The sequence below is a fragment of the Saimiri boliviensis genome, chromosome 14 (genome assembly GCF_048565385.1).
Source record: "Saimiri boliviensis isolate mSaiBol1 chromosome 14, mSaiBol1.pri, whole genome shotgun sequence".
In the NCBI taxonomy this organism is placed as follows: Eukaryota; Metazoa; Chordata; class Mammalia; order Primates; family Cebidae; genus Saimiri; species Saimiri boliviensis.
Genome location: NC_133462.1, coordinates 15,772,740 through 15,895,817, shown reverse-complemented (window position 1 = coordinate 15,895,817; position 123,078 = coordinate 15,772,740). Strand labels below are relative to the sequence as shown.

The 123,078-nt window shown below is 49.3% G+C and overlaps 3 protein-coding genes across 5 annotated transcripts; 2 read left to right on the top strand and 1 right to left on the bottom strand.

Annotated features, from left to right (window-relative positions):
• Window positions 1-14,652: 14,652 nt before the first annotated feature.
• Window positions 14,653-33,314, bottom strand: CYP2B6 (cytochrome P450 family 2 subfamily B member 6). The gene is made up of 9 exons (XM_039467160.2): window positions 33,109-33,314; window positions 29,696-29,858; window positions 29,412-29,561; window positions 26,913-27,073; window positions 24,836-25,012; window positions 24,138-24,279; window positions 21,750-21,937; window positions 21,407-21,548; window positions 14,653-16,292 (listed from the first exon to the last, which is right to left on the bottom strand). The coding sequence occupies exons 1-9, from the start codon at window positions 33,277-33,279 to the stop codon at window positions 16,111-16,113; spliced, it is 1,476 nt and encodes a 491-aa protein (XP_039323094.1). The 5' UTR covers window positions 33,280-33,314; the 3' UTR covers window positions 14,653-16,110.
• A 27,100-nt stretch (window positions 33,315-60,414) lies between these two features.
• Window positions 60,415-83,737, top strand: CYP2S1 (cytochrome P450 family 2 subfamily S member 1). Of its 2 annotated transcripts, none has more exons than XM_074386308.1 (9): window positions 60,415-60,928; window positions 62,029-62,194; window positions 65,433-65,582; window positions 66,395-66,555; window positions 66,642-66,821; window positions 69,940-70,081; window positions 73,223-73,410; window positions 75,775-75,916; window positions 83,313-83,737. In XM_074386308.1, the coding sequence occupies exons 1-9, from the start codon at window positions 60,632-60,634 to the stop codon at window positions 83,363-83,365; spliced, it is 1,479 nt and encodes a 492-aa protein (XP_074242409.1). In that variant the 5' UTR covers window positions 60,415-60,631; the 3' UTR covers window positions 83,366-83,737. The 2 variants fall into 2 exon arrangements, with proteins under 2 accessions (XP_074242409.1, XP_039322044.1); XM_039466110.2 differs by lacking the exon at window positions 83,313-83,737 and adding an exon at window positions 76,137-76,425.
• A 502-nt stretch (window positions 83,738-84,239) lies between these two features.
• Window positions 84,240-121,791, top strand: AXL (AXL receptor tyrosine kinase). Of its 2 annotated transcripts, XM_010331042.3 has the most exons (20): window positions 84,240-84,394; window positions 85,579-85,807; window positions 86,386-86,486; window positions 87,104-87,280; window positions 93,307-93,387; window positions 93,523-93,638; window positions 99,072-99,282; window positions 99,585-99,724; window positions 100,278-100,428; window positions 100,840-100,866; window positions 105,070-105,202; window positions 105,806-105,897; window positions 111,737-111,832; window positions 111,967-112,044; window positions 112,698-112,790; window positions 113,194-113,315; window positions 113,946-114,055; window positions 117,979-118,138; window positions 119,004-119,140; window positions 121,047-121,791. In XM_010331042.3, the coding sequence occupies exons 1-20, from the start codon at window positions 84,331-84,333 to the stop codon at window positions 121,396-121,398; spliced, it is 2,670 nt and encodes an 889-aa protein (XP_010329344.1). In that variant the 5' UTR covers window positions 84,240-84,330; the 3' UTR covers window positions 121,399-121,791. The 2 variants fall into 2 exon arrangements, with proteins under 2 accessions (XP_010329344.1, XP_010329345.1); XM_010331043.3 differs by lacking the exon at window positions 100,840-100,866.
• The last annotated feature ends 1,287 nt before the right edge of the window (window positions 121,792-123,078 follow it).

The window sequence follows — 123,078 nt, the reverse complement described above, 5'->3', positions numbered from 1 at the left end:
CCTCTGATTAAGAGCCACACAGTAGGAGGTACTTAGAAAATCAGAAAAGAATTTTGAGACTGCGTGTGTAATAAACAAGAAATGCAGCCAGGCATGGTGGCTCACGCTTGTAATCCCAGCACTTTGGGAGGCCAAGGTGGGCAGATCACTTGAGGCCAGGAATTCGAGACTAGCCTGGCCAACACAGTGAAACCCCAGTCTCTACCAAAACTAGAAAAAAATTAGCCAAGTGTGGTGGTGCATGCCTGTAATCCCAGCTACTTGGGAGGCTGGGGCATGAGAATCACTTGAATCCAGGAGGCGGAAGTTGCAGTAAACCGAGATGGTGTCACTGCACTCCAGCCTGGGCAACAGAGTGAGACTCCATCTCAAAGAAAAAAAAAAAAGAGCAGGAACTAAGAAGAACTCCGAGGAACTAAAGTGTCTCAAAACAAACAACAACAAATGCCATTATGTATGTTATGTGAATTAGATCCTCTGGCAAGCTGAGACTTAGATGGAGTTAGGGATCTGTCATTTTATTGGAGGGAGGGGGGTAATGCCTGTGAAAGACAAAGGAAGGAGGCAGATGACACTGGCAGCAGAAAGTCTTCAAACAGGATGCAGATCCAACACTTGTGAAAGAAAACAAGGGAGGAGCACTTTGGGAGGCAGAGGCAGGCGGATCACAAGGTCAGGAGTTCGAGACCAGCCTGGCCAACATGGTGAAACCCCATCTCTACCAAAAAAAATATAAAAATTACCCGAATGCGGTGGCAAGCACCTGTAATCCCAGCTACTTGGGAGACTGAAGCAGGAGAATTGCTTGAACCCACAAGGCGGAGGTTGCAGCAGGCTGAGATTGTACCACTGCACTCCAGCCTGAGCAACAGAGCAAGACTCCATCTCAAAAAAAAAAAAAGTGTGTATATATATATATATATGAAGGGAGGAAGGATGATTGGACAGGGGCAGACCAAGACCACCAGGCGGGGATAACAGACCCAAAATCTGGAGAAAATTGTTGCTAGGGATGGCTTATGTTGGGCAGATAGGGTCATGCCCTGTATCCCAGAGTCCTTAATGACTATCTGGGGCTTCCTTGGGAGAGCATGGGTTCCACTCCATGCTGAGGTGGGTCCTAATGGGGCTGCAACTGGACACTGTTAGCTCACTGCACTCTTAAAGCTGATTGGAAAGTTCTCCTTGAATGAAGATTCAAGCAGCATATACCTATGCCTACCATAGACACCAACATACAAACCTACATCATTAAAGCTGTGTCACCCCTTCCATAAATACATCATCTCAGAGCTACAGACACAACTTGCAAGTACATAGTACTATGGGCATGAAACGTTTTTAGCTGCAAAAACCTTTTTTCCAATGATCTTATGTGCAAATATATGTGCAAATAGAATATATAAAGCAGGCTGGGCGCAGTGGCTCATGCCTATAATCCCAGTGCTTTGGGAGTCCGAGGCGGGTAGATCACCTGAGGTCAGGAGTTCGTAACCAGCCTGGCTAACATGGTGAAACCCCATCTCTACCAAAAGAAATGCAAAATTTAACCAGACATGGTGGCACGTGCCTGTAGTCTCAGCTACTCGGGAGGTTGAGGCAGCAGAATCGCTTGAACCTGTGAAGCGGAGGTTGCAGTGAGCTGAGATCACATCACTGCACTCCAGTCTGGGTGATAGAGCAAGACTGTGTCTCAAGGCAAAAAAAAAAAAAAAAAAAAAAAAAAAAAAAAAAAAAAAAAAAAAAAAGGAATACATTAAGCAGGAGAGAAAATTGTTGATCTCTCTTTAGGTAAAGCACAAAAAGAGCTATAGGTCCTCAAAATAGCCTTTATTTCAGTCTGGGCGTGGTGGCTCACGCCTGTAATCCAAGCACTTTGGAGGCCAAGGCGGGCAGATCACCTGATGTTGGGAGTTCAAGACCAGCCTGACCAACATAGTGAAACCCCGTCTTTAAAAATAAAAAAAAATAGCCTTTATTTCTATTTATGATATGAGCCTACTGGAAAGTTCCTAGAAATTCTAAGGATATAAGACATTGTATTTATTCAATACATATCAGGTCCTTCCAAGGGGCGCATGAAAGGATCTAATGACATAATGGCGAGCAGGATAGGCTCAGAGACTCACCACATAGGGCTCGCAGCCCAGCAGGGGAGAGTGCTCCGTCTCTTACAGTAACAGCCCAGCATAGCCAGGGGCTCTAGTGAAGGAAGCACCGGGTAGAATGTGGAGGGCTGTGATGGAGGACCCCCAGATGGATTGGGTAACACCACAAGGTATGAGACAGGTTAGAGAGAATCAGTACTCCTGCTGCTTCCTGGAAGTAATTCATTTAATTGCAGTAAACATTTCTCAGAAACTAGGTGAATCAGTTTTCTTCCTAGAACTAACCAAGACCTGTAAGTCAGAGGGGGCATTTTCTTTACTGTGAGCTTTTTTTTCCTTCATATCTGTTTCTTTTCTTGTTAAAAAAAAAAAAAAGCTTTATTGATACAATTTACAGATCATGAAGTAAACCGTTAAATGGATTTTGGTGTATTAATACTGCAACCATCACCATGGTCAATTTCAGAACGTTTTCATCACCTCAAAAAGAAACCTCATACCTCCTAGGTCTTACCCTTTTGCCCCCTCACTCCATTCCCTTCCCTAAGCCGCCATGAATCTACTTTTCTTTATAGATTCTCTATTTTTTTTTTTTTTTTTTTTGAGCCTTGCTCTGTTGCTCAGGCTGGAGTGCAGTGGCACCATCTCAGCTCACTGCAACCTCTGCCTTCTGGGTTCAAGAGATTCTCCTGCCTCAGCCTCCTGAGTAGCTGGGATTACAGGCGCTCACCACCATGCCCAGCTAATTTTTGTATTTTTAGTAGAGATGGAGTTTCACCATGTTGGCCAGGCTGATTTCAGACTCCTGACTTCAAGTGATCCGCCTGCCTTGGCCTCCCAAAATGCTGGGATTACAGGTGTGATGTAATCACGAGGGCTCAGTACTTGTTCCTTGAAACCCCGTATCTACTAAAACACACACACACACACACACACACACACACACACACACACACACAAATTAGCCTGGCATGGTGATGTGTGCCTGTAATCCCAGCTACTCGGGCAGCTGAGGCAGGAAAATCACTTGAACCCAAGAGTTGGAGGTTCCAGTGAGATCCTGCCACTGCACTCCAATCTGGATGAGACTCTGTCTCAAAAACAAAAACAAAAACCCACAAAACAAAAGCAAAAACAACAGAAATGTATTGTCTCATAGTTTTGGAGGCTAGAAGTTCAAAATCAAGGTGTTGGCAGAGCCATGCTCCTTTTTTTTTTTTTTTTTTTTTTTTGAGACGGAGTTTCGCTCTTGTTACCCAGGCTGGAGTGCAGTGGCGCGATCTCGGCTCACCGCAACCTCCGCCTCCTGGGTTCAGGCAATTCTCCTGCCTCAGCCTCCTGAGTAGCTGGGATTACAGGCACGTGCCACCATGCCCAGCTAATTTTTTGTATTTTTAGTAGAGACGGGGTTTCACCATGTTGACCAGGATGGTCTCGATCTCTTGACCTCGTGATCCACCCGCCTCGACCTCCCAAAGTGCTGGGATTACAGGCTTGAGCCACAGCGCCCGGCCTTTTTTTAAGATGGGGTTTCACCATGATGGCCAGGCTGGTCTTGAACTCCTGACCTCAGGTCATCCACCCACCTCAGCTTCCCAAAGTGCTAGTATTACAGGCGTGAGCCACCGCACCTGGCCTCCATGCTCCTTCTGAAACCTGCAGGAGATCAACCTTCTTCGACTCTTCCAGTTTTAGTATTTGCTGACAGTTCTTAGCATTTCTTGGTTTGGATTTCTTGGTTTTGGATGCATTGCCCCAGTCTTTGCCACAGTCATCACATGCCCTTCTTCTTCCTGTGTGTCTCCCTCACTCCCTCTGGTGTCTATAAGGACACCAGCCAGACTGGCATAGGGCTCACACCAATGGCCTCATGTTAACCTGATTATATCTGTGTTGGCCTTGTTTTACAAATTTGCTCACATTCTGAGAAACTGGAGGTTAGTATGTCAATGTGTATTTTAGGGGACACAGTTCCACTCATGACAATGGGCATTTGGGCTCTTTCCACCTTTTGACCATTGTGAATAATACGGGTATGAATATTCATGTACAAGTTTTTGTGAACATGTTATCTTATTTTACTTTAAGTTCTGGGATACATGTGCAGAACGTGCAGGTTTGTTACATAGGTATACACATGCCATGGTGGCCCTTTCACCTGTGGGTTTCATCTATTGGTTTTTCAAAGAGGCTCTTCATCAGGTTGAGGAACTATTCTTCTATTCCTAGTTTGTTGATTTTTTTTTTTAATCACTGACTCTTTTGTCATAATAAAATGTCTTTTTTCTCTATTGATGTTTTTGTTTTAATTTCTGTTTTGTCTGGTATTAGTATAGGTATTCCAGGTCTCTTGTGGTTACTATTTGCATAACATATATCTTTTCCTTTTTTTTGTTTTTTGTTTTTGAGATGGAGTCTTGCTCTGTCATCCAGGCTGCAAGGCTAGAGTGCAGTGGCGTGATCTCAGCTCACTGCAACCTCTGCTTTCCAGGTTCAAGTGATTCTCCTGCCTCAGCCTCCTGAGTAGCTGGGATTACAGGCGCCTGCCACCACGCCCAGCTCATCTTTGTATTTTTAGTAGAGATGGAGTTTCACCACATTGTTCAGGCTGGTCTTGAACTCCTGACCTTGTGATTTGCCCACCTCAGCCTCCCAAAGTGCTTGGATTTCAGGCGTGAGTCACCGAGCCTGGCCAGATATCTTTTCCATTTTTAAACTTTTATTCTATTTGTATCCTTGAATCTGAAGTATGTTCACAGTGGACAGCATATAGCTGAATCATTTTTAAAACCTTGTCAGAGAAACTGTGCCTTTAGATTTGATTGTTGAGTTCATTCATAGTTAACGTTATTTCTATGGTCGCATTTACATCTGCCATTTTACTTTTGTTTTCTATGTATGCCATGTCTTTTTCTGTTCCTCTAGTCCTCCTTTACTGCTTTCTTTTGCATTACATGAATATTTCCTAGTGTAGAGATTTAATTTTTTTATGTTTTTGTACTATATGTTGAGTTTTTTGTGAACATAATGCAAAGTATATTTGATCTAGGGGTTACTACATACATCTTAACTTACCAGAATCAGATCCAGATTTATAATAGCTCAACTCCAATGATAAAGAGAAATATACTCCTACACAGCTCTATTTCTTCCCCCATTTTTGCAGCATTATTGTATACATATTATAACTATTAATATTACAAACAAACAATATATTGTTATAGTTATTAGCTCATCTGTATTCATTTCCTTAGCTCAATGCAGCTTTGCTCTCACTTAACCTCCTTTGTGCAGCTATTGGCAAATATATTATACATATACAGATGTTCCCTGGCTTATGATGGAGTTTCATCTTGACAAATCCACTGTAATTTTAAAATATCAAGTGAAAAATGCATTTAATACACCTAACCTACCAAACATCATAGTTTAGTCTGGCCTACCTTAGCCATGCTCAGAACACTTACATTAGCCTCTAGTTGGGCAAATCATCTAACACAAAGCCTATTTTACAGTAAGGTGTTGAATATCTCATGTAATTTATTGAATATAGTATTTTGTTTGGTATCAATTGATCACCCTTGTGGTTGCATGACTAAGTGGGAACTGCTCATTGCCCCCTCCCAGCATCACGAGAGAGTATCGTAGCATATATTGCTAGCACACAAAAAGATCAAAGTTCAAAATTCAATGTACAATTTCCACTGAGTATAAGTCACTTTCACACCAACATAAAGTTGAAAAATTATAAGTCAAACAATTGTAAGTTAGGGACTGCCCATGTCATGTTTTGTCATGTGTTAGAGGCCCAACAACATATTAGATACACATATTTTATACAGTTGCTTTTAACATCAGTTGGAAGCAAAACAAATATACATTTATACTGTCTTTTACCATTACATAATTGCCTTTCTGGGGCTTTTTGTTTTTTCACATGGATTCAAATTACAATTTGGGGTCACTTGCTTTCAGCCTGAGGAACTTCCTTTAGTTTTTCTGGTAAGGTGGTCTGTTAGCAATGAATTCTCTCACTTTTTGTTTATCTTGGAAAGTATGTCATCTTCTTATTTGAAAGATAGTTTTTCTGGTTAAAGGATTCTTGGTTAATACTCTTTTTTTCCTTTGAGTACCTTTAAAAGGTCATCCCACTGTCTTCTGGCTTCCATTGTTTCTGCTGAGAAATAGGCTGTTAAATTAATGGGGTTCACTTGAAACTGGTGAGTTATTTATTTTGCTGCTTTCGCAATCTTCTACTTGTTTTTTAATTTCAATATTGTTTATTATGAGGTGATCATTTGTGGATATCTGCATTTATCCTACTTGGAATTCATTGTGTTTAATGAATATGTAGGCTGTTGTTTTTCAATGAGTTTGGGAAGTTTTAAGCCATTATTTCTCTGAATTTTTTTTTTTTTTCTGGCTCCTTTTTCTCTCTCTCTTCTCCTTCTGGTATGCCCATTATGTGTAGCTTGGTGCACTTAAGAGTGTCCCACGTTTATCTGAGGCCCTGTATGTTTTTTCTTCATTATTAATTTCTCTATATGCTTCAGGTTGCATAATCTTAATCTGTCTTCAAGTCCACAGGTTCTTTCTTTTGTCAGTTTAAACCTACTGTTGAGAATTCTCTCTAAAAAGAAAAAAAAAAAAAGAATTCTCTCTAGATAAATTCTCTCTGGAAATTTTCTCATTTCAGTTGTTCTTTTCAACTCCACATTCCCATTTAGTTCTTTGAATGGTTTCTATCTTTTTAAATATGTTCCTTATTTGCTGTAATACTGTCATCATGCCTTTCATTCCTTTTCTTCTTTATAATCTTCTTTGATTGTGATAACAAACACATACCGTTAAATTTGCCATCTGAAACATTTATATGTTTGTTGGCCACCTGTATATCTCCTTTTAAGAAGTGTGTCTATTCACATCCTTTTGCCACTTTTTAGTATATGTGCTGCCAAAGTGAGTACCTTTGCCCACTTTTTAATGAGATTTTATGTTTTTGGCTTGTTAAATTGTTTAAGTCCTTTGTAGATTTTGGATATTGGACTTTGGTTGGATGCATAGTTTGAGAATATTTTCTCCCATTCTGTAGGTTATCTGTTTATTCTGTCGAGAGTCTCTTTTGCTATGCAGAAGCTCTTTAATTAAGTCCCACCTGTCAATTTTTTGTTGTTGTTGTAATTACTTTTGAGGACTTAGTCATAAATTCTTTGCTAAAGCTGATATCCAGGAGAGTCCTTCCTTGGTTTTCTCCTAGAATTTTTACAGTGGTAAATGTTACTTTTAAGTCTTTACTCCATCTTGATTGAAATTGTGTGTGTGATGATAGGTGGATATCCAGTTTTATTCTTCTGCATATGGACAGCCACTTATCTCAGCACCAGTTATTGAATAGGAAGAACTTTCCCCATTGTCTGTTTTGTTGACTTTGTCAAAGATCAGATGGCTGTAGGTGTGCAACTTTATTTCTGGGTTCTCTCTTCTGTTCCATTGGTCTGTGTGTTTTTTAAACAGTATCATGCTGTTTTGGTTACTGTAGCCTTGTAATATAATTTGAAATCTGATAGTGTAATGTCTCTGGCTTTGTTCTCTTTGCTTCAGATTGATTTGACTATTCAGGCTCTTCTTTGGTTCCCTATGAATTTTAGAATTGTTTTTTTCTTTTCTTTTCTTTTTTTTTTTTTTTGAGACGGCGTTTCACTCTTGCTACCCAGGCTGGAGTGCAATGGCGCGATCTCGGCTCACCGCAACCTCTGCCTCCTGGGTTCAGGCAATTCTCCTGCCTCAGCCTCCTGAGTAGCTGGGATTACAGGTGCGCGCCACCATGCCCAGCTAATTTTTTGTATTTTTAGTAGAGATGGGATTTCACTGTGTTGACCAGGATGGTCTCGATCTCTTGACCTCGTGATCCACCCGCCTCGGCCTCCCAAAGTGCTGGGATTACAGGCATGAGCCACCGCACCCGGCAGAATTGTTTTTTTTCTAATCCTGTGAAAAATGATGTTGGAAGTTTGATGGGAATAGCACTGAATCTGTAGATTGCTTTGGACAGTGTGGCCATGTAAAAAATATTGATTATTCCAATACATGAACATGAAATGTTTTCCATTAGTTTCTGTCATCTGTGATTTCTTTCAGCAGTGTTTTGTAGTTCTTCTTGTAGAGCTCTTTCACCTCCCTGGTTAGATGTATTCCTGGGTATTTTATGTTTTGTAGTGGCCATTATGAAGGAGATTGTATTCTTGATTTGGCTCTCAGCTTGAATGTTACTGGTGTATAGAAATGCTGTGATTTTCTTTCAGCTGTTGCTTTTATTTCCTTAAAAAAAAAAAAAGAAAAAGAAATGCTATGATTTCCTACATACCAATGTAAAATGATATATAGGAAATCATAGCATTTCTATACACCAGTAACGTTGTATATTTGAGATCTAGGCATTTTCTATATGCCATTTGTACATTGATTTTTATATCCTGAAACTTCACTGATGTTGTTTATCAAGTTTAGGAGTCCTTTGGCAGAGTCTGTAGCGTTTCCTACATGTAGACTCATATCATCTGTGAAGAGAGATAATTGGACTTGATTTCCGATTTGGATGCCTTTTATATATTTCTGTTCCCTGGTTGCTCTGGTTAGGATTTCCAGTACTGTGTTGAGTAAAAGTGGTGAAAGTAGGGATCTGATATAGCTTGGATATGTGTCCCCACTCAAATCTCATGTCGAGTTGTAATCCCCAGTGTTGGAGGTGGGGCCTGGTGGGAGGTGACTAAATTGTGGGAGTGTATTTCTCATAAACGGTTTAATAACCATCTCTTTGGTGGTATTCTCATGATAGTGAGTGAGTTTCATGAGAGGTGGTTGTTTAAAAATGTGTAGCATCGGCCGGGCGCGGTGGCTCAAGCCTGTAATCCCAGCACTTTGGGAGGCCGAGGTGGGTGGATCACAAGGTCAAGAGATCGAGACCATCTTGGTCAACATGGTGAAACCCCGTCTCTACTAAAAATACAAAAAAAATAGCTGGGCATGGTGGTGCGTGCCTGTAATCCCAGCTACTCAGGAGGCTGAGGCAGGAGAATTGCCTGAACCCAGGAGGCAGAGGTTGCGGTGAGCCGAGATCGCGCCATTGCACTCCAGCCTGGGTAACAAGAGCGAAACTCCGTCTCAAAAAAAAAAAAAAAAAATGTGTAGCATCTCACCCCGCCCTCTCTTGCTCCTGCTCTGGTCCTGTAATGTGCCTGTTCCCCCTTCTCCTCCCACTATGATTATAAGTTTCTTGAGGTCTCCCCAGAATCTGAACAGATGCCAGCATCATACTTCCTGTGTAGAACTGTGAGCAAATTAATCTTTTCTTTTTTATAAATTACCCAGTATTTATAGCAATGAGAAATGGCCTAATAGAGCATCTCTGTCTTGTTCCAGTTCTCAAGGGGGTGTGCTTCCAGCTTTTACTCATTGAGTATGATGTTGATTGTGGGTTTGTTATATATGGCTCTTATCTTTTTTTTTTTTTTTTCTTTCTCACCTGCAACTGTCTCGATTGAGTTATAATGGCTCTTATTGTTTTAAGGCATGATTATTTGATTCCTGGTTTGTTGAGAGTTTTTATGATAAAGGGATGTTAGATCCTATCAAAAGCTTTTCTGCACCCATTGAGATGATCATATGGTTTTGTTTCTTAATACTGTTTATGACCATTGAGATGATCATAGGGTTTTGTTTCTTGATTCTGTTTCTGTTTTTTAATTCTGTTTATGCAAATCACACTATTGATTTGCATATGTGGAAATCCCCATTCCAGGAATAAAGCCTACTTGACCATGATGAATTAACTTTTCAATGTGCTGCTGTATTCAGTTTGCTGGTATTTTGTTGTGAATTTTGGCATCTATGTTCATCAGGGATAGTGACCTGTAATCCCAGCACTTTGGGAGGCCGAGGTGAGAGGATCATGTGGTCAGGAGATCGAGACCATCCTGGCCAACATGGTGAAACCCCATCTCTAATCAAATACAAAAAATTAGCTAGGCTTGGTGTTGCACACCTGTAGTCATAGCTACTTGAGGCTGAGGCAGGAGAATCGCTTGAACCCAGGAGGCAGAGGTTGCAGTGAGCCAAGATTGCGCCACTGCACTCCAGCCTGGAAACAGATAGCAACTCCATCTCAAAAAAAACAAAAAACAAAAAAACAAACAAACAAAACAGTATAAAGAGTACACTCTGCAGTAATGATAAAAACTATAGCATAGTCAATATACAAACCCGTAACATAGTCATTTATTATCAGCATCAAATACATAATTGTACATGCTATACTTTTATGACTGGGAATGCGGTAGGTTTGTTTACAGCAGCAGCACCACAAATACGTGAGTAATGCATTGCACTATGACATTACAACAGCTATGATCTCACTAGGTGGCAGGAGTTTTTCAGCTCCATTATACTCTTAAGAAACCGCCATTGTATATGTGGTTCATCATTGACCAGAATATCATTATGCAATGCATGACTGTATTTCCAGTGTTTCTCTGTCAGCCCGTGATATCTTTTTCTCTACATCCTTGGGTTTAGCAGAAAAAGGAGTAAAGACAGGAAGGGATAAAATATTAACCTGGCTAATCCCTCAATTACAGGGAGTGGCAGCTAATTGGGGTATACTTTCTCAAGATTTTAAGGTCCTCGCTCTATGACTTACCTTAAAACTGAGGCTGACTCATTTGAAATCTGGTTAGAATTGTTGAAATTCTCAAACACAAAGTACAAAAAAAGAGGCCAAACTCAGCCAGGTGCCAAATGTAGACAAAGTACAAAAAAAGAGGCCGAACTTGGCCAGGCACGGTGGCTCACGCCTGTAATCCCAGCACTTTGGGAAGCCAAGCTGGGCAGATCACCTGAGGTCAGGAGTTCGAGACCAGCCTGACCAATGTGGTGAAACCCTCGTCTCTACGAAAAATACAAAAATTAGCCAGGCATAGTGGCAGGCGCCTATAATCCTGGCTACTCAGGGGGCTGAGGCAGGAGAATCGCTTGAACCCAGAGGCAGAGGTTTCAGTGAGCCAAGATTGTGCCACTGCACTCTGGCCAGGGCGACAGAGCGAGACTCCTTCTCATAAATAAATAAATAAATAAGGCCAAACTCTTTGAGAAAGCCCGAAGCCACCCTGTCTTCAAAAAATAGGCTGGGTGCGGTGGCTCACGCCTGTGGTCCCAGCACTCTGGGAGGCCGAGGCTGGTGGATCACGAGGTCAAGAGATCGAGACCATTCTGGTCAACATGGTGAAACCCCGTCTCTACTAAAAAATGCAAAACTTAGCTGGGCATGGTGGCGCGTGCCTGTAATCCCAGCTACTTGGGAGGCTGAGGCAGGAGAATTGCCTGAACCCAGGAGGCGGAGGTTGCAGTGAGCCGAGATCGCGCCATTGCACCCCAGCCTGGGCAACAAGAGTGAAACTCCGTCTCAAAAAAGAAGTGTGCAATTTATTTAAGGATTAAAGTTAGGTGAATGTGTCATTAGCATATCAAGCTTTCTGTGAACCGGTTTTACTCAGAGAAGCCTCTTCTTGCTCCTCTTGGCATTTCCAACACTCTGCCTGGTAGACAGCAACATCGCGCAGTGATTGACATGTTATCTTGCAAACAAGAAGCCTAGAGTCCAGTCTTGGTTCCGTAGTGTCCCAGTTGCTGACCTCAGTTGCTTCATTTGTAAACTGCAGATAATAACATAACCTACCTTATAGAGCTCTTGGAAAAACTAAATAAAGTAATGCTTGCAGATTACTCGGTATAGGTCTTGACACATAGCATTGTAATAATTATTAACTATAATAACAAATATAATCATTTAAGATGCTATTTAGGTCCTTCTTGCATCTATGTCCCCTTCTCAAAATATGTTCCTAGACAGAATGCTCTTTGACATAAGTGTCAGGACACATTCAGAATATTAAGCTCCATGGGATCTGAGGCTGGACTGCTTTTTTTGACTTCTCATCCGCAGCTCCAGCTGTGTGCCTGGGCACATAGCAGATGTTCTCTTAATATTTGCTTAATAAATGAGCCATTGTTCTAAACATTACCTCGATCTCTGAATCTTATTCAGAATAGGTTTTTCTCTCAGGAGCACAGCCTTCCCTAACATCCTCTCCAATGAAGGGTTCTCATTCTGCCACCTCAAATGCACTTCAGGGTCAGAAGACAGGCTCAATACTTCCTGCATCTCAGTGTCACTTCTCCGTCCTTGAGCACAGACATAATAGGTGATCTTAAAACCTTGTAAATACAAAGGGTCAACCAAACAAGACGTTGAAAAAAGAAAATCAATAAACTGCAAGCTAGCCTAACCAAGAAAAAGAGTGGAGATCCAAATAAATAAAAATAGATGTGAAAAAGGAGGCATTACCTCTGATATCACTGAAGTGCAAAGAATCATTAGACACTATAATGAACACTAAGAAACAGATAAACTTAGAGCAATGGATAAATTTCAAGATATATACAACCTACCAGGATGGAACCAGGAAGACACAGAAGACCCGAACAATGAAAGTTATACAATTGAATCAGCAAAAAAAAAAAAAAGGCTGTCACCAAGGAAAAGCCCAGGACTGGATGGCTTTACTGCTGAATTCTACCAAACTTATAAAGAAGAACTAACATCAATTCTTCTCAAACTATGCCACAAAAATCGAAGAGGAGAGACATTTAAACATTCCGTGAGGCTATTATTGCCCTGATACCAAAACCAGACAAGGAAACCACACCATCAAAAAAGAAAATGGCAAGTCACTATCCCTGAAAAACATAAATGCAAAACTGCTCAACAAAATGCTGGCAAATCAAATCCAACAATACATCAGGAAGATAATATACCATGGTCAAACGGAATTTATCCCAGGGAAGCAAGGATGGTTCGACATGCACAGATCGGTAAACGTGGTACAATACATACATACCTACTATGTAGCCACAGAGATTTTCAGAAATGAAAATAATTGCACAGACTCCCCAAACCCCAGCCTTCAGCACTTTCCTTGTCTTGCTGCACCCCAGGACCACCACTCAAAGCCTCAAGTCTATCAGAATTTCTCCCTCCAGTCTGCCTCCTCTCCATTTCGCCTTATAATAATTCCAGCAGCTTCTGTAGTTAATATATAAGGCAGAAAGGAAATCCCAAGCTGGTCTGTGGAGTCCCACCCAGAGTCGGACCCCAGCTGACGAGCTGTCTGTGAGCTCGGTTTCCATTCCCACCACCTCCTTTCCATCCCTTCCGCACCCCCCCATCCCACCACCTGGAGAGACTTGAGCAAGCCCTGTGGTTTATTTGCCAAGTACTCCCCCAGGAAGGGCAGAGGCCAGGGCCGAGGAGAGAGGGAGCCCTGGGAGGTGGGATGGCCCCAGACCCAGAGTAAGGAGAGACCACTGGGGACAGTGAGGAGTGAGAAGGCTGAGGGCACCATGGTCCTCATTCCACCCACCTTACCTTCTGCCATCGCTCTTAAAAGACATGTTGCTCTGTGCCTTGTTTTATTTGTGGTTGGTGAGGGAAGGTGTGCCATGCTTTGCCCCTGCTAACTCTTCAGAGGCTGCAAGGAGCCCAAAGCTGGCAGGTGCTGCAGATGCCATCAGGTTAGCGGCTCAGGGCTGAGTCCCAGAGTCAGCTTCCCATTGGCCACAGGCTGGCTGATATATCTTTGTGATAAAGATATTAAGCTTGCAGCGCCTCCCTCAGGGAAGGGTGGTGGTCGCAGTGTGTGGAGGCTGGATTTATTTCTTTATTTTGAGACTGAGTCTCACTGTGTCACCCAGGCTGGAGTGCAGTGGTACCATCTTGGCTGACTGCAACCTCTGCCTCCTGCGTTCAAGTGATTCTCCTATCTCCGCCTCCCAAGTAGCAGGGACTACAGGTTCATGCTACCACACACAGCTAATTTTTGTATTTTTCTTTTAGTTGAGACAGGGTTTCGCCATGTTGGTCAGGCTGGTCTTGAACCCCTGACCCCTGATGATACACCTGCTTTGGTCTCCCAAAGTGCTGGGATTACAGTCATGAGCCACTGCGCCCAGCGTGGAGGCTGAATTTGGAGCAGACCACTGCAAAGATAGTGCTGAGCTTTATCAAAAGGTGGCGCTGTGGCGCAAGGGGTCTAGAGTAACTGGCAGGCAGAATCCGAGGCATCCTGGGCCCTTTGGGGACAAGAATTTATTCTGGGCCTCAGAAGAAAGTGTGATATGGAGGAGACAGTCTCATGGAGGAGGCCTAGTTCCATTTTGGGTGGGCTGCGGGGGGTAGGAGGTGGCTGATTTAGCCAGTCATTCATTCATTCATTCATTCATTCCTCAGCAAATATTTTGAAAACCTGTCGCATGCCACATGCTGTGTTGAGAGTACAGTGATGAGCAAGGCAATGGTTTGGCCCTTCACGGAGTTGGCATTGAAGTGAGGGAGGCGTTCCCACCAATATTCCTTCCAGAAAAATTCCCCAGGGACCTGACAATAAAAGGGTCACACACAAAATGGCACAGATCACCCCTTGACGTGGGGAGGTCACGCTTTAGAGATGTTTATTTCATTATCAGGGGATTTGAAGGGACATATCAGGGAATCCAAAGCACCAGTGCAGAATCCCACAGCTCAGGGAACCTGGGCCAAGGAGGCTTTTTGATAGAGGGAAGTAGTAGGAAGAGGCAGCTGAGGATGAGGATGAGGGAGGACTAGGCAGTGTGTGACTGCGGTCCACAACAGGCACGGACCTCAAAACTAGCTTGCCACGGGAAAGCAGCCAGGCACAGAAGATCACATATCACGCCTCTAATCCCAGCACTTTGGGAGACTGAGGCAGGCGGATCACCTGAGCCCAGGAGCTCAAGACCAGCCTGGCCAACATGTCTCCACTAAAAATACAAGAAAATTAACCAGGCGTGGTGTCACATGCATGTAATCCCAGCTACTTGGGAGGCTGGGGCAGGAGAATTGCTTGAACCTAGAAGGCAAAGGTTGCAGTGAACCAGAATCACGCCACTCCACTGCAGCCTGGGAGACAGAGCAAGCCTTCATTTCTGCTTAAAGGAAATATTCAGGGCCGGGCGCGGTGGCTCAAGCCTGTAATCCCAGCACTTTGGGAGGCCGAGGCGGGTGGATCACGAGGTCGAGAGATCGAGACCATCCTGGTCAACATGGTGAAACCCCGTCTCTACTAAAAATACAAAAAAACTAGCTGGGCGTGGTGGCGCGTGCCTGTAATCCCAGCTACTCGGGAGGCTGAGGCAGGAGAATTGCCTGAGCCCAGGAGGCGGAGGTTGCGGTGAGCCGAGATCGCGCCATTGCACTCCAGCCTGGGTAACAAGGGTGAAACTCCGTCTCAAAAAAAAAAAAAAAAAAAAGGAAATATTCAGGGCTGGGTGCGGTGGCTCACGCCTGTAATCCTAGCACTCTGGGAGACCGAGGTGGGCGGATCACCTGAGGTCAGGAGTTCAAGACCAGCCTGACCAACATGGTGAAACCCCGTCTTTAAAAAAAAAAAAAGGGAAATATGAGTCCATAGGGACAGAAACCAGATTGGCTGGGGCTGAGATGAAAGGGAGAATGAGGAATGCGGAGTGACAGCTTGAGAGGTTTGGGTCTTGTCGGGGAGATAATGAAAACATTTGGAACTGGGAGGATCACCTGAGGTCAGGAGTTCAAGACAACCTGAAAATACAAAGTTTATCCAGGTGTGGTGGTGGACGCCTGTGATCCCAGCTTCTTGGGAGGCTGAGGCAGGGGAATTATATATATATATAATTTTGTATATTATAATTTTCAATAGTCTCAGTCCTCTACTCACTTGCAGTGTGACCTCAGATAACTGGTGCCATGGAGGGAAAGGAAGCTGGCTTGCAGCAGGTCTCTCAGCAACAGGAAGTTGCAGGGGGGAGTCAGAAGTTTTGGGGGAACTGTCATTGTCTACAGAGGTGGGGACACTGGATGATCCTGGAATCTCTTGACCCCCTCTCCTCAGCCCCTTCAGCGGGGCAGGAAGCGGATCTGGTACGCTGGGGGTACTCTGCCCACACCGTTCTCCTGGGGTGTCAGGTCGATGTCTTCGGGAGCCACAGGGCTGGCCACGGAGAAGTTCTGGAGGATGGTGGTGAAGAAGAGGAACAATTCCGCGCGGGCGATGCCTTCACCAAGACAAATGCGCTTCCCTGGGGGCACAGAAGGTCACCAGCGTGGGCACAGGGCGGGTGCACATTCTTTGCCCTGCCATGTCTCTAAGCACAGATAACCTATGTCTATTGCAACAGATCTGCATGAAAGACTGGACTTTAACCTGCAATTCAGGTGGCCTTTCAGAGGCTGCTCTGAAACCGGCTGCAAACCTTTGAGTGGATGTACCATGTTCATTTCTCTCTGTCTCTCTCTCTCTTTGTCTCTCTGTCTCTCTCTCTCTCTGTCTCTCTCTCTGTCTCTGTCTCTCTCTCTCTCTCTCTCTCTCTCTCTCTCTCTCTCTCTCTCTTTCTCTCTCTCTCTGTCTTTTGTGAGACAGTCTCTCTCTGTCACCCAGGCTGGAGCACAGTGGCACAATCTTGGCTCACTGCAACCTCCACCTCCTGTGGGATTCAAACAATTCTTCTGCCTCAGCTTCCTAAGTAGCTGGGATTACAGGAGCCTGCCACCACGCCTGGCTAATTTCTTGTATTTTTAGTAGAGATGGGGTTTCACCATGTTGACCAGGCTGGTCTTGAATTCCTAACCTCAGGTGATCCACGTGCCTTGGCCTCTCAAAGTACTGGGATTACAGGCATGAGCCACCACGCCTGGCACCATGTTCATTTTTCTAGGCAAGAGTTTGTAGCTTCTGTTAATGTTCCAAAGGGTTTGGTGACCCACCCTCCACCCCACCACCACCCACAGAGCATAATGGCCCACTTCTGGTTGGTCGTGTGTGTGTGTGTGTGTGTGTGTGTGTGTGTGTGTTCCTCTACATGCGTGTGAGCATATTTGTGACATTTTTAGTGTTCTTCACTTCTCATATGGGGAGAATGGTGCCTATCTCAAAGGGCTCTGGTGAGATTGAAGGCGAGATTTGTAAAAATTCTTAGAATAGCACTTGGCTTCTACTAAGGAGCCTTAAGGTTTGGTTATCACCTCGTGTTTGTTTCTGGGAGTATGTGTGGGGTATGTTTCTGGCCATGTGCCTGTGTGTGTCTCTCTCTGGCCTGTCTTCTGGTCTCAGCCTGAGATCCACAGGCTTCAAGATCTCAGGGGCGAAAACAAAATGAAATTGTATATAAGCTGTGAATGGGACTGACGCAATGAGAGGGGAGGGTCTATGACTTCCACTGATTCTCAGAGGAGCAGGGAACCCCCGGGAAGTTCGAAACCACACACTCGGAGTAAAACGAGAACAAAGGAAGCTGGAAAAACCTGAGACAGAGACAAAGGGGGTCTTTCTGTTTACCTCAGTATTTCTTAGTATGCAAATCAGTGTTTCTTAATAGGCAAACCTTGGAGAGGCCATGTCAAGGGTGGGTTTTCAGGCATTCCCTACACCTGTCAAGTTGCTGGACAAGTGTGTCTAAGTGAAGGTGTCTGGAAAAGGGTCCACATCCCTTTGGCACATCCAGAAGGTGGGTGACTTGAGCTTAGAAACAGGCGGGTCTCTGGGCTGGTTCTTCTGTCGATATTTGTGTGGCCTAACTTTTTCCAGATGGCCTGATGCTTATCTCCCTCCCGTCGCGCCCTCTCTGGGGCCATCTGTTTGGACCTTTTGGAATTTCTTTGGCTGCAATACCCTTTCGGTTTGGGTTCTATATTTCTTTCTGCCCCTGGCAACCCCGCCCCTGTCTTTGTCTATACCTGTTAGACACAGTTTCTCTTCTTTTCTTCTCCTGGTTTTTGGCTTTCTTCCATTTGCTTAACTTCCTATCTCTGTTTGAATCTGATCCCCCCCCCCCAATCTTTCTGGCTCTTTCTTTCTTTTCATCTCCCTCTAAAGACACCTTATTGTCTTTTTTTTTTTTTTTTTTTTTTTTGAGACAGAGTTTCGTTCTTGTTACCCAGGCTGGAGTGCAGTGGCGCGATCTCGGCTCACTGCAACCTCCGCCTCCTGGGTTCAGGCAATTCTCCTGCCTCAGCCTCCTGAGTAGCTGGGATTACAGGCACGCGCCACCATGCCCAGCTAATTTTTTGTATTTTTAGTAGAGACGGGGTTTCACCATGTTGACCAGGATCGTCTCGATATCTTGACCTCGTGATCCACCCACTTCGGCTTCCCAGAGTGCTGGGATTACAGGCTTGAGCCACCGCGTCTGGCCGACACCTTATTGTCTTATTCATTCTTTGTTCTTCTTCTTTTTTTTTTTTTTTGAGATGGAGTTTCACTCTTGTTACCCAGGCTGGAGTGCAGTGGCGCGATCTCGGCTCACCGCAACCTCCGCCTCCTGGGCTCAGGCAATTCTCCTGCCTCAGCCTCCTGAGTAGCTGGGATTACAGGCATGCGCCACCATGCCCAGCTAATTTTTTGTATTTTTAGTAGAGACGGGGTTTCACCATGTTGACCAGGATGGTCTCGATCTCTCGACCTTGTGATCCACCCGCCTCGGCCTCCCAAAGTGCTGGGATTACAGGCTTGAGCCACCGCGCCCGGCCTTTCCTGTCTCTTATTCTGTTTCTCTTGTTCTTTCTCCCCTCCTCCTTCCTTGTCCTCCTCTCTCTCCTCTTATTCCCCCGCTTCTCCTTATGTGTCTGTGTGTGTGTGTCTCTCTCTTCCTCTCCCCATATTGTCTCATGTTCACCCACTTCTCTCTTTCTGCCACTATCTCCTCATGTCTGTCTCTCCGTGTCTCCCTCTCTGTCCCTAACTCGATTTCTCAGTCTCATTATCTTTGTTACTTATCTGTCTCTGTCCTGATTTCCCTACATCTCTGCCTCTCTTAAAGCTTAGGATAGCAAAATTGAGAGAAGACATTGACGCTCAAGCCACCACCCCATGTGTTCCCAACTCTCACTGAGGATAAAGTGGAGCCAGGCGTGGCGGCTCACACCTGTAATCCCAGCGCTTTGGGAGGCCAAGGTGGGTGGATCGTGAGGTCAGGAGTTCAAGACCAGCCTGGCCAAGATGGTGAAACCCTGTCTCTACTAAAACTACAAAAGTTAGCTGGGTGTGGTGGCAGGCACCTGTAATCCCAGCTGCTTGGGAGGCTGAGGCAGGAGAATTGCTTGAGCCAGGGAGGCAGAGGTTGCAGTGAGCTGAGATCACACCACTGCACTCCAGCCTTGCAGCCTGGGTGACAGAGCAAGACTCCATCTCAAAAACATAAAAAAAAAGAAAGAAAGAAAGAAAGAAAGAAAATGGGGAAGGAAAATGGGAAGGAGGCCACTGGACAGCACAAAACCAGGGGCTGGGCCAGGACCCAGGATCACTGAAGTCACTGATGAAACTCAAGTCTGGGAGCTTGTTTCTGGGGCCTTACATGGAAGGTGCATGTTAAATTAAATTTGTCCTAAAGCGGCCTCCCTACATAACAAACTGGAACCTGACTCAATATGTGAACAAACTGCAAAGTAACTTGAGAGTATATTCTTGTAGCAAGTGACCTTGGCCAAGGTTACAGAGGAGCCACACTCCAGCCAATCACAGGTTGCGAGCTGCCCAGACGTGCTCAGATAAGGCAAACACAGAGCTGTAACCAATCAGGCTGTTTCAGTATGTCACTTCCTTTGTCTGTGGGTAAATACTGCCTGACCATGTTGCTGGCGGAGCTCTCTGAACCTTTACAGCAGGCGTCCCCAAACTTTTTACATAGGGGGTCAGTTCACTGTCCCTCAGACCGTTGGAGGGCCGCCACATACTGTGCTCCTCTCACTGACCACCAGTGAAAGAGGTGCCCCTTCCTGAAGTGCGGCGGGGGGCCGGATAAATGGCCTCAGGGGGCCGCATGCGGCCCGCGGGCCGTAGTCTGGGGACGCCTGCTTTACAGACTTGGCGTGCTGCCCAGTTCATGAATTGTTTCTTTGCTCAAATAAACTCATCGAAGTTTAATTTGTTGAAAGTTTTTCTCTTAACCAGCCAAAGAGTGGAGAACAGTAACTGGGACAAGTCAAAGCATGTTAAGACCTTCTCCACCTTCCCAGTGCTAGAGCATAATAAATCCAAACTCCTCCTGCAGCCTTCAAGGTTGTGCCCAGCTGAGCCCTTTATCTTATTTCCTTCTGCAATCTATACCCAAGGCTCACTGGACGTCCTGTGGCTTCTCAACTGTACCATCCCATTTCCACCTTTGCCCTTTGCCCTTGCTGTGAACACTCCTTGCAGTGGCTGATTGACACTCACCCATGCACATCTCAGCTTGGAAGCTAGTTCCTCTGGGAAGCTTTTTCTTACTGACCCACCACAAGGTTAGCTAGTATTTCCTCTTTTGTGCTCCCAAGCCCCCGTTAGAGCACTTATCACAATTATGTGTAATGATAATAATTGCCTTTGTGAGCAAGCTGTGTTGGGCCGTTCTAAGCATGTTACAGGCATTCGTTCATTTCATGAGATGATCATTGTATTATTTTTTTGATGAATGCCCATCTTCCCTGCTAGTCTGTAAGTTTCCTGGAGCAGGAACTGTGTCTCTGTGTGATTTGTTTGATGTGTTATCTTCAGCCCCCAGTAGAGCACTGGGCTTAGGGGAGTGCTCAACAATTTTTTTTTTTTTTTAAATAAAATTGTTGAGAAACGTTAAGTTTACTCTGCCCCCATGGCTCCTTTATGGAAGTTACTTTTCGTTTGTTATTAGTGGTAGGTGGATAACAGCTGCCTACCTGGTATATTCCTGAGTTATGTGTATACGTAGAACACCTGTGTATTAATAAGAATCACTTGTCAAAGAGCAAATAAATGCGTGGATGAATCTCTGCTCGGTGCCTTTGGTCTGGAGAGCTGTCAGCCCTGCAGGCTCTCAGGCTGTTGGTCCCCAGATAGATCCACTCTGTTGTACTATCTGGGTGTCCACCTCTTAGTACCTTCAGCCCGCCTGGGTGGTGGGGTCTCCCGACTGAGCTGGTTCTCGGTAGAAAGTAAATTCACTGAGGTTTAGCGACGTTAAAATATTTGCCCAAAGTCCTGCTTGCCAAGATGCGCCTTTGGGAATGTAATCTCCTTTCTAAAGCCCCCTTCCAGGGTTGTAGTGAAGATGGAATGGGATGAGGCAGGTGAAGCAATTGGAATATATTAAGTGCTCAATAAATAAGAAACAATCATTGTTTTTCTCAAGTTGAGGATAGGACCTGCCCTCTGGTGTCTGGGAAAGAAACTGTGGGTCCCACTTACCTAAGGAGAAGGGAATAAAAGCTTCGTTCTTCTTCAGTGCCCCACTGGCATCCAGAAAGTGGTCAGGATTGAACGTGTCTGGTTTTTCAAAGTAGTGTGGGTCGTGGAGAGCAGCGCTCAGGATGGGAAATACTTCCGTGCCCTGAGGGAGTGTCACAAGATCAAAAGATAGTCCCATTCCCTGCCCACCCTCCACACACACACACCACAAAAAAAAAAAGAAAGAAAGAAAAAAAAAGAAACAAAGGGACTCAATGGAGAAACCAACAAAAGATCGAGTTTGGGGATTAAGAGAATCCAGAATGACGACACAGGAGAGATGTGGGGGTCCAGCCAGTCTTACCTTGGGGATGGTGTACCCTCGGAAGCTCGTGTTTCGGGTGACCATGTGGGGCAAACCGATGGGGAGAAGGTCGGCTATTCTCTGAATCTCATGGATGACTGCGTCTGTGTACGGCATTTTGGCTCGGTCATCTAATGCTGGAGGGCGATGTGGGCCAATCACCTGTTCAATCTCCTTGTAGACTCTCTCTGTGCAGAAAAGAAAACAAATGAACCCCAATTTAAAGAGATATTTCAGGCCGGGCGTGGTGGCTCAAGCCTGTAATCCCAGCACTTTGGGAGGCTGAGGCGGGTGGATCACGAGGTCAAGAGATTGAGACCATCCTGGTCAACATGGTGAAACCCCGTCTCTACTAAAAATACAAAAAATTAGCTGGGCACGGTGGCACGTGCCTGTAATCCCAGCTACTCAGGAGGCTGAGGCAGGAGAATTGCCTGAACCCAGGAGGCGGAGGTTGTGGTGAGCCATGATCACGCCATTGCACTCCAGCCTGGGTAACAAGAGCGAAACTCCGTCTCAAAAAAAAAAAAAAAAGAGATATTTCAGGCCGGGTGTGGTGGTTCATGCCTGTAATCCAAGCACTTTGGGAGGCTGAGGAGAGCAGATTGCTTGAGGTCAAGAGTTTGAGACTGGCCTGGTCAACATGGTGAATTCCCAACTCTACTAAAAATACAAAAATGCAGCCAGGTGTGGTGGGGCATGCCTGTAGTCCCAGCTACTCAGAAGGCTGAGGCAGGAGACTCGCTTGAACCCAGGAGGCGGAGGTTGCCGTGAGCCAAGATTGTGCCACTGCACTTCAGTCTGGGTAACAGAGCAAGACTCTGTCTTAAAAAAAAAAAGAAAATTTTTTTTAAAAAGAGAGACGTTACATCAGGGATGTAATGCCTGCTACTTTCTATTGACCAATGACAAACCTATAGTAAAGGGTTAGATCCTTGATATCCCTCAAAGTAATCAGCATGGAGTGAAGGGAGGAGAGGAGAAGCAATGAGAATTCTCATGGCTCGAAATCTAATGACTATTATGGATCCATTTCACACATGCACAGGCACACACACACATGCATGCACACACACACACATGCACACACACATCACAATTTTACATGGAATTTCAGATTGAGAACTCCAGGCTACAAACCTCTCAAAACTCCCTGAGATTAGTAGAAAATGAATAAATATTTACAGTGTGTATATTTTAGGTGAGTCACTATACATGGTCCTCAGGAATATAACAGTGTAATAGAATAATAAATGAATCCATGAACGACTGGATAGATAAATAAATACATCAATCAGTCAATCAATAGATCAATTCATGGGTGGAAAGACTGATGAATAAATGAACAAACCAATAAATGGATGTATATATTTACTTATCCATTAGTAGATGGATTGATTAATTAATCACTAATGAATGGTTCATAGACAAGGAAATCAATGAACCCAATTAATGAATAATCACATGAATGGTTAGATTTATGGAAGAACAGGTGAATAAGTAAATTTGTGAAGTATGAGTAAATAAAGAAATGGCTGGATTGAATGATAAATCAGAGTTGAATAAATGAGTGAATTATTGTAATAAATGAAGGAATGCATCAATGGATTAGGGGGGACTGAAAGACTGACTGATGGAAGGATAAGGGTGAAATCTGGTTCATAGAAGGATGGATGAGTCAATGAATCAATGACAAATACTCCATCTATTTGTCACTGTTTCAAAGGATCAATTGTGGATCAAGTCATCCAAATAAATGAATGATAGTATATGCCCTTGGATGAATTATAAACGAAAGAATCAGTGAGTACACAGGTGAACCAATGAATTAAAGAATGAATCGATGAAAAGATACGCGGATGAATGAATCAATTTTTAAGTGATGGCACAGAAAGTCAAATATCGCATGTTCTCATTCATATGCGAGGGCTACAAAATGTGTACACATGAACGTAGAGAGAGGAAGGATAGAGTGGAGACTCAGAGAGTGAAGGAGCAGATGGGGTAAATGATGAGAAATGACTTAATGGGTACAACGTATGTACTACAGGTGATAAATATCCTAACAGCCCTAACTTGACCACTATGAAACCTATGCATGTTACAAAACTGCATATGTACCTCCTAAATTCGTACAATTAAAAAACTATTAGAACAGAAATTCCATAAGTGATGGAAGAAATCAGTGGGAGAACCCATGGACAGATTCTTCATGCGTCCATGCATCCACCAGCAGAACTGGCTTGGTTCGGAACTAGTCCAAAGCCTGCAGTGCTCCCGGAATAGGAAGCCAGCATCCCCTCTCTCATCCAGGTGGTACCCACAGCCCCATTTCTACAGCTCAGAATGGGGTCAGAAGATGCCCCTGATTGGCTGTTCCTGGCCCACCTGCGACATGAGGGTATTTGAGCATGAGCAGGAAGCCGTAGCGGAGGGTGGTGCTGGTGGTCTCCGTGCCAGCAAAGAAGAGCGAGAGCGTGTTGAGGATGAGATTCTTGTGGTTGAATTCACTGTGTGGGTTGGATTTCTCCTGCATCCACAGTAGGGAGGGAAGGGGAGGGTCAGCGGAGGCTGGCGCCTTGCTGCGTACACGCCAGTCTCCCTGGCTGCCCTCCGTCTGCCTAAAGGTCTCTGACACTGTCTGGCCCAGTTTGCTTTTTTCTGTCTACGCGTCCAGCCGCGTGCCTCTCTCTCGTCTCGCTCAGCCTCTCTTGACTCTGCCTGGCTCTGTTTCCAGCTCTCTCCACATCTCTTTGACGTGTTTCTCTCTTTTTGGCTCCCAGTGTCTTTCTGCCTCTGTGAGTCTTTTCTCCTGTTGCTGTATGTTTGTCTCTTGCCCTAAATTCCTTCCTCAGCCTGTCTTCTCTCTCTCTCTCCGTCTTAGTTTCTCCTCCCTACTTTCTTTTCTTACACCTCATCTTTCTTTCCTTCTGCGTCTCCTCCCTTTCCCTATCCTACCCTCCCTAGTGGTTCTTCTTCCCTCTCCCCCTTCCCCTTCTCTACCCCTTTCCTCTCCGTCTTCTCACCTCTCCTTCTTGCCCTCCCTCCCCTTTCTTCCCCTCCCTTTTCCCTCTCCCAGACCCCACCTTTTCCATGTGGAGCAGGTAGGTGTCAATGAGGTCCTGGGGGGCGCTGGGGTCCAGGGCTTCACGGTGCTTCTCCACACTGCGGCCAATGAAAGCACTGATTTCCTGCAGGTTTTTATAGATTTGCCTGTGCGCCCCAGGAAAGTATTTCAAGAAATCAGAGAAGAGCTCGAACAGCTGCAAGAAAGAAGGGGTGGTGAGGTCTGCCTAGGGCTGAGCTAGCAGGTCACAGGGAAAGGGCCCCTCCTGGACCCCCATATCTCTGTAGGAGGCCCCCTTCCCCGCTCCCCTCCGTCTCACCCCCTTCATTCACCGACTCTGTCTCCTTCGATCTGTTAGACTCACGTGTACCTCTTTGCGGCTTCCTCCCTCATCCTGTCTTTCTTCCGTCGCGTCTCCCTGCCCCTCTTCTCTCTGTCTCTCTTTCTTTCTGTGCCACTCACTGTCTACCTCAGTCCGCTGCTCTCTCTCCCTCTTCCCTCCTCTCCTCATCCCCCTTGCTGTGTCAGACACTGAGAAAATGATTCTTACACAGGATAAGCCTGCTCACACCTCAGGACTATGTATTTCGGAGTATATCTCTTTTACTTTGATGGAGAATGAAATGCCTGATTTACTGCAAATAATTGCAAAAATGCAAACATATATAGTGAGATGTAAAATTCCTTCTTAATCTCTCCTTCTAGAGAAAACCATTGTTAACTGTCTGGTGGGTCTCCTTCCAGACTTTTCTCTGTGGTTCTCTTTTTTTTTTTTTTTTTCCGAGACGGAGTTTCGCTCTTGTTACCCAGGCTGGAGTGCAATGGCGCGATCTCAGCTCACCGCAACCTCCGCCTCCTGGGTTCAGGCAATTCTCCTGCCTCTCAGCCTCCTGAGTAGCTGGGATTACAGGCACACGCCACCGTGCCCAGCTAATTTTTTGTATTTTTAGTAGAGACGGGGTTTCACCATGTTGACCAGGATGGTCTCGATCTCTTGACCTCGTGATCCACCTGCCTCGCCCTCCCAAAGTGCTGGGATTACAGGCGTGAGCCACCGCGCCTGGCCTTTCTCTGTGGTTCTCAGTGGGCGGAGAACATTAGAATTATTACTGGTCAGGCTGGTTACAAGTACTCACCTTGGGCCCCATCCCAGACTTTCCAGATCAGATCATCCGGAAAGTAGGGTCCTGCAAATCCGTATCTGTGGCAATCCCACATACACCCCTGCTTAAGAACTGTGACTATGTTGACCAGCCTGGCCGACATGGTGAAACCCCATCTCTACTAAAAATACAAAAAAATTAGCCGGGCGTGGTGGCGCTCGCCTGTAATCCCAGCTACTTGGGAGTCTGAGGCACAAGAATCGCTTGAACCTGGGAGGCAGAGGTTGCACTGAGCTGAGATAGCGCCACTGCACTCCAGCCTGGGTGACAGAGCAAGATACTGCGGGCAGATCACTTGAGGTTAGGAGTTCAAGACCAGCCTGGCCAACATGGCCACACCTCCTCTCTACTAAAAATACAAAAATTAGCCGAGCGGGTGTGGTGGCACATGCCTACAGTCCCAGCGACTGAGGAGGCTGAGGAAGGTGAATCGCTTGAACCCAGGAGACGGAGGTTGCAGTGACCCGAGATGGCACTGCTATGCTCCAACCTGGATGAGAGAGTGAGACTCCGTCTCAAACAAAACAAAACAAAACGACATCCAGGAGCAGAGTAGAGACCAAGCCCAATGCCTTATGCATTCTCTCTCTCTCTCTCTCTCTCTGCCTCTGTCTTTCACACTCATTCTCATCAGCTCTATCTCTCAGGATCCCTTTATCTCTGCCCTTCTTTGTCTAGTTTTTGCTCAACTTCCTTCTCACAGTCTCTGACTCCATGTCTGCCTCCCTATCACGCCCATTCCCTCCGTCAGTGTCTCTATCCCTGTCTCACCATCTCCCCTTCCTCCAGGTCTCCATGCCCCTGCCTCTCCACGTGGCCTCTGCCTGTCTTCCAGCTATAAGCTGCATTTCGGGGCCCCCAAGACAGGTCATCCTTTTATCGTGTGCCCCGGATGTTCGCCTCGCCCCCACCCTCCCTCTCCCTCTCTCTGACCTGGCTGAATAAAGAGCTGACAAGTGAAAAAGACTGGTAGAACAAGTGCAGCAGTTTCAGGAACTCTCTGTCTTGGTAGTCAAAGCGTTTTCCAAAGACGATGGAGCAGATGATGTTGGCGGTGATGGAATGGAAGAAGAAGGTGGGGTCCACAAGGGCTCCTAGGAAGCAGCAGCGGGTCAGGGACACAGATTGAAGGGCCTGGGGAACATCTGGCCGTCACCTGTCTCCATGGGACTGTCTGCCATCACTCAGTCATGATAAACATAAGAATAACCGGAACAGAGAAGACTCACAAGCATGCATTATGTACCAGCACTTAGAATTTCACTGAGCTCACTACAGCATTGTGAAGCAGCTGCGATTCGATTATTAGCTCCGTTTTATAGATAGGCAGACAGAGAGGTTGAGTAATTTGGCTGAGGTTGCGCAGCTACTCATTACTGAAGCCAGGATTTAGACCCAGGCAACTCGGCTATAGAGTCCATGCAGCTGATTCTCACTCTGCACCTCCTCTCAGGCCCTACCTTGGACTCTATGAGTGAATACAGTTAAGTCGCAGGGGTAGGGGCTGGGTAGAGTAGGTGTTCAATCAATTGCTTATACAAATTAAAAAGCTCTGCTGGGCACAGTGGCTCACACCTGTCATCCCAGCACTTTGGGAAGCTGAGGTGGGTGGATTGCCTGAGGTCAGGAGTTTGAGACCAGCCTGGCCAACATGGTGAAACTCCGTCTCTACTAAAAATACAAAAAATTAGGCAGGCATGGTGGTGGGAGCCTGTAATCCCAGCTACTTGGGAGGCTGAGGCAGGAGAGTTGCTTGAACCCAAGAGGCGGAGGTTGCAGTGAGCAGAGATGGTGCCATTGCACTCCAGCCTGGGCAACTGAGCAACTGAGTGAAACTCCGTCTCAGACAAAAAAAAAAAAAAAAAAAAAAAAAGCCTCTAATGGGCACAGTGGCTCATGCTTCTGATCTCAGCACGTTGGGAGCTTGAGGCAAAAGGATCAGGAATTCAAGACCAGTGCTGGCAACATAAGGAGACCCTGTCTCTATAAAAAATGTAAAATGTAGCCAGACATGGTGTCACATTCCTGTGGTCCCAGCTGAAGGCGTCCAGAAGGCTGAAATGGGAGGATCACTTGGGCCCAGGAGTCTGAGGCTGCAGTGAGCTATGATGGCGCTGCTGCATGCCAGCCTGGGCAGTAGAGACCCCGTCTCTAATTCAAAACAAATCAAAAACCTTTTTCTACCCCTAACTATTCTTCTCTCTTTGTCTCTTCTCTCCACAGCTAGGGTTCTCCAGTCTTCTGGGAATTGTTCCTCAGTTGTTAATGATACCTGTGCATGCCAGGCTCAGCCATGGCCCTGGCTGGAGGGAGGGTGGTCTGTGAGCACCCAAGAACATCAGGCTGGTGCAGCCTCTGTCTCTGGGTCTCACTTGCCTGCCTTCTCTCATTCCTCTGCAGACCTTTTCCTGAGCCTTGTCTGTCTCAATTTTCTCCCCCTCAATTTCTCTTTGCCTTTGCTTCTTTCTCTCTCTCTGGTTTCTCTCTCTCTCTCTCCCCCTCTCTGTGTGTGGGGGTGTGTGTTTATTTCTCTCTTTTCTTTTTCCCTTCCTACCTTCCTTCCCTTCTTTCTTCCTCCCTCCTTCCCTTCCTTCCTTCCTTCCTTTCTCATAGAGTCTTGCTCTGTCACCCAGGCTGGAGTGTAGTGCCGCCATCTAAGCCCATTGCAACCTCCATTTCCCAGGTTCAAGCAATTCTCTTGTCTCAGCCTCCTGAGGAGCTGGAACTACAGGCACATGCCACCATGCCCAGCTAATTTTTGTATTTTTAGTAGAGACAGGGTTTTGCTGGTCAGGCGTGGTCTCGAACTCCTGACCTAGTGATCTGCCCACCTCAGCCTCCCAAAGTGCTAGGATTACACGCATGAGCCACTGCACCTGGTCTGCTTGTTTGTTTGTTTGTTTTTGACAGGATCTTGCTCTGTTGTCCAGGCTGAAGTGCAGTGGCACAATTACAGCTCACTGCAGCCTCAAACTTCCCAGCTCAAGTGATCCTGTAGCCCCACCTTAGCGTCCTGGGTAACTGGGACCCCAGGCTCACGCCACCATACTGGGCTCATTTATTTTCTATTTTTTGTAGAGACAGGATCTCATTATGTTTCCCAGGCTGTTTTCCAACTCTTGGCCTCAAGCAATCCTCCCATCTGAACTTCCCAAAGCACTGGGATTACAGGCGAGAGCCATGGCATCCAGCCTCTTTGAGTTATTCTTGGAGACTATACACTTGGCATCTCTCTCTTTCCCTGACTCTCTGTGTTTCTCTCCTACCCGCCCCCCGTCCCTCTCTATTCCCCTCTCTCCCTCTCTGTCCCTATCCCTCTGTCTGTTTCATCTCTGTCTCTGCCCACGTATACCTCTCTGTCTTTCTATTCGCATGCACCTGCATCTCTCAGTGTTTCGTTGTCTTCTTTCCTATGCATCCCCAAGGACTCACCCTTGGATTTCTGAAGCTCTTGCACCAGACACTGAGCCTCCTCCTGAATCCGCTCCTCCACACTCCGCTTTCCCATCCCGAAGTCCCTCATGGTGGTCAGAGAGAATCGCCGAAGCACCTTCCAGCGGTCCCCACTGGCAAAGACCACGCCTGGGGTGTGGGGGAGGTGAGGTGTGGGTTGCAGAGGAAGTTGGAAGAAGGCTCTGAGTCCTTCTTCCCCCCGTATCATCCCTTCCCTGATGAACCCCTCACCCGCCCTCTCCCAGAGTCTCTGAGGCCCTCACCGTATCCCTGGAAGACTGGGTCCACGATGGCGATTTTGCCCCGGCCAGAGAAGACTTCAGCCTGATCCACCAGGGCCTCCCGTATGGCATCCACTCCACACAGCATGACCACGGGCCTCGGTCCCAGGTGTACGGTGAAGACATCCCCGTATTTCTCTCGGAACTGCCAATCACATCCACACCCGGGGTTGCTGTTAGTCGGCATAGGCCTCAGTCGTAAAACTATCAAAACACTTACATAGCAGATTGGTAATTAGCCCGTCCCCAACATCCACCTCCTCCCAACGCTGCCCTTTCTCCTTCCCAGGACCCAGCAACTAAGGATTAACAGTTAATGGTGTCCAGGGGAGAGAATACAGTCATGGGTTCTTAGTTTCTGTTTCTGATTGGGCCAGTAAAGCCCCTTCCCCATCCGTCTTTTCTGTGTATCACTAGAGACAAAACTAAAAAACCATGGCTTCAGGCTGCTAAAAACCTAGGACGAAACAAAACAAATCAGAACATCAACAACAAAATAAGGCAGGTTGGACAAGCTTAGGTTAACTGGTGGCCCAGCCAGGGTCTGCTCTGATTGGCTGGTGCCCTAAACAGTAGAGATGTTTGATTAAATGTTTTGAATATCACCTCCACCCTTACCCTGAGTCTGGCCAGTTCTCCCTGGTATCTCAACCAAAGAGTTCATTTTTTTCACCAAAAAATGAGAATATTCACAGAAGCTTTCTTTTTTTGCTCTCTTCCCAGCTGTGTGCCGCTGGACAAGTGCTTTCCCCAGGCTGAGCATCACTGTTCCCTACTTCTAAGATGAAGGAAGCACCTCACCTTGTCCACAGGTAACTGTAAATGACACCTGGAAAATTCTCGTGACAACACAGATAATTCCCAGCTGTGTTACTATTAATAAGAAAACTAAGTCCATTGATTCACATGATAGCATGATACTGTTGTGATATGTGAAAAACATTGAAAAGAAAATAACAGGCACTTGACACCTGCATCTACGTAATGCAACTCTACCTGGAGGGAGGGTGGTCAAGAACATCAGGCTGGGGCAGCCTCTGTCTCTGGGTCTCACTTACCTGTCTTCTGTCATTCCTCTGCAGATCTTCTCCTGAGCCTTGTCTGTCTCTCTAATTTTCTCTGCCTTAGTTTCTTTTTGCCTTTGTTTCTTTTTCTTTTTCTTTTCTTTTTTTTTTTTTTTTTTGAGACGGAGTTTCGCTCTTGTTACCCAGGCTGGAGTGCAATGGCACGATCTCGGCTCACCGCAACCTCCGCCTCCTGGGTTCAGGCAATTCTCCTGCCTCAGCCTCCTGAGTAGCTGGGATTACAGGCATGTGGCACCATGCCCAGCTAATTTTTTGTATTTTTAGTAGAGACGGGGTTTCACCATGTTGACCAGGATGGTCTCGATCTCTTGACCTCGTGATCCACCCACCTCAGCCTCCCAAAGTGCTGGGATTACAGGCTTGGGCCACCGCGCCCGGCTTTGCCTTTGTTTCTTTCTATTTCTCTGGTCGGTCGGTCTCTCTCTCTCTCTCTCTCTCTCTCTCTCTCTCTCTCTCTCTGTGTGTGTGTGTGTGTGTGTGTGTGTGTGTGTGTGTGAATTGGATTGGACTCTTTGTTTCTTTTGTTTTGTTTTGTTTCTTGAGACAGAGTCTAGCTCTGCCCCCCAGGCTGGAGTGCAGTGGAGTTCGAGACCAGCCTGACCAACATGGTGAAACCCCGTCTCCATTAAAAATACAAAAATTAGCCAGGCATGGTGGCACACACCTGTGATCCCAGCTACTCAGGAGGCTGAGGCAGGAAAATCGCTTGAATGGTGATGGCAAGTGATATGATTTGTCTCTGTGTCCCCACCCAAATATTATCTTGAATTGTAATCCCCACGTGTGGAGGGAAGGAGCTGGTAGGAGGTAATTGGATCCTGGGGGCAGTTTCTCCCATGCTGGTCTCGTGATAGTGAGTGAGTTCTCACGAGATCTGATGGTTTTATAAGAGGCTCTTCCCTCTGTCCTCTCTCTCTCTCCAGCCACCTTGTGAAGAAGGTACTTGCTTCTCCTTCACCTTCCACCATGATTGTAAGTTTCGTGGGCCTTCCCTGACCATGTGGAACTGTGTCGGTTAAACCTCTTTTCTTTATAAATTACCCCGTCTTGGGTATTTCTTTACAACGATGTGAGAACAGACTAATACAGCAAGCCTGGCTGTCCCAAGGTTTTCCACTCTGAATGTTTCTTCTAGAGGGTCTCCAGGATACTATGACATATGTTACCAGGCCAACTACAAAAATGAATGTCTCTTTAAATCAGGTTGTTTTATAGCAAGTTCTGGTCCTTAATCACCATCATACCCTGAACAAAGTCTATGACCAATTGGACTCTAATACTATTTAACTGTCTTCGTTGCCTGAACTTTAAATGATTTGATTTTGATTAGTTTGGTATGGTGCAGACTTCGGTTTATTTGTGTTACCCTCCTGATTGCCATCATAATCATCTCCCTGATGTGTTGTATTTTCTCAAGTCTTGGCCGGGTGCAGTGGCTCCCACCTGTAATCCTAGCACTTTGGGAGGCCAAGGCAGGTGGACTGCTTGAGCCCAGAAGTTTGAGACCAGCCTGGGCAACATGGCAAAACCCTGTCACTACAAAACAAATACAAAAATTAGCTGGGCGTGATGGCATGCACCCGTAGTTCCAGCTACTTGGGGGCTGAGGCAGGAGGATCACCTGAGCCTTGGGAGGTCAAGGCTGCAGTGAGCCATGATTGTGCCACGGCATCCTGGATTCAAGTGATTCTTCTGCCTCAGTCTCCTGGGTAGCTGGGATTACAGGCAAGGGCCACCAGGCCCAGCTAATTTTTGGATTTTTAGTAAAGATAGGGTTTTGCCATGTTGGGCAGACTCGTCTTGAACTGCTGACCTCAGATGATCCACCGCCTCGGCCTCCCAAAGTGCTGGGATTACAGGCATGAGCCACTGTACCTGACCCAAAGGAGGCCTCTTGTGACAAGTAGCCAAGTGGTGGCCAATCAGAGCAGCTTAGCTGTCAATCCACCACAGGCTGCAAACTGCTCAGGCTGTATCCAAGCTGTGAGCTGTGGCCATTCAGGCTGGCTGTCACTTTCTTTTTCTGTCTGTAAATACTGCTTGCCCATATTGCCGTGGGGTCCCTTTTTATTGATTTAGGGTGCTGTCCAATTCTTGAGTCATTTCTTTGCTCAAATACACCCCACTAAATTTGACTGATGTTTTTCTCCTAATAATACCACCCACCATGCGTCACCCCACTCCATATTCACCAGCCGTCCCTGTGCCACCCCTGACTCTGGAAGGCTGCCTCACTCTGTCTGGTGAAGGATCCCCAAGTACCGAGGCGAGAAGCAGTCCACCCTCAGATCCCATTCATCTGTGTCTTACTTTCAGAAAGGATTTGAGTAGGCCTCTTCTATCCATCTGCAGAAGGTTCCCGAAAAGGGGCAGAGGGCGGGGGCCTGGTGGGAGGCGGCCATGGGCCTTAGGGTGACGCTGGACCAGGAGAAGCAAAAGGCCTGTGAGGAGTGCCAGGAAGAGGAAGACGCTGAGCTCCATGGTCCTGGTCTGACTGCCCTGTACCCCGCTGCAGCCTCCAACTGGGCCTTTTATCTTGAACCTGCCTCTCCACCCAGTTATGAAACTTCATCCATTCCCCGCCTCCTTTCTCATCATTGTGCAGAGGCATTAGCTTAGCTTACAAAAAGGTGTTAGGAAACCCAGACTTCCTGCTTGGGCAACCCAGCGACCTGATCCCTATCCCTTTATCCACTCTTTAGATGTTGGCAGGGATACAGTGGCAAAGATACCAAAGTCCACTTGAGCATGTAAATGTGCGGCTGTATGGGTATGTGCATGGGTATTTTTGTAAACATGGGTGAGCATGCACTTTTTGACTTAGCTTTGTCTGTTTGTGCTTGCATGCATTTGCCCATGCCTGTTTCCATCCATGTATGTGCTTCTGTGATTTTCATAAAGGGGTGTTTGTATTTATGCAAATGTGCTCATGTGTGTTTCTGTGGTTGAATCTGGGGGTGCTTCTGTGTATGTCCTTGCATATATGGGAGCTTCCTTGTATGTATACAGTTTCATTTATGAAAGTGCATTTACATTTGTGTGTTGTGGAGGTGATGGTAGCGTATGTTCAAAACGGAGAGGCTGGCTGGGTGTGATAGCTCATGCCTGTAATCCCAGCACTATGAGAAGCCGAGGAGGGCAGACCACTTGAGGTCAGGAGTTCAAGACTAGCCCGGCCAACATGGCAAAACCCCGTCTCTACTAAAAATACAAAAATTAGCTGGGCATGGTAGCGGGCACCTGTAATCCTAGCTACTCAGGAGGCTGAGACAGAAGAATCACTTGAACCTGGGAGGCAAAAGCTGCAATGAGCTGAAATTGTGCCACCGCACTCCAACCTTGGCGAAAGACCAAGACTCCATCTCAAAAAAGAAAATTGGGCTGCGCCCGACTTACACCTGCAATCCCAGCACTTTGGGAGGCCAAGGCGAATGGATCACCTGAGGTCAGGAGTTTGAGACCAGCCTGGCCAACACGGAGATACCCCGTCTCTACTAAAAATACTCACACACACAAAAATTAGCTGGGCGTTTTGGCAGTTGTCTGTAATCCCAGCTACTCAGGGGGCTGAGGCAAGAGAACTGCTTAAACCCAGGTGTCAGAGGTTGCAGTGAGCCGAGATTGCACCATCGCACTCCAGCCTGGGCGACAGAGTGGAACTCCATCTCAAAAAAATGAATAAATAAATAAAAACTAAAAAATTGAGAAGCTGACCAAAAGAAGGAAACGTTCAATTCAATCCAATCTGGCCCACTGCCTCTGCAGCACAGCAAACTGTAACCTAGCAATATGTAAACCAGTTGCATGTATCTGTGTGTGCTGGCGTGTTGTGTTTGTGCTTGTGTGTTGGTGTGTCTCCTAGCCTCTCTCTTTGGAAGCCTGCAGATGCTCAGGGTCTATGTCCAGTGTTCCCTCCTTCATCTTCCCCTTCTGTCACAGCCATAGGTGGAAGTGGCAGGAAAAACGAGGAGGGGCAAGAGTCACAGAACTGGTGAGTCTCAGAGGAAAAGGTGGTCGGTTGGAGGGAGACAGAAAGTGAGACCTGGCAGGTGCAGCAGTCAGGGCCTCTTGGTTTCTGATCATTCTAACTAGTGAAGGAGTTTCTGCCCTGCCTCTGACGATCTTCACAGTGCAGGAAGTTTCTCTGGCTCTGTCTCTCTCTAACTTTGTGTCTCTGTTTTTCCCATGGAGGCTCTTGAGCTCCAGGTGTGCAGAAAATGGGTCCAGTTTGATTGATGTCTGCTGGACTCCCATACGTCTCTATCTCTATCTTTACTGTAAGCCTGCACTCACATAGCCTCTGGCAGGGTCAGTCCCTATTTGCAAACTTTGACAGTGAATGTGTCCCTGTCTGCCTGTCTCATCCTATGCCTGACTTTTGACCATGAAGCCACATCTTTCTTGCAATGTTAAGCAAAATCTTTGCTGGATCCAGAACTCTGATCCCAGAAGTTTATTTGACCAAGGAGGAGTGGACAAACAGTCCTGATTGTTAAGCGGTGGAAGCCGTACTTTTCTGACCCTGGAGAGATTGCCAGCATGAACTTTTCTGACCCAAGGACATGGGTCTTATTGTGCTGTGTCATCTGACACTAAGATTGGTTTCTCATTCCAGCCCCCGGGGGAAGCACCGATGAGGAGGCATGAAGTGCTTAACACACAGTTACTCAGTCTTTTTACCCTTTTAGGGAGGTACTGTTGCCATCCCCATTTCATAGATGGAGAGCGAAGCTGTGACAGTTTGAGAGTCTTACCCAAGGTCATACAGTGGGTTAGAGCTACGCTGTCCAATACGGTAGTCACTTGCTGCATGTGGCCACTAATTAAGTACTTGAAATGTGGTCCAAATACAATTTACAATAGCAAAGATAGGGAATCAACAGATGAATGGTTAGATAAAATGTGGTATATATACACCATTGAATACTATTTACCCATAGAAAGGAGTAAAATCATGTCTTTTATAGCAACATGGATACAGCTGGAGATCATCATCTTAAGTGAAAGAAGCCAGGCACAGAAAGTCCGTATCACATGTCCTATTCATAAGTGGGTGCAAAACAATGTGTACATGCAGACATACAGAGTGGAATAATAGATAAACCCTCCAGTGCAATTTTGAATCAGAATGGAAAGAACAGCCATTCTTTACTTGCTCCCAATTTTAGAGGAAAATCATTGTCTTTCACCTTTAAGTATGATGTTGGCCGCAGATTTTTTTGTAGATGCCTTTAGTCAGGGTGAGAAATTCTGTTTATTTCTAGCTTGCAGATAATTTTTAATCGGGAATTAATGTTGGATTTTTATCAAATGTTTTTCAAGTCTATTATAATGAATATATATATATATATATATACACACACACACACACACTTGTTAATATGCTGAGCTACCTTGATTATCAAACATTGATTATCAAATATTAAACCAACCTTTCATTCCTGGTTAAACTCACTTCCATTGTGTTTATCCCATAATGTAGTACACTTGTTTTATGTTGTTAAAGTTAATTTGCCAAAATTTTTTTAGTATTTTTGCATCTACGTTCATAGGGTATTGGTCTGTAGCTTTCTTTTTTGTAATGTCTTTGTCTGGTTTTGAGATCAGTGTGATACTGGCCTCATAGAATGAGATGGAAAGTAAATATTACTTACTGCTAATTTTGTGAGTTTGTATAGAATAGATAATGCTTTTTTTTTTTTTTTTTTTTTTTTTTTTGAGACAGAGTTTCGCTCTTGTTACCCAGGCTGGAGTGCAATGGCGCGATCTCGGCTCACCACAACCTCCGCCTCCTGGGTTCAGGCAACTCTCCTGCCTCAGCCTCCTGAGTAGCTGGGATTACAGGCACGCGCCACCATGCCCAGCTAATTTTCTGTATTTTTAGTAGAGACGGGGTTTCAACCATGTTGATCAGGATGGTCTCGATCTCTTGACCTCATGATCCACCCATCTTGGCCTCCCAAAGTGCTGGGATTACAGGCGTGAGCCACCGCGCCCGGCCTAGATAATGCTTCTTTCATAAATGTTTGATAGAACTCACTAGTAAAGTCATATGGACCTAGAATTCTCTTTGTAAAAAAGTTTTTAACTACAAGTTCAATTTTTAAAATAACTATATGGCTGTTCAGGTTATCTATTTCTCCCTTAGTGAGCTTTTGTGGTTTGTGTCTTCTGAGGAATTCATCCAAATCATCTAAGTTGCCAAATTTTTTGCCATAGTTTTCATAATTTTCCTTATTATTTAAATATTTGTAGACTCTATAATAATTTCAACTCTCTTTCCTGATATTGGTAAACTATTTCTTTTCCATTTTTTCTTTTTTTTTCTTTTCTTTTTTTTTTTTTGAGACGGAGTTTCGCTCTTGTTACCCAGGCTGGAGTGCAATGGCACGATCTCGGCTCACCGCAACCTTCGCCTCCCGGTTTCAGGCAATTCTCCTGCCTCAGCCTCCTGAGTAGCTGGGATTACAGGCACGCGCCACCATGCCCAGCTAATTTTTTTTGTATTTTTAGTAGAGACGGGGTTTCACCATGTTGACCAGGATGGTCTCGATCTTTTGACTTCGTGATCCACCCGCCTCAGCCTCCCAAAGTGCTGGGATTACAGGCTTGAGCCACCGTGCCCGGCTTTCCATTTTTTCTTTATCAATGTTATTAATCTTCACAGAGAGTAAGCTTCGGGTTTCATTGATTTTCCCTTTCATTTCTTTGTTTTAAATTTAATTGATTTATTCTGTTATTTTTATCATTTTGTTTCCTTTATCACCTTTGGGGGTTATTTTCCTTCTTTTTTTTTTTTTTCAAGTGGAAGCTAGTATCATTGATTTGAGATCTTTCTTCTTTTTAAAGAATGTTTAATTACTATAAAGTTCCTCCATGAGCTATCTGCACCCATGTTTATTGTAGCATATTCACATATCCAAGACATGAAATCAGCCCAAGTGTCCATCAACAGATGAATGAACAGATAAATAAAATGTAGTATGCATGCACGTGTATGTGCGCACACACACACACACACACACACACACACTATTCTGCCTTAAGAAAGAAGAAAATCCTGTCCTTTGCAACACCATGGGTGAACCTGGAGGATGTTACATTAAGTGAAATAAGTCAGGCACAGAAAGACATATAGTTCATGGGAGAGAGATCCAAGATGGCTGATTACTAGCAGCTCAGGATTGTAGCTCCTAGTGAAAGTGCAGAGAAAGAGAGGACACCACATTTTCAGATGAATTTTTGTTGCTCACGGACCAGGAGATTCCCAGCAGAGGAGCCCCACGAGTTGCCAGCGGGACTCTTGTGGCCGGCACCGTTTTGCCGGCACCCCGGCACAGCGGTTCTTGGTACAGAGTAAATGGGACTGGGTCCCCTTGTGGTCAATGTTTGGGGCTCCGGGAAACCCTACAAACTAGAAGAAACACTACAAACTAGCAGAGAGTTGGGGGGTCAATATTTAATATCCTCGAAGAAAAGAATTTTCAATCCAGAATCTCATATCCAGCCAAATTAAGCTTCATAAATGAAGGAAAAATAAAATTTTTCACAAACAAGCAAGCACTCAAAGATTTCATCGCCACCAGGCCTGCTTTACAAGAGCTTCTGAAAGAAGCACTATACACAGAAAGGAACAACCAGTATCAGTCATCCCAAAAACTTACCAAAAGGTAAACAGTATCTCCTTGATGAAGAATCTATATCAACTAATAGGCAAAATAGCCAGCTAGCAGTAAACGACAATATTAAACTCACAAATATCAATATTAATTTAAATGGATTAAATGCCCCAATCAAAGACACAGACAGGCAAATTGAATAAAAAGTCAAAACCCATTGGTTCGCTGTATCCTCCAGATCCATCTCATAAGCAAGGACTCACAAAGACTCAAAGGGTTGGTGGAAGACTTACCAATCAAATGGAGAGCAAAAAAAAGAAAGAAAGAAAGAAAACAGGAGTTGTAACTTTTGTCTCTGACAAAATAGACTTTAGTAGTAACAAAGACTAAAAGAAACAAAGAAGGACATTACATAATGGTAAAAGGATCAATGCAACAACAGGAGTCAATGATCATAAATATATATGCACCCAATTTAGGAACACCCAGATACATAAGACAAGTTCTTAATGACTTATAAAGAGACTTGGACTCCTGCACAATAATATCGGGAGACTTTGACACCACATTGTTAATATTCGACGGATCAACGAGATAGAAAATTAACAGGGACATCTGTGATTTGAACTGAGACCTGGAACAAGTAAACTCAGTGAATATTTGTAGAATTCTTCACCCCAGGTCCACAGAACATACATTTTTCTCAGTATCATATTACACCTATTCTGAAAGTGACCACATAATTGGAAGAAATCACTCTTCGGCATTTGCATAGCATTTCATATACTTAAGTGAAATATTGGTTGGCTGTTTGTTATTTTCTTCCCTTATTCCTTACTGTCTCCAATGTTCAGCACAATTATCGGCATAAAAGAGGTTTTTAATACCTATTTTTAGATTGCAATCCAGCCTGGGCAATAGAGCAAGACTCCTGTTCTCTCTCCCCCTTTCTCTTTCTCTTTCTTTCTTTCAAGAAAAGAAAAAAAGAAAAAAAAAAGGACATATAGTTCATGATCTCACTCATGTGGGGTGTAAAAAAAGCTTAACTCGCAGAAACGAAGATTAGAATAGGGCTTACCAGGAGTTGGTGGAGAGGGTTAGGAGATGCTGATCAAAGGATACAAAATGTCAGTTAGGAGGAATAAGTATGGGAGATCTATTGTATCAATGGTGAGTATAGCTAATGACAATATATTGTATTAACTATAAATTAATCGAAAACCAATTACTTGAAAACTGCTGAGAGGTTTATGACTGCCACCTGGCGGTGAGGCAGTGCTCCACAGTCACTGAAAGCAACCCTGTCCTCCGCTGACCAAGAGCTGTAGCAGCCGCGGCGGCGGCCCTGACTAGGTGGCCTCGCCAGCATTTATTCAGCACACATTAAATGATTTATAAGTGGGAAAGGTTTCTGCACATGCTAAACCAGATCATTTGTCACATAGTACTTTGTAAGGCTGTGTGTATCGGTCTGGTAACACAGAGATCCTAGATATCGTGCTAGGTCAAGTTTCTAGAAGTTGTTCTGATTAGTTGCTGGGATGGACTAAACTAAATGAAGTTGTTAATGCTACAGATTTGTTGGGATAATTTAGAGGAAGAAATCCAAAGACTGAGGCCAGGGTGGTGTCTCATGCCTGTAATCTCAGCACTTGGGGAGGCTCAGGTAGGCAGATCACGTGAGGTTAGGAGTTCGAGACCAGCCTGGCCAACATGGTGAAACCCCATCTCTACTAAAAATACAAAAATCAACTGGGCGTGCCAGTGCATGCCTTTCATGCCAGCTACTCAGGAGGCTGAGGCAAGAGAACCACTTGAACCTGGCAGATGGATGTTGCAGCGAGCCAAGATTGCATCACTGCACTCCAGCCTGGGCAACAGAGCAAACAAAGACTGAGTATCTCCTAAAGAAACATGCTTTTCACAATGACATTGAGAGTTACACTGGCATCGAAAGCACTAGCATCTTTGAAAAGCCCTGTAATGGCTAGTATAGAGCTAAATTCAGATGGCTCAAATGGGTTCCCAGATTTCAATTGGAATGGCACATTCCAGGACAAAAGATAGGAAATTAAAGATTTGACACTTCACCAAAGAAGACACACAGATGACAAAAAGCACATGTAAAAATGCTCAATATCATAAGTAATTAGGGAAAGTCAAATGTAAGCCACAAGGAGATACCACCACACAACTATCCAAATGATTGATCATATCAAGTGTGGCCAAGAGAGAGAGAAACTGGAACTGTCATGCAGTGCTAGTGGGAATGTACAATGGTACAACTGTTTTTGGAAAACAGTATGGCAGTTACTCAAACAAATTAAACATTTTTTTTTTTTTTTGAGACGGAGTTTCGCTCTTGTTACCCAGGCTGGAGTGCAATGGCGCGATCTCGGCTCACCGCAACCTCCGCCTCCTGGGTTCAGGCAATTCTCCTGCCTCAGCCTCCTGAGTAGCTGGGATTACAGGCACACGCCACCATGCCCAGCTAATTTTTTGTATTTTTTAGTAGAGACGGGGTTTCACCATGTTGACCAGGATGGTCTCGATCTCTTGACCTCGTGATCCACCCTCTTCGGCCTCCCAAAGTGCTGGGATTACAGGCTTGAGCCACCGTGCCCGGCGTTAAACATACTTTTATGATCCAGCCCTTTCCCTCCTAGATATTTACTCAAGAGAAATGAAAATATGTGTTCATATAAAAACTTGGGGCAGAGCAAGGTGGCTCATGTCTATAATCCCAACACTTTGTGAAGACGAGGTGGGTGAATCGCTTGAACTTAAAAGACCAGCCTGGGGAACATGGTGAAACCCTCATCTCTACAAAAAACTTAAAAATTAGCCAGGCATGGTGGCGCCCACCTGTAGTGCCAGCTACTGAGGAAGCTGAGGTAGGAGGATCACTTGAGCCTGGGAGGTCAAGGCTGCAGTGAGCTGTCATTGCACCACTGCACTTCTGCTGGGGTGAGAGAGCAAGACCCTGTCTCAAACAACAACAAAAACGTGTATACAAGTGTTCATAGAAGAGCATTTTTAATAGCCAAAAATTGGTAACACCCCAAATATTCATCAATAGGTGAATGGATAAACAAATTATGGTGGCCGGGCATGGTGGCTCACGCCTGATATCCCAACAGTTTGGGAGGCCAAGGCAGGTGGCACCTGAGGTCAGGAGTTCGAGACCAGCCTGGCAAACATGGTGAAACCCCTGTCTTTACTAAAAATACAGAAAATTAGCAGGGTGTGGTGTGGTGAATGCCTGTAATCCCAGCTGCTCAGGAGGCTGGGTGAGGCAGGAGAATCGCTTGAACCTGGGAGGCGGAGGCTGCAATGAGCTGAGATTATGCCACTGAGTTCCAGCCTGGGCATCAGAGTGAGACTCTATCTCAAAACAAACAAAAACAAATTATAGTACATCCATACAATAGAATACTGCTCAGAGATAAAAAGGAATGCACTATTGATATATACAGCAACGTGAATAAATCTCAGAATAATTACGTTGGGTGAAAGAAGACAGACTCCTCCCCCAAAAGGGGAACATACTGTATGATTCCATTTATATAAGACTCAAGAAAGTACAAACTAATCTATAGCAATAGAGAACAGATCAGTGGTTGCTTGGATAATAGGGATGGGAGTATGAGTGGGAGAGATTACAAGAAATGCAAGGAAATTTCAGGGAAATAATGGAAATGCTTATTTACATATGAGCAGTGGATGGGCGTGGTGGCTCACACCTGTAATCCCAGAACTTTGGGAAGCCAATGGGAGGAGTGCTTGAGTTCAGAAGTTTGAGACCTGCCTGGGCAGCATGGCAAAACCCTGTCTCTTAAAAAACAAACAAACAACTAAAAAAAAAAAAACTAGCCAGGCACAGTGGTACACGCCTACAGTCCCAGCTACTTGGGAGGCTGAGGTGGGAGAATCTTAATAAATAAATAAATAAATAAATATGAGGCATTTGTTTTATGTCAACTCTACCTTGATAAATTTTTTTTTAGTGACTTTGGGAATATAACAACCAAATGCAATCTCAGGGCTTTTTTGCACTCTGTTTTGAACAAAGTAACCAAAAATGACTTTTCTAAGATTATTGGAGAAGTATAAATATGGACTATTAGATGAAATTAAAAGATTGTTATTTTTGCTAGCTGGAATAATGGCATGATGATAATGCTAAATTTTTTTTTTTGAGACAGAATCTTACTCTGTCACCCAGGCTGGAGTGCAGTGGTTCAATCTCTGCTCACTGCAACCTCTGCCTCCTGGGTTCTAGCAATTTTCCTGCCTCAGCCTCCCAAGTAGCTGGGATTACAGGCATGTGCCACCACATCCAGCTAATTTTTGTATTTTTAGTAGAGACAGGGGTTTCACCATGTTGGCCAGGATAGTCTTGAACTCCTGACCTCAGGTAATCCGCCTGCCTGGGCCTCCCACAGTGCTGGGATTACAGGCGTGAGCCACTGTGCCTGGCTGGTAATGCTAAAATCATTATCATTAAGCAATGCATACTAAGATATTTATGGGGCAAATATCTGGGATTATTTAAAATGCTTAAGAAAGTAGGAATACATAAAATAAGCTGAGGAAAATGCTGATAATCGGTGAAACTAGGTGATAGGAGTTTATGGCATTCTTCTTCCTACTTTTGTAGATATCTGAATGTGACTTTCATAATAAAGTTAGAAACAGGCTGGGCACGGTGGCTCACGCCTGTAATCCCAGCACTTTGGGAGGCCAAGGTGGGAGGATGGCATGAGCCCAGGAGTTCAAGAGCAGCCTGGCCAACGTGACAAAACCCTATCTCTACTAAAAATACAAAAATTAGCCAGGCATGGTGGCACGTGCCGTAATCCCAGCTACTTGGGAGGCTGAAGCACAAGAATTACTTGAACCTAGAAGGCAGATGTTGCAGTGAGCTGAGTTTGCGCCACTGCACTCCAGCCTGAGTGACAAAAGTGAGACTCTGCCTCAGGAAAAAAAAAAAAAAAAAAAAAAAAAAAGGTTAGACTCGAATAAAATAAAAAGAATGACTCCTAGGTCTCTAACTCCAGCGATCAGGGTGTGGTAACACCATTTACCAAGATGACTGGGAGGTGAGCAGGTGCAGAGGAAATCAAGTTCTCCCTGGGCCACATTAAGTTTCACAAAGAACCCTGGGGCCAGGCGAGGTGGCTCACGCCTGTAATCTCAGTGCTTTGGGAGGCTGAGGTAGGCAGATCACCTGAGGCTAGGAGTTCCAGACCAGTCTGGTCAACATAGTGAAACCCGGTCTCTACTAAATACACAAAAATTAGCCAGGGCTGGTGGCAGGTACCTGTAATCTCAGCTACTTGGGGCCTGAGGCAGGAGAATTGCTTGAACCCAGGAGACAGATAGTGAGCTGAGATCGTGTTACTGCGCTCCACCCTTGGAGACAGAGCAGTCTCAAAAAAATAAAAATAAAAAAAATTAAAAAAAAAAAAAAGAACCCTGGGCAAGTGACTTCCCTTCTCCAAGACTCACTTTCTTCACCTGTGTCCTGGAGATTCCAAACCCACTGTGTTGGGGTTTTAAGGAGGGTTCCGCGGCAATAGAGAGAGAGCTTATAGCAGGAGTGAGAGGAATGAGGCTTAGCAAATATCTGTCGACTGCCACTACGGGATTCTGAGTGCAGCCGTCCTGTGACTGTGAAGTGGTGTGGTGTTCGGAGTAGGACTAGGGTGTTTATGTCTGCAATACCGCAGCTCTAAGTTGACATGTTCCGAAATGTCAACTCATCTTTGTTGTAAATTTCTATGCATAGCTAGCATGATACTGGCACTCCAGGGGTTTCCCTGGCATTTATTTACCTGCAGAATGGGGTCAGAGAAGTGCTCTGGTTCAGAAATGTCGACAGAGCCGTATCCTTCATCCTTCTCCTGCCAAGGATTTGCTGGGTGACCCTGTGCAAAGGCACTTCCCGTTTCTAGATCTCAGATCCTCAAAGTCATCACTGAGGGAGTCTCAGCTCCAAGATGCCAATGAGTCTCAATACTAAGACACAATGGCTCTAAGATGTCTAAGTCCATCACATGGTGCCGTAAAGGGGTTCAGGTTCTATGATTCTCAGCCATCACACTGGGTCCTGGCCTGTGCCAGGGGTCCCCAGGAACACCCTCAGGTTGAACGATTTGCTAGAGGGACTCACCTCTGAAAACTTATTATACTCACATGTATTACAGTAAAACAATAGATTAAAAATGAGTAAAGCCAAAAAAAAAAAAAAATCAGCAAAGGAGCCAGGTGCAGTGGCTCACGCCTGTAATCCCAGCACTTTGGGAGGCTGAGACGGGTGGATCACCTGAGGTCAGGAGTTGGAGACCAGCCTGGCCGACATGGCAAAACTACATCTTTATTAAAAATTTTAAAAGTAGCCAGGCATGGTGGCAGGTGCCTGTAATCCCAGCTACTTGGCAGGCTGAGGCAGGAGAATGGCTTGAACCCAGGAGGCAGAGGTTGCAGTGAGCCGAGATCTCACCATTGCACTCCAGCCTGGGTGGCAAGAGCAAGACTTCATCTCAAAAAAAAAGAAAAAAAGTTAGCCGAGCACCGTGGCACACAGTTGTAGTCCCAGCTACTCAGGAGGCTGAGACAGGAGAATCTCTCTTGAACCCTGGAGGCAGAGGTTGCAGTGAGCCCAGATGGTGCCACTCCAGCCTGGGCAACAGAGCAAAACTCTGTCTTAAAAAAAAAAAAAAAAAAAAAAAAAAAAAAAAAAAAAAAAATTCAGCAAAGGAAAAAGACTCCCAGGGCAGAGTCTGAGAGAGACCCCATGAGCTTCCACCAACCGTCTTTCAGTGGAGTCGTGTGGACAGGGCTTTATTCCCCCAGCAAGAAGGTATGACAAGTATGGAGAACTTCCAACCATGGAAGCTCGCCCACACCGTGGCGTCCAAGGTGTTCATGGGTGGTCAGTTACATAGACATAGAGCACCCAAGTGAGTTAACTCTTCAATCTCCAGACCACAGAGGTCAAACTAATACAGTGTTGCCGAGAGCCGCAGGCACACAAAAACAGACACTTACCATGTCTGACTTATGTCATGAGCATAGACAACGCCCAAATGTATACAGATACTGTTATCAGGCAGGATATTCCAAGGGCTTAGCGTGTTAAGGTGCTGGACAAGGGCCAGTGTTTTTCTTTGGAATGTTCAAGGCTTAAGCACCCATGCCTGCAGAGTTAAGGCTTTACTGTACATGGCCCTACTTCTGCCAATGAACTGAAGCTTACCTAGCATCTTAATAAAGAACGATAAATTTGTTTGGGAGGCAGAGGCAGGAGAATCGCTTGAATCCGGGAGGTGGAAGCTGCAGTGAGCTGAGATTGTGTCATTGCACTCCAGTCTGGGCGACAGAGCAAGACTCCATCTCAGGAAAGAAAAAAAAAAAAAAAGGCTGGGTGCAGTGGCTCACACCTGTAATCCCAGCACTTTGGGAGGCCAAGGCAGGTGGATCACCTGAGGTCAGGAGTTCAAGACCAGCCTGACCAATATGGTGAGACTCTGTCTCTACTAAAATTACAAAAATTAGGCCAGGCATGGTGGCTCACGCCTGTCATCCCAGCACTTTGGGAGACCAAGGCGGGTGGATCACATGAGGTCAGGAGTTCGAGACCAGCCTGACCAACATGGAGAAACCCCATCCCTACTAAAAATACAAAATTAGCCAGGCATGGTGGCACTCACCTGTAGTCCCAGCTACTCGGAATGCTGAGGCAGGAGAATTGCTTGAACCTGGGAGGCAGAGGTTGCAGTGAGCTGAGATCACAGCACTGCACTCCAGCCTGGGAACAAGAACAAAACTCCGTCTCAAAAGGAAAAGGAAAGGAAAGAAAGGAAAGGAAAGGAGAGCCGGGCGCGGTGGCTCACGCCTGTAATCCCAGCACTTTGGGAGGCCGAGGCAGGTGGATCACGAGGTCAAGAGATCGAGACCATCCTGGTCAACATGGTGAAACCCCGTCTCTACTAAAAATACAAAAAATTAGCTGGGCATGGTGGCGCGTGCCTATAATCCCAGGCTGAGGCAGGAGAATTGCCTGAACCCAGGAGGCGGAGGTTGCGGTGAGCTGAGATCGCACCATTGCACTCCAACCTGGGTAACAAGAGCGAAACTCCGTCTCAAAAAAAAAAAAAAAAAAAAAAGAAAGGAAAGGAAAGGAAAATAATGCATCAGGGTATCCAGTTTCTCTGAAATGCAATGAAAGGAAGACCCCATACCTAAATGTTCCGCAGCCTCGGCCTCCTCCCTTCTGTACCCCTGCAGTAGCTTTTATGTGGCAACAACAGTTAGAGAATCGCTCTGGCCTAAACAGCTCACTTCCCCATCATACTACATACTGCCTTTGTCTTGGTCTCTGGCCCGGCCCTCCCTGCTCTCTCTGTGGCTGGAGCTAGGGTCCATTCCCGGTCCAGGGTTAAAATTCGTTCCAAGGCCTGGATCAGCAGTCAGTCTGTACCTGTGGTCAGGACACAGACTGATAACTTTTACTTTTCTGGAATGTCTACCGATCCTGTGACATTGTCCAGCCCGGGCTCCTTCAGGCACTGGAAGAGAATAAAGTGCTGGAGCTTCTGGTTTAGGCTTTGCCGGGGTCATCTCAGCCATACCCCTGTCTCCTAGAGAAACTTCCCAAGAGATTAAGGGAACTCATTCAACCTGGCACGTAGCCTGATTACCTTAGGAATTTCTTTATCTTCAGAATAAATTGTGCCAAGTCCTAGGTATCAGAATGTCAACAGGGAGAGGTTCCCACCCATGCCTCCCGTTTCCCCTCTCACCTTGCACCTGTTGGGCAGATGACTTTGTGCAAGTCACTTTCCTGACTGCCCTAGACCTCCTTTTGTAAAACAAAGGTGATGGGGCCGGGCGCGGTGGCTCATGCCTGTCATCCCAGCACTTTGGGAGGCTGAGATGGGCAGATCACGAGGTCAAAAGATTGAGACCAGCCTGGCCAAACATGGTGAAACCTCGTCTTGACTAAAAATACGAAAAATTAGCTAGGCCTGTATTTTTAGATGAAAGCGACAATTAGCAGCTGAAATTTTAAAGCAGCACTTAAAACTATCAAACATCAAACTCTTCAAAATAAATCTGACAAAAGATGCGCAAAAATACCACGGAGAGAAACAAGGCCATATTGAGATAAATTAAAGAAGACTTAAATACCAGCCTGGCCAACATGGTGAAACCCCATCTCTACCAAAAATACAAAAATTAGCCAGATGTGGTGGCAGGCACCCATCATCCCAGCTACTCAGGAGGCTGAGGCAGGAGAATCACTTGAACCTGGGAGGTGGAGGTTGCAGCGAGCCGAGATGGTGTCATTGCACTCTAGCTTGGGAGACAAGAACAAAACTCCGTCTCAAAAAAAAAAAAAAAAAGAAAGAAAGAAAGAAAAAAAGACACAAAAAGGGCCAGGCACACTGGCTCACGCTTGTAATCCCAGCTTTAGGAGAACAATAGTAAGGGCCAGAGTGGCCTATGATGGACAGCTGGGGGCGGGACTGAACTAGACAGCAACCAGGGAGTCGTGGGTTGAAGGGAGACAGGGAATTTTGTGTTTGTAGTCTTTGAAGTTTTATTTTTCTCTTTTCTTTTTTGGAGACAAGGCCTTACTCTGTTGCCCGGGCTGGAAGGCCATGGCACAATCATAGCTCACTGCAGCCTTGATCTCATGCGATCCTCCCACCTCAGCCTCCCAAAGAGCTGGAACTACAGGCATCTCCCACCACACCCAGCTAATTTTTTAAGTTTTTGTAGCGATGGGGGCCTCGCTATAGTGCCCAGGCTGGTCTCGAACTCCCGAGCTCAAGTGATGTTCCCGCCTTGTCCTCCCAAAGCCCTGAGCCACTGCACCTGGCTGAAATTTGTAATCAACTCATAATCATCTGTTACTTATGTAACTGAATTCCTATGAAAAGCATAATAAAGTGGAGATCATAAAGGTGCCGGCTTCAGGGCTGTTGTAAGATTTAGGCGCCACACCTGGGACAGAACAAGCATGGAGAACAAGAGGGCAGTGAACTCGAGCCGGCACACATTGGCTATGTGCCAGGATTCGCCTAAACGCTGCGCAGGTATTCATCATATGATCCCCATCATCCTCTGAGGACTGTACTCACCCATCATCCCTGACCTGCTGATGAGGAGTTCAGTCATCTGCCCAAGGTCACACATCCCAAGCCAGCACAAGACTGGAACCCAGGGAGGAGAGGAGAAGGAGGAGGAGGAGGAGGGAGAGGAAAAGGAGGAGAGGAAAAATGATTGCCCATCTCTCTCTCACTGGTTCTCCACGAACCCCTCACCTCCAGGGTTTTCAGTCTATCTCTGGACCATCCTCCTCCTCTCTCCTCACCCCACCCTCCAAAAGCCCAAAGGGGTGACTTGTAGGCTGGGGCACCCCCTGGGCGTATGTGCCTGGTGCAGCAAGTCAGGGCCGTACAGGGTGGAGGCAGATGAGCGTGTGGTAGTGGTTTGGGTCTTATGGAGAGATGGAGAGGTGGACCTCAGAGTAGAGTGCACTCATTCATTTCTTCATCGTCACAGCCCAGAGGGACCACTCTTTTCTGGGCATGCTGGAGGGTAGGCGTGGAGCAAAACAATGCCCCCAGAGGAAGAGAGCAGTGGGAGAAGGAGAGAAGGAGCATCCCAGAGCCACAGACGCTTAGGGGCTGTGTGACTCCGGGTAGGTGATCAAAGGTCCTTGATCCTCAGTTTCCTCATCTGAAGATGGAGATGATATGTTAGTGTCTCCCTCAGAGAATTAATGGGGGATAGGTACAGTTACAAGCCTCATTTACAGATGAGGAAAACTGAGATTGGACCACTTGACCAAAGTCACGTCAAAAATGCAGTGGGGTGCTCCCGCAGCACGACTCCCTTACCAAGAAATCCGCTGCCGAGGAGGATGGGCTCAGGGAGGAAAAACAGGCTGTCATGCCCGTGGTTTGGCATGGACATCGGTGGAACGCTGCTTACATCGGTCTACTTTGAGAGTAGGCATGGTGGCTCATGCTTGTAATCCCAGCACTTTGGGAGGCCGAGGCAGATAGATCATCTGAGGTCAGGAGTTCAAGGCCAGCCTAGCCAACATGGTGAAACCCCATCTCTACTAAAAATAGAAAAATTGGCCAGGCGTGATGGCTCACACCTGTAATCCCAGTGCTTTGGGAGGCTGAGGTGGGCGGATCATGAGGTCAGGAGTTTGAGACCAGCCTGGCCAACATGGTGAAACCCCATCTCTACTAAAAATACAAAAAATTAGCTGGGCCTGGTGGCAGGCACCTGTAATCCCAGCTACTCAGGAGGCTGAGGCAGGAGAATCGCTCGAACCCAGGAGGTGGAGGTTGCAGTGAGCTGAGATTGCACCACTGCACTCCAGCCTGGGCAACAGAGCAAGGTTCTGTGTCAAAAAGGAAAAGAAAAAAAAGGCAGTGGTGTTGGTAGGGCAGAGTTGAATTCCACTAACTCTGCTTCCCCTGTGTTTCCAAAACAGAGGTTCCAGCCCGCAGACCTCAAGCTTGGGCCTCCACACTCCTCTCCATCCCATCCCCCAAACATGTTTCTGCTAAACTGTAAGCTCCAGTTCCTGCCTATCTTTTCCTAGGGTTACCCACCACCCCCTTTCCACTCCCCCATCTCCACTAACCGGCTGATCCACATATTTTCATCAGCTAAATAGCTCTCAACTTGTGAGCAAGCCAGCTGTTGAGGCAGGTACATTTCATCCCGTGGAATGACTGTGTCTTCCTGATCTCGTGGCGGTGTGAGGCACAGGCACACAGGCCTAGGGAAGGTAGGCAAGCCCGGTCCCTCCACTCGCCCCAGTCTGCGCTAGGAGGGGAAACCAGTGTCAGACAAAGCATCTTAGATGCCCGCTGTTTTCAAGATCCTTTGCCTGCAGAGGGGAGGGTGGAGTGGAGCCAAGCCTGGAGGCCTGGGACTCTGAGAGAAGAATGGGTGGGGCCGAGATGGGAAGGGAAAGAGCCAGAATGTGGGGAGCACAGAAGGGGACAGATCAAAGCCTAATGCTAGACCCGGAAGAAACCAGAACCCATGACTCAGACATTTGAAATGAGGAAATTCTCAACCTAGGGATAAATGCAGAACTGATTCTAAGAGGAAAAGATTAGAAACAACCTGGAGGCCGGGCACGGTGGCTCACGCCTGTAATCCAAGCATTTTGGAGGCCAAGGCGGGCGGATCACCTGAGGTCAGGAGTTCAAGACCAGCCTGACCAACATGGTGAAACGCCGTCTTAAAAAAAAGAAAAAAGAAAAAAAAAGAGAAATAACCTGGAGATCTGATCAGATGGAAGATGAAATGGATGGACAGGTGGTGCCAAAGTCTTCTCTGAAACACCTCTCAGGAGTTAAAATCAGGAATCCAGAGCCCTGTGTGCATAAGGTTTTTAAGTATGCAAAAGAATGTTTTCCCAGGCCAGGCATGGTGGCTCACACCTGTGATCCTAGCACACTTACAGAGGCAGAGGCAGGTGGATCACTTGAGGTCAGGAGTTTGAGAGCAGCCTGGTCAAATCCCCAAGGTGAAATCCGTCTCTACTGAAAATGCAAACATAGCCGGGCGCGGTGGCTCACACCTGTAATCACAGCACTTTGGGAGGCCAAGACGGGTGGATCACGAGGTCAAGAGATCGAGACCATCCTGGCCAACATGGTGAAACCCCATCTCTACTAAAAATACAAAAATTAGCTGGGCATGGTGGCACACGCCTGTAGTTCCAGCTACTCGGGAGGCTGAGGCAGGAGAATTGCTTGAACCCAGCAGACAGAGGTTGCGGTGAGCCGAGATCACACCACTGCACTCCAGCCTGGGTAACAAGAGCAAAACTCCATCTCAAAATAAATAAATAAATAAAATAAAATAATAAAAATACAAACATTAGCTGGGTGTGGTGGTGCGTGCCTGTAGTCTCAGCTACTCGGGAGACTGAGGCAGGAGAATCACTTGAACCCTGGAGGTGGAGGTTGCACTGAGTCAAGATCATGCCATTGCACTCCAGCCTGGGTGACAGAGCAAAACTTCATCCAAAAAAAAAAAGAAAAAATTTTGGCCAGGTGCAGTGTAATCCCAGCACTTTGGGAGGCCGAGGTGGGTGGGACACCTGAGGTCAGGAGTTCGAGACCAGCCTGGCCAAAATGGTGAACCCCTGCCCCTACTAAAACTATAAAATTGCTTGAACCCGGGAGGCGGAGGTTGCAGTGAACTGAGATAGCGCTATGGCACTCCAGGCTGGGCGACAGAGGGAGACTCCGGAAAAAAAAAGAAGCCAAGGCAAAATTAATATAAGTAGAGAGTTTACTTGGGCCAAGCTTGAGGGTTGCAACTCAGAAGCATAGATTCAAGTCGCCCTCAGTGTGCACTCTGATTTAGCAGTGCCGGCAAGTGGGTGGATTTTTTTTTTTTTTTGGTCTGAGACAGGGTCTCACTTTGTTACCTGGACTAGAGTACAGCAGCAAGATCATAGCTCACCACAGCCTCGAACTCGTGGGATTAAATGATCCTCTCGCCTCAGCCTACAAGTGGAATATATATATATATATATATATATATATATTTTGAGATGGAGTCTCAGTCTGTTCTCCAGGTTAGAGTACAATGGCACGATCTCAGATCACTGCAACCTCTGCCTCACTGCAACCTCTGCCTCCCAGGTTGAAGTGATTCTCTTGCCTCAGCCTCCCAAGTAGCTGGGATTACAGATGTGCGCCACCATGCCTGTCTAGTTTTTGCTTTTTTAATAGAGACGTGGTTTCACCATGTCCGCCAGGTTGATCTCCAACTTCTGACCTCAGGTGATCTGCCCACCACAACCTCCCAAAGTGCTGGGATTGACAGGTGTGAGCCACTGCGCCCAGCGAACAAGTAGATTTTTTTTTTTTTGAGACAGAGTCTCGATCTGTGGCCAGGCTGGAGTGCAATGGCACAATGTCAGCTCACCTCAACCTCCGCCTCCTGGGTTTAAGCAATTCTCCTGCCTCAGCCTCCCAAGTAGCTGGGACTACAGGCACACATCAACACACCCAGCTAATTTTTGTATTTTCAGTCGAGATGAAGTTTCACCATGTTGGCCTGGATGGTCTCGAACTTTTGACCTTGTGATCCGCCTGCCTGGATGCCTCCCAAAGTGCTGGGATTACAGGTGTGAGCCACCACACCCAGCCACAAGTGGATTTTTAAAAGCCGAAAAAAAGGAGGACAGGAAGTGGGGCTGATACACGTGGATGGCTTGAGCCCATGATTTTGAGACCAGATGGGGCAACATGGTGAAATCTCGTCTCTACAAAAAAAAGTACAAAAACTAGGCAGGCATGGTGGTGCACGCCTGTGGTTCCAGCTACTCGGGAGGCTGAGGAGGGAGGATCACCTGGGCCTGGGAGGTTGAGGCTGCAGTGAGCTGTGAACCTGCCACTGCACTCCAGTTTGGGCTATGGAGTAAGAGCCTGTCTCAGAAAAACTCAAGGACTCCCCGCCCTACCCCTCAAAAGAAAAGTTGCTTGTCAGGAATTCTTACTGGTTTACAAAAATGTCATTGATTATTAATTGGCTATACATTGTTAAGCTATAGGGTGTGGGTTATAGTGTCCAATGTGGCATTATTAGATTAATTTATAGCTACCTGTGGCAATAGCAAGCCATTTAAAGACATGAATACACAGCTCAAAGTGAGGTGGAGGTGACTGCAGTCTCATTTTAATGTCTCTCTGGGCCTGGTAATTAAAAGGACTTTCATCCCTCAGATAAAAGTTTTTTTTTTTTTTTTTTTGGAGATGGAGTTTTGCTCTGTCACCCAGGCTAGAGTGCAGTAGCACAGTCTCAGCTCACTGCAACCTCTGCCTCATGGGCTCAAGCAATTCTCCTGCCTCCCGAATAGCTGGGACTACAGACACGTGCCACCATCCCTGGGGAAATTTTTGTATTTTTAGTAAATACAGGATTTCACCATGTTGGCCAGGCTGGTCTCGAACTCCTGACCTCAGGTGATCTGCCTGCCTTGGCCTCCCAAAGTGCTGGGATTACAGGCGTGAGCCAGCACGCTTGGCCACAAAACCCTGTCTTAAAGAAAAATAACGGAGTGGTGTTGTGAGAGTCATTAAGAAGGGGAGAGAAAAAAAGAAAAAAAGAAAAAAAAAAAAAAAAAGAAGTGGGCCAGGCTCAGTGGCTCGTGCCTGTAATCCCAGCACTTTGCAAGGCTGAGGAGGGCAGATCTCTTGAGGTCAGGAGTTCAAGACCAGCCTGGCCAACATGGTGAAACCCCATCTCTACTAAAAATACAAAAAAAATTGTCAGGTGTGATGGTGGGCACCCATAATCACAGCTACTTAGGAGGCTGAGGCAGGAGAATTGCCTGAACCTGGGAGGCAGAAGTTGCAGTGAGCTGAGATCAAGCCATTGAACTCCAGCCTAGGTGACAAAGTAAGACCCTGTCTCAAAAAAAAAAAAAAAAAAAAAGATAACTAAGCATTAATCATTGCTGCACTTTGGTCCACTTCCTTGTTGCTAAAAGCCACGTAGCTCTAGATAATGACTATTTGCACACCCTCTGTTTCTATCCATAGGACTTCTGACTTTAGGGTCCTGAGACTATTTGAAAATTCATTCGTAAACTGAGCGTGATGGCTCACATCTGTAATCCCAGTACTTTGGGAGGCTGAGGTGGGCTGATCACCTGAGGTTGGGAGTTTAAGAACAGCCTGACCAACATAGAGAAACCCCATCTCTACTAAAAATACAAAATTAGCCAGGTGTGGTGGCACATGCCTATAATCCCAGCTACTTGGGAGGCTGAGACAGAAGAATTGTTTGAACCCCGTAGGCGGAGGTGGTGGTGAGCCGAGATTATGTTAGTGCACTCCAGCCTGGGTGAAAAGAGCAAAACTCAGTTTCAAAAAACAAAACAAGCCGGGCGCGGTGGCTCAAGCCTGTAATCCCAGCACTTTGGGAGGCCGAGGCGGGTGGATCACGAGATCGAGAGATCGAGACCATCCTGGTCAACATGGTGAAACCCCGTCTCTACTAAAAATACAAAAAAAAAATTAGCTGGGCATGGTGGCACGTGCCTGTAATCCCAGCTACTCAGGAGGCTGAGGCAGGAGAATTGCCTGAACCCAGGAGGCGGAGGTTGCGGTGAGCCGAGATCGCGCCATTGCACTCCAGCCTGGGTAACAAGAGCGAAACTCCGTCTCAAAAAAAAAAAAAAAAAAAAAAAAAAAAAAAAAAAAAACAAAACAAAGCAGAATTAGCTAGGTGTGGTGGCTCATGCCTGTAATGCCAGATACTTGGGAGGCTGAAGCAGGAGAATCACTTTAACCCAGGAGACAGAGGTTGCAGTGAGCTGAGATCGCACCATTGCACTCCAGCCTGGGCAACAAGAGCAAAACTCCGTCTCAAAAAAAAAAAAAATTATTTGTCTCCCCTTTGTTCCTATAGACAGCATCTCAGACCTTAGAATCATGATGTTTTGTTTAAGAATCACATCAGATGTTTTTTGGACCCCAATCCCAGCAACTAGTTTGAAGACTCCCTACAGAGGATGGGGATCAGCATGAGAATATACCTTCTGGCTGGGCTTGGTGGCTCAAACCTGTAATCCAAGCACTGTGGAGGCCAAGGCAGGTGGATCACCTGAGGTCAGGAGTTCAAGACCGGCCTGATCAACACGGTGAAACCCTGTCTTAAAAAAGAAGAAAAAAAATTTTTTTTTTTTTTTGAGACGGAGTTTCACTCTTGTTACCCAGGCTGGAGTGCAATGGCGCGATCTCGGCTCACTGCAACCTCCACCTCCTGGGCTCAGGCAATTCTCCTGCCTCAGCCTCCTGAGTAGCTGGGATTACAGGCACACGCCACCATGCCCAGCTAATTTTTTGTATTTTCTTTTAGTAGAGACGGGGTTTCACCATATTGACCAGGATGGTCTCGATCTCTCGACCTCGTGGCCCACCCGCCTCGGCCTCCCAAAGTGCTGGGATTACAGGCTTGAGCCACCGTGCCCGGCAAAAAAAAAATTTTTTTTTAAAAAGAGAATATAACTTCTTCCTCTCTCTGTCCCATGACTTCACTCTGCACTAATCAATGATTTCCAGCCTTCAGTCCACTCCAAAACCCTTGAAAACCCTAGCCCCAAACCCTTAGGGGAGATGGATGTGAGATTTCTTCCCATCTTCTTATCCCACAGTAGCTGGGATTACAGGCACGTGCCGCTATACCCTACAATTAAACCTCTTTCTCTACTGCAAACCAATTATAACTGTAACAGGCTCTTTGCCCAATGCACACAGCAAATCAACATACAGAGACACTGGGTTGCAGGAGAGAAGAGGTTTCATCTAGGGTCGCCAAAAGAGACGACGGGTTGAAGAATGCAGGGTGAAGTCACGGGACTGGGAGATGAAGAAGCTATATTCTCGTGCTGCTCCTACTCCTCTGTGGGTGGTGGCCTTCACTTTGGTTGCTGGAATTCCAAGTCTGAAAAGCATCTTCTCCTCCTTCTCCTCCTTCTCCTCTTCCTCCTCCTCCTCTTCCTCCTCCTCCTCCTCCTCCTCCTCCTCCTCCTCCTTCTTCTCCTTCTCCTTCTCCTTCTCCTCCTCCTCCTTCTTCTTCTTTTTTTTTGAGATTGAATCTTGCTCTGTCACTTAGCCTGGACAGCAGTGGCACAATCTTGGCTCACTGCAACCTCTGCCTCCCGGGTTCACTCGATTCTCCTGCCTCAGTCTCCTGAGTAGCTGGAATTACAGCCTCCCAGAGTGCTGAGATTACAGGCATGAGCCAACACACCCAGCCAGAATCTTTAAACTCTTAAGAACTTTTAAGTTTTTAAAATCTATAGAATGTTGCGATCTTGGTCATCTTCAAATATTAGACTCAATCTTTATAGTCTTGCTTTTTTTTTTTTTTTTTTTTTTTTTTTTTTTGGACACTGAGTCTTGCTTTGTCACCCAGGCTGGAGTGCAGTGGCACAATCTTGGTTCACTGCAAACTCCACCTCCTGGGTTTAAGTGATTCTCCTGCCTCAGCCACCCGAGCAGCTGGGACTACAGGCATGTACTACCGTGCCAGGTTAATTTTTGTATTTTCAGTTGAGATGGGATTTTACCATGTTGGCCCGGCTGGTCTCAAACTCCTGACCTCAGGTGATCCACCAGCCTTGGCCACTGTGCCTAGTCAATAGTCTTGCTATTTTTATTCTAGGATAGGGACCTTTCTCTTAAGAACAAAACTAGGATGCTCCCTGGAGTCTGTACTGTTCCCTCTTCTCTCCCACTGTAGATTAGTTGTTTTTGTTGTGTTGTTACTGTTTTGAGATGGAGTTTCGCTGGTGTCGCCCAGGCTGGAGTGCAATGGCCCGATCTCGGCTCACTGCAACCTCCCCCTCCCAGGTTTAAGCAATTCTCCTGCCTCAGCCTCCCGAGTAGCTGGGACTACAGGCATGCACCACCACACCTGGCTAATTTTGTATTTTTAGTAGAGACGGGGTTTCTTCATGTTGATTAGGCTGGTCTCGAACTCCCAAGCTCAGGTGATCTGCCAGGCTCGGCCTCCCAAAGTGCTGGAATTACAGGTGTGAGCCACCACACCGGCCTTAGATTAGTTTCCTCCTTGCATTTAAAAAGACCTTTCTGGCTGCCATCCAGTGAGTGAATTGTGGAGGAGCGGGAGAAGGAGACAGACAGAAGCAGGTAGCTCAGTGGGGAGGCTGCTGCAAAATCCAGGCAAGCAATGACAGTAACTTGGATCAGGGCTGGTGTCAGCTGGATCAGGGTGGTGGGGAAAGGAGAAAATGGATAAATTCGGGATGTATATGGAGGTAGAGCCAGCAGGATTTGCTGGCAAACTAGGTTTAAAGTCAAAGGGAGAAATCAAGGTTAACCCCGTCAAATAAAAACAGATGTGGTCTCAGGTGAGGAGAGACTTTATGCAAAAAGATTATGCAATGGGGGAAAGACGGCTGCAAAGACAGTGAACAAGACCAGAATCTGATAACCCAGAGGATGTGTTGTCTAATGAAACTAATATTTTTCCCTCCCTCTATATTTTGTTGTCATCAGCAAGTGAAAAGATGGTGATAAGTTTTTGTTTTTTAAGAGACGGAGTCTTGCTCTGTTGTCCAGGCTGGAGTGCAGTGGTGCAGTCCAGGCTCGCCGCCAACATCCGCTGAGTAGCTGGGACTACAGGCACATGCTGCTACGCCCAGCCAATTTTTTGTATTTTAGTAGAGACGGGGTTTCGCCGTGTGGCCCAGGCTGGTCTTGAACTCCTGAGCTCAGGCAGTCCACTCGCCTTGGCCTCCCAAAGTGCTAGGATTACAGGTGTGAACCACCAAGACAGGCAAGTGATACCTTCTTCTTCTTCTTCTTCTTTTTTTTTTTTTTTCTGAGACGGAGTTTTGCTCTTGTTGCCCAGGCTGGGGTGCAATGGCAAGATCCTGGCTCACTGCAACCTCCGCGTCTGGGGTTCAAGTGATTCTCCTGCCTCAGCCTCCTGAGTAGCTGGGATTACAGGCATATACCACCACGCCCAGCTAATTTTGTATTATCACAGGCCACCACATCTAGCCAGTGATATCTTAAGGAAGGAGATGAGAGAAGGTATTCCCCGGTGGGGCGGGAAGCTGGTAGAGCCCATTTTGCAGGAGGTGGGGGAATCAGGAATTCTTTTAGATCCATGAAGTTTGAGATGCCTGTTAGTTCTTGTGGGGGTAGAACCGAGTTAGCAGAGGCTCAAGGTTGGATTTGGGACCTCCTAAAAACATTACGGGGTCGGGCACAGTGGCTCATGCCTGTAATCCCAGCATTCTGAGAGGCTGAGGCAGGCAAATCACGAGGTCAGGAGTTCGAGACTAGCCTGGCCAACATGGTGAAACCCCCATCTCTACTAAAAATACAAAAAATTAGCTGGATGTGGTGGTAGGCGCCTATAATCCTAGCTACTCTGGAGGCTGAGGCAGGAGAATCTCTTGAACCCAGGAGGCAGAGGTTGCAGTGAGCCAAGATTGCGCCACTGCACTGCAGCCTGGTGACAACGTGAGACTCCGTCTCAAACAAACAAACAAACAAACAAAAACCTTTCAGAACACCTGGCATGGTGGCTCATGCCTGTAATCCCAGCACTTTGGGAGGCCGAGATGGGCAGGTCACCTGAGATCAGGAGTTCGAGACCAGCCTAACATGGTGAAATCCCATCTCTACTAAAAATACAAAACAGCTGGGCGCCTGCAATCCCAGCTACTCAGGAGGCTGAGGCAGGAGAAGTGCTTGAACCCAGGAGGCGGAGGTTGCAGTGAGCCAAGATCGCACCACTGCACGCCAGCCCAGGGACAGAGCAAGATGCTGTCAAAAAAAAAAAAAGAAAAAAATAAAAAAGAAAAGAGAAAAAGAAACCTTCCAGAACAAGGCAAAGGAGGAACTGAGAACTTCATAGCAAGAGCATGTGAGCCTCCCCACCCCTTCTTCTTTGGCTTCAGGGCACACCCCTGGTGTGTCAGAGGCTAGAATCAATACTAGAATCAGTGCTAGAGGAGATGGCATTCAAGGATTCCCCAGACTCCAGGGATCACTCTGGTTATGCTCTGAGAGAAAGGCTCTGGACTAGAATAAAACTTGCAAGATTGCAGGCCAGGTGCTGTGGCTCATGCCTATAATCCCAGCACTTTGGGAGGCCAAGGCGGGCAGACAGCCTGAGGTCAGGAGTTTGAGACCAGCCTGGCCAGCATGGTGAAACCCCATCTCTACTAAAAATACAAAAAATAGCCAGGCGTGGTGGTGCACACCTGTAATCCCAGCTACTTGGGAAGCTGAGGCAGGAGAATAGCTTGAACCCAGGACTTGGAGATTGCAGTGAGCCATGATCACCCACTCGCACCATGGCACTCCACCCTGGGTGACAGTGAGACTCCATCTCAAACAAAAAACAAAACAACACGAAGAATAGATAGGTAACAAAGAAAAGATAACAAAATGTGGAATCTGATGGGTATGCAGGTGTTCACGTTCTGTTTGAAATTTTAATATTTTTATAATAAAATATGAAATGAAAATGCAAAGCAAACAGAGTAACTGCCCCTCTGAAAACCCCTCCAGATAGCTGCTGTGTGGCACAGAAATAAGACGCAAAGGTTTTTCCTAGAGTCTGCAAGAGGGCCACGCAGACTTCATGAATCTCATCACCTACGTTCAATATTTGATGCAACAAATATTTATTGAGTGCCTACTGTGTGTCAGGCACTGCGCGACATGCTGGGGATACAGCAGTGAACCAAACCTACAATAACATTCTGCCTCCTTTCTGAAGAAGCTGGGCTTCTTCAGGGTGGCCCCCCTGACAGGCCTTTTCACTTCCTGAAATTGTCTTCATTTGAGTTTCATCTGCATGTGGCTATGAGCTCAGGAAGGTCAGAGCCCTTCTCTCCATCACTTACAGCTGCATCCTCGGGTCTAGAACAAGGTCTTGTCTACAGTAAGACCGCAATAAGTTGCAGAAATATTGGCCGCCATCTATTTAGCGCTTGTTCCGTCTGCACCTGCGTCTGCTTTAAATGGTTTGCACGGGTGTACAAGTACTATTTAATCCTGAAAACTAGTCTCATTTTACAAGGTTAACCGTGGCACGGAGGAGCTGGGCTGTGAATTCAAGCAGTCTGGCTTCAGCCATCACCGTCCTAACCGCGCTGTAAACTGCCCCTAAGTGAATGAATGAATGCCTCGATCATTGTGACTGGCCCAAGTTGAAATCCTAACTCTGCCACTCAGCCAAGTTGACCTGGGGCCAACCGATTTATCTCCTTTGGACTTCAGGTCAAGTCCCTCCTCCTGGTTCGTGAAGATGTAAGATACTGGAGAAAATTGGCTCAAAGACACCCCATACGCGCACGCACACACGAACCCACACCCGAACAATGAGGGAGGCAGGAGCTGGAGAGGGCGGCGCGGGGTCACCGCCGGGCGCAGGGTGGGGCAGCCTCCAGGCGGCCAAAGTCTCGGGCTTCCAGGTTTTTCTGTTTGCTTACTCCCTATCTGGGGGCCCGAGGCGCTGTCTCCGCCACCCGAGTCCCGCGTAAACCTGGGTGACCTGGGAGACATCGTTGGAGCGTGAGTCACTGACATCAGGCGGCGGCGTGGGTTCGGAGAAACCCGGCGGCGGGGAGATAAGCCTGCCCAGCAGGCAGGGGGATGGGCTGGCCGCCCCGCCCCGCGCCTGACTTCGCTGGGGAGGGAGACGCCCGGCTCCCGCCCCTGACTGGCCCAGCCGCGCGGAGCGCCTGGGAGAGGAGAAGGAGCCGACCTGCCGAGATGGAGGCGACCGGCACCTGGACGCTGCTGCTGGCCCTGGCGCTGCTCCTGCTGCTGACGCTGGCGCTGTCTGGGACCCGGGCTCGAGGCCACCTGCCCCCCGGGCCCACGCCGCTGCCGCTGCTGGGGAACCTCCTGCAGCTACGGCCCGGGGCGCTGTACTCGGGGCTCATGCGGGTGAGGGGCCCTGGGAGCGTCCTGGCTAGGAGCGGGGGGTCCCTGGGAGAGCCACCTGAGTGTCAGGGCGAGGGACTTTTCGGGGGTCCTAGGGAGGAGAGAGGGGCAGGGGTCCCAAGGCAAAGGGGCTGCGGGTGACCTGGGCTGGGGGCAGGTGCAGGTTGTCCAGGGCTGAGAAGCGGACGGGTGCTTGGGAGAGAGGATCGTGCGGAGGGGGACCAGGGCGAGGAGGGGCAGAGACCCCTGCCTGCAGAATGCTGGGAGGGTGATGTACTGGGACCGAGGCTTCGAGAGACAGGAGTCCTCCAGCCAAGGAGAAGCTGCTGCGGCTGGCGGCTCGTCCCAGAGGGAGAGGTAGCTGGAGCCATACAGGTGGGGTATGCTAAAGACGGGACAAAGAAGAAAAGGGCGAGACTCTCTGGGGGGAGTTGGAGACAGACAGGAGGCTGGAGGATTGCAGGCTCAGAGAGGGGATCCCACTGAAGGAATCTGTCTGCAGAGAATAAATGCAGGCTGGGTGGATGGGTGGAGCTCAGCTGGGAGTTCCTGGGACTGGGGAGGGAGGAAAGAAGGCAGAGGCAGCCCCAGCCTTGTGGGATAGCAGGTGGGAGTGGGAAGAGACCCGAAGTTCCCCATTCAAAAAGATTCTGGGTGATTTCAAGGAGGTAGAAAAAGGGGTGTGGCCTTGGGGGAGAGATGGGGCGAATACTCAGCAGTGTCTGCTCCAGAATTTGACAGTTTAGGGGTGACTGAAAGGGGTGGCTGGATATTTGGGTGGTGGGGGGATCATAGGGAATTAAGGGAGACCAACACTGGTTCTGGATTGCCCAGTGTCAGAGGTGAGGGTTCAGCAGGAATCCAGGGAACGCGGGAATGGCAGGAAGTCGGGGGATGCCACTGAAGGGAGAAGGCCTGGGAACCTGGTGCAAAAAGAGAACTGAGCCTCCCGAGGGAGCTATTTCTGCTGGGATGGGGGCAGGTTCTGGGTAGAGGGTGCTGAAGCTAGACCCGGAGGCTCCTCCAGTGACAGGGGCCATGAGGGAGACACCTTGGCTGGAAGAGGTCACAGCACCCTCCTCTTTCTTCCTCCCTGCCCCCAGCTAAGTAAGAAGTACGGACCAGTGTTCACCGTCTACCTGGGACCCTGGCGGCCCGTGGTGGTCCTGGTTGGGCAGGAGGCTGTGCAGGAAGCCCTGGGAGGTCAGGCTGAGGAGTTCAGCGGCCGAGGAACCATAGCGATGCTGGAACGGACTTTTGACGGCCATGGTAAGTCAAGGGCTGGTAGGCCCTCTATGCACAGCCTGCCACCACTTACTGGTGTGTGACCTTTGCACACGGCTCAGTGCCTCTGTTTCCTTATCTGTAAAATGGGGTGATAACAGTGCCCATCGGCCGGGCGCAGTGGCTCATGCTTGAAATCCCAGCACTTTGGGAGGTGGAGGTAGATGGGTCACTTGAGATCAGGAGTTCCAGACCAGCCTGGCCAACATGGCGAAACCCTGTCTCTATTAAAAATATAAAATGTAGCTGGGCATGGTGGTGTGCACCTGTGATCCCAGCTACTCAGGAGGCTGAGGCAGGAGAATCACTTGAATCCGGGAGGCAGAGGTTGCAGTCAGCCAAGATCACGCCACTGCACTCCAGCCTGGGCAACGGAGTGAGACTCCACCTCAAAAAACAAACAAAAAAACAAAGCAGTGCCCATCATGTAGGATTGAGTGACTGAGTGAGGGCGGCCTGGCACAAAGTGGACACTCTAATCACCAGGTTTTCACTGGGTTGTCCTGTCAGTGATCACCATCCATGATCCAGGTAAAGCCCTGAGGGCTCAGAAAGGTGCCGGAGAGCTTTCGAGGTGCTGGGAATCGATGGGCAAGCCCTCGAACAATAAACACAGTTCTCTGTTTTACAACAGAAAGCAGGAGGCCCGTGCTGGGCGCTACCAGGACTAAGACACACCTAGGTGCTCTGGGGAAGCACCTCAGCCAGTGGGGAGACACACTCACCACACAGTGACAACCCAGAGTGGTCAGGCCAAGATGGGGAAGCAGAGGGAGAAAGGTCGGGGTGGGATAGGGAGGGATTGGGGCAAGAGGGGTCAAGGCCAGGATGAGGGAAGTCCTGGGACCCTTAGGGATTTCGGGGAGATGCCTGACCCAGCCTGTTTGGTGATGGAGATTCAGGAAGTCTTCCTGGAAGAGAGGCTGTTGGAGCTGAGACTCTTAAGATGAGTGGGAAGGGTGTTCCAGGCAGAAGAACGCCTACAAAAGCGTGACTTCGAGAGAAGCATTCATCCATTCAAATGATGCATGAAGCTGGGCACGGTGGCTCACACCTGTAATCCCAGCACTTTGAGGCGCTGAATCGGGAGGATGACTTGATCCTAGGCGTTTGAGACAAGCCTGGGCAACGTACCCTGCCTCCACAAAAAGTTTTTTACAAAATGGTCTTATGCCTGCTCCTGTACTGAGTACCAGGTATACAGAGTTGACAGACGTGGTGTCCTCTCCTACTGTCGGAGAGGCGGGCTTGTACTGCAGCAAGACAATAGAGGGAGGGAATCGAATCCTCAAGTGAGAGGCACAGCTTTGAGAGCAAACACAGGGCACAGGCACCTGCCTGTGGGTAAAGACGGAATCAGGGAAGGCTTCTCAGAGGAGGTGACATTTGAGCTGGGACGTGAAGGATGAATGAGTTAGTTCACCAAGGATGGGATGGAAGGGGGTGAGAGTGATGCAGGCAGAGGAAACTGCGGGATCATAGGCCTAGACTGGGGATCGTAACCCCTTTAAGGAAGTGAGAGAAGAACAACGCAGTCTTAGTGGGTTAAGTAACAAAGCTGAGAAGCCAGGGAAATCCCTAGTCACGCATGGCCTGTGAGTCACGCCAGAGTATTTGGGCTTTTGATTTTCCTGGGAACAGTTGATTTAAAGCAGGGAAGAGCTGTAGTCGGAGTTGGGAGGATCCTGCAGTTTCTGCCTGAAGGGGCTGAAACTGGAGGCTGGGAGTCCAGGGTGGGGAACAGGGCTGGGGCCAGGGGATAGGGAGGAAGGGGTGATTGGGAGAGGCGGGGGGCGCTGGCCAGGGAATGGATGGGGACTTGAAACAGGGAGAGGAGAGACACTGAGGCCAGTTTGGAAGACAGTGTGGAAAGGGCAGGAGATGCCCAAGGGGCAGTGCCTGAGAGGCCACAACAGGCTGGCATTGGACAGGGAGGGTCTGTCTGGACCAGAAGTCTTGGATAAAGGAGAAAAATGATGCAGTTCCATCCTCCTCCTTCTCTATTCAACCTCCAAACTACATGGGTCAGAGGACCCAGTGGGACTCCAGAAATGATGGGATGAGTGGATGGAAGGAAAGAAGAAAGAAAGAACTCTTCCTTCATCCTGGTTAATTACAGAACAGGCTGGGTGCAGTGGATCACACCTGTAATCCTAGCACTGTGGGAGGTTGAAGCGGGTGGATCACCTCCGGTTAGGAGTTGGAGACCAGCCTAGACAACAGCGTATGCCTGTAATCCCAGCTACTTGGAATGCTGAGGCAGGAGAATTGCTAAAACCCAGGAGGCGGAGGTTGCAGTAAGCCAAGATCGTGCCACTACACTCCAGCCTGGGCAACAGAGCAAGACCTCGTCTCAATAATAATGACAAAACAGAAGGAGCCTGGGTCATCCCAGCTACCTACTTTTCAGGAGAATGTCCCCCTGACCCAAGGGCAAAGGATGGAGAACCAGTTTGATTACACATTTATTGAGCACCTACTGAGTCCTCATCCCTGGGCTAGGCTGGAATGGACTCAGGACGGAGCCTCAAGAATACCCCTCAGGGTACCTTACTAGAAAGAAGGGGGAATTGGCCAGGCATGGTGGCTCACGCTTGTAATCCCAGCACTTTGGGAGGCCGAGCTGGGCAGATCATGAGGTCAGGAGATCGAGACTATCCTGGCTAACAAGGTGAAACCCTGTCTCTGCTAAAAATAAAAATTAGGCTGGGCATGGTGGCACATGCCTGTAATCCCAGCACTTTGGGAGGCCGAGGTGGGTGGATCACCTGAGGTCAGGAGTTCAAGACCAGCCTGACCAACATGGTGAAACTCTGTCTCTACAAAAATACAAAAATTAGCCAGGCATCATGATGGCTGCCTGTAATCCCAGCTACTCAGGAGGCTGAGGCATGAGAATTGCTTGAACTCAGGAGGTAGAGGTTGCAGAGAGCCGAGATAGTGCCATTGCACTCCAGCCTGGGTGATACAGCAAGACTCTGTCTCAAAAAAAAAAAAAAAAAAAAAAAAAATAGTCCAGCACAGTGGTGTGCAGCTGTAGTCCCAGCTACTCGGGAGGCTGAGGCAGGAGAACTGCTTGAACCCAGAAGGCAGAGGTTACAGTGAGCTGAGATCACACCACTGCACCCCAGCCTGGGTGACAGAGCGAGACTTCATCTCAAAAAAAAAAAAAAAGGGAATGGGGAGAGGGGCCGGTCCCTCCTGAGTCTAGCCTTCTGCACAGGGGTTTTCTTCTCCAACGGGGAACGGTGGAGGCAGCTGAGGAAGTTTACCATGCTTGCTCTGCGGGACCTGGGCATGGGGAAGCGAGAAGGCGAGGAGCTGATCCAGGCGGAGGCCAAGTGTCTGGTGGAGGCATTCCAGGGGACAGAAGGTCAGCATGGCGGGGTCACCCCAGGGTCTCCAGCCGAGTGAGAGGGAGGACCCTCCCACTGCAGCTGGCAGTGGCCCCAACTCAGGTCCTGAAATGGGTGGGAAGGGAAGCCTTGGACTCTAGGTCTGGGCTGGGGGTTCTGTTCTGGTCACCCCACCCTCTGTCTCTGCCCTGCTGTCTCTCCGAGGCTGTTATGACATCTCTCTCTGTATCTCTGGTGCTGTCATCCCACTCTTCCTAGGTCTCTATCTCTCTGTCTCTTCTTTTTCTTTTCTTTTCTTTCTTTTTTTTTTTTTTTTTTTTTTTTTTTTTTTTTTTTGAGACGGAGTCTTGTTCTGTTGCCCATATTGGAGTGCAACGGTGCAATCTTGGCTCACTGCAACCTCCACCTTCCGGGTTCAAGCGATTCTACTGTTTCAGCTGGGACTACAGGTGCCCACCACCATGCCTGGCTAATTTTTGTATTTTTAGTAGAGACGGGGTTTCACCATGTTGGCCAAGATGGTCTCGATCTCTTGACCTTGTGATCGGCCTGCCTCGGCCTCCCAAAGTGCTGGGATTGCAGGTGTGAGCCACCGCGTCCGGCCTGTCTCTTCTCTCTCTCACTCCTTTCCTCTGTTTCTCGGGCCCTAGGTCTGTCTCTTTGTTTTTCCCATCTGTCTGTCTCCTTTGCCTGTTTAGCTCTCCCCCTGCACTGTCTGTTCGTCTGTCTTTCCCTGCCTCCCTGTCTCCTTCTGGTCGGGTTCAGTCCCAAACTGCTCCCCTCTGCCTGGCTCCATCAAAGCTCACCTCCCTGCCCCCACTCCCCCCAGGACGCCCATTCGATCCCTCCCTGCTGCTGGCCCAGGCTACCTCCAACGTAGTCTGCTCCCTCCTCTTTGGCCTCCGCTTCTCCTATGAGGATAAGGAGTTCCAGGCCCTGGTCCAGGCAGCTGGTGGTACCCTGCTGGGAGTCAGCTCCCCAGGGGGTCAGGTGAGTGGGTGGGACCGCTCCCCAACTACCTTCCCTAAAGGTTGCTGCCAAGGTCCCATGAAAACTAGTTGCCCCTCTCCCCACAGACCTATGAGATGTTCTCCTGGTTCCTGTGGCCTCTGCCAGGCCCCCACAGGCAGCTCCTCCACCACGTGGGCACCTTGGCTACCTTCACAGTCCAGCAGGTGCAGCAGCACCAGGCGAACCTGGATGCCTCGAGCCCCGCAAGTGACCTCGTTGATGCCTTCCTGCTGAAGATGGCACAGGTGCGGGAAGGGTGCAGGGACCCCCTCTCCAAATGGAGGTGGTGGCCTCGCGGGTCCCCAACCAGATGTCCCTGGGAACCTCGATTGGGTCCCTCTTTCTCTCTCTGCATTTCTCTGTGAGTACGAGTGTCTCTGTGTGGCTATGTATGTCTCTTTTTCTTTTTTTGAGACAGAGTCTCACCCTGTTGCCAGGTTGGAGGGCAATGGCATAATCTCGGCTCACTGCAACCTCCGCCTCCTGGGTGCAAGCAATTCTCCTGCCTCAGCCTCCTGAATAGCTGGGACTACAGCCGTGCACCACCACGCTCAGCTAATTTTTGTATTTTTAGTGGAGCGGGGTTTCACCATGTTGGCCAGGATGGTCTCGATCTCACAACCTTGTGATCTGACCGCCTTGGCCTCCCAAAGTGCTGGAATTACAGGCGAGGGCCACCGTGCCCAGCGTATGTCTCTTCTCTGTGCAACCATCTGTCTCTTTCAGCGCGTTGCTCTCACTGCCTCTCCCTCCCCCGAACTGCTGGGCTCTCTGTCTCCCCTCTTTCTTTTCCCTCCCACCTCGGCCCTTGAGTTCAGGCCTCATGCCCACGGTTTATACCAGCAATCCCCAGAATCACTTCATCCCACCCCCTGCAGCCTCCCCACACTTTCATGTAAATTCACAATTTTATGTGAATTACGGTCATTTACTAGGAAGCCTTGCAATATCAAGTTATGTTAATAAAGCCCACTTTATTAATTATATGAGAATAATATTTCTCTTTTTATTTTTATTTTTTGAGACAGAGTCTCTCTCTGTTACTCAGGCTGGAGTGCAATGGCATGATCTTGGCTCACTGCAACCTCCACCTCCTGGGTTCAAGTGATTCTCCTGACTCAGCCTCCCAAGTAGCTGGGATTACAGGCATACACCACCACACCCAACTAACTTTGTTATTATTTTTTTTTTTTTTAGTAGAGATGGGGTTTCTTCATGTTGGTCAGGCTGGTCTTGAACTCCCGACCTCAGGTGATCCACCTGCCTTGGACTCCCAAAGTGCTGGGATTATAGGCGTGAGCCACCGTGCCCGGCGGTAATTCTATAATTCTAATTTTTGTTTGTTTGTGTTTTCAGACAGGGTCTCACTCTGTCGCCCAGGCTGCAGTGCAGTGGCACAATCATAGCTCATTGTAGCCCTGATCTTTTGAGCTCAAGCGATCCTCCTGCCTCAGCCTCCCGATTAGCTGGAATTACAGGCACTTGCCACCACACCCAGCGGATTTTTTGTGTGTTTAGTAGAGACAAATTCTCACTGTGTTGCCCAGGCTGATCTCAAACTCCTGAACTCCAGCAATCCACCAGCCTCAGCCTCCCAGAAGGCCAGGATTACAGATGTGAGCCACCACTCCCACCCCTATTTTTGATGTCTGAAGGAACAGCTGTACGATTTTCCACAGGGCTGCATCACTTCACATTCCCACCAATGGTGCACAAGCATTTCAGAGTCTCCACATCTTCACCAACCCTTATAATTTTCTGTGGATTTTTTTTGTTTTGTTTTGTTTGTTTTTGTTTTTTTGGTTTTTGTGTGTTTTTTATTTTTTGTTCTTTGTTTTTTGTTTTGAGATGGAGTTTCGCTCTTGTTACCCAGGCTGGAGTGCAATGGCGCGATCTCGGCTCACCGCAACCTCTGCCTCCTGAGTAGCTGGGATTACAAGCATGCGCCACCATGCCCATCTAATTTTTTGTATTTTTAGTAGAGATGGGGTTTCACTATGTTGACCAGGATGGTCTCGATCTCTTGACCTCGTGATCCACCTGCCTCGGCCTCCCAAAGTGCTGGGATTACAGGCGTGAGCCACTGCGCCCGGCTTGTGTGTTTTTTTTGGAGACGGAGTTTTGCTCTCGTTACCCAGGCTGGAGTGCAATGGCGCGATCTCGGCTCACCGCAACCTCCGCCTCCTGGGTTCAGGCAATTCTCCTGCCTCAGCCTCCTGAGTAGCTGGGATTACAGGCACGCGCCACCATGCCCAGCTAATTTTTTGTATTTTTAGTAGAGACGGGATTTCATTATGTTGACCAGGATGGTCTCGGTCTCTTGACCTCGTGATCCACCCGCCTCGGCCTCCCAAAGTGCTGGGATTACAGGCATGAGCCACCGCGCCAGGCCAATTTTCTGTGTTTTTGTTAGTAGTCATTCCCTTTCATTTTAAAAAACATTTTAACCAAAGAGAACTAATATCAAGAGTCTACTTCCCGGCTGGGAGTGGCAGCTCACGCCTGTAATCCCAGCACTTTGGGAGGCCGAGGCAGGTGGATCCCCTGAGGTCAGGAGTTTGAGACCAGCCTGGGCAACATGGTGAAACCCCGTTTCCACTAAACATACAAAAATTAAGCAGGGGCCGGGCGCAGTGGCTCATGCCTGTAATCCAAGCACTTTGGAGGCCAAGGCGGGCGCATCACCTGAGATCGGGAGTTCAAGACCAGCCTGACCAACATGGTGAAACCCCACCTTTAAAAAAAAAAAAATTAAGTAGGTATGGTGGCAGGTGCCTGTAATCCCAGCTACTTGGGAGGCTGAGGCAGGAGAACTGCTTGAACTTGGGAGGCAGAGGTTGCAGTGAGCCAAGATTGTGCCACTGCACTCCAGCCTGGGCAACAAAGCAAGACTGTCTCAAAAAAAAAAAAAAAAAAAAAAAGTTTACTTCCCAAGATTTATCTACACTTCCTGATGGCTGGACAAGGTGGCCCACACCTGTAATCCCAGCACTTTGGAAGGCTGAGGAGGGTGGATCAAGAGATCCAGACCATCCTGGCAAACATGGTGAAACCCCGTCTCTACTAAAAATACAAAAAAAATGAGCCAGGTGTGGTGGCGCATGCTTGTAGTCCCAGCTACTTGGGAGGCTAAGGCAGGAGAATTGCTTGAACTCAGGAGGCAGAGGTTGCAGTGAGCCAAGATCATGCCACTGCACTCCAGCCTGGGCGCCAGAGACTCCATCTCAAAAAATGAATAATAAATACATAAATAACCCCCCTGACAAAACTTTAATTTGTAGTGCTGACCCCAGGCATGGCTGTCCTGGACATTTACTTCCCGAAGCCTGTGGTCTCTCAGCCCCTCTGCCTGGTTTCTTTCAGGAGGAACAAAACCCACACACAGAATTCACCGAGAAGAACATGCTGATGACAGTCATTTATTTGCTGTTTGCTGGGACAATGACAGTCAGCGCCACGGTCGGCTATACCCTCCTGCTCCTCATGAAATACCCTCATGTCCAAAGTAAGAGCGTTTTTCACCTACCAGGCCTTGGGAATGGAAGTAAGGGTTCTGGGCTGGGTGCGGTGGCTCACACCTGTAATCCCAGCACTTTGGGAGGCCAAGGCGTGGTGATCACTTGAGAACAGGAGTTCAAGACCAGCCTGGCCAACATAGTGAAACCCCATCTCTACTGAAAATACAAAAGTTAGCCAAGTAGCTGTAATCCCAGCTACTCAGGAGGCTCAGACATGAGAATTCTTGAGCCCAGGAGGTAGAGGTTGCAGTGAGCGGACATCACACCACTGCACTCCAGACTGGGTGACAGAAAGAGACACTGTCTCAAAAAACAACAGCGTGGGGCCGGGCACGGTGGCTCACACCTGTAATCCCAGCACTTTGGGAGGCCAAGGTGGGTGAATCAGAAGGTCAGGAGTTTGAAACCAACCTGGCCAATAGAGTAAAACGCCATCTCTACTAATAATACAAAAAAAATTAGCCAGGGGTGGTGGCACGTGCCTGTAACCCCAGATACTCAGGAGGCTGAGGCAGGAGAACTGCTTGAACCTGGGAGGTGGGCATTGCAGTGAGCAGAGATCACGCCACCGCACTCCAGGCTGGGCAATAGGACACGACTCCTCTCAAAAAAGAAAAACAAAAAATAAAAACAAAACAGTGTGGGTTCTAGAGGGAAGATTGGGCGGGCGGAGCAGACAGGCAGAGCTAGATCTTGGAGGTATCAATGGGCATGGCGTTTCGAGGAGGCAGAAGAAGTTTGGGAGCTGCTGATTGCAGTATGAGGCAGAGTGAAAGACTAGGCAGAGGTCTGCAGGCCTCGTTAGGTGCCTTCTCCTGAGCCATGGGGAGCAATCGAATGACTTTGAGCAGGGGAGGGCAGGGTCAAATTGGTATTTTATTTTATTTTATTGAGATGGAGTCTTGCTCTGTCACCAGGCTGGAGTGCAGTGGCACGATCTCAGCTCACTGCAATCTTTGCCCCCTGGATTCAAGTGATTCTCCTGCCTCAGCCTCCCAAGAAGCTGGAACTACAGGCACATGCCACCATGCATGGCTAATTTTTGTATTTTTAGTAGAGATGGGGTTTCACCATGTTGGCCAGGATGGTCTCAATCTCCTGACTTCATGATCCTCCCGCTTCAGCTTCCCAAAGTGCTGGGATTACTGGCATGAGCCACCACGCCTGGCTGGTATCTTATTTATTTATTTATTTTGTGTCAGGGGGCAGAGTCTCAATCTGTTACCCAGGCTGGAGTGCAGTGGTTTGATCTCGGCTCACTGCAACCTCCGTCTCCCGGGTTCAAGAGATTCTCCTGCCTCAGACTCCTAAGTAGCTGGGATTATAGGCATGTGCTGCCATGCCCAGCTAACTTTTGTATGTTTAGTAGAGAAGGGTTTCACTCTGTTGGCCAGGCTGATCTTGAAGTCCCGACCTCAAGTGATCTGCCGGCCTCAACCTCCTAAAGTGCTGGGATAAGAGGCATGAGCCACCGCACTGGGCCCAGATTGACATTTTAGAAAAATCTTTGGGAGGCAGAGGTGGAAGAAGGTCACTTGAGACCAGGAGTTCGAGACCACTGGGCAATAAAGTGAAACCTCATCTCCACCAAAAACGAGGAAGAAAAAAGATGAGCAGTTTGTGATGGCATGTACCTTTAGTCCAGCTACAGGGTAGAAGGCTGAGGAGGGAGGATTGCTTTAACCCAGAAGTTTGAGGCTGCAGCGGGCTATGATTGCACCACTGCACTCCATCCTGGGTGACAGCAGCCCTGCCTCTAAAAGAAGAAGAAAAGAAGAAAGAAAGAGCTTTCAAGGAAAGAAAAAAAAGAAAAGGCTCAAGGGCCGGGTGTGGTGGCTCACACCTATAATCCTAGCACTTTGGGAGGCTGAGGCGGGAGTTCACAAAGTCAGGAGTTCAAGACCAGCCTGGCCAACTTAGTGAAACCACATCTCTACTAAAAATACAAAACAAACAAACAAACAAAAATTAGCCGCGTGTGGTGGCAGGTGCCTGTAATCACAGCACTTTGGGAGGCCAAGGTGGGAGGATCACTTGAGGCTACGAGTTCAAGATCAGCCTGGCCAACATAGTGAGACCCTGTCTGTACCAAAAATAGAAAAATTAGCTGGGCGTGGTGGTGTGTGGCTGTGGTCATAGCTACTCAGGCTGAGGTGGATCACTTGAGCCCAGGAGGTTTGGTGGAGGCTACTACAGTGAGCCATCATTGCACCGTTGCACTCCAGCCTGGGCAACAGAATAAGACCCTGTCTCAAAAAAAAAAAAAAAAAAAAAAGGGGGCTGGGCTCGGTGGCTCACACCTGGAATTCCAGCACTTTGGGAGGCCGAGGTAGGCAGATCACCTGTGGTCAGGATTTCGAGACCAGCCTGACCAACATGAAGAAACCCCGTCTCTACTAAAAATACAAAATTAGCTGGGTGTGGTGGTGCCTGCCTGCAATCCCAGGTACCCAGGAGGCCGAGGCAGGAGAATCACTTGAACCTGGGAGGGGGAGCTTGCAGTGAGCTGAGATCGCGCCATTTCACTCCAGCCTGGGCTACAAGAGCGAAACTCCATCTCAAAATAAAAAAAAAAAAAGAGAGAAAAGATAGATGGAACACCCAACACATAAGATGTGTGGTCAGGCCAGGCGAGGTGGCTCACACCTGTAATCCAGAGGCCAAGGTGGGTGGATCACCCGAGGTCAGGAATTTGAGACCAGCTTGACCAACGTGGAAAAAGCCTGTCTCTCCAAAAAAATACAAAATTAGCGGGGCATGGTGGTGGGCACCTGTAATCCCAGCTACTCAGGAGGCTGAGGCAGGAGAATCACTTGAACCTGGGAGGCAGAGGTTGCGATGGGCTAAGATTGCACCATTGCACTCCAGCCTGGACGACAGAGTGAGACTCTGTCTCAAAGAAAAAAAAAAAAAGAGAAGATAAGAGAGAGAGAGAGAAGATTGATAGAACACCCAACACACACGATGTGTGGTCTCTGGGCTCACTGAGGGTTGAGGACCACTCCTCCTCACCTGTCAGCCTCACCCCAAACCACCAAACCACAGCTAGGCAAGCAGACGGGCTTCCGAGGGGAGGAGGACCCCTGCGCCCTACCCCTGCCTGACCCCCATCATCCTCTTGCTTGCAGAGCGGGTACGGGAGGAGCTGACTCGGGAGCTGGGGGCTGGCCAGGCACCAAGCCTAGGGGACCGCACCCGCCTCCCTTACACCGACGCAGTTCTGCACGAGGCGCAGCGGCTGCTGGCGCTGGTGCCCATGGGAATACCCCGCACCCTCACGCGAACTACCCGCTTCCGAGGGTACACCCTGCCCCAGGTGGGTATACGTACTGCCTCGGCCCATGGTTCTCTGCCTCCGGGCCTGAGCCCGGGTGGGTTGCTGTTAGTGACTTTTTTTTTTTTAATCTTAGTGCCCCTCTCTCTCTCTCTCTCTCTCTCTCGCTCTCTCGCTCTCTCCTCCAACCCCACCCCCACACTCTTGGATTTTTCTCCTCCTCTCTCTAACACCCCTTCCCTTTCTGCATTTTTTTTTCTTTTCTTTCTTTTTTTTTTTTTTTTTTTTTTTGGAGACTAAGTCTTGCTCTGTTGCCCAGGCTGGAGTATAACAGCGTGCTCTCGGCTCACTGCAACCTCCACCTCCTGGATTCAAGTGATTCTCCTGCCTCAGCCTCCTGAGTAGCTGGGATCACAGGCATGTGCCACCACATCCAGCTAACTTTTATATTTTTAGTAGAGACGAGGTTTCACCGTGTTGGTCAGGCTGGTCTCGAACTCCTGAGCTCAGTTGATCCGCCTGCCTCGGCCTCCCAATGTGCTGGGATTACGGGTGTGAGCCACCGCGCCTGGCCTCCCTTTCTGCATCTTTTTACTCTTTCCGTTTCTTTTCGGTTTGCGTTTTCTTGCCCTTTGTCTCTGGGCCCCATCTGCCCCACAGATCTCCTAATTCTGCCTCCTTCTAAGGTGGTTGGGACAATCGAATGAGGTGACACATGGAGAAGCAGTTTGACAACTGAGGAGCAAGTCCAGGACTAAGGGAAGCCCTCCTGACGCTTAGCCCCTGCTACAGACACACATTCTCTTCTCTGCCTTTCTCTCTCTAATCTCAGGGCCCTTCACCGGGGAGCAGCTCTGATGCAGAACCAAAAGGGGGCGATGTTTCCCCAGAAACCCCAGCGCTTAGTGCCTGCGGCTGCCTCCTCCACCTTCACTGCAGTCAAAGGCGTCAGCCAGGCTCCAGCGCTGCTGTGCTGCTGCTTGCTTTGCTTTGCTCGCTCTTTTTTCTTTCTGTCTTCCTTTTTCTTTCTTTCTTTTTTCCCTTTCTCCCTCCCTCCCCCCTTTTTTCTCTTTCCTTCTGTCTCTCTTCATTTATTTCTCTCCTCCCTCCCTCCCTCTCTCCCTTTATCTCTCTTTTCTTTCATGTTTTTTTGTTTTGTTTTGTTTTGTTTTGTTTTTTGAGACGGAGTTTCGCTCTTGTTACCCAGGCTGGAGTGCAATGGCGCGATCTCGGCTCACCGCAACCTCCGCCTTCTGGGTTCAGGCAATTCTCCTGCCTCAGCCTCCTGAGTAGCTGGGATTACAGGCACGTGCCACCATGCCCAGCTAATTTTTTGTATTTTTAGTAGAGACGGGGTTTCACCATTTTAACCAGGATAGTCTTGATCTCTCGACCTCGTGATCCACCCACCTCGGCCTCCCAAAGTGCTGGGATTACAGGCTTGAGCCACCGCACCCGGCTATCTCTCTTTTCTTTCTTTCTCTCCTCCCTCCCTCCCTCCATCTTGTTCTCTCTCTCTCTCTTTTCTTTCAACAGGGTCTCTCTCTGTCTCCCAGGCTGGAGTGCAGCAATGCAAGCATAACTCACTGCAGCCTTGAACTCCTGAGTTCAGAGTGATCCCACCTCAGCCTCCTGAGCAGCTGAGCCCACAGGCTCAAGCCACCATGCCGGGCTAATTTTTTAATTTTTCATAGAGACAAGGTAGTGCTATATTGCCCAGGCTGGTCGCAAACTCCTGGACTCAAATGCTTCTCTCCCACGTAGCTAGGATTACAGGCACAAGCCACCGCACCCCACTCAACCCTCAACAAATGTTGATGCTGTTATGTTTTGTGAACTAGTGTCCCTGGCACCCTAGACTTATGCGCCACACTCAAGGACCTAATAGACTGGGGTGGGAAGGGGTTTGTAGCTTGTCTGTTTGTTTGTTTGAGACAGAGTCTTACTCTGTCAGATCGCTCTGAGTGTGGTGTCATGATCCCAGCTCACTGCAGTCTCCGCCTCCTGTGTTCAAGTGATTCTCCTCCCTCAGCCTCCCGAGTAGCTGGGATTACAGGTGCCTGCCACCACGCCCAGCTAATATTTTGTATTTTTAGTAGAGACGGAGTTTTTTTTTTAATTTTGTTTTTGTTTTTGTTTTTAAGATGGGGTTTCACCATGATGGTGAGGCTGGTCTTGAACTCCTGACCTCAGGTGATCCACCCACCTCGGACTCCCAAAGTGCTTGCTAGGATTACAGACGTAAGCCACTGCGCCCAGCCAGTAGAGACGGAGTTCTACCATGTTAGCCAGGATGGTCTCGAACTCCTGACCTTGTGATCTGCCTGCCTCGGCCTCCCAAAGTGCTAGGATTACAGGTATGAGCCACTGCACCTGGCCCGTAGCTTGATTCTTATTTCCCCTCAGGGCACAGAGGTCTACCCGCTCCTCGGCTCCATCCTGCATGACCCCAACATCTTCAAACAGCCAGAGGAGTTCAACCCAGACCGTTTCCTGGATGCAGACGGACGGTTCAGGAAGCATGAGGCATTCCTGCCCTTCTCCTTAGGTATCTGCTCCTGCCCTGGGTATAACAAGCAGGCACTGGTGAACTCCAGGCACCTATGCCAGCTGGGGGCACCCTTCTGCACCCTGGGATCACTGTTGGCCTCTCCACCTGCTGTTCTCCCTGTGTGCCTGGGCATGAGGAGGGCTGGCTCAGCCCTCTCTTTCTCTCTGTCTCTGTCTCTGTCTCTCTCTCTCTCTCTCTCTTCCCCCCCAACCCCCAGGAAAGCGTGTCTGCCTTGGAGAGGGCCTGGCAAAGGCAGAGCTCTTCCTCTTCTTCACATCCATCCTGCAAGCCTTCTCCCTGGAGAGCCCGTGCCCACCGGGCACCCTGAGCCTCAAGCCCACCATCAGTGGCCTTTTCAACGTCCCCCCAGCCTTCCAGCTGCAAGTCCATCCCGCCGACCTTGACCCTACTGCATAGACCAGATGAAGGAAGGCGACTTAGAGGTGGTGGGTGCCCGGGATGGTGCCTACAGCCTCGACTTTCCTTGTGAATGGGAGGATGGAGACAACCCTCCAGCAGGGACAGGGTTGCGTCTCCAGAGTCAACACTGCCGGCAGCCACATTTACACACCTGCAGCTGTTTTCCAGAGACTGTCCCACACCCACTCACTCACTTGGCTGGTGCTGCTAAGATGCACAACCACACACCCATACACAACTACAAGGGCTATAAGGCAGCTGCTGCGTTAGCTTTCCATGGACATAAATACAGTCCATCCACAATCACAAGCGCGTAGCCGGGTAACCCACTGACTCAGACACCGTGCAACTCCCCTGGATCTGCAGCCCATATGTGGGAGGCCGGCTGTCACCTTCACGAGCCACAGAAACCAGCCACACGTGTCCACAGCTCACACGCCCTCTCCATTCACCAGACTTCTCAGTCTGTCCCTGTCTCTGGTGCTGGCACACCTTCCTGGGTCGCGTCCCTTCCCGGGTCATGCCACAGAGAGACCATCACTGTCTACCGGCCCAACACGTGCTCCCTCTCTTAGCTGCACCATGCTCCCAGCCTGTGACCACTGATGTCCACACACCCCCAACCACTGGTCCACACAGCTACCCACATATGACATTGTCCTAGCTCCCCAGAGTATCTTAGCGACAAGAGACACACCCCTTCCACCAAGGCACGGTCCCTATCCACCTCCGAAACTGCAGCCTTCAGTCACCCCTCTTTTTTTTTTTGAGACAGAGTCTCACTCTGTTGCCCAAACTGGAGTGCAGTGTCGCAATCTCGGCTCACAGGAACCTCCACCTCCCAAGTTCAAGCAATTCTCCTGCCTCAGCCTCCCTAGTAGCTGGGATTACAGGTGCCCACCATCACGCATGGCTACTTTTTGTATTTTTAGTAGAGACAGGGTTTTGCTATTTGGCCAGGCTGGTCTCGAACTCCTGACCTCAAGTGATCCGCCTGCCTCGGTCTCCCAAAGTGCTGGGATTACAGGTGTGAGCCACGCCACCCGGCCTCAGTCACCCCTTTTTTAAGCACCCTGATTCTCCCAAATGCAAACACATTTGGGTCTGCAATCGTGCACAAAGACCTTGGACACATGAGGACCCTCAGAGCAGAGGAGCACCTGCCCAACTCGCAACACCTGCTTATGCCACCATGTGGACATCAGCCCCTGCTGTGCCTCCACACGCACATACACGCTCACTCACTTATCTGCAGTCCCTATTCGGCATCAGAGTCCCCTTTAGACCCAGTGGAAGGGGCTAGAAGACCAAACAGGGGCCAGGTTTCAATTCACCCTGTCAGGGAGTGAGCTGGATCTAACATCCTTTTGACTTAAAGGTCCGGCTTGGGAATTAAAGTTTGTTCCTGGCCTTTAGCCTACTGCTGTGTGTGACCCGTCAGTCACTGTGAGTAAGGGGTGGGGATGGGGGAGTCCACCCCTCCCCTGAGGCTGGGCGGGAGCTGAAAAACATGGCCACCGCCCACCCTGCCTGCTGACATCACGACCAGATGTGGAGCTGGGAGGAGGCGCAGGCTGGGGCCCCATGCTGGGCCTAACTTCCAGAAAAGGCCAAGGTGTCTGGCGGTGGGAAGTGCACAAGGAGACGGTAAACCAAGCTGGACTGTGGACCCTGGGGCTCCCTCAGCCAGTGAAAGCCTGAAGCCAACTAGATCCAGACCCTAGAGACTCTTGGACACAAGAACTAGCTTGCGACACAGACCCTAAGCCCACTCCCACTCACTGCCTCCATCCTCCCCTTCACAAGGAAACGAGAGCTATTTGTAAATTTCTTTTTTTTTTTTTTTTTTTTTGAGGCAGAGTCTCGCTCTGTCACCCAGACTGGAGTGCAGTGGCGTGCTCCCGGCTCACCACAACTTCCGCCTCCAGGTTCGAGCGACTCTCCTGCCTCAGCCTCCCAGGTAGCTGGGATTACAGGTGCACACCACCACGCCCAGCTAATTTTTGTATTTTTAAGTAGAGATGGGGTTTCACCATGTTGGTCAGGCTGGTCTTGAACCCCTGACCACGTGATCCACCTGCCTCAGCCTCCCAAAGTGCTGGGATTACGGGTGTGAGCCACTGCATCTGGCTAATTTTTCTATTTTCAGTAGAGAGGGGTTTCACCATGTTGGGCAGGCTGGTCTTGAACTCCTGACCTTGTGATCTGCCCGCCTCAGCCTCCCAAAGTGCTGGGATTACAGGCGTGAGCCACCTCGCCGGCCCCTGCTTTATTTTTCTTCACTGTCCATCTTGCAACATAACTATTTATGTGAGTGCTACTTCTCTTCCCCCTTGGAATGGGAGCTCCAGGAGGATGTGAACTTTTCTTGCTCATTGTAGAAGCCCGCCCCTCCAGCAACACCTGTCCATCTTTTCTTTTCTTTTTAATGACAGGATCTCTCTCTGTCATCCAGACTGGAATGCAGTGGTGCCCTCATAGCTTACTGCAGCCTCAAACTCCTGGGTTCAAGTGATCCTCCCGCCTCAGCTGCCCCAAGTAGCCAAGACTATGTGTGCAAGCACACCTGGCTAATTTTTAAAACTTTTTTTTGTAGACACAGGGTCTGGCTATGTTGCCAGGCTGGTCTTAAACTCCTAGCCTCAAGCTATCATCCCACCTGGGCCTCCTGATGTGTGGGATTATAGACGTGACCCACTCAGCCTAGCCAGTTTCTTTTTTTATTTTTATTTTTGGGGGGGCAGGGGATGGTCTCTCACTGTCGCCCAGGCTGGAGTGCAGTGATGCAATCCCAGCTCACTGCAACCTCCACCTCCCAGGTTCAAGAGATTCTCCTGGCCGGGTGAGATGGCTCACACCTTTAATTCCAGCACTTTGAGAGGCTGAGGTGGGCGGATCATCTGAGCTCAGGAGTTCAAGACCAGCCTGGGCAACACCGTGAAACCCCGTATCTACTAAAATACACAAATCAGCTGGGCGTGGGAGCTCGTGCCTGTAGTCCCAGCTACTCAGGAGGCTGAGACAGAAGAATCGCTTGAACCCAGGAAAGAGGTTGCAGTGAGCCCAGATCAAACCATTGAACCCAGGAGAGAGGTTGCAGTGAGCCCAGATCAAACCATTGAACCCAGGAGAGAGGTTGCAGTGAGCCAAGATCAAACCATTGAGCTCCAGCCTGGCGACCAAGGAGTGAAACTCCGTCTCAAAAAAAAAAAAAAAAAAAAGAGAAAGGAAAAGAAATTCTTCTGCCTCAGCCACCCGAGTAGCTGGGACTACAGGCCTGGCTTTTTTTTTTTTTTTTTTTTTTTTGAGGCAGAGTCTCACTCTGTCACCCAGGCTGGAGTGCAATGGTGTGTTCTCAGCTCGCTGCAACCTCTGCCTTCCTGGTTCAAGTGATTCTCCCTGTCTCAGCCTCCCAAGTAACTGGGATTACAGGTGCCCACCATCACGCCCAGCTAATTTTCATATTTTTAGCAGAGACGGGGTTTTGCCACATTGACCAGGATGGTCTCAATCTCTTGACCTCGTGATCCAGCTGCCTCGGCCCCACAAAGTGCTGGGATTACAGGCGTGAGCCACCACACCTGGCCAAAAACTTTTTTTTTTTATTAGCCACGTGTGCTTGCACACATAGTCTTGGCTACTCGGGAAGGCTGAGGCGGGAGGATCGCTTGAGCCCAGGAGTTTGAATCTGCAGCAAGCTATGATGGCGCTATGGCATTTCAGTCTGGACAACAGAGTGCTTGAACCGGGAAGTGGAGTTTGCAGTCAGCTGAGATACCACCCCTGCACCCCAGCCTGGGCGACAGAGTGAGACTCCGTCTCAAGAAAAAAGCCACAATGAGGAATTGTCCCCTTTGTGGCAGGCCTTTTACAGGGTGACGAAGACGCAGCACTGCCCAAAATACACGCAGTCCCTGCCCCTGCAGAGGCCCCGGCCAGCGGGAGGAGACAGGCGCGAGACACATGATCATGCCAATAAATGTCTAATGATAACTGAGGCAAAGTGTTGCCAAGGGAAGGGACAGTGTGCTGGGAGTAAAGAACATGGGGACCTAGATTGGACTGGGAGGGGCCAGACAGTGATGTGATGGAGAAGAGATGGCAGAGCTGGGGACAAGGGCTGCAGGAGGTTGCTCCGAGGCCTCGGAGAAGGGCTCTTTTGGTGAGAAAGCGAGAGAAGACTGGGGAGGCGAAGGGACGGTCACATAGACTTGAGGTTAGAGTTTTCCTGAAAGGTCTGGGGCAGGGGTGGGAAAGGTTTGGTTTGAGATCAGGAAGAAGCCTTCTGACTGTTGAGTGGGAGACAGGTTGGAAGGAACAACAGAAGCCAGCAGCCCATGGCCAGGTGCGGTGGCTCACGCCTGTAATCCCAGCACTTTAGGAGGCTGAGGCGGGCAGATCACTTGAAACCAGGAGTTCAAGACCAGCCTGTCCAACATGGTGAAACCCCATCTCTATGAAAAATACAAAAATTAGCCTGGCACGATGGTGGACACCTGTAATCTCAACTACTCAGGAGGCTGAGGCAGAAGGATTGCTTGAACCCGGGAGGCAGAGGTTGCAGTGAACAGAGATTGAGCCACTGCATTCCAGCCTGGGTGACAGGGCAAGGTTCCATCTCAAAAAAAAAAAAAAAAAAAGCCAGTAGCCCTGGGAGGTGGTAAGAGCTAGGGATGGGGCTGGACCAGAGTGAGACTGTGGGGAGGGACCAGGAGAGGTGGGAGTGAGGTTTGTGAAACTGAATCCTCCATGGAACTTGGTAACTAAGCACAGCGTTGGGGTGTCCAGAAGGACTCCAGTGCTCAGACTTGGGGGACAGGATGGATCCTGGGGCCATCACTGAAATGAGACACAAGTGAAGCAGGTGCCTGGGCACAGTCGCACATGCCTGTAATTCCAGGAGTTTGAGACCAGCCAGCCCAGGCAATGTGGTGAGACCCTGTCTCTACAAAAAATATAAAAATTAGCTGGGCATGGTGGTGAGTGCCTGTAGTCCCAGATACTTGGGAGGCTGATGGGGAAGGATTGCTTGAGCCCAGGAGGCCGAGGCTGAAGTAGACTATGATGGCACCACTGCGCTCCAGCCTGGGAGACAGAGAAAACCTCTGTGAAAAAAAAAAAAAAAGGCCAGAGCCAGGCGTGGTGCCTCATGCCTGTAATCCCAGTACTTTGGGAGGCCAAGGCAGGTGAATTACCTGAGGTCAAGAGTTCAAGACCAGCCTGACCAACTCTGTCTCTAGTAAAAATACAAAATTAGCCGGGAGTGGTGGTGCATGCCTGTAATCCCAGCTACTAGGAAAGCTGAGGCAGTAGAATTGTTTGAACCCGGGAGCTGGAGGTTGCAGTGAGTGGAGATTGCTCATTTGTACTCCAGCCTGGGCAACAGGAGTGAAAGTCCGTTTCAAAGAAAAGGTGGGGCACAGTGGCTCACACCTGTAATTCCAGTACTTTGGGAGGCTGAGACAGGCCGATCACTTAAGGTCAGGAGTTGGAGACCATCCTGGCGAACATGACGAAGCCCTGTCTTTACTAAACATACAAAAATTATAGAAGACAAATCTGGGCCGGGTGTGGTGGCTCACGCCTGTAATCCAAGCATTTTGGAGGCCAAAGCTGGTGGATCACCTGAGGTCAGGAGTTCAAGACCAGCCTGACCAACATAGTGAAACCTTGCCTTAAAAAAAAAAAAAAAGGAGACAAAACTGATGGCAAAAAAAAAAAAAAAGAGAGAGAAAGAAAGAAAAGAAGAACATAGAAATTAGCGGCTGGGCATGGTGGCTCACGCCTGTAATCTCAATACTTTGGGAGGCCAAGGTTGGCAGATCGTAAAGTCAGGAGTTTGAGACCAGTCTGAATAACATGGTGAAACCCCATCTCTGCTAAAAATACAAAAATTAGCCAGGCGTGGTGGCGGACACCTGTAGTCCCAGCTACTCGGGAGACTAAGGCAGAAGAATTACTTGAACCCGGGAGTCGGAGGTTTCAGTGAGCTGAGATCGCACCACTGCACTCCAGCCTGGGCGACAGAGTGAAAAAAACCAAAAACAACAAAAAAGAAACAGTCCTCTGGTTGCTAAATGCGAGAAAAGAGTGAGAGTAGAGGCAGGAGAAGGGAGGATCAGGCCGCAGCTCCGGGCAGGGGTAGGCAGAAGAGACATCAGGAGGCCAAACAGACAGGACTCCATGATACACCCCAGGGATACCAGTACCCAAACAGAGGTGGCCGAGAGCAGAGGCATGGATGCCGGCCTCCTCCTGCTCAGACATCCAGGCATGCAGAGCCCTCCACATGCCAAACACACAGGGCACAGTAAGGGAGGTACAGAGCCGATGCGCAGGCACCAGATCTGCGATGACCAGATACACACTCCCACCAGAGGGTGAGAGCATGGCACGGTCAGGGCTCACTGCAGCCTTGACCTCTTGGACTCAAGCGTTCCTCCCACTCCAGCCTCCCTAGTAGCTGGGACCACAGGCACATGCCGTGATACCCCATTAATTTTTAAATTTTATTTTTTATTTTTTTTTTATTTTTTGAGAGGGAGTGTCACTCTGTGTCCCAGGCTGAAGTGCAGTGGTGCTGCCTCAGCTCACTGCAGTCTCTGCCTCCCGAGTTTAAGTGATCCTCCTGCCTCAGCCTCCTGAGTAGCTGGGTCTACAGGCTCCTGCCACCATGCCTAGCTAGTTTTTATATTTTTAGTAGAGAAGGAGTTTCACCATGTTGGTCAGGCTGGTCTCGTACTCCTGACCTCATGATCCACCACCCTCCCCTTGGCCTCCCAAAGTGCTGGGATTACAGGCTGAGCCACTGCGCCTGGCAATTTTTAAACTTTTTGTAGAGCTAGGGGTCTCACTGCCCTGACCAGTCTGGTCTCAAACCTCTGGACTCAAGCGATCCTCCCATCTTGGCCTCCCAAACAGGAGTGAGTTACTGTGCCTGGCCAACGACTCTGTTCTTCTTCCCATTTTACAGATGGACAAACTGAGGCTCAGGAGGCCAGTCCCTTGTCTGTAGCCCACAGTTAGTGGTAGCACTGGGATTCCAACTCAGGCCCCCTTCCGTGTCGCCTGTATATTGGTGTTCCATTCACGTGTCCACGTGGGTGTTGGTGCGTCTGAAGATCCATGTCTTCCCAAATAAGTGTTCCCCATGGATGCCCACCCGGCAGCGTGCTCCTGTTTCTCAGTTTTCTCCAGGAATCAAGCTCCTGGCCCGGCGTGTCTAAGTGTGTCTGTGGCCCAGCAGCGTGCCCCTGCGTGTCTGGGTCCCTCTGCATGTCTCTGCCTGTCCTGGCCTCTGCGTGTCAATGACGTCTAAGAGAGACAGAGAGAGTGTGAGTGAGTGAGTGTGAGTGAGAGAGTGTGTGTGTGTGTCCTTGTCCGCAGAGGGCCGTGAGAGTGAGGGGGAGTGGAGGGCCAAGGAGGCCTGGCTGGGGCTGGGCAGGGGGTGGAGGCGGGGAGAGGGGCATCATGGGCTGAGCTGAGAGGGGAGTGGAGTTCGGGAGGAATGTTTACCAGACACACAGTCCAGAGGGACAGCGCCCAGAGCGCGGATAGGGAGACCCACAGCCTCACTGGCCCGGGACTGGGACACAGCCGCCAGGGTCCCCTTCCCCCTCCTCGGCTCCCTTCCTGGCCCCTTTAAGAAAGGGCTGATCCGTTCCTCTCTGAGTTAACCCCTGACAGTCCAGGTGGCCCCTGGGCTCTGGCCCCGGTGGGCGGAGGCAAAGGGGGAGCCAGGGGCGGAGAAAGGGTTGCCTGAGTCTAGGAGTGAGAGAAGGAGGCAGGGGTGCTGGGAAGGCGGCTGTGAGCCGAGCCGGGGTGGGGGGGGAGAGGGCCCCCCTGCCACTGTGCCAGGCAGGCAGTGCCAAATCCGGGGAGCCCGGAGCTGGGGGGAGGGCTGGGGACAGCCCGGCCCTGCCCCCTCCTCTGCAGGGAGCCCAGCAACTTCTGAGGAAAGTGTGGCACCCGTGGCGTGGCGGTGCACCAGGATGGACAGGGTCCCGCTGGCCTGGTGCTTGGTGCTGTGCGTCTGGGCGTGCGCGGCCCCCAGGGGTGAGTGATGGGGGGCTCCTTGGGGGAGGGACCCACTCGGAGGGGCTGGGACAGGGGTAGGAGGTGGGGGACAGTGGCAGGTGTTGGGGGGGGCCTGGGCTGGCTTAGGGAGTTTCTTTGGGACAACAGAAAAGGGACTTCAAGAGAGGGAGACACAGACTCAAGAGACTCACTAAGAGCAGCAAAGGGAGCGAAAGACTGAGAGAGGAACAGAAGGGCCGGGAGGACAGACAGGCAAGGAGAAGCTCAGGGCAGGGGCGGAGGCTGGACCTGAGAAGGGGGCCGAGGAGAGAGGAGCCGAGCTGCGGGGTGCGGGGAAAGATGAAATCTTCTCAAAGTGCCACCAAGTTGGGCCGGGTGTCGGGATGAGGAGGGCTCTGGAGCCCTGGGGGAAAACGCTTGTCCCTGCCAATTCTGACCCCCCTCCCCCAAACTTGTCCCTGCCCCACCAGTCCGCTCCATCTCTGGGGGGGAGTGTCCCACTTTGTCTCTCTGTCTCTGCCTCCAGCTCTGCTCTCTCTGGGCCTCTGTGTCTCTCACAGTCTCTGCCTTTCTCTCTGCCTGCTCCCTAAGTCTCTCTCTTCTCAGCCTCCCTCTGTGACTGTCTCCCCCGTTTGTCCCCCTCTTGTCTTCTCTCTTGAGGGCCGTTTCTTCACCGTTTTTTGTCTCCCCCTGTATCTCTGCTCCTCTATCTCGCCTCCTGACTTTCTCTGGGCCTGACTCCTCCGTATCTCTGTCTCTCTCTGAATCTCTGCTCCTCTCTGTCTCCCGTGCCTTCTTTCTCTGGCTTCTCCCTCCCTCTCCACCCCAATCTCCCTCTCCCCGCCTCCATGTCTCCCCCCCCCCATCCACCAGCGCCAAGCAATCTAAGTCTCTAGAGACCCTAAGAGAGGAAGGAGGGGCAGGCAGTCCGGGGCGTGGGAGGCTGCCAGATCCCGAGCCTCCTTCCCCGACGGGATGGACTCTGGACCCCAGTCCCCTGGGAAAGCTCCCATCCTCCTCTCAGAGCCTCCGCCCTCCGTCCCCCCTCTGAGGTCACTCTGCAACTATGTGGCCTGAGGGCCTGGCGGGGTCCTGGCGGGCGGTGGGCAGGCAGGCAGGGCCCGGGTGGAACTGAAGGCCCGAACGGAAGGCCGGAAGGAGCCGGGAAGTTCCTAAGCGAACGCTTCCCATTTCCCCCGCAGGCACACAGGCTGAAGAAAGCCCCTTCGTGGGCCACCCAGTGAATATCACAGGTGCCCGGGGACTCACAGGGACCCTTCGGTGTCAGCTCCAAGTTCGGGTTCGGGGAGAGCCTCCTGAGGTGCACTGGCTTCAGGACGGACAGATCCTGGAGATCGCAGACATCACCCAGACCCAGGTGCCCCTGGGTGACGAGGAGGAGAATGACTGGATATTGTTCAGCCAGCTCAGGTATGCGGCCGCCCCCGAGTCCCACCCTCACCCCCATCGTGCAAGGGGCAGAGAGCCCACCTGGGTGGGAACCCCGGCTGGACCTCTTGTCAGTTGTGTGGTTTCCAGCATGTGATGGAACCTCAAGGTTTCGCTTTCCTCTTCTGCAAATTGAGTTAATAATAGGACCTAATGGCCAGCGCAAAGGTTCATACCTGTAATCCCAGCGCTTTGGTAGGATCACCTGAGGTCAGGAGTTCAAAACCAGCCTGACCAACAAGGAGAAACCCTGTCTCTACTAAAAATACAAAATTAGCCAGTGTAGTGGTACATGGCCTGCAAATCCAGCTACTCGGGAGGCTGAGGCAAGAGAATCGCTTGAATCTGGGAGGCGGAGGCTGCAGTGAGCCGAGATCTCGCCATTGCACTCCAGCCTGGGCGACAAGAGCTAAACTCTGTCTCAAAAATAATAATAATAATAGGACCTACTTCATCATCCTCATGAGCTTCCAGGCTGGACCCCTCTTTCCATTCTGACAGACCCCCTCCCAGTGTCCAGCTCTGACCCAAACCTTTCTGTCTCTCCTCTTGCCCGTCAGAATCGAGTCCCTGCAGCTTTCAGATGCAGGACAGTACCAGTGTTTGGTGTTTCTGAGAGATCAGTCCTACGTGTCCCAGCCTGGCTACATAGGGCTGGAGGGTGAGCTCTGCGGTCAGGGGTCCCGAGAGGTCAGAGGATGTATGGCGCCCATAGGTTGTGGAGCAGGAATCCTGGGGGATCAGAGGTGCTGGAGGATTCAGGGTGACCCTAGGTGACATATGGCCTAGGAATGTCAGAATTTTGGGGGGTCAGGAAGCTGGGAGTCCAGATAAATTATGGGAGCAAGGCTGGGGGGATTATATGTTCTGGGTGAAAAGACTTCCTGGGGTTAGTTGGATGTCCTGGGCATCAGGTCACAGGAGGCCATTCTGGGCTTCAGCTAAGGCATCAGAGGCATGCAATGGACCCCTCTCCCCACGACCCCAGCGGCCTCATTTTCCTCATTGGTAGAATGAGATGAGGATGAGCTGTCAGACATTCTGGAAGAGAGACATGAGGAGCTCAGCTGTCTTGGGGGCGATCTGACCTGGAGGGAATCAGATATTGGGGTCACATGTGTTGGGGTTAGGCTCAGGTGTCCTTGGGGATCAGATACAGGCAGGTCAATGACCCTGCAGGGTGGGTTTGCTGCCCAAAGCTTACAGCATCCTAGTGGTGGGTCAGACATCTGAGGGGCTCAGAGGGACTCCAGCCTCTACCACTGCCCACCCCCCTAGGCCTCCCTTACTTCCTGGAGGAGCCTGAGGACAGGACTGTGGCTGCCAACACCCCCTTCAACCTGAGCTGCCAAGCCCAGGGACCCCCAGAGCCTGTGGACCTACTGTGGCTGCAGGATGCTGTCCCCCTGGCCACAGCTCCGGGTCACGGCCCCCAGCGCAGCCTGCATGTTCCAGGTGAGTCCAGGGATGGGGTCAGCTTCACACAGAGGGCGGGGCAGGGCTGAAGTCAGGAGCAAGGGAGCATCACTGCCTCTCCAAGAGTGTTTGACTGCCCTTGTGCCCCTCACTGTCTGTCTCTGTTTCTCCCTCTGAGTCTGTGTCTGCCTCTCTGTCTCTACCTATCTTGTTTCTCTCCATATGCCTTTTTCTGTCTTTTTCTGTCTCTTGGTGTCTGTGTGTCTTTCTGTCTCTCTCTTTCTCTGTGTGTGTGTGTGTGTGTGTGTGTGTGTATGTGTGTGTGTGTTTGTGTGTCTGTGTCTTGTGTCTCTGCTTCTCTCTCCCTCCATTCACCCCAGCCTCTCTCTGAATAGAATTCTTTGTCCTGGGTTTCCTCTGAGCTGTTCCATGACCCGAGTGTGTGTGGGCCTGGTGCCCCTTTGTCAGCCCTTGATCCAACCAGGGCACCAGAATCAACTATGCCCTCCTCTCCTCCACCTCCCGCCACAACTGGCCCACCTCCTGCCCTAATGAGCCCTCCTGGCCTGGGTCAAAGCAAAGATGGCCAGCTCAGGTCCCCTGGGGAGACTGAACCCAAGGAAGAGAGATCAGGGAGAAAACGGGAGACAGAGAGAGACAGAATGAGATACACTGGAAGTGACAGGTCATAGTGACCCAAGATGGACGCAGACAGGACAGGGAGGCCGGGCGTGGTGGCTCACACCTATAATCCGAGCACTTTGGGAGGCTGAGGCAGGTGGATCACTTGAGGCCAGGAGTTCAAGACCAGCCTGACCAACATGGCAAAACACCATCTTTACCAAAAATACAAAAATTAGTCAGGCGTGGCGACGGGCACCTGTAGTCCCAGCTCCTTGGGAGGCTGAGGCAGGAGAATTGCTTGAACCCAGGAGGCAGAGGTTGCAGTGAGCTGAGATTGGGCCACTGCACTCCAGCCTGGGCGACAGAGCAGGAATGCACCTCAAAACAAAACAAAAAAGACAGGATAGGGAAGTCTGAGTGACAGAAACCCTCTCCTTCAGGATGACCATACCTTTCTGCACCACACAGACGAGGCAGGACCAAGCTCGGCTACGCAATGTTCACAGGCATGACTGGGGGAACCCTGGACGCTGGGGATTCTCCCTATTGAAGGAGGAAAGACAGGAGCAGATGGCAGAGGCTCTGGAAAGGGAGGAGTCTGCAGCCTGCAGGGTATCAGCTTCCTGTGCTCCCAACCTGCTGCCTCTCTCCGCTGGAATGAGGGGCCTTCTGGCTGGGGGTCTCCAAGGTGGAGGGAGGGGTTCACATTCCCAACATTCCTGGGACCCTGAGTTGCAAGGAAGACCTGGTGGGCGTGCTGGCCCCAGAGGGCTGACTCAGGCCCATGGCTCGAGTGAGTGGCCCAGCAGGGACCAGGGATGGGGCTGGGGCATGAGTCAGACTGGCAGGTCCCCTGAGAAGGGGAGGGGAGGGAGAGAAATGGGGGCTACACAGGTGCGAGGGGCTGTGCCTGTCTGTGCGGTGGTGGGGGACTGGATATCCGTGTGGCTCTGGATCCGAGTGTTAGTGTATCCGTAAACACAACCTCTGTGTGAGGGTGTGCCTTGGCAAGGGTGGACTTCTGTGGATGTCCTATGTGTGCGGTGTGTGTGTGTGTGTGTATGTGTGTGTGTGTGTGTGTGCTACTAAATTTCCTTCAGCTTGGATTCTGTCCCAGTGTGTATTTGGGTCTTCATAGCATGTCTTTTTTTTTGGTGGTGGGTGGGGGGTGGATTCTTGCTCTGTGGCTCAGGCTGGAGTGCAGTGGCACGATCTCGGCTCACTGCAACCTCCGCCTTCCAGGTTCAGGCCATTCTCCTGCCTCAGCCTCCCAGGTAGCTGCGATTACAGGCGTGTGCCACCACACCTGGCTAATTTTTATATTTTTAGTAGAGACGGGGTTTCACCATGTCGGCCAGGCTAGTTTCAAACTCCTGACCTTGTGATCCACCCATCCTGGCCTCCCAAAGTGCTGGGATTACAGGCGTGAGCCACCACACCCATTGCAACTGTGTTTTTTGCATCAGTCTGTGTCTTGGTGAACATGAAGCCACCTGGGTGCATCCAGCTTCATCTTACCTCGCAGGTGAAGGCTTGGCTGTGTGTTGGTTCGCATCGATGTGTCTGTGTCTGAGCAGGTCAACGTGACCCTTCATTGTGTCTTGGTGTGTATCTATCTGTCCACCTTGACTCCCGGTATGCTGTTGCTTGGTGTGTGTCTCTCACTATACAAGGGTGTTTAGGCTTCCCTGTGTCAGCAACAGCCTAGATGTAGATTATGTTGCTAGGTGTTCGTAATTAATGTGTACACATGCGATTGTGTGTTCATGTGTCTGTCCCACGCTGGCTTGTTTGCGTGTGTCTCTTTATGAATGTGCATCAGCGTCAGCCCCTGTGTGTATATGTGTGAATCACTGTGTTTTTGTGACATCAGCCCTTGAGTATCTTGTGCCATTAACTTATCAAGTGCTGCGTTTTCTGTGAATCTGTGCTAATAAGGGCCGCTGTGTGTTTAAATGTGATTCATTGTGAGTGTGTGTTGGGGGGGTGCTATGTGAAGGAATTTTGTCCGTTTGTGTGTGGCTGTCCCTCTATCTGACTCAGGGTGTGCCCCTCCTTCCATCCCTCCCTCTCTCTGGAAAAGCTGGGGAGGAGAGCAGGGGCTGTGGGGGAATGGTCGGAACATCTGGAAAGCACATCTGGAGTCGGCCTGCTCCTGTCCTCCTGGGGTAAAGCAACAGCCCTCTGGAGGGGAAGGGGTCCCAGTCCCTCCTGTCCCCTTCACTCAAGGTGTGGGCCGTTGGGGCCTGGGAAGGGGGATCCCCGCTCTGGCTCCGAGCCGAGCCCGGGAGGCCGGCCGGAAGCGCTGGGGTGGGGAGGTGCCCCCGTGACTCACGCGGGGGTGGGAATGCTGCGGTCGGAACGGACCCGACTCCAAAACCCAGCAGCGCCAGCTCCCGCTCGCTGACCCTGGCGGGGCCCCACGTGCCAGGTGGCTGGACCCGACCCAGGCTCCCCACCCCTTGTTGGGCCATCAGCCCGGGACTGTACTGTTTCTCCTTCTGCCGGCGCGGGGGCTGCGGGACGCGGGGGCTGTGGCGCGGGCACCTGACCTTGGCTGGGAATGGCCACCTAGGAAGCTGTGGATGAGGAGCTCCCCTACCCACCCGCTTCCGGCCTCTGCAGACTTTGTCCCATTCCACTCCCTCCGCTGACAGAGAAAAGTAAACTTTGTGTCGGTGGATGGAGAGCCTCCCCCGCGAACGCGGAGGGAACATGGGCGCATCCGCACGAAGCAAACACGAGAAACAGGCACACAGATAAGGCATGCACGTACACACCATCCACAGATACACGCAGGGCCACAAACACACCAGCTCAGAAACGCAGACACAGATGTACAAGCACAGGCGTAAACAACACGCAGAATTGCAGTTGTACTTGCAAGACTCGGTCCCGGGGCTGGGCACGGAGTGGCTCAGTCTGCAATCCGAGCGCTTTGGGAGGCTGAGGCGGGAGGATAGCTTGAGGCCAACAGTTCGAGACCAGCCTCGGCAACATCGTGAGACCCTCCCCCACTCCCTTCTTCTCTACAAAAAAATTAAAAAAATTAGCCAAGAGTGGTGGCCGCCTGTAGTCCCAGCTACTCAGGAGGATGAGACAGGAGGATCTCTTGAGCCCTGGAGGTCAAGGCTGCAGTGAGCCGTGATTGTGCCACTGCACTCCAGCCTGGGTGACCGAGTAAGACCCTGTCTCAAAAGACAAAACGAAGCCAGGCAAGTGGCTCATGCCTGTAATCCCAGCGCTTTGGGAGGCCAAGGTGGGTGGATCACCTGAGGTCAGGAGTTCGAGATCAGCTTGGCCAACATGATGAAACCCTGTCTCAAAAATAAAAACAAAAATGAAAAAATTGATCCTTCTTACCTCCTAGACATTGTGTGTGGGGGGAAGTGGGGGTTGTCTATGTTTCTATGTGTATCTATGTTGAGTAGTTCCCCTTATCCTCCATCATATGAATAATTTTAAACCCTTTGTATACTGTGCATAGCTTTCTTTTTCTGCCATAATTTCGCAGATACATTGTTTCTTTTTTTTTTTTTTTTGAGACGGGGTTTCGCTCTTGTTACCCAGGCTGGAGTGCAATGGCGCGATCTTGGCTCACCGCAACCTCTGCCTCCTGGGTTCAAGCAATTCTCCTGCCTCAGCCTCCCTAGTAGCTGGGACTACAGGCGTGCGCCACCATGCCCAGCTAATTTTTGTATTTTTAGTAGAGACGGGGTTTCACCATGTTGACCAGGATGGTCTCGATCTCTTGACCTCGTGATCCACCCGCCTCGGCCTCCCAAAGTGCTGGGATTACAGGCGTGAGCCATCGCGCCTGGCCTGATACATTGTTTCTTATTGTAGATCTTAGCAACTTCTGTATATGTGATTTTTTTTTTTTTTTTTTTTTTTTTTTTTTTTGAGACGGGGTTTCGCTCTTGTTACCCAGGCTGGAGTGCAATGGCGCGATCTTGGCTCACCGCAACCTCCGCCTCCTGGGTTCAGGCAATTCTCCTGCCTCAGCCTCCTGAGTAGCTGGGATTACAGGCACGCGCCACCATGCCCAGCTAATTTTTTTTTTTTTAGTATTTTTAGTAGAGACGGGGTTTCACTATGTTGACCAGACGGTCTCGATCTCTCGACCTCGTGATCCACCCGCCTCGGCCTCCCAAAGTGCTGGGATTACAGGCTTGAGCCACCGCGCCCGGCCGCCATCACTATTTTGTACCTTGGGGCCTTTTTTTTTTTTTTTTTTTGAGACGGAATTTCGCTCTTGTTACCCAGGCTGGAGTGCAATGGCACTATCTCGGCTCACCGCAACCTCCGCCTCCTGGGTTCAGGCAATTCTCCTGCCTCAGCCTCCTGAGTAGCTGGGATTATAGGCACGTGCCACCATGCCCAGCTAATTTTTTGTATTTTTTTTTTTGTAGAGACCGGGTTTCACCATGTTGACCAGGTTGGTCTCGATCTCTCGAACTTGTGATCCACCCGCCTCGGCCTCCCAAAGTGCTGGGATTACAGGCTTGAGCCACCGTGCCCGGCTTTTTTTTTTTTTTTGAGACAGAGCCTTGCTTTGTCTCCCAGGCTGGAGGGCAGTGGCGCGAACTTTGCTCACTGCAACCTCCACTGCTCAGGTTCTGGTGATTATCGTGCCTCAACCTCTTGAGTAGCTGGGATTACAGGCATCCGCCACCATGCCCGGCTGATCTTTTGTATTTTTAGTAGCGATGGGGGTTTCGATATGTTGCCCAGGCTTGTCCTGAACTCTGAACTCAAGGGATCCATCCACCTTGGCCTCCCAAAGTGCTGGGATTACAGGCGTGAGCCACAGCACCTGGCCATGCCATTATTTAGAAAAATAAAGGTTCCTTGAACAGCAGCACTGCAATACCAGGAGAGTCGATCTGATAGCTGAGTGACTCACAGACAGATATCAGATACAGCACTGAGATGCTGAACAAAGGGGATTCACATCCCAGGCCGACCAGAGCAGGATGGCACGAGGTTTCATCACAGTACTGAGAACAGCAGGCAATTTAAAACTTAGGAGTTATAGCTGGAATTTTCCATTGACTGTTTTTGGACCAAGAGTAACTGAAACCTCTAAAAGTGAAGCCTTGGCCTGTCTCACATAGTGAGACCCCTCTTCTCTACAAAAAAATTTAAAAATTAGCCAAGTGTGGTGGTGGCTGCCTCTAGTCCTAGCTACTCAGGAGGATGAGACGGGAGGATTGCTTGAGCCCAGGAGATCAAAACTGCAGTGAGCCGAGATCGCACCTCTGCACTCCAGCCTGGGCAATATGAGTGGAACTCGGTCTCCAAAATAAATAAATAAATAAAAATAAAGTGATGCTTTAGATAAAAGGGGACTGATGTATGTTGTATAGTGGCGTGTGTTGGCCCGGGAGCCCTTCCTGCCCCTCTCTGATCCTGGGTCCTCCCCTCATATGACTCCCTAGGACTGAACAAGACTTCCTCTTTCTCCTGCGAAGCCCATAATGCCAAGGGGGTCACCACATCCCGCACGGCCACCATCACAGGTGACAGGGTTGGGAGCTGGGGAGCTGGGTTTCAGAGGGTGGGGCTTAGGTCAGGGGGCCGAGTGGGGCCAGAGAGCAGGGTAGAGAGCTTTGAGCAAAGACTCCCCAGGGTCAATCCCTCTGGTTTCTCCACAGTGCTCCCCCAGCAGCCCCGTGACCTCCATCTGGTCTCCCGCCAACCCACGGAGCTGGAGGTGGCTTGGACTCCAGGCCTGAGCGGCATCTACCCCCTGACCCACTGCACTCTGCAGGTGAGACCCCAAAACTTGGCTCACTTCAGTCTCAGGCCTCTTTCCACCCACCCCCCCAAGCCCCATCCTCTCCCTGGGAACCCACCCTTTCTTGGCCACTGCTGAGAAGCAATAGAGCCTTGGGGGTTAAGCCAGATGTCCTGGGTTCGAATGCCGGCTCTACCACCTGCTGGCTACGTGAGCTTGGGCAGGTGGCTTAATCTCTCTGGGCCTCAGTTTTCTCGTCTACAAAATGGACATAATGGTAGTGCCTACCTGCTATGCTTAGTGTAAAAATTCAATGAGTGAATGCAAATTACCGACTTCAAACGATATCTAGACAGTCGAGGCTGCAGTGAGGCATGATTGAACCACTGCTCTCCAGCCTGGGTGAAAGAGTGGGACACTGTCTCAAAAGAAAAAAACAAAAAACAGTGGCTATGAATCTTGTCGTTTTCAAGGTAAGGAACGGAGGCCCAGAGAGGGGAAGTGACCTTTCCCCACTCTCCTCCCCTCCCCTCGGCTAGAAAGCGAAAGCTGAGATTCAATCCCAGAGGTCAGCTGGATTTGGGAGACCTCAAATGCCAGGTCGGGCATCAGCTGCGCCCCTGCCCACATCCACCAAGTGTCCCCAGGAAAGCAGAAGTGTGTCCTCTTCCCTCTCCAGGTCTCACTTCCTGCTGCACATGGGCTAGGGCTGAAGAGTTCCAGTGGGAGGGTCACAGGGAAAAGAGAAGTGGGAGCAGGCATGGGGAGTCCTGGTTGAGGTTCCTCTTCCTGTCTGTCACTGTGGGTCAGAGAGGAGCGTGGGGACAGCCTCACCCCCTCTTCCATCCTCACATCCACCATCTGCCCCCACTCCTCCCCAGGTCTCACGGTGGTGTCGTTTCCCATCATGGGGACTGTGTGACTTTGAGCAAGTTGCTGAACCTCTCTGGGCCTTGGCTTCGCTGTCTGTAAAACGGGGTTGAGAAAGGAAATTGACCCCATAGGGTAGTAGTGCGAAGTCAATGAGTTCATTCAGGAATGTGCTCGACCAGGAGCTAGATACATATTTGGCACTGAAGAATTGTTAGCTATGCTGAGTGTCATGGCTCACACCTGTAATACTAGCCCTTTGGGAGGTCGAGGCAGGTGGATCGCTTGAGCCCAGGAGTTCGAGACCTGCCTGGTCAACACGTTGAAACCGTGTCTCTCTAAGTAATTAAAAAATTAGGTGGAATTGTGCTTGCACCACTGCACTCCAGCTTGTGTGACAGAGAGTCCTAAAAGAAAGAAAGAAGAAAGAAAAAGAGGAAGAAAGAGAAGAAAGGAAGGGAGGGAGGGAGGAAGAGAGAAAGAGAGAGAAAGGAAGGAAGTAAGGAAAGAGAGGAGAAGAGGAAAGAAGGAAAACAAGTATTAGCTGTTGACAATTATAATGCGCAAAACAGTTTATATACATCATGTCGTTAAACCTTATACCCTGACAAGTAGGAACTGTGATGCTCATTTTCCAGAGACAGAAACTGAGACTCAGAGAAGTTAAGACACTCATTCTAGGTCACACAGCAAACAGCATCCAACCCAGGACTTAGGGCCAAGGAGTCTAGCTTTAGAGCCCACACCGTGTAGCAGTAAACTCCTTTCTGACATACTGTGTGACGGTGTGGCTGGGGTCTCCAGGGTGAAGGGGAAGCTGGTGGCTGCTGCATTGCGTGGCTGTGAGTTGTGTGGTTATGGGGGTTTTGCGGTTCCATGTGGCAAGGCTGTATAGGTGTATACAACAGCGGTGGCCCCTCCATCCTGAGTGTGCCATTCCTGGGGTGGAATAGGTGTGAGAGCCTGTGCCGCTATGCAGAGCTTGACATTTGTTACCGGGAAATGCACATAAAATCATAAGTAACAGGCCGGGCGCGGTGGCTCATGCCTGTAATCCCAACACTTTAGGAGGCTGAGGAGGGTGGATCACGAGGTCAGGAGTTCAAGTCCGGCCTGGCCAAGATGGTGAAACCCATCTCTACTAAAAATACAAAAATTAGCTGGGCATGGTAGCAGGTGCCTATAATCCCAGCTACTCAGGAGGCTGAGGCAGGGAATTGCTTGAACCCAGGAGGTGGAGGTTTCAGTGAACGGAGATCGCACCACTGCACTCCAGCCTGGGTGACAGAGTGAGAATCCATCTCAAAAATAATAATAATAGTAAGTGGCAAACACTCAGTATGTACAAGCAGTCTTCTAAATGCTGATATGCCCTAATTCAGTCAACCTGTGAAGCAGGGAGCCACTGCCATCCCATTTTACAGATGGGAAGACTGAGACCCACAGCTAGGGAATGGTAGAGCCTGGATCTGAGCCCCAGACTGAGCATCCATGCTCCTCAGCACTAGGCTAAACTGTCTTTGTGCACAGATAAGAGGTGTTACTATTACTTATATTCTTACCACTAGTACAGCGAAGACTCTAGGAACAGGACGGGAGGCTGAGGCGGGCGGATCACTTGAGGTCATGAGTTCAAGAACAGCCTGACCAACATGGTGAAACCTCGTGTCTACTAATATTACAAAAAAGCTGGGCATGGTGGCACATGCCTGTAGCCCCAGCTGCTTGGGAGGCTGAAACAGGAGAATTGCTTGAATCTGGGAGGTCGAGGTTGCAGTGAGCCGAAATCACACCACTGCACTCCGACCTGGGTGACAGAACAAGACTTTGTCTCAAAAAAAAACAAACAAAAACACTAGCCAGAGGCCGGGCACGGTGGCTCAAGCCTGTAATCCCAGCACTTTGGGAGGCCGAGGCGGGTGGATCATGAGGTCAAGAGATCAAGACCATCCTGGTCAACATGGTGAAACCCCTTCTCTACTAAAAATACAAAAAGTTAGCTGGGCATGGTGGTGTGTGCCTGTAATCCGAGCTACTCAGGAGGCTGAGGCAGGAGAATTGCCTGAACCCAGGAGGCGGAGGTTGCGGTGAGCCGAGATCGCGCCATTGCACTCCAGCCTGGGTAACAAGAGTGAAACTCCGTCTCAAAAAAAAAAAAAAAAAAAAAAAAAAAAAGCACTAGCCAGGCGTGGTGGCACATGCCCATAATCCCCATCTGCTTGGGATGCCAAGGCACGAGAATAGCCTGAACCTGGGAGGCAGAGGTTGCAGTGAGCCAAGATCGCACCACTGCACTCCAGCCCGGGTGATGAAATGAGACTCGTTACATGCATAATCTTCAGTGCACCTCTAGATCAAGCTTGTCTAACACATGTGGCCCAGGATGGCTTTGAATTCGGCCCAACGCAAATTCATAAACTTTCTTAAAACTTTATGAGATTTTAGCCAGGTGTGGTGGCGCACACCTGTGGTCCTGGCTGCTCAGGAGGCTGAGACGGGAGAATCGCTTGAACCCAGGAGGCAGAGGTTGCTGTGAGTTGAGATCATGTCACTACTGCACTCCAGCCTGAGTGACACAGTGAGACTCCATCTCAAAAAAAAAAAAAAAAAAAGAGATTTGTTTGTGATTTTTTTTTTTTTTTAAGCTCAACAACTATTGTTAGTGTTAGTGTATTTTATGTGTGGCCCAAGACAATTCTTCTCTTACTATGGCCCAGGAAAGCCAAAAGATTGGACACCCTTGAGATTGTTTTACACACATATTCACCATGTAACCACCCTTCAAATCAAGACACAGACTCTTTCAGTCTTCAAGAAGGCTCCCTCAGGCCTCAGAGATGACTACCCTTCTGCTTCTAGAAGATTGCTTTTGCCTATAGTATAATGTCCTATAAATGGGATCTCACAGTATCGTGCTTTTATTATTTGCATTATTATTATTTCAGAGTCTCGCTCTGTCGCTTAGGCTGGAGTGCAGTGGTGTGATCCCGGCTCACTGCAACCTCTGCCTCCTGGGTTCAAGCGATTCTCCTGCCTCAGCCCCCCCGAGTAGCTGGGATTACAGGCGAGCCCCACCACAGCCAGCTAATTTTTTGTATTTTTGGAAGAGACAGGGTTTCACCACATTGGCCAGGCTGGTCTCGAACTCCTAACCTCAAGTGATCCACCCACCTCGTCCCCCCAAAGTGCTGGGATTACAGGCGTGAGCCGCCCTACCTGGTCTATCTGCACTGTTATCATCAACACACTCACTATGCATCATTATTATCAGTGCTCACCGCTCACCCACTCGCCTTGCACTGTGGCTTCCTTTGGGCATAACTACATTTAATCTTTAAACAATCCTGTAAGGCATCTGATCCTCCAAGGCCCCATTTGCCCAAGGAGAAAACTGAGGCTCGGAGAGGTTAGGGTGTGGCCAGAGGTGGCTTTTTTTTTTTTTTTTTTTAGACGGAGTTTCGCTCTTGTTACCTAGGCTGGAGTGCAATGGCGCGATCTCGGCTCACTGCAACCTCCGCCTCCTGGGTTCAGGCAATTCTCCTGCCTCAGCCTCCTGAGTAGCTGGGATTACAGGCACCCGCCACCACGCCCAGCTAATTTTTTTTTTTTTTTTTTTTTTGAGACGGAGTTTCGCTCTTGTTACCCAGGCTGGAGTGCAATGGCGCGATCTCGGCTCACCGCGACCTCCGCCTCCTGGGTTCAGGCAATTCTCCTGCCTCAGCCTCCTGAGTAGCTGGGATTACAGGCACGAGCCACCATGCCCAGCTAATTTTTTGTATTTTTAGTAGAGACGAGGTTTCACTATGTTGACCAGGATGGTCTCGATCTCTTGACCTCGTGATCCACCCGCCTCGGCCTCCCAAAGTGCTGGGATTACAGGCTTGAGCCACCGCGCCCGGCGCCCAGCTAATTTTTTTTTTTGTATTTTTAGTAGAGACGGGGTTTCACCATGTTGACCAGGATGGTCTCGATCTCTTGACCTCGTGATCCACCCGCCTCGGCCTCCCAAAGTGCTGGGATTACAGGCTTAAGCCACAGAGGTGGCTTTTTTTTTTTTTTTTTTTTTTTTTTTTTTTTTTTGAGATGGAGTTTCGCTCTTGTTACCCAGGCTGGAGTGCAATGGCACGATCTCAGCTCACCGCAACCTCCGCCTCCTGGGTTCAAGCAATTCTGCCTCAGCCTCCTGAATAGCTGGGATTACAGGCACGCGCCACCATGCCCAGCTAATTTTTTGTATTTTTAGTAGAGACGGGGTTTCACCATGTTGACCAGGATGGTCTCGATCTCTCGACCTCGTGATCTGCCCACCTCAGCCTCCCAAAGTGCTGGGATTACAGGCTTGAGCCACCGTGCCCGGCTCAGAGGTAGCTTTTGAAAGTGATGACAGAACCACACGGTGCAGCTAAACGAGCTCCTTGCTTTGCAAATCCAGGTGCCAGTGTTGACCTGGCAAGGCGCTGCAGCACACACACACACACACATACACACACCTGTGCAACGTTGTGCCGTCACACAGGGGCCACCACGATTGGGAGCTGTGTGACCATCTTGTGTGACTGCGTGATTATCCTGTCTTCACACCTTCCCTCTCCCCAGGCAGTGCTGTCAGACGATGGGGTAGGCATCCAGGCGGGAGAACCAGATCCCCCCGAGGAGCCCCTCACCTTGCAAGCATCCGTGCCCCCCCACCAGCTTCGGCTGGGCAGCCTCCATCCTCACACCCCTTACCATATCCGCGTGGCATGCACCAGCAGCCAGGGCTCCTCACCCTGGACCCACTGGCTTCCTGTGGCGACACCCGAGGGAGGTAAGAAGGGCTGGCAAGGGAGACGTCACCACTGCCCCACTGGATCTCGCTTACATCAGTGCCACCCCCATTGTCCCCTCTCACCCTTTTCCCCATCATGGCCTCGATCTCCTTCCCGTCCAGTCTCTGACCCCTCACTGACCTCTTTCCCAGCCCTCCTCTCCCCAACGCTTCCGCTTATGGGAGGCCTGCATGAGCTGCCCACGTGCGTGTCCTTGGCACCCTGCACCCACTTCCTGGGAACAGGGGAGGGGGTCAGGAAGAGGTAGGAGTGCCAAATTCCCCTCTTCCCTTTCCTCCAGTGCCCCTGGGCCCCCCTGAGAACATTAGTGCAACTCGGAATGGGAGCAAGGCCTTTGTGCAGTGGCAGGAGCCCCGGGCACCCCTGCAGGGTACCCTGTTAGGGTACCGGCTGGTGTATCAAGGCCAGGACACCCCAGAGGTGGGTGCTGCTGGTGGGATTGGAGTGGAGTGGCTGGGGGAGGAGGGAGACAGGGAGGAGGAGATATCAGGGCAGACATGGACAGTTGTGCAGGCTGGGTAGTACACAATTGCTCTACGCCTAGTGGGGCTCATCAGGGAAGGTCCACATCCACATTCTGGGAGAATAAGGCAGTCTAGGGGAGGGCATGGGGACTGTCTGTTTATGAAGCACTGCAAAAGAATTTCAGCACACTCATGTTTACTGTAAGGATTTTACAGCAGACGGTTGTATAGCAGCTTGGGGAAGGAGTACCTTTTCCCGATTTGCACAAAGGCACTCGTATCGGGGCTAGCAGTAGCCTGACATAGCAGGAGAGGATGGAAGGGGCATCTAGAAGCGGTTGGAGGGATGCAGGTTAAAGGATAAGAGATAAAGGGGAGGACGAGGAAGCATGGGGGGTGGAGGGTGGGGAGAGGGCTTTGAGAAAGAGATGGGGTGTTGAGGCCAAGCGTAGAGGCTTAATAGCTGGGGGGCTGAGGTTCTACCCTGATGCCACTTCTGGACCTCCTAGGTGCTCATGGACATAGGGCTAAGGCAAGAGGTGACCCTGGAGCTGCAGGGGGATGGGTCTGTGGCCAACCTGACGGTGTGCGTGGCAGCCTACACTGCTGCTGGGGATGGACCCTGGAGCCTCCCAGTACCCCTGCAGGCCTGGCACCCAGGTAAGTCCAAAGCCATGCCCAACTCGCTTCAACCTTGTCTCTCCCTCACAGCCTTACTTCCTCCCTGTACCTTACAGTGTTACTGTAACCTAGGCACTGTTCCTGCCCTGAGCCTTACCGAGAGCCGCCCTCACTCCTTTACCCATGCCATGGCCTCACTCCCTTACCCGTGCCATGGCCTCACTCCCTTACCCGTGCCATGGCCTCACTCCCTTACCCGTGCCAGGCCCTCATTCCCTTACCCGTGCCATGCCCTCACTCACCTACCCATGCCACCCCCTCACTCACCTACCCGTGCCACACCTTCACACCCTCACTCCCTTACCTGTGCCACGCCCTCACTCCCTTGCCTGTACCACGCCAGTCTTGTCCTCTCTGAGCACGTCTCCTCTCTGTCCTTTATTCTCACAGGGGAAGCACAGCCAGTCCACCAGCTGGGTAAGGGCTTCCACAACCCCTCTCCTCCCTCCCTACCCGCCACGCCTAGTGGGGGCCCTGTCACCGTTCATACTCATTGCACATCCCTTTCATGTTTCTCAAACTCATCACTCTAACCTACTTCTTGACTTTGTGCGGTCCTTGATGGAGGTGCCCAGAATGGCCTAGCATAGCACATTGTAGGTACTCAGGGAATGACAGATGGGTGAATGGATGGATGAGTAAATGGATGGATGGATGGATAGATGGAGGGTGGATGGGTAGGTGGGTCAGTGGATGAATAGATGGGTAGGTAGGTAGATGAACAGTTAAAAGACTGGATGGTGAGTGGATAAATGGATAGGCGGATGGGTAGATGGGTGTGTGGTTGGATGGATGGATGGATATATGGAGGGTGGTTGTGGGTGGGTCAACAGATTGATAGATGGGTGGGTAGGTGGATGAACAGTTAAAGACTGGATAGTGAGTGGATAAATGGATGGGTAGATGGGTGGGTGGGTGGATGAATGAATAAATGGATGGATGAACAGGTGGATGGATGGACAGATAGATGGATTTGTGAGTAGATGAATGGATGCCTAGAAAGGTGGATGGATGGATGGATGGATGGACGGATGGAAGATGGATGAGGTATCCTTCTCACATCCATCCCTCTTAAATATTTCTCCAACAATTCCCAAACATTCCCGCTACACCTGCTGTACCCTCTGGGCACTATTGCAGCCCACTTCAGTAACTCAATCCACTAGCTTTAAATACTCCTTACATACCTTCCTACATTTCTTCACATACCCTTTCCACACTCACTCCACCCTTCTTTCACATACATCCCATTATAATCCATTCCTCCCACATGACTCCCAAGGCCCACCGACACACAGACTTCTCATCCACAAACCCTGAACACCTTGTATGCACTTACACACCTTCCACACTGCAAACACTGAAAAATGCTGCCACAACTTTCTTGCACCCAATTCTCCTTGCATGCTCACCCCACGTTCCAAAGACATCATTCCCTCACCCTTCACTCCTCCCAACCCATCTCGCTCTCTGCAGTCACACTGAATGCGCCTTGCACACTCAGCACATAACCATCTCCATTTCTTTTTTTCTTTTTCTCTTTCTTTCTTTCTTTTCTTTTTTTTTTTTTTTTTTTTTTTGAGAGAGTCTCGCTCTGTCATCAGGCTGGAGTGCAGTGGTGTGATTTCAGCTTACTGCAAGCTCCGCCTCCTGGGTTCAAGAGATTCTCCTGCCTCAGCCTCCCAAGTAGCTGGGATTACAGGCATGTGCCACCACGCCCAGTTAATTTTTGTATTCTTAGTAGAGGTGGGGTTTCGCCATGTTGGCCAGGCTGGTCTCGATCTCCTAACCTCATGATCTGCCCGCCTGGGCCTCCCAAAGTGCTGGGATTACAGGTGTGAGCATCTGGCAGCCACCTCCATTTCTTACACAGGTCATTCCATCCCTGCCCTTTTCACAGCCCCTTTCTGTGTATCCCACACTCCTCATCTGCTCTTCACACGTTTTGCCTGCTCACCGCACACTTCTCTCACACTGAAATTACATCCATAAAGTTCCTTGCTCATTCCTTGTACCTAAGACTTCACGAATACTCTTCCCACTTCACAAACCCCCAACTCTTCCAGCAGCCATCAACCCTGTATATGCTTACACGCCCCTTTGGATATTTATTTCACTCTCATTCTTTGCTCTATGGAAACCCTTGTGGCCTGGTGCAGCAGCTCATGCCTGTAATCCCAGCACTCTGGGAGGCCCGAGGCAAGTGGATTGACTGAGGTCAAGAGTTTGAGACCATCCTGGCCAATATGGGGAAACCCAGTCTCTACTAAAAATACAAAAATTAGCTGGGCATGGTGGCCCAAGCCTGTAATCCCAACTACTCAGGAGGCTGGGGCACAAGAATTGCTTGAACCTGGCTAGGAGCAGTGGCTCACGTCTGTAGTCTCAGCAATTTGAGAGGCCGAGGCGGGCGGATCACCTGAGGTCAGGAGTTCAAGACCAGCCTGGCCAACATGGTGAAACCCTGTCTTTAAAAAAAAAAGGAATTGCTTGAACCTGAGAAGCAGAGGCTACAGTGAGCCAAGATGGCGCTACTGCACTCCAGCCTGGGCAACAGAGCGAGACTCTGTCTCAAAAAAAAAAAAAAAATTAGCCAGGTGGCACAGACCTGTGGTCTCAGCTACTCAGGAGACATGGTGAAACCCTGTCTCTACTAAAAAAAGGAATACAAAAATTAGGCAGGCATGGTGGTGCATGCCTGTAATCCCAGCTACTTGGGAGCTGGGACAGGAGATTCACTTGAACCTGGGAGGCGGAGGTTGTAGTGAGCTGAGATTGGACCTCTGCACTCTGGCCTGGGCGACAAGAGTGAGACCCTGTCACAAACAAACAAACAAATAAAAATAGAAAAAGAAGAAAGAAACCCCTTTTGTAGTCAGTATATACTCCTCGAAATATATTCCTTAGTGCTTCTTCCACCAGCCTCACCCTCCTGGCACAGGCTTCATGCAGCATCCTACACCCCACGGATCCTCTTCCCCACTCACCTGTTTATCTACACTCTAGTCCACCCTCCTTGCACAAGCATAACATTTCTCACACTAACCTCTGCTATTTGAGATTTCTCCACACCCGTCTCATGTTCATCTAGCCCTCTTGGCACACTCATAACCCCTTCCACACATCTCTCCCTCCCATTCCACACTCACTGCACACTCCTCAAATATCCATCCCACTCTCTTTTTCTTTTTTCTTTTTTTCTTTTTTTTTTGAGACAGAGTTTTGCTCTGTCACCAGGCTAGAGTGCAGTGGTGCGATCTTGGCTCACTGTAACCTCCGCCTCCTGAGTTCAAGCAATTCTCCTGCCTCGGCCTCCTGAGTAGCTGGGATTACAGGCACACGCCACCACACCTGGCTTATTTTTGTATTTTTAACAGAGACAGGGTTTCACCATGTTGGCCAGGTTGGTCTGGATCTCTTGACCTTGTTATACACCCGCCTCAGCCTCCAAAAGTGCTGGGATTATAGTGTGAGCCACAGCACCGGGCCTTTATTTATTTATTTATTTATTTATTTATTTATTTATTTATTTTGAGAGAGAGTCTCACTCTGTTACCCAGGCTGGAGTACAGTGGCCCGATCTTGGCTGACTGGAACCTCCACCTCCCAGATCCAAGCGATTCTCCTGTCTCAGCTTCTGAGTAGCTGGGATTACAGGTGTGCACCACCACGCCCGGCAGCTTTTTTGTATTTTTTTAAAGCAGCGATGAGACAGCTTTTCACCATGTTGGCCAGGCTGTCTTGAACTCCTTTCCTTTTTTTTTTTTTTTTTTTTGTTGTTGTTGTTGACATCATTTTTTTCTTTTTTCTTTTTCTTTTTTTTTTTTTTTTTTTTGAGACGGAGTTTTGCTCTTGTTACCCAGGCTGGAGTGCAATGGCGCGATCTCGGCTCACCACAACCTCCGCCTCCTGGGCTCAGGCAATTCTCCTGTCTCGGCCTCCTGAGTAGCTGGGATTACAGGCACGCACCACCATGCCCAGCTAATTTTTTGTATTTTTAGTAGAGACGGGGTTTCACCATGTTGACCAGGATGGTCTCGATCTCTTGACCTCGTGATCCACCCGCCTCGGCCTCCCAAAGTGCTGGGATTACAGGCACGCGCCACCATGCCCAGCTAATTTTTTGTATTTTTAGTAGAGACGGGGTTTCACCATGTTGACCAGGATGGTCTCGATCTCTTGACCTCGTGATCCACCCGCCTCGGACTCCCAAAGTGCTGGGATTACAGGCTTGAGCCACCGTGCCCGGCCTCTTTTTTTTTATTCTATTTATTTTAAACTCCTCGCCTTAAGTAATCCACCCGCCTCGGCCTCCCAAAGTACTTCAAAAGTGCTGGGATTACTGGCGTGAGCCATCACACCCAGCCTCTGTCCCAATCTTAACTCACTCATCCTACAACTTTCCCACGCTGCTGCTTCAACACGCACTTGTATTATATCCATTGCATGCCCCATCCAGCCCAGCTCATTACGATACGTGAATGCATCCATCACACACCTCATCGAGTATGTGCACTTCGTTGCCCAGGCCTTCTGCCTCCCTCCCACATCACCCCTTTGGGTCACAGAGAGCTGGATCCGAGGTCTCATCCATGACCTGTTCCTCGTGCCCCCTGATAGTGAAGGAACCTCCAGCTCCTGCCCTCTCGCGGCCCTGGTGGTATGTACTGCTAGGAGCAGTCGCGGCCGCTGCCTGTGTCCTCATCTTGGCTCTCTTCCTTGTCCACCGGCGAAAGAAGGAGACCCGTTACGGGTGAGTTGGAACTCCAAGGGGAGGCTGTGTGGACTGGGATGGAGGGGCTGGAGGCAGGGAGGCCAGTGAGGAGGCTGGTGCAGGAGGAGCAATGACCAAGAATCGGAATGAGGGCAAGGGAAGCCAGGCATGGCGGCTCACACCTGTAATCCCAACGCTTTGGGGGCTGAAGCAGGTGGATCACTTGAGGTCAGGAGTTGGACACCAGCCTGACCAACATGGCGAAACCCCATCTCTACTAAAAAATACAAAAGTTAGCGGGACATGGTGGTGCACGCCTGTGGTCCCAGCTACTTGGGAAGCTGAGGCATGAGAATTGCTTGAACCCAGGAGGTAGAGGCTGCGGTGAGCTGAGACTGCACCACTGCACTGCAGCCTGGGTGACAGAGTGAGACTCTGTTTAAAAAAAAAAAAAAAGGAATGAGGGCAAGCGTTGTGGGGAATGAATGGAAGGCAGAAGGTAGCTGCCCACGACATGCTCAGCAAATACTAAGGGAGAGGACAGGCAGGGCTTGAGGCTGGGATGGTGCTTGCTCAACTGCTGTTTGAGGAGGGGGTTCCAGATGGTTTTCCCCTGCCCTCACCTTCTCCCCATCCCCCCAGAGAAGTGTTTGAGCCAACAGTGGAAAGAGGTGAACTGGTTGTGAGGTACCGCGTACGCAAGTCGTACAGTCGCCGGACCACTGAAGCCACCTGTAAGTGAACCCTGTGCCCCACTGCCTTGGCCTGGAGCTGAAGGCTGTAGAGAATCTGACCTGCTGGGTTTCTGTAGATGCCTGAGCCAAAAGTTTCTGAAGGCCTTGGGATACTAGAATGTCAGAACCACAGACCCTAGAAATAACAGAATTGTGGAACCACAAAGAATCTTCAAAGAATAGAATCTTAGACACAGTAAATCGTAGAAACACCAAGACTGGGTGTGATGGCTCATGCCTGTAATCCCAGCACTTTGGGAGGCCGAGGCGGGTGCATCACGAAGTCAAGAGATCTCGATCATCCTGGCCAACATGGTGAAACCCCATTTCTTCTTCTTCTTTTTTTTTTTTTTGAGACGGAGTTTCGCTCTTGTTACCCAGGCTGGAGTGCAATGGCGCGATCTCGGCTCACCGCAACCTCCGCCTCCTGGGTTCAGGCAATTCTCCTGCCTCAGCCTCCTGAGTAGCTGGGATTACAGGCACGCGCCACCATGCCCAGCTAATTTTTTTTTTTGTATTTTTAGTAGAGACGGGGTTTCACCGTGTTGATCAGGATGGTCTCGATCTCCTGACCTCGTGATCCACCTGCCTCAGCCTCCCAAAGTGCTGGTATTACAGGCTTGAGCCACCGCACCCGGCGAAACCCCATTTCTAAAAAAAAAAAAAAAAAAAAAAATATGATGGTGATGTAGCAATGATGACAGACAACCCTATCACTACCTACGTGGCAGGCTCTTTTCTAAGCATCCTACATGTATCGCCTCATTTAATCCTCAGAGCAACCCAAGGAGGTAGGGAGGCTCTGTCGACCAGGCTGGAGTGCAATGGTACAATCTCGGCTCACTGCAAACTCCACCTCCTAGGTTCAAGTAATTCTCATGCCTTGGCCTCCCGAGTAGCTGGGATTACAAGTGCGTGGCACCATGCCTGGCTAATTTTTGCATTTTTAGTAAAGATAGGGTTTCACAATGTTGGCCAGGCTGGTCTTGAGCTCCTGGCTTCAAGTGATCAAACTGCTTTGGCCTCCCAAAGTGCCGGGATAACAGGTGTGCACCACCGCACCCAGCGGAGGTGGGTTTCTTATCACCTTCACTTCACAGATGAGGCAGCTGTGGCACAAAGTGGTGAAGTCACTTACCCAAGGCCACATAGCTTGTAAATTGGATAGCTGGGATTTGAACTCAGGCATTGTTTTTTTTTTGTTTTTAAGACAGAGTCTCGCTCTGTCACCTAGGCTGGAGTACAGTGGCAGGATCTCGGCTTACTGAAACCTCTGCCTCGTGGGTTCAAGCAGCTGTCCTGCCTCAGCCTCCTGAGTAGCGGAGATCACAGGCGTGTGCCACCACATCCGGCTAAGTTCTGTATTTTTAGTAGAGATGGTGTTTCATCATGTTGGCCAGACTGGTTTCAAATTTCTGACCACACGTGATCCACCTGCCTCGGCCTCCCAAAGTGCTGGGATTACAGGTGTGAGCCACTATGCCCAGCCTGAAATCTATACTCTTTTTTTTTTTTTTTTTTTTGAGCCAGAGTTTTGCTCTTGTTACCCAGGCTGGAGTGCAATGGCGCAATCTTGGCTCACTGCAACCTCCGCTTCCTGGATTCAGTGCTGGGATTACAGGCTTGAGCCACCGCGCCCGGCCTAAATCTATACTCTTAATTGCCACACTCTACGAACTCTTGGAATTACAGATTGGTTGAGAGATAGAATCGATCCTAGCCTGAAAAATTATATGCGTATATTCCATACCTTATACTTTTGAAATTATAAAATCTTAGAACTATAGACTCTCTACTAGAAGACTGGAGAGTCACAGAAGCACTCAGCTAAGGAGGGATCGCAGAGGCCTAATCACATCTCTTCTTTGGCCAGGTGTGGTGGCTCATGCCTGTAATCCCAGCACTTTGGGAGGTCTAGGCAGCCAGACACTTGAGGTAGGGAGTTCAAGACCAGCCTGGCCAACATGGCGAGACCCCCGTCTCTACTAAAAATACAAAAATTAGCTGGACGTGGTGGCGTGCATCTGTAATCCCTGCTATCCAGGAGGCTGAGGCAGGAGAATCGCTTGAATCTGGGAGGCGGAGGTTGCAGTGATTCAACTTCAGCCTGGGCAACAGAGCATGACTATCTCAAAAAACAAACAACAAAAAAGAATCCTATCTTTCCAGTTAGGGAAACTGAAATCCAGAAACAAAAGGGAAGAGCTAGACCTCTTCCTAGCATATAGCAGGAAGGCTGCCGGGGCCCCAGGGCGTGTTTGCAAAGGGCTGGGAAAGACATTTATTTAAGAAGAGAAGGAAGAAGTGACAATGTCCCAGTGATTTAATTGAGTGACATACAGCAGCCATTCTCAGAGTGTGAGCCTGGCCCCCTATGGTTCCTGAGACCTTTGCAGGGGTCCATAGGTCAAATCTATTTTCATATTATTACCAAGACATTATTTGCCCTTTTGTGTTCTCATCTCTCATGAGCATTCAATGCAGTTTTCCAGAGAGGCTCCCTGAGGTAGGATGATGCCATCCGTCACTCTGACAGCCGATGGACCTTGTGCTTCTACATTCTTATTTGAAACATCTGCCGGGCGCGGTGGCTCAAGCCTGTAATCCCAGCACTTTGGGAGGCCGAGGCGGGTGGATCACGAGGTCAAGAGATCGAGACCATCCCGGTCAACATGGTGAAACCCCGTCTCTACTAAAAATACAAAAAATTAGCTGGGCATGGTGGCGTGTGCCTGTAATCCCAGCTACTCAGGAGGCTGAGGCAGGAGAATTGCCTGAACCCAGGAGGCGGAGGTTGTGGTGAGCCGAGATCGCGCCATTGCACTCCAGCCTGGGTAACAAGAGCAAAACTCCATCTCCAAAAAAAAAAAAAAAAAAAAAAAGAAACATCTATCAGGACGGGTATGGTGGCTCACGCCTATAATCCCACCACTTTGGGAGGCCAAGGCAGGTGGATTGCTTGAGGTCATGAGTTTGAGACCAGCCTGGACAACATGGTGAAACCCTGTCTCTACTAAAATACAAAAATTAGCCATGTGTGGTGGTGCATGCCTATAATCCCAGCTACTCCGGAGGCTGAGGAAGGAGAATCGATTGAATCCAGGAGGCAGAGGTTGCAGTGAGCTGAGATTGCACCACTGCACTCCAGCCTGGGCAAGAGTGAGAGTCTGTCTGAAAAAAAAAAAGAAAAGAAAAGAAAAAAAAATTAACTAAATCTGACAGTTTGTTTGTTTGTTTTATTTTGAGAAGGAGCCCAGGAGTTTGAGACCAGCATGGGCAACATGGCAAAACCCCATCTCTTAAAAAAATACACACAAAAATTTGCTGCATGTGGTGGCACACACCTATAATCCCAGCAACTCGAGAGGGTGAGGCAACATAATTACTTGAACCTGGGAGGTGGAGTTTGCAGCAAGCTGAGATTATGCCACTGCACTCTAGCCTAGGCCGCAGAGTGAGACTTGGTTTCAAAAAAAAAATAAAATTTTTTTTTTTTGAGACGGAGTTTCGCTCTTGTTACCCAGGCTGGAGTGCAATGGCACGATCTCAGCTCACCGCAACCTCCGCCTCCTGGGTTCAGGCAATTCTCCTGCCTCAGCCTCCTGAGTAGCTGGGATTACAGGCACGCGCCACCATGCCCAGCTAATTTTTTGTATTTTTTTAGTAGAGACAGGGTTTCAGCATGTTGACCAGGATGGTCTCGATCTCTTGACCTCGTGATCCACCCGCCTCAGCCTCCCAAAGTGCTGGGATTACAGGCTTGAGCCACTGTGCCCGGCTTTTTTTTTTTTTTTTTAATGAATGGGGTCTGGCTGTGTTGCCCAGGCCGGTCTCAAACTCCTGGCTTCAAGTGGTTCTCCTTCCTTGGCCTCCCAAATGCTGGGATTACAAGTGTGAACCACTGTGCCCAGCCAGTTTTATTTTTGAATACAGAAATATTGATATGTATATATATGTAACTCACATAAACAAAAGCTCTTCGTAGCAGTCTTCAGTAATTCTAACAATGTAAAGGTGTCCTGGTGTCAATTTGTCTGAGAATGATTACGATGTAACAATGAAAATGAATAAATTACAATTATACTCATCCACAACTAAATTGTAACTATTTCATAGACATCATGTTGAGCTAAAGAAGCCAGACACAAAAGAGAATATACTATGTGATTCCATTTTTATAACATTTCAAAACTAATCTATTGTAAGAGAAATCAGGAAAATGGCTGCCCCTAGGAGGGCAGAGCTCCTTGACTCATGCCTGTAATTCCAGCACTTTGGGAGGCCCAGGCGGGTGGATAACAAAGTCAGGAGTTCAAGACCAGCCTGACCAACATGGTAAAATCCACCTCTAGTAAAAATACAGAATTAGCCAGGTGTGGTGGCACATGCCCATAATGCCAGCTACTCAGGAGGCTGAGGCAGGAGAATTGCTTGAACCCAGGAGGCAAAGTTTGCAGTGAGCTGAGATCATGCCGGTACATTCCAGCCTGGGCTACAGAGCAAGACACTGTCTCAAAAAAGAAAGAAAGAAAGAAAAAGGAAGGAAGGAAGGAAGGGAGAGAGGGAGGAAGGGAGGGAGGGAGGGAGGGAGGGAGGGGAAGGGAAGGGAAAGAAGGGAGGGAGAGAAAGGGAAAAAGAAAGAAATATTTTTGTTTTTTTGTGTTTTCTTTGAGATGTGGGGTCTTGCTCTGTCACCCAGACTGGGATGCAGTGGTGTGAGCTCAGCTCCACCTCCAGGCTCAAGTGATCCTCCAATCTCAGCCTACTGAGTAGCTGGGACTACAGGTGTATGCCACCACACACAGTTAATTTTTGTAATTTTTTGTAGAGATGGGGATTCACCATATTGCCCAGGCTGGTCTTGAACTCCTGGACTCAAGTGATCCCCTGGCCTCGGCCTCCCAAAGTGCTGGGATTACAGGTGTAAGCCACTTTGTCTGGCAAAACAATATTTTTATTTTTATTTCCTTGAAACAGAGTCTTGTTCTGTCACCCAGACTAGAGTGCAGTGGCATGATCTCGGCTCACTGCAAACTTCATCTCCTAGGTTCAAGCGACCCTTCTGCCTCAGCCTCCCAAGTAGCTGGGAGTACAGGCGTGCACCACCATGCCTGGCTAATTTTTGTATTTTTAGTAGAGATGGAGTTTCACCACGTTAGCCAGGTTGGTCTCGAACTTCTGACTTCATGGTCCACCTGCCTCAGCCTCCCAAAGTGCTGGGATTACAGGTGTGAGCCACTGTGCCTGGCAAAATCAATATTTTTTTTTTTTTTTTTGAGACGGAGTTTCGCTATTGTTACCCAGGCTGGAGTGCAATGGCACGATCTCGGCTCACCGCAACCTCCGCCTCCTGGGTTCAGGCAATTCTCCTGCCTCAGCCTCCTGAGTAGCTGGGATTACAGGCACGCGCCACCATGCCCAGCTAATTTTTTGTATCTTTAGTAGACACGGGGTTTCACCATGTTGACCAGGATGGTCTCGATCTCTCGACCTCGTGATCCACCCGCCTCAGCCTCCCAAAGTGCTGGGATTACAGGCTTGAGCCACCGCGCCCGGCTCAAAATCAATATTTTTAACAACTGCTACAGCAGGGCTCTGACCCGTCAGGGAGCCAACTGGAGCAAGAGTGTGACCAGGCTTTAACCCTTTAGTTCCCTTTGAGGGAAGCCTCAGGGGGTCCAGAGGAGGAGCTAGGGTGGAAGGGGCAGGGTACTTAGGGCAGTAGCTAATTTTGAATCAATGTAGCGTTTCAACAATGGGTCTACCCCTACTGGTGGGTGAATGTCACCTGAATGTCAGCCCTGCCCCATGGCTTTGTCCACCCCAACCTTGTATGCAGTGAACAGCCTGGGTATCAGTGAAGAGCTGAAGGAGAAGCTGCGGGATGTGATGGTGGACCGGCACAAGGTGGCCCTGGGGAAGACTCTAGGAGAAGGTGAGTCCCCCCTGGCAGCATACACACATCCTTCTGAACTTCTGAGAGCCTCAATTCCACACCCCCACCCAATTCTAGGAAAAACAGTCCCCCCAGGCCCTCTAAGGTCAGTGTCTCTCTCTGGCCCTTCACAGGAGAGTTTGGAGCCGTGATGGAAGGCCAGCTCAACCAGGATGACTCCGTCCTCAAGGTGGCTGTGAAGACAATGAAGAGTGAGTCATGTGCACCCGTGTGGGACCCCCGGCCCCTTCCCTATGCCCCTGAGAAGAAAGCAGAAAAGTTAACAGCAAGTTAGCCATAGCCTAGAACTTTTGAGTGAGGAGTTCAAGACCAGCCTGGCCAACATGATGAAACCCCATCTCTACTAAAAATACAAATATTAGCTAGGCGTGATGGTGCATGCCTGTAATACCAGCCACTCGGGAGGCTGAGGCACGAGAACCTCTTGAACCAGGGAGGCAGAGGTTGCAGTGAGCCGAGATTGTACCATTACACCCCAGCCTGGGGAACAAGGTCAAAACTCCATCTCAAAAAAAAAAAAAAAATTATATGGATGGTGGTGTGTGCTTGTGGTCCCAGCTACGCAGGAACCCAAGCCTAGGAGTTTGAGCCTGCAGTGAGCTGTGATCGCTATGACTGCAACCAGCCTGGGTGACGAAGCAAGACCCTGTCTCAAAAAAACCAACATAACAGTAGCACCTGAGAAGATGAAATGAGTTAATATACAGAAAGTACTGAATCTGGCGCCTAGTTCATACTCATCATGTTTGATGAAGATTCGTGATGATGATGATGATGATGATGGAGAGGAGGTGGAGGGAGGAACACCTCCCTCATCCTCAACCACCTTTCTCTCTCCCTCTAGTTGCCATCTGCACGAGGTCAGAGCTGGAGGATTTCCTGAGTGAAGCCGTCTGTATGAAGGAATTCGACCATCCCAACGTCATGAAGCTCATCGGTGAGGGAGGGGCAGATTCAAGGGGTCCACAGGCCCCATGGGGGCCACAGCAGAGGGAAGACTCCTTCCTTTGGCCCTGGGAAGATCAGACTTCCAGGCTTCCTGCTCCCCGAGCCTTCAGGGTCAGCAAACTCGCCCCTCCCACTTTCCCTCAGCTTGGAATGTGACCTCTGACCATTCCCAGAAATAGCTGAGGTCCCCAGGAGGGCTCCGGAAACGTCCCTGGGAACTCTGCTGGAAACGGCGTCTCTGCAGCTCGGTCCTTGCTACCTCTTCTACTCCCTAAACAATATGGCAGCCAGATTGGATGGGGAGTGAGGAGAGGCTGGAGTCTGGCTGGGAGGGGGCTTGGCATCACCTTCTGCCCAGCAGGAGTAACAGGGCTGCCTGGGGTGGGGCTCAGGCGTCTGTTTCCAGGGTTCTGAACGAGAGAGCTTTCCGGCACCTGTGGTCATCTTACCTTTCATGAAACATGGAGACCTACACAGTTTCCTCCTCTATTCCCGGCTTGGGGACCAGCCAGTGGTGAGGGGCTTTTAATCATGCAGTCTATAAATATTAACTGAGCATCAGTCAGGTACCCAGTACTGCTCAGATCCTGGGAAGACCGTGGTGACCAGGAGCTAGCTCTCCTGCAGCGTGTCTTCCAGCAGGGGAGGTGAACAGTAAACAAGCTAATAAATACCTAAGCAAGATGACTTAAATGCTAGGAAGGAAATACAGTAGGATGGATGATAAGGAGGCCAGGCAGTTAATTTGGGTGGATGTCTAAGATCTTGCCGGGGAGGTGACCTTGAGGGACTTGGGGCTGGAGAGATGTCTGGAGATCTGGGCAGGAAGCAATCCCAGTAAAATGCACAACATAGGCAAAGGCTCGGAGGTGGGAACAATCGCGGTTTATCTGAAGACCAGACAGGAGTCTGGTGGGAGTGTCTTTCAAGGGCAAGAATATAGGCAATCAAGTCAAACAGGAAGGCTGGAGCAAGTTTATAGGACCTTTCAGGCCATGGAACGGGGTTGGGTTGAATTGTCAGAGCCACGGGAAACCACTGCAGGCAGAGATAGGCCTGCACAGAGGGACAGAGGGAGGAGGGATCAGTGCCAAGGACTCTACTGACCTCTATTGACCCTCCTCCAACCTGCCTTCGCCCCCAGTACCTGCCCACTCAGATGCTAGTGAAGTTCATGGCAGACATCGCCAGTGGCATGGAGTATCTGAGTACCAAGAGATTCATACATCGGGACCTGGCGGCCAGGAATTGCATGTGAGTGCCTTTCAGGGACACCCCCGACTGCTCCCACACTCCCTGAGGGAGCTCCCTCCCTCCTGCGTAGAATGGAAGCTGAGCTAGACACCTGATGAAGGCAGGCCAGAACTTAGGACCAGGAAAATCAGTAAGGGGATCTGGGAAGGCTTCCTGGAGGAGGTGGGTCCTGAACTGAGGTCTGGGAGGAGTATTTGGATGCAGAGAGAGAAGAGACAAGAAGGTGGGCTCAGTGCACAGCATGAGGTGAGCAAAGGGGCCAAGGTGACTGATGGGGGTGGGGACCTGTGAGCCTCATCTCTGTCCTGTTTCGTGCTGAGTGTCTTGCCTGGGGCTGCCCTTTGGAAGTGGCCACACTGGATAAGGAAACCAAACTCCCCACCAATGGACAAACAGAAAATAGGCCAGATGGGGCGTGGTGGCTCACACCTGTAATCCCAGCACTTTGGGAGGCCGAGGCCGGTGGATCACAAGGTCAAGAGGTCGAGACCATCCTGGTCAACATGGTGAAACCCCGTCTCTACTAAAAATACAAAAATTAGCTGGGCATGGTGGTGCGTGCCTGTAATCCCAGCTACTCAGGAGGCTGAGGCAGGAGAATTGCCTGAACACAGGAGGTGGAGTTTGCAGGTGAGCTGAGATCGCGCCATTGCACTCCAGCCTGGGTAATAAGAGCAAAACTCCGTCTCAAAAAAAAAAAAAAAACACACACACACAAAATTCAGCTAGGTGTGGTGGTGTGTGCCTGTGGTGGCGCATGCCTATAATCTCAGCATGAGAATTTCTTGAACCTGGGAAGTGGAGCTTGCAGTGAGCAGAGAGTGATTGCACCACTGCACTCCAGCCTGGGCAACACAGTGAGACTCTGTCAAAAAAAAGAAAAAAAGAAACAGAGAGAGAGAGGGAGAGAGAGGGGGGAGGGGAGAGAGAGAGAGAGAGAGAGAGAAAGAAAGAAATAAAGAAATAGTGACCTGTAGTCCCAGCCACTCCCAAGACTGAGGTGGGAGGATTGCTTGAGCCTCGAGACCAGCTTGGGTAACACAGTGAGACCCTATCTCAAAAAAAAAAGAACAAGAGCGGGGCGCGGTGGCTCAAGCCTGTAATCCCAGCACTTTGGGAGGCCGAGGCGGGTGGATCACGAGGTCGAGAGATCGAGACCATCCCGGTCAACATGGTGAAACCCCGTCTCTACTAAAAAGACAAAAAATTAGCTGGGCGTGGTGGCGCGTGCCTGTAATCTCAGCTACTCAGGAGGCTGAGGCAGGAGAATTGCCTGAACCCAGGAGGCGGAGGTTGTGGTGAGCCGAGATCACACCATTGTGCTCCAGCCTGGGTAACAAGAGCGAAACTCCGTCTCAAAAAAAAAAAAAAAAAAAAAAAAGAACAAGAAATCCCCCAAAAGCCAGAATAGAGGGTAAGGGGAGGGTAGAGCATGGAGGGAATGGAACCACAGAGTTAGAATATTGGTCTCCACCAGGTGCAGTGGCTCACACCTATAATCCTAGCCCTTTCGGAGGCTGAGGTAGGAGGATCACTTGTACCCAGGAGTTCAAGACCAGCCTGGGCAACATAGTGAACCCTGTCTCTACAAAAAATAAAAATAAATTAGATGGGCCTGATGGTGTATGCCTGGGGTCCCAGCTACTCAGGAGACCAGTGTGGGAGGATTGCTTTGACCTCAGGAGGTTGAGGCTGAAGTGAGCCATGATGGTATGACTTCACTACTGCCTAGGCAACAGAGCAAGACCTCATCTCAAAAAAATTCATGTATATTTTACATATGCTAAAATATACACATCATATATGTGCAGCTCAGCTCAATGAATTTTTTTTTTTTTTTTTTTTTTTTTTTTAGACAGAGTTTCGCTCTTGTTACCCAGGCTGGAGTGCAATGGCTCAATCTCGGCTCACCGCAACCTCCGCCTCCTGGGTTCAGGCAATTCTCCTGCCTCAGCCTCCTGAGTAGCTGGGATTACAGGCACGCGCCACCATGCCCAGCTAATTTTTTGTATTTTTAGTAGAGACGGGGTTTCACCATGTTGACCAGGATGGTCTCGATCTCTTGACCTTGTGATCCACCCTCCTCAGCCTCCCAAAGTGCTGGGATTACAGGCGTGAGCCACTGCGCCCGGCTCAGCTCAATGAATTTTTTATGGGAACAGACCCATGTAACCACTAGATCAAGGTAAAGAATATTTCTTAGCCCCAGCAGGCTCCTCCATGACTCTTCCTCTTCCCAGTCACTACCCCAAAACTATCCTGACTTCTCAGCACTCTTTTCACCTTTTCTGAAAAGTCATACAAATGGGATCATACTGTTTGTATTGCTTTGTATCTGGCTTCTATGGCTCAGCATGATGTTTTTGAGATTAATCTGTGTAGGGATAGTTCGCTCTTTTTCTTTGCTTTCTGATATTCCACCATATGAATGTCCTATAGATGGTCTCTCTCCTTCCTTCTTTCTTTCTTTCTTTCTTTTGTTCTTTCTTTCTTTCCTTCTTTTCTTTTTGTTTCCCTTTCTTATCTTTTTTGTTTTGTTCTGACAGAGTCTTACTCTGTCCTTTAAGCTGGGGTGCAGTGGCATGATCATAGCTCACTGCAGCCTCCAACTCCTGGCTGAAGCTATCCTCCTGCCTCAGCCTCTGGAACTACAGACATGTGCCACCATGCCTAGCTATTTTAAAATTTTTTTGGCCAGGTGCGGTGGCTCAAGCCTGTAATCCCAGCACTTTGGGAGGCCAAGGCGGGCGGATCACGAGGTCAAGAGATCGAGACCATCCTGGTCAACATGGTGAAACCCCATCTCTACTAAAAATACAAAAAATTAGCTGGGCATGGTGGCGCATGCCTGTAATCCCAGCTACTCAGGAGGCTGAGGCAGGAGAATTGTCTGAACCCAGGAGGCGGAGGTTGCGGTGAGCCGAGATCGCGCCATTGCACTCCAGCCTGGGTAACAAGAGCGAAACTCTGTCTCACGAAAAAAAAAAAATTTTTTTGTAGAGACAGGGTCTTGCTTTGTTTTCCAGGCTGGTCTTGAACTTCTAGCCTTAAGTGATCTTCCTCCTCCTGCCTTGGCCTCCCAAAGTGCCAAAATTATAGGCTTGAGCCCACTGAGCCACTGTGCCAAGCCTTTTTTTTTTTTTTTGATATGGAGTCTCACTCACTCTGCTGCCCAGGCTGGAGTACAGTGGCATGATCTCAACTCACTGCAACCTCCGCCTACTGGGTTCAACTGATTCTCCTGCATCAGCCTCCTGAGTAGCTGGGATTTCAGGTGTGTGCTACCACACGCAGCTAATTTTTGTGCTCTTAGTAGAGACAGAGTTTCACCATGTTGGCCAGGCTGGTCTCGAACTCCTGACCTCAAGTGATCCAAGGCCTTGCCTTGGCCTCCCAAAGTGCTAGGATTACAGGTGTGAGCCACTGTGCCCAGCCATGTTCTGTTTCTTGATCTGGGTGCTCGTTACATGGGTGTGTGTGTGAAAATTCAATGATCTGCTCACTTAAGATTTTTGCACATTTCCGTATGTACAGTATACTTCAAGAAAAAACAATTTTTCATCAAGGAATCAAACCCAAGGAAGGACCTTAGAATCTAGCAAAGAGCCAAACTTAGGAAGGCCTGTAGAAGCCCTTTGTCCCATCCTCATTTGACAGAGGGGACAAGAAGTAAAGCATCCCACCCATTTGGACTGGGGCGAAGGGTTTTTTTTGTTTTTTGTTTTTTGTTTTTCAATTCACCTGGGTGCAGGTGGGCTGAGGCCAAAAAGGGTGTCAGCCTGGGGTGAAGGTTTGGGAGGCAAATCCCCACCTCCAGCCAGGACAGCAAGGTCAGGAGGTGCAGATGTATCTGAAAGCCAGGGCACGCTTCCTGGTGGAGGTGGCCGATGCCCTGATCCTGTTCCTCTCCCCAATCCGAACAGGCTGAACGAGAACATGTCCGTGTGTGTGGCGGACTTCGGGCTCTCCAAGAAGATCTACAATGGGGACTACTACCGCCAGGGACGTATCGCCAAGATGCCAGTCAAGTGGATTGCCATTGAGAGTCTAGCCGACCGTGTCTACACCAGCAAGAGCGATGTGGTACATGCATCCCCGCCAAGATTGGGGAACCACAGGAGGGCATGGCCTGACCACCACACACCATGTCCGAGCAGCTGTGGATGCAAGGGTCCCAGGGACATGTGGGCTTCCCTTTGTAAGGGGTTGTCCACATGGACTGGGCATGTCTTGGGGTATGGTGGGCATCTCTGAGCAGTGCTGTGTGCATGCCCAGGATAGATACAGACCCATGTGTGCATGGTGGCAATGTAGACAGTTTGGGTTAGGAGAGGCTGCAGTGATCGTGTGTGCATGTGCACACTCATAGAATGTGGACAGCTAGGGTGTGCAGAGCGACACATGAGCTCATGTGTCCATGAAGTGTGTAAATGCATGTGAGGGCAAGCATGTATATGTATCCACGAAAGTTACTTAAAGTATTATATATATGTGTGTGTGTGCATATACATATTTTTAGACAGAGTCTTGCTCTGTTGCCCAGACTGGAGTGCAGTTGTGCGATCTCAGCTTACTGCAACCTCTGCCTCCCAGGTCAAGTGATTCTCCTGCCACAGCCTCCCGAGTAGCTGGGATTACAGGTGCCCACCACCATGCCCAGCTAATTTTTGTTGTTTTAGTACAGATGGGATTTCACCATGTTGGTCAGGCTGGTCTCCAACTCCTGACCTCAGGTCATCTGCCCGCCTCAGCCTCCCAAAGTGCTGGGATTACAGGCGTGAGCCACTGTGCCCGGCCAAAGTATGTTTCTGTGAATACTGTGATGCTCCCAGAAGATGGTTGTGAACACATGTACATAAGTGTGGGTGTACCCATGAACCTGTGTATGGGAGTGGGGTCATTCTGTACAGGGGAGACTGTCTAATTCCCTCCCCTCTGCCCCTCACAGTGGTCCTTCGGGGTGACGATGTGGGAGATTGCCACAAGAGGCCAAACCCCATATCCAGGAGTGGAGAACAGCGAGATTTATGACTATCTGCGCCAGGGAAACCGCCTGAAGCAGCCTGCGGACTGTCTGGATGGACTGTGAGGAACCTTAGGTTCCCCCCAACCAAGAATTCACTCCAAATCCCTGATTACCCCCACATGGCCCTCACAGGTCCAGGACTCTCTATAACCAGGACAGAATCCCTGAGAATGCTGAGCGACCCATTGCCCCTCACCAATGCTCTGAGTAGGGCCACCACTAGCCAGTGGAGTGCAAATCGGCTAAAGGCACCTTTTCCTCCTTTGGCTGTGTCTGGAATGCAGGTTGAATCAGCCCCCTGCCTCCCCATCCCCAAGTCAGGTACCCTTGGGCAGTGAAGAACAGCACAGTCTTACCTGGTGGCCCTGCCTCTGGGACCTGCACTCCCAGAGATTTCTAATTCATCCCAGACTCCTGAGCACACCACGCTTCCCCCACATGTTCCTCAACACCCGGAACTCTCTGCAAAACCCTCCAGTTTGTTTTATTGACCTTCTCTAGACTCAGGTCTCCTCTGAGATGTTTGCAGGATCCTTTAGGGTGTGCTTATCAAACTTTGCAATATTGGAGCACGTGGAGAAGGCCATGATATTTAGCCAGCACTTTGAGGGTAAAGAGAAGATGCTGGTTGGGTCAGGAGGAGACAGCCTGGGGCCTCAGACTCCTCAGTCCACCTTGGGTACTCCAAGAGCTGACAGAAGTAAAAATAACAGCTCCTTTTTTTTTTTTTTTTTTTTTTGACATGTAGTCTCGCTGTCACCCAGGCTAGAGTACAGTGTCGTGATCTCGGCTCACTGCAACCTCCAACTCCCTGGTTCAAGCAATTTCCCTGCCACGGCCTCCCAAGTAGCTAGGATTACGGGTGCACACCACTATGCCTGGCTAATTTTTTTGCAGTTTTAGTAGAGATGGGGTTTCACCATATTGGTCAGGCTGGTCTCGAACCCTTGACCTTGTGATCCACCCACCTCAGCCTCGCAAAGTGCTGAGATTACAGGCGTGAGGCATCATGCCCGGCCCAGAAGATTGCTTTTAAGGTGGCTTACTCACATGGCTGCAGCAGGAGGCTTCAGTTCATTACCATGCGGACCCCTTTGTGGCGCTGTTTGAGCTTACTCACAACGTGGCAGTCCATGAGAAAGTGCGAGGAAGCTGCAATGCCTTTTATGACCTAGTCTCAGAAGTCACACATGCCATCACTTCTGCCAAAGCAGAAGCAAGTTACTAGGTTCTGCCGTTGCTCAAGAGGAGGGGATTTATTCTCTGTCTTTTGCAGGGAGGAGGGTCAAAGCATGCATGGACCTATTTTATTTTTTTTTTATTTTATTTTATTTTTTTTTTTTTGAGACGGAGTTTCGCTCTTGTTACCCAGGCTGGAGTGCAATGGCGCGATCTCGGCTCACCGCAACCTCCGCCTCCTGGGTTCAGGCAATTCTCCCGCCTCAGCCTCCTGAGTAGCTGGGATTACAGGCACGCGCCACCATGCCCAGCTATTTTTTTTGTATTTTTAGTAGAGACGGGGTTTCACCATGTTGACCAAGATGGTCTCGATCTCTTGACCTTGTGATCCACCCGCCTCGGCCTCCCAAAGTGCTGGGATTACAGGCTTGAGCCACCGCGCCCGGCCGCATGGACCTATTTTAAATCAGCACAGCTTGTAAGTGGCATAGCCAGGCTTTGATGCGAGTCTGTTCTGGGGAACTGGGAAGGTCTATTCTAGCAAACCCTCATCAGAATACTACTCCATACCCAGACAGGTTGCCCGATACCCTTCCCAGCTCCCAGGACCCAATAGAGAAACTCGGGAGTTTCCAAATTATCATAGACAGCCTCAAACTGCTGAGGCTCCTCCAGCCCTCTAAAATGCCCCCAGTCCCCTGAGTGTCCTAAAATGTCCCCAGGCTCCCAGAGCGCTCCCCTTCTGAGTCCCTGCTCAATCTCCCACTCCTCATTTTGCTGCCCTAGGTATGCCCTGATGTCGCGGTGCTGGGAGCTGAATCCGCAGGACCGGCCAAGTTTTGCAGAGCTGCGGGAAGATCTGGAGAACACACTGAAGGCTTTGCCGCCTGCCCAGGAGCCTGACGAAATCCTCTATGTCAACATGGATGAGGGTGGAGGTTATCCTGAACCCCCTGGAGCTGCTGGAGGAGCCGACCCCCCAACCCAGCCAGACCCTAAGGATTCCTGTAGCTGCCTCACTGCAGCTGAGGTCCATCCTGCTGGACGCTATGTCCTCTGCCCTTCCACAGCCCCCAGCCCCCCTCAGCCTGCTGATCGGGGCTCCCCAGCAGCCCCAGGGCAGGAGGATGGCGCCTGAGACAACCCTCCACCTGGGACTCCCTCTCAGGATCCAAGCTAGGCACTGCCACTGGGGGAAACTCCACCCCCGCCCCCTGACTCTCCCACCCCAGGCCTTATCCCCACCTGCAACCCTATCTTCCTACCTATCCCACCTCCATCCCAGACAGGTCCTTCCCCTTCTCTGTGCAGTGGCATCACCTTAAAAGCCATAGCATCACCATTTGTAAAAGAAAGGGGTTGGATTGCAATTATTTGAGACCCTCCCAGGTGTTAACATTCCAAGACTCTAGATTCTAAGGTTTAAAGAGTCTAGATTCAAAGATTCTAGGTTTCAAAGATGCTATGAGTCTTTGGTTCTAAGGACCTGAAATTCCAAAGTCTTTAATTCATTAAAGTGCTAAGGTTATAAGGCCTACTATACTTTTTTTTTTCTTTTTGAGATGGAGTCTCGCTTTTTTGCCCAGGCTGGAGTGCAGTGGTACAATCTCGCCTCACTGCAACCTCCACCTACCAGGCTTCAGTGATTCTCCTGCCTCAGCCTCCCAAGTAGCTGGGATTACCGATGTGCTCCACCACACCCGGCTAATTTTTGTATTCTTACTAGAGACAGCCTTGTTGGCCTTGTTGGCCAGGCTGACCTAAAACTCCGGACCTCAAGAGATCCACCCACCTTGGCCTCCCAATGTGCTGGGATTACAGGCATGAGCCACTGCACTCAACCTTAAGACCCACTATTCTAAGGCTCTGAGATTCTGTGGTTTTACATTTCCTGGTTCTAACATTTTTGATAAGGCCCCAAGATTTTAGGTTCTAAAGCTCTTGATTTTAGGATCTAAGGCTCTATGATTCTAGATTTTTATTTTTCTAGGGTTCAGAGTCCTTACAGTGTAAGATTCTAGATTCTAAAATTCTAGACATGGAGGTTCTAAGGCCAATGATTCTAAAATTTGATGTTCTAAGGCTGTAAATCTAGAACCTCTGGCTAGAAGACTAGATCATAAGCCTTCCAAATTTTATTTTCTCAAGTTCTAAGATTCTAATGATGATCAATTATAGTTTCTGAGGCTATATGATAATAGATTCTCTTGTATAAGATCCTAGATCCTAAGGGTCTAAGGCTCTAGAATCTGCAATTCAAAAGTTCCAAGAGTCTAAAAGTTCCGAGGTCTAATGTTCTAAGATGTGATATATTCTAAGACTTACTCTAAGATCTTAGATTCTCTGTGTCTGAGATTCTATATGATTAAACTCTTAAGATTCTAATGGTCTGTTGTTTCAAGGCACTCTAGATTCCATTGATCCAAGATTCTGGATACCAAGCATCTAAGTTCTAAGACTCTCACACCCCGCTTGGACTAACAAGACACCAAAGTTCTAATCATTTTTAATGTTGGACACCTTTAGGTTCGATGCCGCATTCCACCTCTCTAGGACCATGGTTAAGAGTCCAAGAATCCACATTTCTCAAATCGTGTATCTCCAGGCACTGTAGTTCTAAGACTCAAATGTTCTAAGTTTCTGAGATTCTAAAGATCCACAGGTCTAGACTATTAGGAGCAATTCCAAGGTTCTAACCTATACTGTAGCAGTCTTTGGGGTGCCCCTCTTCTTCTTAGCCACCACTGCTTCCTCTTCACCTCCTGTGGGGGTGTGTCCCCTTCAAGCCTGTGCAATGCATTAGAGATGCCTCCGTTCC

Excerpts from the sequence above, each read along its gene's own strand:
- CYP2B6 (XM_039467160.2), bottom strand. The coding sequence starts at position 33,279 with ATGGAGCTCAGCGTCTTCCTCTTCCTGGCACTCCTCACAGGCCTTTTG. Across the intron at positions 29,859-33,108 it reads TACTCAAATCCTTTCTGAAA|TTCCGAGAGAAATACGGGGA; the intron begins GTAAGACACAGA and ends TGTGATTGGCAG. Across the intron at positions 25,013-26,912 it reads TCAGCTCTTTATTCAGCCAG|CTGTTCGAGCTCTTCTCTGA; the intron begins GTCAGAGAGAGG and ends TCTTTCTTGCAG.
- CYP2S1 (XM_039466110.2), top strand. The coding sequence starts at position 60,632 with ATGGGCTGGCCGCCCCGCCCCGCGCCTGACTTCGCTGGGGAGGGAGAC. Across the intron at positions 62,195-65,432 it reads ACGGACTTTTGACGGCCATG|GGGTTTTCTTCTCCAACGGG; the intron begins GTAAGTCAAGGG and ends CCTTCTGCACAG. Across the intron at positions 70,082-73,222 it reads GAAATACCCTCATGTCCAAA|AGCGGGTACGGGAGGAGCTG; the intron begins GTAAGAGCGTTT and ends TCTTGCTTGCAG.
- AXL (XM_010331042.3), top strand. The coding sequence starts at position 84,331 with ATGGACAGGGTCCCGCTGGCCTGGTGCTTGGTGCTGTGCGTCTGGGCG. Across the intron at positions 85,808-86,385 it reads ATATTGTTCAGCCAGCTCAG|AATCGAGTCCCTGCAGCTTT; the intron begins GTATGCGGCCGC and ends CTTGCCCGTCAG. Across the intron at positions 86,487-87,103 it reads TGGCTACATAGGGCTGGAGG|GCCTCCCTTACTTCCTGGAG; the intron begins GTGAGCTCTGCG and ends CCACCCCCCTAG.